The sequence below is a fragment of the Xenopus laevis genome, chromosome 8L, assembly GCF_017654675.1.
Source record: "Xenopus laevis strain J_2021 chromosome 8L, Xenopus_laevis_v10.1, whole genome shotgun sequence".
Classification (NCBI taxonomy): domain Eukaryota; kingdom Metazoa; phylum Chordata; class Amphibia; order Anura; family Pipidae; genus Xenopus; species Xenopus laevis.
Genome location: NC_054385.1, coordinates 46779377 through 46923239, shown reverse-complemented (window position 1 = coordinate 46923239; position 143863 = coordinate 46779377). Strand labels below are relative to the sequence as shown.

The following is a 143863-nucleotide window of genomic DNA, read 5'->3' as shown; positions in this document are numbered from 1 at the left end:
ATGGACACAAGTTTAGCCATGGTTATCTATGAGTGAAATATGCCCTTCTGTCTCGTAGTTTTTCAAATTCAGGAACCTGACATATAGTCGACCAAAGGCCCTTGGCTCCCCACAATGGCAAGCGTGTACCCCATAAGCAAAAGATCGGAAGTGGGTAACCATAATGCAAGTCAAAATATCAAGCAAAACAAGGTTAAATAGTAAGTGCAGGAACCAGCACTTAAGAAACAGTTGCAGTACTGAACACATTTGAAATGAATCAAACACACAATAAAAAGTAAAAATGACAAGTAAATATAAACTTAGTAAAGCAATTTAAACAACTCAAGGGTGATTCTCTTTTCACTCTTGTGACGATAGCCCAATAAAGTAATCTCGACTGACAGAATCAGGGAAAATAAGGCACCGACACTAAGCCTAGTGCCTGTAGGAGGTAGACCGTGTACCTCCAATGAGGGGTGAAGATCCGTAACCCAGCGGGGTCCGCTGCAGGCCAAGCAGGTAGAAAAAAGAGGCTCCATGTCCAAGGATCGTCTCGTAGCGAAATCGTGACAGGGAAAGCCCACTTTCTTGAGAACGTGAAGAAAAGCATATCAAGTAGGGTGATCAGGTGTCCCGAGGAGGTGAAGGGCTTAAGGCCAGTTTTGGCGATGAATCCTGTCGTCGGACTGTGGACCACTGGGGGGCAAGTGGTGGTGGTGGCCCCTCTGTCGTGGATCCTTTGCGAGGGGACAACCCCTCTTGAAGCGATAGGCCAAGCGCCTTCAAAAAACGAGATCCATTCCGTGGATTGTGCAGGGTATAGGTTTGGCCTGCTCGCGTAACAACTAATTTAAATGGAAAGCCCCATCTGTATAGTATGCCATGCTCCTTCAGTGTTTGCGTAACAGGACGGAGTTCCCTCCGCTTGCCCAAAGTGATTGGAGAAAGGTCTGTAAAGATCTGGATTTTATGGTTGCGGAACCCCAGAATCTGTGTAGCTCTCGTCTTTGCCAAAATAGCTTCCTTGCCCTGGAAATAATGAAAGCAGGCGATGATATCGCGTGGAGGCTTTGGCGCCAAAGGTTTAGGGCCTAGCGACCTGTGCACCCTGTCAAATTGCCAGAGATCGGGCGGCGAATCCGGGCATATATGAGAGCAAAGGTCCTTAAGGTAGCTTGATATGTCAGATGGGGAGACTTCTTCAGGGATCCCCCTGAACCTCAAATTTTGTCTCCGTGACCTATTTTCCAGGTCTTCGCACATGTCACGTAGCTGAAAAACTTCATCTTTGAGAGCAGCATTATCCTCCTCTACATACATCAGGCGCTGTGCTATATCATCAGTGTAATTTTCTAGTTTATCAGTACGATCCCCAAGATCAGTAATTTCCTTCCGAACCTCCTTCATTGCCGAATTAACAGCCGCAGCTACAGTTTGCGTAATGGTGGAGGTCAAAGCAGATTGTAGGTGCGCCAACTGGTCCGCCAAAATTTGCGGCGTCACTGTCTGGCCCTCCATATGCTGCGAGGTAGCTAAGTCAGAGGGGGATCCCTGTGGGGAGTCATGTATAGGAGTGAGTGAAGGAGACATACTCACTGGTTGCGAGGGGGAAGCGTCGGAGCGCGGTGAACCCTGAGGAGCAGTATCAGAGTCGGCGCCATCTTGGGATTTAGTCAGCGCGCCACGGCCTGAAGTTTTTTGCAGGAATGGTGACATGGTGTGGCGTTGCGATCTAGTACCACGCTTTCCCATAACGTAGGGTCACTCAAAAATGTCCCGGCAGCTTTTAATCAGCTCTGCAGATTGCTAATGGACGGGTTTGCAAGGATCCCTTCACGGAGCTCTTAAGATCTGCGTCCGGTCTCCACCATGGCTAAGGACCGCCCCCCCTTCCATTTGCATTTTAAGCAATCTGGTAACTAGGGCCAAGATTACCCTAGCAACCATGCCTTGATTTGAATAAAAGACTGGAATATGAATAGAAGAGAGTTTGAATAGAAGGATCAGCAATAAAAAGTAGCAATAGCAATAACAATACATTTGTAGCCTTACGGAGCATTTGTTTTTTTAGAAGGGGACAGAGAAGCCTATTTGAAAGCTGCTCAGAATCAGAAGAAAAAGACAAATAACTATAAAACTATAAAAACATAAATAATGAAAACCAATTTGCTTAGAATTGGTTGTTCTATAACATAATAAAAGTTACTTTAAAGGTGAACCCCCCTTTTAATATAAAAATTTGTGGGGTTCATTTATAACTGCATCCACAATTGCAGTTGTGCAAAAATGTACAGGTATTGATACCATTCCGAGGTTCATGAGGCTACGCTCGCTTCACCCACTTGTGCATATTTGCACCAAGTTCCATTTCAACCGGCCAGTCTATAAATATTATTGCTTCTGAAATTGGTGTTTGCCTGATTATATTTTTACCACTCCTGTCTCTGACTCCTAAAACAGTTTAGCAGAAACCAGCTGATTATAGCAGACCTGAAGGAGTCAGACCCAGAGATCAGAAATGGAAAAACAATTACTGCTTTTAGCTTTAATTCTATTTACAAATAAAAAAGCAGTGAATATATAATACATTTTTGGTGGAAAGTTGCTTTTGGGTGGACATGCCCTCTAAAGAATTTGTATATTATACATATTAAAAACTCTTAAACAATTAGGGGCCGATTCACTATGGGTCGAATCCTCGATATTCGACTAGGAACTAAAATCCTTCGACTTCGAATATCGAAGTCGAAGGATTTAGGGCAGATAGTACGATCGAACGATCGAAGGATTATTCCTTCGATCGAACGATAAAATCCTTCGAATCGAACAATTCGAAGGATTATAATCCAACGATCTAAGGAATATCCTTCGATCAAAAAAAGTTAGCCAAGCCTATGGGGACCTTCCCCATAGGCTAACATTGACTTCGGTAGCTTTTAGATGCCGAACTAGGGGGTCGAAGTTTTTTTAAAAGAGACAGTACTTCTACTATCGAATGGTCGAATAGTCGAACGATTTTTACTTCGAATCCTTCGATTTGAAGTCGTAGTCGAAGGTCGAAGTAGCCCATTCGATGGTCGAAGTAGCCCAAAAAAAACTTCGAAATTCGAAGTTTTTTAACTTCGAATCCTTCACTCGAAGTTAGTGAATCGGCCCCTTAATCTCCTTATTTATTAGTTACATGAATCTTGCCCAAATTCCTTGTTTCACTTTTTGATCCAACCCGTTCATGGTGATCTTTATGGATCCAAGCTATGGCTTCACTCTCTCTCTCATTCCCACTGTCTTACCAGAAGTCATTAGAGCTCCGAACTGGAGAAAAACGTAGCTTTACATTTCTCCATTTCATTTACAAAGGCATGATTTCCTTTGATAACTATAGTCCAGGCAGTGCATCACTGCTCCTTCTGGAAAATTTTAATAAATCACATTCAATTACTCCTATCTCCCATTATTTAAATACATAATGTGTTATATTAAGAGTCATTAGAAGAGTTTATTTAAAATTAGTTATTAAAGCTTTTAAGATAATTTCTCCTTAACTCATTAATCAAAGAGAAGTGTTTTCTTGCATGGATTTTTAAGATACTAAATTGTGTTTGTCTTCTAGGCATAGACCCTTATTAATAATATTAATAATATTTTCTACTGCTCTCATTTATCATTAAATCCTTGCTATTTTTCTACTTCAGTAATAGATAGAATTTCAACAGCTTGACTAACCGCCCTGATATAGAATAGGCAGTAATATATACTGATGTAATGGCCATGATAAAATCATTTGTGTGCTGATTTTATAAATTAGGGTAGAAATGCGAGTGCTTCTGAAAAATGAAGTGCTACCGTATGAATTCCAGTGTTACTAATGCCTCATACCTTTCTACTTCATTAAACCAATTTCACGGGGAGATGACTTAGAGGAGGAAGCTGTGCTGCTTAAGAAACCCAACAATGGTTCATTGAAAGAAATGGGGCTAAGATTAAATTAAGTGCTACTTGAGTAATATGAAAATACTAAAATATTCCACCTTTTAATTTGTGAACTCAAACATTTGATAAGTTAGTTCTTTCACATTCAAAGAGGGACCTCATGATTTACACGAAAGTCTCTGACTAATTAATGTCCGAGGTACTTTTTAATCTACTTTTATAAATTGCTTTTAAAATTCTAAAGCCAATTGGAGAACATATTATCTGGCAAGCACTATCATTAAATAATACAAAGATTTGTTTCACATGATCTAGAGGAAGAAATTTGTAGCCGTGAGTGGCTTACATATGGATGTAAGTAAAAGTTTGGTACCACTACAGAGTTTAACTTATTCTCAGAAAATGAGTATGATAAATATTTACATTGCGTTATGCATTTTATATAAATAATATAAACACATCAGTTTTACGTTCACCTTTTTTTACACTATGTTTGTGTAACGAACATTTATTCATAGAGTAAAAACAAAAAAATAACTTTGAATGAGGACTGTAATATATTATTTCTTAAAGATAAAAAGATTGAAGTTGTTTTATATGAAAGAGCTGCTTATAATATTCACAGATCTGTCTGAGAAAGAGTCTAGAATGAGTTAAACTTTGTTAAATTGGAGAATTTATTCTGTGCACGCCAAACTTCATGATTGCATGATCCAGGAATTTCAATTGTTAAGGCTGTTGTGTACACAGCAGAAGGATACCAGGGGCTGTTAATCAGTTAAGGCCACACTGCAGTGGTATAGGGGCATGGGCACAATAATAGTCTGGCATAAGGAAGCTTCACCTATGCCCACAACTTAAAAGAGACAGAATAAATCAATAATGATAAGCTAAGGAGACACATAAAGAAAATAAAGCTGTATCTCAAATAAAGCTACACATTTTTGCATGTTTTGGTGTCAAGTGAGTGCCATTTGGGAAATATTTTGGATTTATTTGTAGAATTCTTCTATAAGCAGTAGAAGCACCACATTGAGCACCACATTCATATGGATCACAATCTGGCTCCACACACAGACTTTGTATTGTACTAAAATGAAGCTGTTGTTGCTAATTATAGTTGATTCATTAAGACATGCTTTAATTATGTAATGAAGAGCATTAGGCTTCCTTGCATGTCTTATTAAATCAACTGGACTTTTTTTTAACTATGTAAATCACTGAAAAGTACATAGATTGGAGATCTCTTCCTTTACTACCTAATTATATATATTATCATGTGTTTTCAACAACTATGCAATGAACATTAGCACTCTACACATATAATTTCTTACTCAAAGGTATGTGATCTTATAGAGGTTATATATATGAACACACTAAGGGGCAGATGTATCAAGGGTCGAATTTCGAGGGGTTAAATCCCTCGAAATTCGACTGGGGACTAGAACCAAATAAGGAATTCGGGTGAAAATAGAAAATAGTTGAATGAGCGAATATTCGCCCGGCGAATAGTCGCACGAGTGAATATTCGATCGAAGGATTTTCATTCGATCGAATGATCGATCGAATGCTATTTTATTCGATCAAAAACTTTGAAAACAAGCCTATGGGACTTTCCCATAGGCTTTTAAAGCAATTCGGTTGGTTTAATCTGGCGAAGTAGGCAGTCGAATGATTTTTAAAAGAGACAGTACTTCGACTATCGAATGGGCGAATATTCGCAGCGTTTTTGCGCTCAATCTATTCGAATCATTCTACTCAGGCGAATTTACGCCAATTCGATTGTCGAGGTGCACAAAAAACAACTAGAAATTCGAGTTTTTTTCCCTCTATTCATTAACCCAAGCTTGGTGAATGTGCCCCTAACTGTATGTGCTACAAAATGGACCCAATTGAGAGCCTATGTTAATGCAATTCACTAAAGGTACTTGCACCTAAACATGTTTCTACACTTCCATATGGGTTCTGATTGAATCAATCTTGACTCTTCTGATGAATAATGCGCAAGCTTGCCTTATGATGCTGGAGAACCTTGGAGCTACCCTGGACACCCAACAGCAGATTGCATCACTAGGTGCACCAGACTGGCCCCAGCAAATCTGAAACAACTGCCGATTTGAACAAATTCTCTTTGAGTGACATGAAGTGCCCAAACATACCCCATTTGCATCAAGATGCAAGCGTATGTGCTTGGCCACAATAATGTTGGAATTCTCTGAAAAAACATGCAAATTTGTGTCCAAAATGGCACTTTGTGGTTGTTAATGGCCCTTTTTATTAGGGATGCACCAAATCCAGGATTCAGTTCGGTATTCGGCCAGGATTCTGCCTTTTTCGGCAGGATTCCAAACCTAATCCGAATCCTAATTTGCAAATTATGCAAATTAGGGGTGGGGAGGGTAATCACGTGACTTTTTGTCACAAAACAAGGAAGTCAAACATTTTTAGGATTAGGATTCGGTTCAGTAAAATAGTGGATTCGGTGCATCCCTACTTTATATGTCCTTGATTCACTGTGAATTAAAGCACCCAACATCAGCTGGAACGTATAGCTTAAAGCAGCTAGAAATCGGTGTCCTTCTCCCTCTCTCTGCACACTGGGAGGTTTAGTTGGGGAAGGACCAAAGGGACACCTGTTTTTTTAATGTAAAATAAAACTGAGCACATGGGGCACATTTATATTTCACTAGTTGAGAAGAGCCTGAAACCACGATTGTTGACCCCCATTCACTTTAAAGGGATAAAAACAGACATGGTTTTTAACACTTTTCTTCTTAAGCATTTACTAGGACAGTTTCAGCCTAAAAAGTGTTAACCACTGATGCTGCATAAGTGAATCAGAGGTGGCAGTGGCAGTTTTACATAGCTTTAAGCTGTTTTCTACTGACTGAAATACATTGGTAGACAACATGCCACGTGTGCTAGTCCTAATATCTTCTGTGGTAAGTTAAGTTAAGTACAATTAAGTTGTAACTTAAGTGTAACCTATAGAGAAACAGAAAATAAAACACCAATATATTACCTTATACTGTATCTCTATAACCTTCTTATTTCTTTTACATTATTTTATTTTTGAATTCTTCTGTTCATAACTTCTTTGACATGGTTTGTTGAACATGTAGGCAAAAAGAGATTAATTCGTTGAAGAATAGGCTCATGGATGCACCATTTTTTTTAAATGCACTATTTAAAAGAAGGAGAGAAGCTGTGGGAAAGACTGACACTTTTTCTCCAGAGTTACAATGAAGACTCTGTGTCCAGGGCACCCAAATACTGGGACTCGATCCAGTCGTGACTGATTAGCAGACATGTAGCGACTTGAATTTTCTCTGTATTAGCAATGTAACTTTAAACTAGTTAAGGACAAACTCATAGGAATTTTGCTCATAGATTGTATGTTCACCAGGCAATCCAGCTATAAATAATGTTAATTTTTATCTTTGTTTAAATAAACAATTATGATAATTAATGAATCAATATAATGTAGACATAGATACACCAAAACAATCTTGTTTTTATGTTTTTGCTTATTCAACTATTTACCTAATTATTCTGCCTCACTCCATCTTATAGCACTATGTGGAACAGTAAATATGAATTCTTTGCATATGTCACCCTAAATTTGAAGTCCATAAGATTGCTAGAACAAAAGTTTGGGAGCGACTACATAAAAATGAAGGCAGGTAGGGCTTTGTTTTACATGGGCAATATCCTCTCCCACGGTGGACAAAGTGCCTGAAAATACCATTGCAGTTCCTGAAAAATTAATGAACATTGCGTGAATTTTAATGAAACTTGTCTAGGCATTTTAGTGGTACAAAAACACAGACTATACATATACATTTTATTCGGTAGCAAGATTACCACAAACATTTTGCCAAATCTTCGGGCTGAAGTGTGTCTGTGCTCAAGGCTGTGCACTATTCATTTTTTCCAAACACGCAAGGGGACCCTGGCGCTACTACTACCTGAGCATCGCAGTAATTCCAGGACTTCCACAGCAGATTACAATAATAGTTACATCAGACTTGGAACACACACTTTTTTAATGCCAATTGCAACAGAAGTAAGGCATTTCCCCTCTTCAAAAATGTTTGTTACAACTTCCTCATGGTTAAAAGAGAACTAAAGTTTAAGTCAACGGGGGGGGGGGGCTGCCAATTTTAGGCACTCTCCGCTGATTAAAATCGATCGCTTACCTGATACCCCAGGTCAGTGCTCCTGTTTTCTTAAAGCTGCACCAGTCCATGGTTTTTATGCAGAAGATCTTTATTACCATCTTCGTAAGATTCTTCTGCAATCTTTATACTCCGGGTCAGGCTGAGAAACGCAGAGTGAAAGGCGAACATTGAATCTTTATCACTCTAGTGCCCAAGATTGTGCCAAAGAATTTCTGCAGAAATACCCCAGCCCGGTGAGGTTATACTCTAACAGGAACACTGGCCTGGGGTACCAGGTAAACTACTGCAATTACTGTGGGTGCCTAACATGTGGCACCCCCAGTGATTGTGACTTTAAGGGGCAGATTTAGCAAGGGTCTTCGAAGTAAAAAAATTTGAATTTCAAGCTATTTTTGTGTATTTTTGTTCGACTAGGGAATAGTCCAAATTCAATTCAAATCTCTTTAGAAATTCTACTTTGACCATTCGAATTGCTGTTTTAGAATATGGAGGACCTCCTAGAACTCATTTGGAGTCAATTGGTGGACTTTAAAAAATCAAAGTTTTTTTTAAAAAAACTTTGAATCGAATTCAATCAAATACGATGTTACTGTAACGACTCACCCTGGTGGCCTAGCGGGAGGGGGTCGACAGGGACGTCTGTCGCCCCCTCAGCGGGGACGCCCGCCATAAGGCTCTTCTTCTTTTGTAGGCACATTCGTGCTGGTGAGTGAGGTCAGCGCGCAATGGCGCGAGATTTAAAGGGGTATAAAAGTAGCATTTTGTCTGCAGATCTTTGCCTGTTATAGGTTTGCCTCTAGCAAGTTCCTGGTGCTTCTGATTCGTATCATGTCTGTTTTCTGAATACCTGTTGTGACCCTGGCCTGTTCTGACTATCCTGACTTCTGGAATACTGACCCTGCCTGGTAATCGACTCTCCTGTATCCATAACCCTTCTGATTGATTTCCTGGTTTGACCGTTTCCTGCCTGAATCCACTCGTATTCTGCCTGCCCCGACCCGCCAGTTTGACTTCGCTTTCTGTCTACGCCTTTTACTGCGACCTTCTGCCCAAAAGACTTCTGCTTTACCGTCGTGCCCCTTTGCTCGTCCAGAACCCTTCGCTTGGCACCTCTCTTAATAAGACCTGGCGGCATCTGATTAGCCGAGGGCTCCTCCCGAGGTGAAAGGCGGCTGTTAAAGGCAGAAGCAAGAGCTGAGAACAGGGTGCTTAGCATTGGTTCTGAATTTAGGGTGCTGACCGTGACATTTAATTAGATTCAAACTCAAATGAATATGACCTATTCACCCACAGAAAAAACATTGAATTTTTAAATAAATTTTGGTTTGTCTTTTTTTATTCGAATTTCGGAGATATGAGAAGTAAAACCCCCATTACTTCGAAATTCGACCCTTGATAAATCTGCCCCTAATTCTCCTTGAACAATCACAAAATTGCATTAATTTTGATGCATTAAATGCAATTCTAGCGAACCTAATGCTGAGCTGCAGTGATGCTGGAATTGTGGGGGGAAATGCATTTTATCTCCCACATATTCTTGGGTACAAAACATAATATAATATGAATGCCGCAATTGATCTAGATAGTGTTAGATAAATACTGTGTCGGTGAAATTAATTTATTTGCAACAGAAATTGTCAGCAGCTTATTTTGTTTGATGTTATGAACCAACACTTTTTCCATACTATAGAATTGAAGATATATTTGAAGAGCTTCCCAGTGTCTGTTCATTACTGTCTTCTGAGAGAACCAGATGAATTTGCTGATCTATAGGTTCTCAGATCAGTCATTGTGACCTACCAATAACCCATGTCCAGCATTGTGGACCAATCAATAGCACAGGTGGCTCCAGTATTTTCCCATGCACATCCTGACCTATGTGTCCATTCTATTTGGACTTATTCAGGAAACATGCACTGCTGAGTAATCATGAAACTGTGTTTCACAGTCTATACCCTAGTTTATTCAGAAAACCTATACAGCAGTACTATTTTAAAGACCAAATCACCTATTACTACAAAGCAAAGGCAACAACAACAGTGAAAATAAAAGCATCTGGGTCTAGGGGAAAATGGTATACGCCTAATGGGGGTGACCATATTCAGCAGTTCTACTTCTGAACTATTTTCAGGATAACAGCAGGAGGGAGGCCCATGTGGGGATGACTGCATTTCAAAGAGGAACCCGTCAGCAGGTCAATGTAGACACTCAACCAGAATTATGCTAATAGATCCTATACGTAGGAGGGCAAAATCCATACAGCCTGTTATTCTAAATAAGAATATATTGTAGTTCCGTTATTGCTTTAAAATGGTGGAATAGTTGTCAGATTTGAGCTATGCCAAAATAAAAGCAATTTCTTGTTGAGACTGATCTGAATAAAAGACAAATCCTATTTAGATATCAGTTTATCAGTAAACCCAAAAATACACTTCTGCCGAGTATTCCAACAAATTAAACCATTGACCAATCACACCATTAAGTGCATTTTGGTCATCAGTGTGTGGAGGTTAGCACTAATATTTGGCCGCTATATACACCAGAACACTGTTGAAAGGTCTAAACCAGCTGAAGTCGAATGTTTGATGTATAAATAAATGATAACTTTGCACATTTCCCACATGAAAGAATGCAGGCATAATATGAGATTTTAGTTAGATATGCAGAAATCAACAGACCTGTATAGCATCATTTGTGAATATGATTGGTGGTGGACAGTAATAAGGGCAATTGCTGCTGACCCAAGGGCCCATGCTTGTGGGCCAGGCTGAAGGGGGGGGGGAATAAATTAGACTTTATTTAACCTTTACTCTTTAACTTAATACTATTGATTAATTTTTTTTATTTTTTTTATCTATTATTATATTCCAGGCCTGCACTGTGTTCCCAGTTGTATCATAGTCTGTAAATATAGTTTGTGCGGAGTTTTGTGTACTAGTAAGATTACCATCCAAGTCAGAAAATAGCTACAATATACTACTAAATGATTCTCGAATGAATGAGTAAATGAAGTCATATTCAACTATTTTTTTTGTAAGATATTGATTGAACTTCTGCATATGTGATGTTTTACCACTTGTTAGAGTTTATCTGCCCATTACAGTCTCCTAAAAGGATCCTGGAGGACTCATGTTGAGTTGTAATTGCTCATTGTGCCAATAAACAAAACTGAAAAATGTTAAGGAAAAAAAAGTAAAATTATCCCTGTTTGTTTTCATTTTTATATTAATGTCTAATGTCAATGAGTTTTGGCTGTTTCTAACAAGCAGTTCTACTTAATGTGTCATGGAGGACTGTGTTTGAAGAGGAACTTCATTACTGGGATGTTATATCATGGAATTTTATTGCACATATTCCAACCTGGTAGTTTTATCACTGAATTTTTACATTTGTTGCTTGCAACTAAAATTGATTGTTTTAGTACCAAATTCCGGAATGAAAGAGGTTCTTGGCCTTTCCTGTGCTGTTGAATAATGCATGTGGGAGAAAGCAAATAGCAGCAGAGGGTCTCAGCTGCTGGAACAATGGGGAGAGCAGAGAGCCGAGGGGGCACATTAGTTTATCATTGCCTTGTCAATCCACATAGCTTGGGAATCGTGGGATAGCCTGGAAAGTAGCAGCTGCTGAACGTACGGTAAACTGACTAGGCACTTTTTTCAAATAGAATTATACGGGGAAAAACAATTTAATGATTTAATTCGGAAACAAGAAAGAAACCTGCTTAAAGTTTTTCCAAAATTCTGTAATTTAAATATTATTCTTAAAAAAAAATGTTTATCCAAACACTTTGCAATGGCTTGATCCAAATGTTTATATGTATGAATTAATAATAGGCACAACTCTCTTACTCACGATCCTGTTTGAGTTCTTATTCGTCTCTAAGCTTGTCAGCCCTTGTATATATTTAGAAATTGTAAAAAATGCTGACTTTAAACTAATACATTTAAGATCTTAAATTTCACTTAAACAGGTTGATCAAAGAAATTTATACATTTAAAATACTGGGTATTCTGGGTCCGTCCATTTACTGGTTAAACCAAGACTGAAGTTAGGATCCAATAAAAAGGATTTATTCATTTAATAGGCTATTTGCAATACTATTTTGTCAACTAGTCAACTAGTTAGGAATTAAAGTTGAGTGTTAAGATTGAGGGAGACACATTAAAAGGAGTGGCAATTCCAGTTAATGGGATACTAGACCATACAATTCTCCTAAACTATTACTTTGACATGTCTTCCATGTGGCATGATGGGATTATCCCACCATCTCCCCTGGAGATGTAAAGTAGGATATGCAAAGTACAGAAAAGGGTCATAGACCTTGTGCTAAAAGAGAGGAGCAGCTAAGATAGGAGGCACATTATAAGTGCTTGACTTACCTTCCAAGCACTTTTCTGGGTGGCTTTTTATGTATAGGACAAGTTCTAGTATATTGCTAATAATTACAGGTATGGGATCTATTGTCTGAAAGGCGTGGGACCAGGGGCCTTCAGAATAAGGGGTAAAACTAATAAAGAATGAATCTGCCCATTTTGCTTTGCTGAAAAATTAGCGAAACGTATTGAAGTCAATGGGCTTCAAAATAATTTTAACACGAGCGACAATTTCTATATATGCAACTCTTTTGTCCAAATGTATTAAAGTCAATTGGCGTCTGAATAATTTTGACGTGTGACAATTTTTATGTGCGTGAATCTTTTGTCTAAATGCATTAAAGTCAATGGGCATCCAAATAATTTTTGCTAGTGACAATTTTGACGTGCAACGATTTTTCTGACGTAGCAAAATTTTCTACTGCAAATTGTCGCGGCAGTTTCACGAAAACATTTGCAGTCGGCGATGTGCGGAATTCGCCCATCCGTAGCTATTACTTAAGTCTGCTAAAGAAAAATTTAAACTATAAGGTGGTTATTCATTAAAATCCAATGTTAAAATCTTTAATTTTTTTATTTTTTTCTTCAGAATTTAATCATCGAATTTTTAGAGGAAAAAAACTTGAATTCTTTGAGATTTATTATACTCCAATGTTACAAAAATTCAGAATCTGAAAATCCGCCATCTCAAGTCCTGTAGAAGTCAATGGGAGAGGCATCTATCCCAATTTAGCCCGAAAATCCAACTTTTTTGGGTTTTTGGACAAAAAGTCGAAAAGTTTGAGCAATGCAGGAAAAAAGCCCCAAAAATTAGAGCAATTAGGGAAAAAGTCTGAAAAGTTGAGTGATACGGGATTTCACTCGATTAAATCGAGTTTTTTTTTTATTAATAAATAAGCCAAAATAGGGCATGGGAGTTTGGATGAGATAAATTCGGATTTTAGTAAATAACTCCCCTAATAAACCCAATAGGACTGTTTTGTCCCCAAGTGGATTCATGTAGTTCAGTTACTATCAAGTACATGATGCCGATTTATTATTACAGAGAATTTTTTTTTTAAAAAAATTGCAATTATTTGATTAAAATGGACAATATGGGAGATGGCCTTCTCGTAATGCAGAGCTTTCTGTATAATGGGTTTCCCATTAATTTACATTAATGCAATGGAAACATATTTTGATAACCATTAGCATTTTCTTAATAAGTACTAACATACTGACCTAAACCTAATCAGTATTTTTTTCTGAACTATGGAAGTCTTCTACATTGATGTAAGTCATTACTACTTTAAATGTCCTAAAAAGAACATTATACTGCTAAATTAGGGATTATAAAATGTACAGACGTTGTGCAGGGTTACCCCCATTCCTCCATTTACCTTAAACATTATGGGTAATTGCAAATTGTACTTTTGACTTTCTGCTAATTGTACTTTTGACTTTCTCTATGTTGGCATGTAATAATTGTGTAATGTAGATATGAATAGTCTTATATGAAAATACAATCAGAAAATCTACACTACAACTAAACAACATCTATTGTATTCTAGAGTGTAAGTCTATAGTTTTCATATTACATTTGTATTTTTTTTTTAAACAAGCCTTAAGTTCAGTACTGAATCTTTTCTATCCATTCACCAAGAATTCCTGAACCATCAAGCATAAGAGCAAAGAGCTAAGTCAGTTCTAAGGAATGTGCAGCATTAGTCTTTCAGATGGTAATTATTGTAGATTAACTCTAGAGACTTTAATGCATTCAATACAGTGAAATGCTTAAGAGGAGGCTTTAGGAATATATATTATACACCCCACCACCCTTATTGTGCATTTCAAGGCGAAATAAACAGTTTTTTAAAGAGTTGAGATTACGGCTTTATTTCTTTTTATTACAGACTGATGAAAAGGTAATGTTCAGATTTATTCATTCTCAATGGATATTCAATTTCTCACAAAAATATTTAAGTTATAATCTTTACCCACTCTGGTGTGAAAACTTATGGGCTGTAGAACCAACATAAAACAACTGTTTTATGAAGTCATTTAGTATGACCAGAGATAAATGCAATACGTTTACATGACTGTCTCCTAAAGGTATGATATATATGTAGCACACCCTTGAGTGTACTTTTGCTGTGTATTAAGAATGTGTGTGACCAGGCTAAAACTGCTTGTAGTGTTCCCCGGACCCCCGTTGTACCCGTGCAACTCCCTGCAACTCCCGGTACCTGGTGTAGATCAATGCAGCAGGATAATCAGCCAGTTTATCCTGCTGCAAGTAACATAAACTTGTTTATTAACGGATCACTGTTGCAATGGAGTAGTTCACAGGTACTTAGATGTTCACAGACATAATAGGATAGCTTCAAACCCCCCCTCCAGGGGGTAAAAGGTGCTCCAGGTGAGCTAATATACAATATATAAAAGTAACAGCAATAATAGACTTAAGAGATAGTTACCACTCTCACTAGGCACTATCCCTCCGGATGAACACTAAGGCTTGCGGTTCTCAGCCTGGGGTCTTGTATCTTGCCACCGGACTTAGTCCTCACCTCACCCACTGTATTCAGCCATGGGTCTTGGTTCTTGGCACCCTATCTGGTCCTCAACTCACCCACTGTAGTCCCTGCTCTAGTGGTTCATATACCAGAGGGTCATAACCCCACTATTTCTCATCGTTGGAGCCACATCTGCTCACTAGCTACCCTGTGCTGACTCTCACTCCTAGAGTGACTATTACCGTATTCACTATCACTAACTCACACTTAACTAACTGCACCGGCAGACCAGGACCTGTAGAACCTCTCACTGAGGCAAAGTCCCAGGACAGACCCAGACCACATGGTGCTAAACCCTTTTTTATTATCAAACAGTGCCACCTAGTGGACACTCTCAATGAACTAATATGGACCCAGCAAGGTACATAGCTGCCTGAGTTAACCAAAGGACCCTTAGGTGTCCTATTACCAAGGGGAACTGTCTGAGTTAAAAGTACCCAAACCTCAGGGTCTCTACATATACATACTCAGTGGGCATATTTACAAGAGTGGGTAGTTAAGAAACTCTACAATACACCAAACTTTGGCACTTAAATGCCATAATGTTAGGTTTTTGTTATTCGCTTCAGTGTAAGCTTCTATGGTGGGTGGGGGGATTGGGAAGAAAATACATTAGATAAAACACAAAAATTGTTCTTATTAGAATGAAAAATAATAGTAATAATAATATTATTGGAATGGCTAAAAATTGTGATTTCATTTAGTCAGGTTATTTCTTATCACATCTGGATTTTCTAGTAGGCAGCTTTTAATTCTAAGTTAGTATTACATATTCATATATGTATGTGTGTTAGTCCTCCGGCTTATCTATTTTTCATATGGGACTGCATTCTTTCTGAAACAAAGGCACGCAGATTTCACACCCACTAATTTGAAATTGAGTGGTCAGTGGAACTGCAATTGAATATAAGAATGCAGAGGTAAAAACTAGGGTGAGATCAATATTGCCTCAAATTTGTAAGGGGTTAGGGGCATCCAGTAATTGGATATTTGCCCAGAGTAAAGGGTAATCACAGTTAAGAGGAAATATTAAGGGGCAGATTTATCAAGGGTCGAAGTAAAAATTTCGAATTCAAATTTTTAATTTTGAAATTCGAATGTTTGAGTTTTTTAAGTGAAATTCGGCTAGGGAATAGTTCAAATTCGATTTGAGCTTTAAAACAAATTTTAATTTGAAATTTATCATGTACTGGCCCTTTAAGAATTCCAATTCAACTATAGCCACCTTAAACCTGCCTAATTGCTGTTTCGTCCTATGGGGGACATCCTGGGATCAATGTGTAGTTGGTTGCAGCCTTCCTAAAAATCAAGTTTTTTTAGGAGAAAAAACTTGAATCAAATTTGATTTGAGTTTGCGGGTCGATCCCATAAATCTGTCCCTTAACAAGGTCCTGTTCGACTTCAATACTTCTCCAAGTTAAAACTGCCGAAGTGCTATGTTAGCCTATGGGGACCTTCTACAATCATTTTCTAAGTCTTTACACATCGAATAAAAATCGTTCGATCGTTCACTGAAATCCTTTGATTTAAACGATTTTTATTCGATCACAGGATTGCCAAATTTGTTGAAAAACCTTTGAATTCGATATTCGAATTCAAAGTTTTTTAATGCAATGGTCGAATTTCTGACCCTTAATGTTTAAATGATGTTCTAGCATTGGTATAAGGATCCGAATTACGCAAAGATCCGTTCTGGATAATAGGTCCCATGGTTGTACCCTATGAAAGCACAAAGGTGACAATAACATTTAACAAAATGTAAGTTGTCAGAACTACTCCACTAAACACATCACATTTCAGGTACAAATGCAAACTTGTTTTTTTAAAGAGTGGCAATTTCTACCTGTACACATTCCCTAGTATCCAAAAAGCACATAGGGTCCAAAAAAAAAAAAGAACTCTGCTGCTTTGATGTACCCAAAATAAACTACCAAAATACAGATGTTGATTTCAATTTTGGCTGTGACAAGGATCCAGGTCATTGAGTTTCACAGGATGCAATAATGTTTGGTTATGTTAGACAATATCCTTTTAGTTGCAAAGCACACACTATTCCAGATAAATGCAAATGTTTGTGATCTTTCACACTCCTTTCTTTTCCTTATCTCTGTTTCTTTTAAACATTACAATCTCTACTCCATCTTAAACTTGCTACCATCTTCCTGATAAGCTGATTGATATATTTACTATAGATTCAGGTCCATGGGAGCCATTTACGGCATGGTAATCTACAGGTTTTCACATAAATAAAGAACAGTTTTGCAAAACCTTTTCAGTGTATTAAATGCAATAGACAAGGAAAAACAACAGTTCGGTGTGAGAAGGTATTTATTATCAAAAAAGTCATAACATAACATTTTGGGGCAGAATTAAAAAGGGTCAATTTCGAATAAAAAAAATTCAAAATTCGAATAAAAAAAGACTTTATTTATTTAAAAAATTGGAATTTTTTTTCTAGTGAACAGGCCGTTTTTGTTTGAATTTTAATCAAACGAATCAAATTAAATCGTATTCGATCAAATTCAATTTGTAGTTTTTCATAAAAAAAACTTTGATTTTTCAAGTCCACCAAAATAGGTTCTAGGAGGTCCCCCATAGGCAAAAACAGCAATTCGGCAGGTTTTAGATGGCGAATGGTCACATTTTTAAATAAACAGTACATGATAAATTTTGATATTCGAATTTTCCCATTTTTTAAAAATCAAATCTAATTTGGACTATTCCCTAGTAGAAGTACACAAAAAATAGCTTGAAATTTTCCCTTCGACCCTTGATAAATCTGCCCCTTTATGTACAATATTTCCAGTTCTTTTGTTTACCACGCTAACAGAATTATAAGTTTAAATCCAAATACAGGCATAGAATCCATTATTGGGAAACCCGCTATCCAGAAAGCTCCAAATTATGGAAAAACTGTCTCCCATTAACTCCATTTAATCCAAAATAATCAAATTTTTTTAAAGCATTTGCTTTTTCTCTGTAATAATAAAATAGTACCTTGCACTTGATCCTAACTAAGACATATTTAATCCTTATTGGAAGCAAAACCAGCCTATTGGGTTTATCAAATGTTTACATGATTTTCTACTAGACTTAAAGGACCAGTAATGTCAAAATAAATGTTAAAAAAATTTGTTTGTATAGAATGAAAAAAAAAACCACTGAGACATATGTAACTTTAAAATCTCAAAGTCTTTATTAAAAAATAACTTACTGAAACTCCACTTGCTCTCCTCTTCAGAAAAGCAGAGAAGGCAAGGATCCATTGTACGGCACTCGATGTCTCCTCCCTGGCTATCTCCTATAGAAGGCAGGGAGGAGAAATTGATCGCCGCACGATGGATCGTCGCCCTGTCACCTTTTCTGAAGAGGAGCGCAAGCGGAGTTTCGGTAAGTTATTTTGTAATAAAGACTTTGTGATTTTAAAGTAACATATGTCTTAGGGGTAGATTTATCAAGGGTCGAATTTTGAAGTAAAAAATACTTCGAAATTCTACCATCGAATTGAAATACTTCGAATATCGAATTTTAACTTTTTTCATCGAATTAGGGTATTCTGCGGTCGAAGTAAAATCGTTCGAACGATTCGAACGTTTTCAGCAATCGATGGAACAATTTTACTTTGACTACAAAGGCTAACATAGCATTTCGGCAGGTTTAATTTGGCGAAGTATTAAAGTCAAAGTTTTTTTTAAAGAGACAGTACTTCGATTATCGAATGGTCGAATATTCGAACGATTTTAATTCGAATCGAAGTCGAAGTACATTTGAAGTCGTAGTATCCTATTCGATGGTCGAAGTATCCAAAAAATTACTTTGAATTTCGAATTGCCTCTTATTCACTTCGACCCTTGATAAATCTGCCCTTTAGTGGTTTTTTTCATTCTATACAAACAATTTTTTTTAAAAAATTGTCGACGTTACTGGTCCTTTAAGGGATGAAGATCCTCATTTTGGAAAGATCCGTTATCTGTTAAACCCCAGGTCTTAAGCATTCTGGATAACAGGTCCCATAACTGTAGAAATGATGGCTTTGACTTAAGTTGGTTTTAATAAGGAACAGCATATAATCAGTTAAAGTATGTAATATCGAGAGCATGAACTTTCATAGGTCAGCTTTTTTTATAAGCAGCGGTGCTTTTTTAACATATTGACCTTTGTGACTTGAGTGTAATGAATGTTTTTGGTTTGGACTGCAATCCTTAAATCAAACAAGATAAGGGATCTATGTTTCTAATGGGAGCAGGTATCCATTTTGATGTGTTATCCCTGTGGAATCTAATCATTGTACCTAAGGGCAAGTCTTCAGATTCAGACATTTTTAAGTATTTACCCAGAGTCCATTTTCTTTTCATCCTGTATCAGGTAGCCAAAGATACAGCTGAAGGGTTGCCATCAGTTCCTCTCTGAAGTGAGATAGGGCCGGGAGGAGGAAGCTACCTGACCTCATTAATGAAGTGTAAAACAGGAGCATTTTCAGGTGTGCCATGGGCAGTTTCACATTACACAACACTTAGCTGTACCTGCTGCCGGTTGTTTCCAAAATGTGATAGATAAAAGAATTCTCCTCCAATATGGCATGTGGTGCTGAGAGCACAAACTTTAAAACTAAATGGAAAAGCCACTATACAGCATGTACAAGTCATCCCATTCTTGTGAATTGTTTTTACTCACTGTTGTAGCATACAACTATATGACAATGACCCGTATGCTCACCTCTGCATTTCCATTAAATAAACAGAGGTTAATGGAAATGTCAAATGCAAAACAATACATTTTGTCTTAATAAACCTAACCAGTTTGATTTGCTTTACATATTTTCTGTTGAATAAACGGCAGGCTAACAGACTAACAATAGACGTATTTATAAAACAAATGGTGAATTGAAATATAAACCAAATACTTTGTTAAATATAAAAAGAATTGGAATATTCTCATTGGTAAACCAATTATCTTGTATGCAATGACAAACACAGTTTTTTTTTAATCTACTGCATCAGCCAGCACTTTGACAATAATATTTCCGTATGAGTTCAAACTGTTCAAGAGCCAGTATTTATTACACAGTCAAAGCTATGGGCAATTTTTTGTTAAAGCATGGATAGCATTCTCTTTATTAAAATGTCAGCAAACAGAAATAATTCGCGAGTGATTTTTTCAATAATTTGTTGTTGTTCGAAAGTAAATATAAATTCTGAAATTTCGTTTTTAACAAAATCACTTCATTTCAGTGGCTCAAAAGTAATTGGACAATTGACTCATGGGCAGGTGTGGGCAATTCCTTCGTTATGTCATTATCGATGAAGCAGATAAAAGCCCTGGAGTTGATTTGAGGGGGGGGTGCTTGTATATGGAAGATTTTGATGTTGAAGGAGCTCTCCAAGCAGGTGAAAACAAGCCCTCTGCAAAAACATAAAAAACCCATCTGAGAAATTGCTACACCATTAGCAGTGGCAAAATCTAGACTGGTGAACTTAGCAACGCAAAAAGAACTGGACAACCACAGAATACAACAGTGGTGGATGATCACAGAATCATTTCCATGGTGAAGAGAAATCCCTTCAAACAAGTGAACAACACTCTCCAGGAGGTAGACATGTTGATATCGAAGTCTATCATAAAGAGAAGACTGCATGAAAGTAAGAGGGTGCACTGCAAGGTGCAAACCACTCATAAGCATCAAGAATAGAAAAGCTAGATTGGACTTTGCTAAAAAAAAAAAATCTTAAAAACATTTTTTGACAGATGAAACAAAGATCAACCTCCTCAAGAATGATGACAAGAAAAAAGTATGGAGAAGGCGTGGAATAGCTCATGATCCAAAGCATACCACTTCATCTATAAAACGTGGTGGAGGCAGTGTGATGGCTTGGGTGTGCATGGCTGCCAGTGGCACTGGGACACTAGTGTTTATCCATGATGTGACAAAGGACAGAAGCAGACAAATTAATTCTGAGGTGTTCGGAGACACTGTCTGCTCAAATCCAGCTAAATGCAGTCAAATTGATTGGGAGGCGTCTCATAATACAAATGGATAATGACCCAAAACATACAGCCAAAGCAACCCAGGAGTTTATTAAAGCAAAGAAGTGGAATATTCTTGAATGGCCAAGTCAGTCACCTGATCTGAGCCAATTGAGCTGCATTTCACTTGTTAGACTAAACTTCAGATAGAAAGGCCCATAAACAAGCAGCAACTGAAGACCACTGCAGTAAAGGCCTGGCAGAGCATTAAAAAGGAGGAAACCCAGAATCTGGTGATGTCCATGAGTTCAAGACTTCAGGCTGTCATTGCCAGAAAAGGGTTTTCAACCAAGTATTAGAAATGAACATTTTATTTTCAGTTTTTTTATTTGTCCAATTGCTTTTGAGCCCCTGAAATGAAGTGATTGTGCTAATAAAAAGGCTTTAGTTCCTCACATTTTTATGAAATCTTTGTGTTCAACCCACTGAATTAAAGCTGAAAGTCTGCAGTTCAATTGCATCTGAGTTGTTTTATTTAAAATTCATTGTGGTAATGTACAGAACCAAAATTAGTTTACTGTGTATCATAGGAACAGTGTGTAGACCACATGTAAATGAAAATATTTCAACCATATTTATCCTTACATAGATATTATCAGTTGTGTGTTGTGATATAGTTTACCTACCTAAAAGGTATTCCTTAGCTACATCTGCCAGAAACTATTCAATACTAAGATTCAGTCTGGGCTAGGTTAAACTTAATTAGTGTCTCTGTCTAGCTCTTCTGTTTATAAGTCAGACACTCAGTCAAAAGTCTGTATCTTTGTGCTTATGTACACACACCTGTACGTTCAGGCAAATACTTTCATTTTTGGGTGGCTGTTAATATAATAGAGAGTCTTTAGGGTGATTGCAATAAAAGTAATGAGCGTAAAAATAGGCACAATATTGCACATATTTCTGTGTACAACAACGTTTCTTTTTCGCGTATTTAATATAGACTATGTAATACCACTTAGGTATTTAGTGACCCATCAGCCAGTGTGCACCAGTCCACAGTGTATGTAACACAAATTTTACTGAATTAATAATTGTATATAAAAAATGCACCTTTAAATATGTTTTTGCAAATGTTTAGCGCTGCTAAGTAAAATCACTCGCTGGTGAATATTACATTGCATAGCAAAGGTTAGCTTTAACATCTGCTTTAGAGTTTGGTTAAATATTTTGTTGCTAAAAACGATTTGCAATTGCAAAAAGTTTTTACATACCCTGCGAATGTTCACAGAAGCCACAAACTTTGCAAGTAAGTCGTTTAGGTCTTTAATCAGTCAAAAAGTTCTTCGCCAATGGTTTTTGCGTTAACAAAACATATTACATTCCCCCATTAGGAGGTAAAACTATCCAAGTGGGTTTAATAATTAAAGTTTAAATGATATTGCAGTAGACATAAATATGGAGATCCAAGTTACAGAAAGACCCCTTATCCATAAAATCCCAGATCCCAACATTCCGGATAACAGTTCCCATACCTGTACTTACATTTGTGTGTAATAGTGTCATAACTGTCTAATGAGAAATGTTGAACAATACATAGTCAAATGCAAATGTTATTAGATTTTTATCAGTTAATAACTTTGGTGGAGACAATTTCAATAGTTTTGTTTCTCTTACTTTTTTGGATAAAAGTCATAATGTCAAAATTTCCTGCTGTGGCTTTACTCTAAGTAATTTTTTAACTGGACATAAATCGCTCTGTTGCCAAATATCACCTATTGGTAAGGAGTAAAAATGTGATCGCACTCTTATGTGTTAGGAAAATATTAAAGAAAAAGAGATTATTATCTACCAAAGCCAGCATTTTACATTACAACATTTTATTGCCTGTTTTGAATTTGGCATTTCTAAATTTTGGCAGCCACAGCCTCATGTTACCATTACCATTCCTGTATATCTTTCCTCTACATATCTTTATGTCAGTGCCTATTTCATCTCATTTGCACTTTTTTTTCTGTTTTAAAGTGAATCTAATTTTGTTCCCTTATGTTGACCTTTGAAATCAAACCTGCTTTGCCCCAAGTGTCTCTTTTGTAGATTCCATGTCAGCTAATCCACTTTTAAGAGAAGAAGTCAAAATATCTGGTAGCTAGCCTGGCAGTTATGAAAAACAATACAAGCTTCAAGGCAAAAAGGGCTCCTTGGAAGAAATTTAAACTATATAGATCAACTTTGACACCCTTACATGAGCTCTAGGAATCACAGATTTCAAGTATTTGGCTGTTGCAATAATGTAATTGTTTGTGGGAGTTTGGTTCATTTATGAAAAATCTGTTAAGTTTCAAAGTTCAGATTCTGTAGTTTTTTTTTGCCATACCTGTTGATACTCTGGGGAAGTTACACCAATTTTTTTTTTTTTAGCTCTAAGGGAATGATAGTGATTTTTGCACTGTTAAGACAAGATTTCAAACACCTTATAGTCCCCTACTCCCTTTGTATATGTCTTAATAGAGAGGGAGCGAGAGAGAAAATAGGCGTGAATAATATTATAGACTGTCCTAGTAGAAGGTTAAAGCAAATGTGTTATTCTTTGCTACAGGTTACTGTACCAGTGCAAACAATTAAGAATATTATAAGTGGAAAGAATGTAAAAGGTGGCAAGGGCACAAGGGAAAGGGGTATCATACTCAGGAAGAAATCTAAATGGCAAGACAATAGCACATAAATGGGTGACATACTTAGGCAGAAAGGGAATTGGTGGCAGTGTCAGAAGAGGAGAAAAATGTACACATTATGAGCACAATATAATATGGCATGATAGGAGTACATTTGAGGGAGAGAGAATAGCATATGGGAAGAGCAAGCCCAGATTTGTGGGAAGGCCACAAAGGCCCGGCCTAGGGAAGCAAGATTTTATGGTTGGCATGCCACCCAGCTGCATCGTAACTGGTTCTGAAGCACTGGGGGCACTGGAGATTTGATGAGATGGTGGGGGGATATAAGCTGTGCCAGCCTAGGGGTGCCCGATGTGCAAATCAGGGCCTGGGGAAGAGAAACATTGTTGAGGAGAAGAGTGCATGACAAAAATAACATTGTGGGGATAGTGCTGCACATCAATAGGAACATTTTGGGGAGAGTAGCATTTCTCACAAACAGCAAATAGGATAGAAAATTGCAAATGGGAAAAGTGAGGTAAATTGCTTGTGAGGAAGGGAGACAGAAGGAGAGAATGGAACATGCAGAGTGGGGAAAGTGAGAGAGAACATGACAAGTGAAGAATGGAGAAAGGAATAGAGGCACAGAGGAAAATGGGAAATATAATAGACATTGGGATGAAGTTGGTAAAAAAGCAAGTCAGAAAAAAAGTGGATGGGGGACAGAGGGAAGTGAAATAAGAAAAGCAAACAGAGATAAATGTAAATGAATAGTTCCAAAGAATGATAAAAGAAAAAGTGATGTAGTCAAAAAGGGATTTGAAAAGAACTGGTGGTAAAATAGTTACCACCTCATCCAGTCTCTCTCTCTTTCTCTCTCTCTTTTTTGTTAATACATGCTCTCTCCAAGTAAAAGGATATGGAGATGGGGGGCACTATTTGTCAGGTTTGTTGTCGAATGCTAGAACACCTAGTTCTGCCACTATGTATATTTTTTGTATGTATATTTTAATTTGTATAGCGCTCCTTGAGGGCAAAGCACTGTACAGCAAAACAATAAATTAGTAGTGACAAACAAGGGGTCATTGAAGGAAAAAGTTACAATAGGTGCATTATTAGAAATACAATTCAAATGATATAAAATATAATTACAATACACTATTTAATAGTATCAGAGTTTAAAGAAGTTGGCTTAATCAGTAAATGGGAACACCATTCTGTTCCAATCTTATTATTTTTTTTAACTAAGATGTTACTGGCCAGCAAGGAACAGGAAAGGCTATAGAACACATGCATTGTGTATAAATACATCTAAACGTTCCATGCCAATAGGTATCATTTTGTACTGAGTATACCTTAGAAATGACAGGTTTGGCTCAGATTCAACCCAATGCCTACTTCCTCTGCTAATGGAGAAACATGCAAGTCAAAATACAGTTCAGGGCAGTTTCCTTTATTTTTGATGACATTTGGGTCATCGGGGATGGAGGTTAATATTGCATATATTGGCAATATGCCCTACACAAAGAACTGTCTTTTAACTGTATTAAAATTAACTTGTTCTTCTGTATGCTATCAGCCACTGTCTTGCTTTAAAATGCCTGGCAGTATTATGCATAATGCCTATGGTACTGTACTGCTGCTTGTTTGGGTAATTTGTGCAAAGCCTATAACTCTGTATTACTTTTAGTGATATTATTATGCAAGCCTTGTTTGTGGAAATACGTACAAAGCAAACAAAGGAGTTGCATTCAGTTTCCCCCTAAAAACGAACATATTTTTACTGGCTCATGGGCTAATTGTATTAAATGCAGTATGACCTAAAATAATTGATATCACTTTATTTATAATATAAGGAACTGAAAAAAAAACCTTGTACCATCATCAAACCACCATGGTTATTTTAAGTTTTAAAAACCATAATGCAATACCCTGGATCAGCACACATAAGCAATTAATAGCATACCTAATATTAGATAGGTTATACATTGTTTTGTCAAATGGATTTCAAACATCTTAAACTCAACAGAGGCCTACTATTATTTACATTTTTGAATGAAAATAAAATCACCAAATAATCTCAAACTGCAGTACTAGTGCAAATAAAAGTTTGCTATTATGTGAAAGAGATAAAGTAAAACAAAATGTAGGTAATGTTAAAATATATTGTAAATAGTAAATGGAAATTGTATGCAAATTGTAAGTAAACAAATAAATGAAATAAGTTTATACTTTCGCAGAAAGATCCCTACTAGGCAGACATTTCTGTTTTTAAACGATTTTACACAATTATATTGTAGCAATACAGAACTGAACTTTCAAGTAGTTTGCTTACTCTTTGATTGGATAATGATGAGGGAATAAAATTACAGGTATGTTGCTTTGCTCACTAAGGTTATATTTACAGTCCAAGGGCCATTTCCTTGTTTTCTAGATAAGATAAGGGTAAGGGATGTGTTCAGTTCCAGGTGACTGAAAAGGAGCATACCTGCTACAGAAGATAAGAGATCACTAATAATATCATCCACCTAGGTACTTAAGAGGCAAAACAAGTCTTGTGAAAGAATGTAAATAAATTCAAAATAGGCCTTCTTGGTATTTTGCTTGGTATTCCAACACAGAATTATATAAGAAAGTACATTTCAAAAGAATTCCTCTAGTGCTGAGAGTTGAAGCACATCTGTTCTGAAAACACAGGTTAACAAGTGATTCCTTTATTTGGTCTCTACGTGAACCTAGACCCCTCTTCACAATTAAATGGAATAGTCCTTCAGTGATTGGTGCTAAGCTTGTCACCGCTAACTAGTAGCCCAGCTGAATGAATCTAATCAATAGACCAAGGATCGTGGGAGACTTTTCCCCATTTCTTCACTCTACCTACTGGGAGTAATTGTTCTGCCTCCTTTTGTCTGTCTCTCCATGTGATCAAAAATCTGCTATTCTCCATTTTATAATTCTCTTCCCAGGAAGAATCAAATTTGAGATTTCAACCTGTGGCACATATAGATCTGAACTGTTTTTGCATGGATTTCAAGGGGATCTGCATTCAAACATCCAGGCTGCCAAATTAAAGTAGATCTTACCGAAGGAATGTACAAGCTGTTACTAGAAACTAATAATTACAGTTGTACAAACCAAAGCACTGGATTAACACATCAAGCTGTGCTAAAGGAAAACAGACCAATTAGCCACTCAACAATATTTCTACCTATAAATGACATGCAGGACAGGAGCAGTGGGTATTATATTCTTCCTTTTAGACATTGCTCCTCATACTTTTCAAATGACTTTATGTGACAAATAACAAGCACTTATTTATATAAGTATATAAGTAAAAGAGATATTTAGAATATTTGATCTTGTATATTCAGCAAGATAGAAAAGTGTTTAAAAATGTTTCTTTCTATACTTCTTACATAGGCCTACTGACCTGACATACTTACTTACTTTCTGTTGATAGTAAATAAGCAAAAAAACTAATATTAATCTTTCTTTGTTCGTGTAAATTGTTGAGTTTTGTTGACCTGATGAAACACATGGGATTTTTTTACTTTAAGCCATAACAATATTGATGGGAATTTGTTTTTATTTACAGATTCCCAATCTGCAATTAATTGGCATGATCATGCAGCAAAAATGAATCTGTGATTCCTTGAGCAATTTATTGCAGCAAATTTGCACAGCTTTCACTTAATCAAGCTAACTTCTTAGGGATATGTTATGCAATATTTTCTGCTTTATTAAAGACATTTTTACATAATACATATTATTAATACTACCTGACAATGTGCAATCATTTTACATTATTATTAATGAAAGCACAAGCTTGTACCAGGACTAAAAGTCACCTCAATATCCTATAACAGCCTATGTCAGTTCAACAACTGCTAGAGGGCTACATGCTGGACTTCCCTGAGGTATATACTGAATTACTTTAACATAATTTGTACCACTAGGGGGCTCCAGTAATGTCAAGGCCCAAGGCAAATGCCCTTTCCTCCCTACATTATTTTATGCCATTTCCTCAAGGATATCAGCAAAATATTAGTACATTTATTAACACATGTCTGACTGTGATTAAAGAAATGTATTGAATTTTCTCTTTTATAAAGCAGATTGATGTAGAATTTTGCACAACGTGTTTAACCATTTTTAGCAAGTCAACCCCATTCTGCTCTATGAGTTGTTAGAACTCAATAGTAGTGCTGAGCTTAAGCTATTGTATGTCATTGAATCATTAAACCCCAGGAAATTAAATTAAAGACACATGAGCATTGCATTTGGAAAATTTCTTTCAGCTCTTTGTTCCTAATCTGGTCACTAAATAAAAATATCAGTCTTTCCTAAATCTTCCCCTTTATGTGGCCCTATAAAAGTGATTATACATAGAAAAATAGATCCGTATTAATCCCCAGCTGTATTCATGGAACATATGCATACATGGTTGTAAATAGCTGCGGGTAAAATACAGGTTCTTCTATTTTCACTCTGGTAAATGTGACATATGATATATACAATATTAACCATATATATATATGTATATTTTATGAGTATGTTGAGTAGTAAATGACCAACTACTCATGTGTCTTCCCGCTTAAGGGTAAAGTCACACTGGGAGAACCGGGGAGATTTAGTCGCCCGGCGACTAATCGCCTCTTCTTTGGGGCGACTAATCTCCCAGAACTGTTTTTGCCTGCTAGAATAAAAAATCGCCAGCGGCATGGCACTCGCGGCTCTTAGTTTTCCCAAGTCGCCCGAGGTTGCCACATGAGGAAACTTCGAGCGACTTTGGAAAACGAAACACCACGAGTGCCATGCCGCTAACGATTTTTCATTCTAGCAGGCGGAAGGCAGAGGAAAGCAGTTCGGGGAGATTAGTCGCCAGAAAAAAGAGCCTATTAGTTGCCGAGCGACTAAATCTCCCAGTGTAACCTTAATCTAAGGGCTTGGCTCCATGTATTAGAGATAAAAAGTAATACCAGTAACAAAAGTGTTAAGAATGAATTACATGAATTTATATGATACTGTCTCTATAGCATCAAGGTATAATTATTTTCCTTTCTTCTGCAATACACATTTTTTTTACTTTCCTCTACAATTCTAATATTAAAAGTGAGTGCTGAATGTTGAAGGACAAGGAAATTACATTTTAATGGCCTATTAGGGCCACAAAAGACATTAAAAGTGAAAACTAGAATTCACCTCCTCCGCTCTTTATTTTAGGTAGCTGTTTGTATTGTTCTGGTCTTTTATTTTGTAAAGCAATGTGTTCCAAGGGGGAGCCTTTGTTACAAGTAGGAAGAGATTACCACTGCCTCATTATAGCTTTGTTTGTGTACAGCCTCATTTCTTTATTTCCCATTAACATAAAGAGTGTCCGGCTAATCACTCAAGTGCAGTAAGGTCACATTAAACTATCCAAGCTTTGTATTCAGTTTATAAATGTGGAAACATAGTTAAGCATATGAGTAAAGGGAGATAGACAGAATATACAGTATATTTCAACATTAACTATATTTGTATAGATTGATTCAAACTTTAACGTCAGGGCTTGCCCCCTTTGACATCACGAAACGCCCCCTTTCTTCTCTCCCCCACCACGGCTGGTGGAAATCTTTTTGAAAGGTGCCAGTCTTTGCCTAAATTCCTTATCACATAATTGCAGATCTCAATATATTATCCAAGGTGTGCCATTGAAAGGATATCTACGTATACAGAAGGAAGCTACTTAGAGTCAATAAAAGTTGGGAAAAACTGACAGAGGGCAAAATTCTAACACTGCCAAAGTTATCTGGAAGAGATTGATGTTTAAAAGAAAAATGATGTAGTGCAACAGTTGCTAAATGATCTTGCCGCTGCACCCCTTGTTGAATGAAGTAATCTGTAGTAAACAGGGACCCATGGGATTGTAAATGACTCACGGGTATCAGCAGGTTCTCTATTAATCAGAAAGTACTAGGAAAACAGTAAGTCAGAAAGAGAAAGTGATGGCAGCGTATCCACGTGTGACTGTCAGGGCCCGAAGGCTACGTTGTAGTGAGGACCAAGGAGGAGACACAACACCAAGTTCGCAGTACAAAAGGGTTTATCAGAAGAATAGTCGTAATCAGGCAAATGGTCAATACAGGCGGCAAGAATCAGAATCGAGGAAACAGGCAAGAAGTCGGTACACGGTAAACAAGAAGAATCAAGAAATCACACCCAGGAACTATACGAAATAGACCTATAATTGGGCAAGGACAGAAAGGGAACATGGGAATAAATAGTCCAAAGTTGGCGCCAAAACTTGACGCTGTGACGTCATGACGCTGACGCCGGCGTCCTCACGTTGACGTCCTGACGCCGACGCACGTTTTGACGCCGGCGTCCATTCCGTCGCCGGCGACCAATCCTGGGGCGACACGTTTCCGTCGCAGGCATATCACAACCAGGAAGAGCCGCATGGTGGAGCAGGAAGTCGCCATCTTGGACGTTTCGTGAGGTGAGTTCTTTATTTTCCATTACAGTGACTAAGGAAGGAAACTATTTAGATCTAATTTCAGAAGTGTAAATATTTAACAAACTCATTTCTGCTTGAAAGTAAGAGCTGTTATAACATGCATGGCTGAATTTAGTGCATATTATATAATATGAGTTACATAGTTACATAGTTAAATCGGGTTGAAAAAAGACAAAGTGCATCAAGTTCAGTCCCTCCAAATAAAATCCCATATTGTATAAGGAAAGATGTGTTTCAAGCTATCCAGGCCAGCAGAATAATGCATTTGTGATTTAAAGCAAAATGACACTTGCTTTTTAACTACTAAGGAGGTAGTTTCAATAAAAACCTCAAATTTTTCAGAAAAAAAAGCTCACATTTTTCGAGATTTGTTATGCCCCGAAGCTGATAAAAGCCAAAATCAGAAAATACTCCAGCTAAAACCTGTTGAGGTCACGTAGAGGTTAATAGCAAAGGTCCCTTTAACTATGTAAGATGTTTTTTGCCTTCATGATTTTTGGGTCTTTTTTTTTACAGTGGTTTGCACTGGAAAACTTTTTCAAGGTTTTTTTTAGCTTACAAATTCGAAGTATTCAAGTATTTTTCCAACTGCATTCAATCGCGTTTTTTACATTCAGGTTTTTTCATAAATAAGAAGACATTTATTCGAGGTAGAAAAAAACTCACAAACTGGACCTTTGTCTAAAACTCCTAAAAGTCTCCATCACAGGTGTAAGAACAGAGAGAGAAGAATTTTAAAGGCCCCATTAATCCTAAAACATTTGTAATTTCTATATTTGTATATAAATATGAATTGGGTGGCCTAATTTTCTTGCAGATACAGACTCTAGGGACAAAAATGTGTGAATGCTATGATGTGCAGAAATCAAATGCTTCTGCTGTGCCTGTTACTTGTTACTGAGGAATGCAGTATATATGCATTATACTTTACATCAACTCACTGGGTGTCATTTATAAAGTTCACGCAGCGCACATTTATTCGCAAATAGTTGTTCTGCACATGCTTTTTCCTGAATGCTAATATATTGCACTGCTCTGCATGTCTTTCCATTTTTTGCGAATCGACTGTGAATACATTTTTGCAAATGGCTCGCAAATTAAATGGGTGTATGCGTCAGTGCGTCCACTGTGCGAGGTTGTTGTGCTCAAAAATAGCGTTGACAGTAACTGAAATTCGCAATTAGCGAAACTGTTTTGCGAAGTTGTGGCATAATTCAAACGCCATCTGCGATTTTTGATATATTCAAAAAGCTCTTATAGACGTGAAAAAAAGTTCGCATTTCTGTTTGCACACTCTTATTCAGCTTTATAAACATAAACATGCGCAGGACAAATATATTCACTGTGTGAACCAATCTGCCCTGCGCAAAGTTTATAAATAAGCCCACTGTGTACTTTTTGTTTATAGTTGGCATCTGCAAAACTTAATTCAGTTGAATGTTATGTAAGAGAATGGTCATGTTCCTCCAACACCATGCTCATAATAATAAAGTTCAAGTGTCTCTGCGTCCAGTCCCTGTGTCCGTGGGATTGCGCTACTGCGCATGTGCCCCACGGACCGTCTCCTAGCGACGTAGATAGACGCGCAATGGACTACATATGTTCTAGCGCCCGTTAATTTAACGGGCTTTTAATGTCTAGTGCTCATAATGATACTGATGCAATTTGCCCAACACTTTACAACGGGCACAAGTATTAATCCTATAATACTTTACCTTCAGTGTTTTATTCACTTTTAGTTTTTGCTTTTGTATCATTCATGTATCTATGCTGTACATTGAACATCCTTCTGTTAGAATAACATCCCCATGCTTACTAAGTGATTGCAAAAGTTCCAATAAGATTATTTTAAAAGGGAACTAAACCTTCCATAAATCTTTCCCACTGCACCCCCTAGATCAGATGCAAGAGAATTTACCAGTGAGAATGTTACTTACCAGTTCTGCATTAGTGATGGGCGAACTTGTCCCATTTCGCTTCGCCGAAAAAATCACAAATTTCCCGCTAAATTTGCAAAACGTGAATTTTGACTCCCGCATCAATTCTGACGCTCGAGTCAATTTTGACGCCAGAGTTAAAGTCAATGGGAGTCCAAATAATGTTGACACACAACGATTTTGACGCAATCTACTTTTCCGACGTGCATCCAAAAATTTTTGATGCCGGCAAGTTTTCACGGCACTTTCATGAATTTTTTTGCAGGCGGCGAAACATGGAAATTCACTGCAAATTCGCGCCTGGCAAATTTATTCGCCCATCACTATTCTGCCTGCTGTAATATTACATATGGTGGCTATTGTGTTATTTTGCCTTTATTATATTACATTGTAATCCAAAATAGGGAGGAATGACTTGTTAAGTGCCAATAAAATGATTTGTAATGCTTTCAACTGTAAATAACGTAAATAATGATTTGTTAACACTACCTCCCATTCTAACTTTTAGTAGACTGTTGTTTTCTATTGGCAAGAAAACTTATGTTACTAAATAAGCCTTGAAGAGTAAAATAGGAGAGACTCAGAATAATCAACAAATTTCCACACCTGATAGTGGTCAGCCACGTATTAGGTTCTGCTGTTTGGTAGCTATCCACTCACTCAGCATCCAATGAATATAATGTGTATGTATATATATATATATATATATATATATATATATATATATATATATATATATTACCGTTTGTCAGAGAAAAAACACAATCACAGGGCTTGAAAATTTAAATCTTTTAATTGTAGGAAGACCGACATTTCGCCTATCTTTGTAGCACACATAAACACAACATACATTTTTAAACTGTGCATCGGAACCAGGTATGTTACTGGTGCGTCATCAGTGCGGGACAGGTACTCCCATGAAAACATAATGTGATGTTTAAAAAAACAAACTAAAAAAGAAAACTGAAATACGTTTACGGCATAAGTACCAGCCAATCACAAAATATAAACATTGTTGCAACAAGTCACAATTCATCAGATCATCTTTTATATATCATTTATAAACTTCATGCAGGGCAGATCTGTGCACACCGTGAATATATTTTCCCTGCGTATGGCATAAGAGTGTGCAAATGTTCATAGGAGCTTTTTAAATATGGCAAAAATTGCAAATTGCGAATATATATGGGAACACTCTGCATTTGAGTTACGCTATGGCTTTGGTGGCGGAGAAAATTTTCGCAAAACAGTTTACGAATTTAATTACTGTTGACACTGTTTTCAGTGACTGGAATGGGTATTCAAAGGGAAATAATAGGGATGAAGGTCAGTTAATTTTGGGTAGCCATGTTAGCATCCCTCTCTCCGTCCCTAACCCTATCCCTAATTCAAAGTTTTTTTCATTCTTATCCTTCACTCAAGCTTAGTAAATGTGCCCCTAAATGCTTTGCTGGCTTCCCCCCCAAAACTGTGTTCTACTTATTGGGGTGGCAGGTTGGTCACATTGTGGAGGGGTGGTTGAATCTTGACACTGTCCTGTTCAACTATCTGTAATATAATTTATTGATTTGACTTTTAGATAATATATTTGATGATAAATGCATTGTCAGTCTCTCACGTTAGGATAATGTGTTGATAAAACATTCATTTGTGGATCAGCATCCATGAATCTCAACAAGTCTACCTGATATTCTAGCCACTCCTACTCCTCTCAAGTAAGTAGGTTCATGTAATCTTATGCCAGCAGCAATTCCAGCAGACAGGATTCAATAAGCGTTATTCTGCCTATATGAGCACAATGTAAGCTCAAGACCTACATCTCAAATTTCGGAAGTCTTATAAAAGGCCGGAGGCAACATGTCTAATATTTACATTTTTGCACGATACCCAAGAAAGCTTAAAAAAGAAAATCTGTGGCACCAATAGCAGTGCCAAGAAGCAGCAATATCAAAGAAAAGTGATACAAATGACATTAAAATGAAATGCGTTCAGATGGTGCAGCATGATGACCATATAAAGGTCAGAACAGAGCATAGGGATGGTAGGTCTACCAAATACAATTACTGATGGCTTAAGGCCCCCATGTGGCCAATTTATGCATGTTCCACGATCCGAATGCCTGTATCCGATCCATTATGATCGATTGTTGGGCCCTTGAACTCACGATTGCATCGGCCCGATATCACCCACTTCAATGTGGACATATCGGGGAGAGATCTGCTCTTTTGGCGACAACGCCAAACAAGCGGATCTCGACGTCTATGGCCATCTTTACTGGTGATTTTACACTAGCTGTATAGTTAGAGGATTTAATTTTTTAGTCTCAGTTGCTGTATGTCGCCCACTACAGGCTTGAAAACCGATAAGGGCTCCTTTAATTGCGAAAGGGCAGTGTGCAAAGTGCAATTTTTAAAAGACACAATGGGGAAGATTCTAGTGACAATTCGCTAGAAATCCCATCTGCAGGGACATCACCAATTTACTAACTGGCGTAGAGAACAATTCTCTAGCGACAGAGGCTGTCACTGGTGTATGTTTACACCCTATCGCCAGATGCCTTTTAGTTCTGGCGAACGGTCGCTACTCAAATTCACTAACATGCGAATTTTACTGAACATTACCTCTTTCGCCAGAGTTTACTTTCGCACCTCAGACCAGGCGAACTGATAAAACAAAGCTACATCTTCCTCAATCTTATGTCAGTGACATCATATCCTGTATACCGGATATTCATTAAAATTGTAAAAAATCGCTGGCGACTTTTACTTTTTGAAAGTGGGATTGCCTTCAAAAGTCCAAACTATGACTTTTTTTTGTGTTAACATTTTTTTTCAGACATTTAAGGGGCCTGCCACATTTGTTTAAGGGTGGGCTCATGTATAGAGCATAGAGGATCTCTTCTGTCTTTATTATGGTTCCTTGGACATTTGGAATAAAAACTGGCCACTTCAAGCATTTGCACCAACATTATTAATAAAGACATCCATATGAATTTTATGTACTGCCCTTTTCAAATTGACCTAAGAATAAGAGTTATTAATAAAGACGCCATTATTAATAAAGACATCCATACGACTTTTATGTACCTGCCCTTTTCAACCGAAGTGTAAGAGTACTAATGAAGTTTCGCTAGGCAGAAATGAACGCTAGCAAAACTTCACTATGAAATTCGCCAGCGTTCAGCTGCTGATAGACAACTTTGCATTTTAGCGAATTAGGTTAGTAATGAATTTGCACCTGGCGAAGTACCACAAAGTGTGGGAAGTCCTATAGTGAATTTGCCCCCATATGTTTCCTAATTCCAGTGTAATTGCACAACTGCATGGGCACATTTTGACAAATCGAACAGAATTGCTGTTTTTGGTGTTAAAATTACATTTAAGTCTGATTCTTTCTGTGTGCTGCACCTATTGTCACAGCCCACACTTGGAACTGTTAAATTACCTCCACCTTTAGTGGTTCCCCTGAGTCAATAGGTAAACTTGTGCGCAATTTGTCAGAGTCCATTTTTGTGCAACCTTCTATCTTAAATGTAACCTATATTCTCAAATGAATCAATTGGTGTGCTTCAGGATAAGTGAATTAATATCCCCTGCCAGTCCACTATACAACTTATTTTGATTTCTACAATTGTTTGTAAGCAGAAAACTAAAACACAACTCTGAAATAACATACAATAATTGACCATTTCTCTCTTCTGTTTTCTGATGTACTTTATAATGTACCATGCTTTAGATTTTTTTCCTTTCTTTATATACAGGTATTGGACCTGTTATCCAGAATGCACGAGACCTAGGGTTTTTCCGGATCACGGATCTTTCTTTAATTTAGATCTCCATTCCTTGTCTACTAGGAAATCATGTACACCCAATAGTCTGGTTTTAATTCCAATAAGGATTAATTATAACTTAGTTTGGATCAAATTCAAGCCACTGTTTTATTATTTCAGAGAAAAATCTTTTTAAAATGTTGGATTATTTTGGATAAAATGAAGTCTATGGGAGTTTTCAGGGTTTTCTGGAGAATGGGTTTCAGGATACCAGATGCCATACATGTATAAGCATTTTACATATGACTGAACACTTGCTTAAAGGGATTCTGTCACAATTTTTATGATGTTGTTTTTATTTCTAAATTACACTGTTTACACTGCAAATAATTCACTCGACAATATAAAATTTCATTCCTGAACCAACAAGTGTATTTTTTTATGTGAAATTGTGAAATATTGGTGTGTAGGCAGCCATCTCAGGTCATTTTGCCTGGTCATGTGCTTTCAGAAAGAGCCAGCACTTTAGGATGGAACTGCTTTCTGGCAGGCTGTTGTTTCTCCTACTCAATGTAAATAAATGTAAATGGATTTTACTATTGAGCGCTGTTCTTATATCTACCAGGGAGCTGTTATCTTCTGTTAGATAGCTGCTATCTGGTTACCTTCCCATTGTTCTGTTGTTAGACTGCTGGGGGGGGGGAGAGCTGATATCACTCCAACTTGCAGTACAACAGTAAAGAGTGACTGAGCACAAGTCACATGACTGGGGGCAGCTGGGAAACTGACAATATATCTAGCCACATGTCAGATTTCAAACTTAAATATAAAAAAAAATGGTTTACTCTTTTGAGAAACGGATTTCAGTGCAGAAATCTGCTGGAGGAAAACTATTAACTGATGCGTTTTGATTAATTTAGATTAATTAGCCTGTTTTATCATTTTTAAAGCTGGTTTATCAGTTTACTTCTAGGAGAAGAAAATGTGATCTATAAGATGGTAATATCAAATAGCCATGCTTAAAATATAATGTGCATTGAAACACAATATCTAAGTTTTCAGGTTTTAGGTGTAAAGCTTTTCATTTTTGTCAAATACCCTCTAGTGAAAAAAAAGTAATGTCATTTGAAAAAAAATGTAATTCAGCAGCAAGCCAAAGTAAACGATTGCTGAAAACCAGAGTGAGTTCAGAAAAGCACACATTATTTCATCAGTTGGTGACCGAACACGGATGGGTGAACATAAGATTGTAGATAAGGGTAGGGAAGAACAGATATTGTGTACTCTGAGTTTTCTTGCTTCCCACAGTCTTAAAATTCCTGCCTTTGCAGGTGTTACTCATTTAATTAGCTTAAACAGACTAACAGGAGTAGTACTCACTAATTGGGAATATTCATAAAATCATTCTTTACTTGGTATAAAGCTGCCTTTCCGCACTGAGGTCTAAGGTATGATTTTTTTTATCAGGGCATGTTTCTTCATATTTGTCTCTCCATATTTGTCTGGTTTTTCTCTAACTTCCTCCTGTAGTCAAGAAACATACAGTTACTTCTGAAGAAAATTGTACAGTATGTCAATGGCAAGCACCACTGGGCCAGGGATAAATGTTAATTGTTGTATAATATTTAATAAAGTATAATAATGCAAATAGGCTCTGCATAGCAATGAGCATTAGTGACATCAATGATTGTGTGTATGCACATAATTATTTTATTTTCTAATTTTATTATTTTCTTTATAATATTCTTTACACTGACATATTAAATATATAAGTGAATAAATAATAATGTTTCCTTCTGAAATGCTCACATTCTCACTCTTGCAGATGGGACTTTCTTACCAAATAGCTAAGTTGGAGAGAATCGGAAGCAGTGACAGATCTTCAGATGTTTATTTACATCCCCACCCTTTCTATTTCACACTTTAATGTATTCTTGTGCTTAAGATGTGTAAAGATGAAGATGCCCTTCTCACGCTGTTCTGAATAAAATATTGCTCACTGCATCTCTCCGAGGGACCACTGACAAATAGGCTCTTGTCTAACTTTCTCTCTTGTGAGGTTAATGATTAAGGAGTTCAGAAGGTTAATTCCTGGTGATAATGTTGTCTGTGGCCTGAGCAGATGTTGGTGCAGCTTTAATGTTGTTATCAAACTCTTCTGCCCTTTATTCTATGTATTATATGACCCCATGTATTGTTTTGTGGTGCATTCCAGCCATCCTCTATGGAGATGCAGTATATTTGCAGACAGTCTAGTACAACCACACGTAATTCAATTTTACAGGTCATACTGGTCAATATCTGCATTATCAGTTGATAAAGAGAGCAATTATACACAGTTTAAAAGTTTGTTTTAAAATTATGACAAATAAATCTAATAAATAATTAGGTTGACCCTTAAGATTCCACTTTGTAGATTGTTTTGTGATGTTTTTGCCCAAATAAAATAGTTAAAAACGTTTATTTGGTATGGGAATTTAAGGTACACACACATATATATATATATATATATATATATATATATATATATATATATATACATATACGGTCCATAAAATCCTGCATTGCAATTTCCCAGGCTGATTTTTAAAGATGACAATTAAAGTTTAAATTTTATATTTATTAAATCCCAGTGTGCACCTACTTCTTGGACGAATATATATATATATATATATATATATATATAGATGCAGTTAGGAGCACTCACAGGTGTAGTGATAAAGAAATGTCTTTTATTGGAGTGTTACAAACTACCCCACATCAACGCGTTTCGGTTCTCTCTGAACCGTCGTCCTGACGACGGTTCAGAGAGAACCGAAACGCGTTGATGTGGGGTAGTTTGTAACACTCCAATAAAAGACATTTCTTTATCACTACACCTGTGAGTGCTCCTAACTGCATCTATTTATTTCCCTCTGAGGAGCACCCGGGATTTGATCGACTGAGGGTGAGTGCCGGTGAATGATATGACTATATATATATATATATATATATATATATATATATATATATATATATATATATATATATATATATATATTTATTGCATATATACATATATATGGCTGTTCATGCTATTTCAATACACTTGAACAAATTTTCACTAAATTATCTCGGTGTTGCTGGTCTGTTTTGTACTATGTAAACTGTTTACCTTGCACCCAAGGCAAAACAGTTTGGCGGTGTGTGGCCCTACAGACCCCTATAGTCCATTTTATAAAACATTTTTTAGATTTTTAGCCTCCTTGAAAATGAATGCAGCAATGTGATTCCCATTTAGGTGGAAAATTAATTTCGCAATTAAAGAAACAGCAAATATTCTGCCACAGATTTTTTTTATGACATAAGTAAGTCTTCAAAGAAAAAAAAAACAATCATGGAAAAAACATTACGAATGTTTTGTTCCCCATGATCATGTTTTTTTTTTTTCCATTGACTACAAAAATTAGTAAATCAGCCTCCCTATATTAGTATACATCTCTTTTATAAAACTCATACAATATGTCACTACGTAGAACAAATATTTGCTTTAGCGATTTGTATAAAGACATTTTACTGTAAGTAAATTCATTTTAGGGTTTCTTCAGCATAACTTTTATCAGTTGTCTTTTTTTTCTTCATCAGTCAATTTTTGGTTTTCAGTAGATATTAAGAAATGGATATATCTATGGCTAGCAATTTGGGGGTATACAGTTGAATCACCGTTTCTCGTGTGGAGGGGTGATCAGGCAACAGTTTTTACAGTCAATCATATAATCAGCTTAATATTTCTGTCTGTTAGAACAGAACAGCACAGGTCAAAGGAAATCACATTAATTTCAAGGAAATACCTCATTCTTATCATGTAATCCAGCTGCACAGCACACAGATAGCTGATTAAATCAGTACAGTATGTCACCAGCTTGAAAGTGATTTAGTCACACATCCTGTACACAAGTGAATCAGTCTCTTAATATCTATCTGCTCTAATTAAAAATAGCCCAGATAATGCAAAGATGGTAAGGGAAGGGTGGGTTCAAATATATATAGAGAGAGAGAGAGAGAGAGAGAGAGACAGAGACAGAGACAGAGACAGAGACAGAGACAGAGAGGCAGAGAGACAGAGAGTTTAAGTTTAGGATGAAAGGGAGGTATGTAAATGGCATCAATAAGTGAGAGCTTGAAAAGATCTAAAATATTTAAAGAAGCAGGTTTTGGTCATAACTGTGCAAGGGTTTTAAAGAAAGGCACATTGAAATAAAGAGAAAAACTGGGGAAGAGAAAGTATATGAAAACAGGAACTAGAAAAAATTAAAGGCAAAAAAGAATTAATGTTGATGAAGTAGGAAAATATGGAAAGTATAGGGCAAGGTTGAAGGGAGATGGTAAGAAGGGGGAACATGTGGGAGAGATCACAAGACACTACACTGGAATAAAGCAAAAGAGGATGCAGATGGGAAGAGGAAGGCGGAAAAGAGAATAGGGGGTAAGAAGAAATCTGAAGGGAGAAGTAAGATTATATGGATTGCAGTAAGGGGGAAATAGTATATAAAATGGGGAAAAAAAGACTGCAGTGAAATTATAAACTGCAATGTTTGGATTGGATAAAAGTTAATAAAAGTTGTTTAATTTTTTCTTTTTAAAATAGAGTTGAGGAGAGGAGAAACAGAGTCTGAATAGAGAAATGAGAGATGAAAACACATAAAGCACAAAGGCATTAAAATGAAGAATGTAGGTTAAGCTAAGAAGCAGATTATGATACAGATATGAAAGAAACATGAAATTTAAAAAAGTTGGGAACTGGTGCTTCATGAACCTAAATTTAATATACAATGTGTCTGGCGCACTTATGCTCCACTTTTCTGCATAGCACTTGCTCTCCCCCAAAACACCAAAGTAAATTGAAGAGAAGTAGTGATTTTCAGTTTGACTCTAACAGTGTTTCTGAGAGTATTAAAATAATGGTGTATTTGAAATGCTCAGAGTGAATGAAAAGCTGGAGGGTCTTTGTGCATGGTGCTGAGCACAGTATCTCTGCAGTTGAAACTTAGAACAATAAAAGTTGACAATGAAAATGCTCAATTAACTGTTAAACAGCCTCATCAATTAGAAGGTCATTTTCAAATCTGATGGATGAATAGAATTGATCCAATTCAATGTAACCACTGAGCGGAAGAACAGCCTCACTCACAGAGAAAAGGGCGGCGGATAAATGTTCAAATGAATTCACAGACTTCTAAGCTGAAGGGTTAAAATATTATTGAGTCAAGTCTTCAAAAGTCCAGATTTTGTACTGATACAGCTGCATAACACTATACATATTTAAATTTTCAGGAGACCAGGGACTTTTCAAATTAGTTGTATTTCTGTTCATAAAATAAAATATGTTTCTGATATATAGGTGTTTATAATACACAAAAGCCATGAATATCCTGTAAATTATATCCTTATAAACGGTGAGTAGTGATGTCATCAGTTATAAACGGTGAGTAGTGATGTCATTTCTGTCACATGACTCACTAAAATTTGTGTATTATAATAAATAAAGTACCCCCAGTTGTAAAATATGAGGATATTAGAAGTTACCTCGGAGTTCCATGACCTGTATAAAAACACTCGGCCTTCGGCCTCGTGTTTTTATATTAACCCGCAAGTTAATTTATAACAATTGTGACAAACATATGTATCTATTAAGGTAATACACGGTGGGATACATAATTACTCATGCCCCCTCCCTGTAAACCTCCAGTTAACTAGTTCAGGTGCAGAAATAGATAGTGAATTAAAACACAACTTTTATTAGTCTCACTTAAAAGATCACGCTACAAAGACACATCATTGTGGATCCTCCTCAATGAAGCTGGACCATGTCCATAAAACAAACACATAGCTTAAAAACACATAGGTTGGAACAGTGGGGGAATAGTGCACTGATGTCCAATCAGCCACTATCACTACAAATATCGTCAGTAATTCTGCCAGGGGCCCCTGAAGAAGCCGGTTTTCCGGTGAAACGCGTTGGGTGGCATAGGTGGACAGTGGGGGACCAGCCCCCATTTGCTCCCTACGTAGCTAGGCAGAATTACTCTGGGCAAATGGAAGGGTGGTCTGGGAGGGCTGGTTAGACTTCTGACCAGCGTTTGGAACAGACGTCTTTTGGCTAATTCAATATACAATCGCTCTAAGGTTAGGAGCGAGTGCCATTTCTTTGAGGCTTTTTTGAACTAAATGTTAAATACCTGAACTAAAACTGGGTGCTGCATTATCTGTTTAAGAGTACAGATAAAAATAGGGGAATTCACTTACTTAGATATACCCCATTACTGACGATATTTGTAGTGATAGTGGCTGATTGGACATCAGTGCACTATTCCCCCACTGTTCCAACCTATGTGTTTTTAAGCTATGTGTTTGTTTTATGGACATGGTCCAGCTTCATTGAGGAGGATCCACAATGATGTGTCTTTGTAGCGTGATCTTTTAAGTGAGACTAATAAAAGTTGTGTTTTAATTCACTATCTATTTCTGCACCTGAACTAGTTAACTGGAGGTTTACAGGGAGGGGGCATGAGTAATTATGTATCCCACCGTGTATTACCTTAATAGATACATATATAGGTGTTTATAGTAAGTAAAATATCATTTTTAATTCCTTTAGGAATTTAGAAGTCCAAGTGTCTGGAAATGTGCATAGCTGAAGTAACTGAAACACATAACTTCTGGGGTTAATGGTATATGGTAGGGGTGGTTCACCTTTAAGGTAACTTTTAGTATGTTATAGAATGACAAATTCTAAGCAACTTTTCAATTGCTTTTGATTTTTTTTTTTTATAGTTTTATAATTATTTGCCTTTTTCTCCTGACTATGGGTGTCGCTGACCTCTTATAAAAAGCAAATGCTCTGTTAAGCTACTCATTAATTGTTATTGCTAATTTGTATTACTCATTTTTATATTCAGGACCACTCCTATTCGTATTCCAAGATCTTATTCAAATAAGTGCATGGTTGCTAGGGTAATTTGAACACTAGCAACCACATTGCTAATATTGCAATCTGGAGAGCTGCTGAATAAAAAGCTAAATAACTCAAAAACCTTAAATAATAAAAAATAAAAAACAATTGAAAATTGTCTCAGAATACCCCTCTCTACATCATACTGAAAGTTATTTCAAAGGTTGTGGCTAATCCATATCAATAATGAGCTGTGTTATATGGGGTTGTGCTACAGCTAGCTGACTTTGCCCACACATTCCATAACTTTTTCTTACATGTGTTGTACTATATGCAGGTATATTTTTATTTATAAAAAAAAATACATTGATAAAACAGGGGGCCATTACAGTAACAAATACAAATAAATACAAAGTGCTGTTGCATTAAGATTAAGAGTGTCAAACAAGAGAAATGAAATCCCTGCCCCACAGAGCTTACAATCAATGCTCCTTATTGCATATGCATGCATATAGCTCAATATTATAAGCCCTCTATCCCAACTAAGGATGTTATAGGCAGCATTGCTTTTAATTTATGGACGTCATCTGATTTTGTGTTTACTGACATAAAGCAGCACAAACTGGGTGACATAGTTTAACAGAATAGGTCAGAGCAGAATAATGTCATAAAAGAACATGCAATTCATTTTTAACTACTTTTTAAAATTGTGTATAAATAATGTAAATGTTAAGCAATGACATTTAACACTAAGTGGGAATAAGCCTTCTTATTAATGGGTACCATAAAAATAATTCACCAAACATTCTATATTAATCGATCACCTATATACAGTATGGGGCATATTTATGAAGGGTCAAATTTAGAATTGAAAAAACTTCGAAATTCGAATTCAAAAAGACCAATCGAAATTTAGTCTAATCTTTTTTTTAGGTCGAATAGGTCTGTTTTTTCTATCGAATAGGTCCGTATTCGGCTGAATTCGAATCGTACAAATCGAAGGAATATCGCATTTGATCGAATTCGATTCAAAGTTTTTCCCAAAAATAACTTAGTTTTTCAAAGTCCACCAATTGACTCCAAATAGATTCTAGGAGGTCCCCCATAGGCTAAAACAGCAATTCAGCAGGTTTTAGATGGCAAATGGTCGAGGTCTAATTTTTAAAGAGACAATACATAATATATTCGATATTCGAATTTTCAATTTTTTTCAAATTCAAATTGAATTTGGACTATTCCCTAGTCGTACACAAAAAAATAGCTTGAAATTAAAATTTTTTTCATTTGAAAATTCACCTTGACCTTTGATAAATCTGCCCCTATGTGTATCGTGGAGATTAGTGATGGGCAGATTGGTGATGGGCGAAAAATTTGTGAAATGCATTGAAGTCAATGGGCATCAAAATAATTTTGACGATCGCGACAATTTTTCTATGCGCTCCTATTTTGTCCATCGTGCATTAAAGTCATTGGGCGTCTGAATAATTTTGACGTGCGTCAGTTTTTGTTGGGCGCAAATATTCTGATGTTCGCCCATATTTTTTTGATGTGGCAGACAGGATATGGATCGAAATCAAATGGCTATACTGAGTCTTTCTCTACGTCAGTGTCTGCATTAAAATCTTCCCACCAGTGAATAGGTAAATATACTTGCTGCAAACAATTCCTTCGTCTGTGCAACAAAGTGAAATAAATTCTCAGAATACTTGAAACGTCTTTAAAAACCGGATTAACCAAATCGAGCTACTGCTAACTCCTACTTAAATACCTCAGTGATCCCTACCGATGCATGTATTTTCTTGTTCTCACAATGTGTACACACATTTTCTCCAATATGTCCCCCTCCTAATTTTAAGCCTGCAAAAAGTATTTCTCTAAACCAGTGATCCCCAACCAGTAGCTCGTGAGCAACATGTTGCTCTCCAACCCCTTGGATGTTGCTCCCAGTGGCCTCAAAGCATAAGCTTATTTTTGAATTCCAGGCTTGGAGGCAAGTTTTGTTTGTATAAAAACCAGGTGCCCTGCCAAACAGAGCCTCAGTATAGGTTGACAATCCACATAGGGGCTACCAAATAGCCAATCACAGCACTTATTTGGCACCCAAGAACATTTTTCATGCTTTTGTTGCTCCCCAACTCCTTTTATTTCTGAATGTTGCTCACGGGTTCAAAAGGTTGGGGATCCCTGCTCTAAACAAATGAAAATGTTGATACAGGTGTATATTCAGAAGCAGAGTCTGAATAATGGTACTTCAATATCCATTTTTTATTGATAGACTTGAGTGAAATTATATACATGGCAAAATGTTTCCTCTCTTACACTTGGGTGATTTTTATTTTTCTGTCTGCTTTTAAGTATATTGACTGGGCAACAGACCTAATAGAAACTCTTCCTGTATATATATATATATATATATATATATATATATATATATATATATATATATATATATATATATATATACACAATCAAAAATTACAATAACAAATAAAAAGACCACAATCAAATCTCAAATATAGAGAAATATTAGCCAATCAGGAGCTGAGATTTTTTATCAGCCATGTAAAATCGCAAAAGCCATTCACAAAGTGGACTAGACAACACAAATGATTGGTTTTAGGCATAGACTTCCAAATTAGCCTGTAAGGTTAATGCATAAGACCATTTTGCAAAAGAAAAGGTTATGCTTACAGCTAAATGTTTTTAAAATAGGAGACAATGGGGGTCATTTATAAACACTGGGCAAATTTGCACCTGGGCAGTAACCCACGGCAACCAATCAGATGATTGCTTTCACTGTTCAATCTGCAGCTGGCTTAAAAAGCTATCACTGATTGGTTGCTATGGGTTACTACCCAGGTGTAAATTTGCCCAGTGTTTATAAATGAGCCCTAGGGAGTGCAATGAGGTTGCAACCACCGCCAAACAAAGCATACGGACAGAATACTTGATATTTTGCTCTTACTAATTATCAACATATTATTGACATTAAGACATTTTTGGGGTTATGTAATAAAAGGCACTAAGTTTGCCCAGGAGCAGTAACACATAGCAACCAATCAGCAGTTAGAATCTACAGGCCACCTGTTTAAAAGCAAGCATCTTATTGGCTGCTATCGTTTAGATATGGAGGTAAGTGTATTAAGCTACTAAAAATGGCATGCCCTTCCCTTTAAACAAAACAGGGATTGTTTGTCCATATACATATTATAGTATATACAATTTGGCCAGCTACATTAAAGTCATCTGTGGTCTGGCCTTTATCTTATTTATTTATAATTTAATTATTTCTCTAGAATGCCATTATGCAATTTGTATTTCCAAGATTAACACTCTCAAATGGTTGTCTTTTATATTGGCCTCCACAGTGATCACCTGACAAAAGTTAGGAATGCTGGGAGATACAACAAGTCACTGGTAAATAATCCCATAACAACTAAGAACAAAAGGGATATGTGTGCTCACTGTTAAATATTTTTACAATATGCAGTGGGGGGGTGCTATAAGGGACATAGTATCTGGCTAAACCTGAAGCAATGGGTGCACCGAATAAAGTTCTTAAAATTAATCCTTATAGGGTGAATTCCAGTGTATGAGTATGGTTATAAATGTATACTGGAAAATTGCTGAGATTATGTTTTTGGTGGACATACAATTTATAGGGAAAGGTATCTACCCTGGTCTTGCTCACTTACGTGTCTAATCTGGATTAGTCCTCACACTAGTTTATCCTCATTAACAGCTAATACTGGGATTATTACCTTCCTCTGGGCTCTCTGAGGCATCCACCTGTTGTATTCTTTAACTGGAGTCCAAAGAGGGTGATGGCATATGGGGAGATTTGCCACCCTTAGAACTACCATCAAATCGTACAATTATACATTTGCACTGGTGTCAGTGGAAATCCCCAGTGGTACTATAAACTATATGCCTTCTCCTGCATTATCCAGTGGTTACATGATTCATATGTTTTACAGGCAACAATTTACACTGACAAAGAGAAAAGTTATTTTTGGGAGATTTGTCATCCGCAGGTAACAAAACTTTGCATGTGCCATACCTTATACTGCAGGAAGAGGATCTGTAGGACTACCAGAAACTATAAGAAGATTCCACCTCGCCTAAATGAATGGGAAGCACTTTCTTACACCTGTACCTTAAAGGTGTAGACCCCTGTGGGATTAAGAAGTTAATGCTTCTGGAGTGCTCTTAAAGGAGAACTAAAACTTAACTAAGGAAGTAGGCTAGACATGTTGTACATTATGTTTTGTGCTTCTGTACCAGCACAAGGCAACAGCCGTTTAGCAGAAAAGATCTGTTACCCCAAACATGCCCCCAGTAGCTCCCCATCTTATTTCCTGTGGATTTACTGCACATGCTCTGTGCTGCTGTCACTTACTGAACTTTGGGACCAACTCAAAATATACAGTACACATAGAATATAATTGCATCAGTTTATATTACAGGTCAATTTCATATACTGCTTGATAATTTGTGACAACCTCTAAGCTTAATTTCTAAGACACTTTCCAAGATGGTGACAAGTTTGAAGTCCTGGACCATTGCTGCTATCGAAAAGCTGAAACTTTAGGCTACAGCAATAATTTCAGTATGTCAAATATGGCATTTGGTAAAATATGGCATTTTTAGCCACATTCATTTTAGGGTTTAATTATCCTTTAAAGATGAGCAAATTTGGGCGAATTTGGGGCGTTTTGCTTTGCTGAAAAAATTTGTGAATTTCCCACGAAATTCGCGAAACGGCGTCTCGTTTTTGATGCTGGCATCCCTTTTTTTGGACGCCAGCGTCCATTTTTGGAAAAATAGTGCCGGTGTCCATTTTTTTTTGACGCTGGCGAATTTTCACTGGCAAATTTCGCCGTAAATTCGCCCATCACTTCTCATGGCAGATTACACCAAAACCTGGTAGAGGAGCCTGTTGGTGCAGTGGAGAAGACAACCTAATGTGCCATGAGCCTAAAAAACAATGTTCTTTTGCAAATGGCCAGGGCCTCTTCAATACATTTTTTGATAAAAAAATACATTTGTCTCAACAGGAGGGGGCAACTTTTTGCCCCTTTTAACTTGGATTTCATTTGGCTAGATCATCACCCAGAAATGAAAGATTTTAAGCTTTTACTCATTTTTTCTTTAGCAAAGATTTTTTCCTTGTGGTGTCCCAGGTAGATATGGTGAGATTCTGCTTACTTTTTTTGCAGCAACAAAGCACAAGTTAAGATGTTTTATGGGTTACATTTTCTCATTGGTGTAGGGCTTATAACCTTTTGGGGCCATGCTAATCTATGACAAGCTTCACTTATTGTTTTTAAAGCACATAATTTGTTGCAGTAGATCAACCCAAACCTCCAAACCCAAGGTCTGGGAAATCAGATTTCTGGCCACATTACCCAATATAATTGGTCCTAAGCAATCAGGTCTAGAAGTTTGGGAAATAACCAGCATAATTACTTTGTCATACTATATATATATATATATATATATATATATATATATATATATATATATATATATATATATTTCCAAATATTTTTACATTATATTCTCATTATTCTTAATGTAAAATTTTCGACAATGCTAAATAGTTTATATTTAGTGAGACTTGCATTTGTCCATAAAGGAGAATACATTTTGTTAATATTTGAAACATTCAGTGCTTAGCCTTATCTGCTGTGGTACCCTATTTACATGTATTGCTTGTCATTAATAAAAGTTTCGTCGTGATTTCTGTACAAGGGTTTTATGCCAACATTAAATCAATCAACCTTTGGAGATTTTCAACATTAGCTTTCTTTAAAAGAAAATCCTTTGCTCCCTGTCTGACTTTGCCCAATTTAAATTCAATCCCTGAATGGCAGGGTTCTTCTTGGTTCTAAATGTTGATAAAAAAAGGGTTTTTCTTCATTCCTTCAAATTGATGTGACAGGCCTCTGACATGAATAATGGAACCATTTCTTTCACAAGCAAATCAACTTAATTTAGCATGGCTTTATTCTATCAATGGCAGCCTGCAATCCTGTAAATTCCATGAGATCTTTTAAAGTAAGAAGAAATCTTTAGAAACTTGGCGAATGTAAAATGTAAACAGGCTTTTTAGTCAAAATATCTAAAGAATTTAAATACAGACATTTAAAATGAATATAGTTCACTCCAATTTGCAGTTGATTTAAGCTCAGCTATTGTTACTGTGAATTTAAAAGCATTTTCAAGTAATGTGTAAAATTATATATATTTCAATCCTGGGATGATGCTTTTTGTATTCCATACAGTGAATGTAAACTGTTTACTTTGTACTTTAGAGCTTTCAGCCTCATGTGCATTACTATATTCTCATCACCATCACAAAGTAATGAACTGTGAACTGTGTATCAACATGTTTGTTGCCATCTATGTAACTAGACCAGTCCATTAGAGTGGTGGCATAGATGTTACTGGGCCAACAGCAATTTAATGTTAGGGCCCCTAACATAACCAGAAGTTGTACTTTTTTACCAATATATGTTAAAATTGCTCATTATTTAGGGGCTCGGATGGGCCCCTATACATCCTGGGCCCCCTGCAGCTGCAGGGTCTGCTTCCTCTGTACTTACTCCACTGCATTAGAAGCTAACTGTTGTTTAGTTGCTAAAGTTTACTAGAAAGTAATTGATGTGAAGTCTTAGTTTTCATGTCCAATGACCTGATCTTTAAGGTATGTATTTATCTTATATTTTGCATTACATTTTATCTGTCTTTCCTATATATATATTTTATTTACTTTAAAGCATCTTTGTATTATTATTGCACAAGGCTTCCACCAAAAGCTATTTAGAAGCAATACTAAATGGACTCTACAGTTTTAAACTCCATACAGTCCATCACCATCATTATTCATTTATACAGTACCTGCAAGTTACATTTTCCATTAATACTCTTAAGGTTGCCTTCATTCCATGATAAAGGATTCCATCACCATCAGCTTCCTTTCGACCAAATTGTGCAATAGCAGAAATATTTTTTCAGATTCTAATGAAAACATCAATGGAAAATTAAGTACTGAAGTATAAGATTATATTATATATTTAGGGGCATATTTATCAAGGGTTGAATTTCGAAGTAATGGGAGTATTTTGGAACTCCCATAACTTCGAAATTCGAATAAAAAAAGACCAATCGAAATTTATTTAAAAAAAAAATCAAAGTTTTTAACTTCGGGTGAATAGGCTGTATTCAAATCTTTCGAATCAAAGTTTTAGCCCCAAAAAATTTAGATTTTTTAAAATCCACCAAATGACTCCAAATAGGTTCTAGGAGGTTCCCCATAGGCTAAAACAGCAATTCGGCAGGTTTTAGATGGTGAATGGTCAAAGTCAATGTTTTAAAGAGACAGTACATGATGAATTTAGATATTCGAATAGTCACATTTTTTTCAAATTCAAATCGAATTTGGTCCATTTCGATTACACAAAAATACCTTGAAATTCTAATTTTTTTTACTTCAAATTTTCACTTCAACCCTTGATAAATCTGCCCCTAAGTATAAAAATTATTATATATATTAAGTATAAAAAGTAAAGTAAAATCAGTAAGTATAAAAAGTAAAACATTTCATTTGCATTGCAATACAAAATAAACAGTCTAATTTTGGGGATTTTATTGGTGGATATTTTGCAATTTATTTACACCCCAGAGAGTGATCATTGGAGACACCAGGCTCAATATAGTTGTTTGGTCTAACTTATTACAGTTGAATGAATGTGGTAACAATATAGTCATAGCTATGCAAGCTTTAAAATTGCTTACAAACAAATCAATATTTTCAGTTTATGCTCATGTAAAGCTGACATTGTTCAAGGCTTACAACTTAATATGAAAGGAGTGTTATGGTTATAGAAAAACATTCATATTTAATAAAAGGCACAACATTTGCCCAGGTTTGATAACTCATAGCTTTTTAATAGATGCCTGGTAAATGCTACTTGCTAATTGGTTGCTATAGGTGACTAAAACCAAGTTTGCATCTTTTATTACATAACTAAAAGTAATTTTCCCTTTTTTTTATTTTTTAAACTTCTTTTTAATTTGAGTTCCCCAACCTGACATTATTTGCCAGCTGCAACCAACACACTCATACTGTGAGTCACTGACAGATTTCACCTGCTCTAACTGGCTAATTCCAGCATGAAGCAGCAATTTGCAATGCACTACTGACAAACAGCAAGGGTGCTTTGTTTTCAGCAGGATAAAATGCTAGGTTGAAGAAGCACACGTATAAACTATTTAGATCTCAAAATTCCACAAGAAAAGCACTTCGGGTGCATGTTTCTATCTGTAACAGATCCAATTTTTTTTAGTAAAATCATCAGTCTCGTTTCCAGAAATATCTATAACATTTTTATATAAAGTAATTTTGTTCTCTGGCCAAGTAACTTCAAGTTGTACTATTGATTATTTTTCATAGCATTTCATAATAAAGAAACTAATGCTATTCCACTTTGTCTTTTTTCTCCATCCCAAAAACTTTGCAGTGGTTTTAAAGTTATTTGTAAATGTAATTACTATTTAAAGCAGTATTTGCCTGGCTATTTATAGTCTATCTGTACTTTGGTTCAGACTGCTAAAAACAAAAAAGCAAATCTGTCTACATTTAAAACATATTATTGCTGAAAAATGACTTCTTCTGCATTTTCCATCTTTCTGGCTTTAACATTAAAAATTGCCTTCTTCTGCATTTTCTGGCTTTATCACTGAGAAATGCCTTCTTTTGAAATTAGCCATAAAGACTGCTCCCAAACCAAAAGAAGATATCTGCCAACTGCACCCCTGATATAAAATGGATTGTGGAGACTCTGGGGAGTAAGGAGCATTTACAAAAATGAGACAAAGAATCCATAGTCATCATTCATATTACTTGAATTATTACACAAACATCTGTTCTCTCAGTGGTTTATAAACTTTACAAGCTTCCTCTTCACATTGTTTCAAAGCTAAAGCTCTTGGAAGTTTTCACAACCAGATCTATCTTCTGATGACTCTATATATAGCAAACACTGCTTAGGGTAAATGCACCTAAAACCCTGAAGGATACAGGGACAGATTTTTTTTAAAAAAAAGATGACGTAACCAAGTATTTTGCTCTGAGCCAAGAATTTTGGCAGACAGAGCGAGAAGCGTGCTACATTGGGTTGCCATCTGTTTGAACTAAACAGTTCAAGTTTTTCAGTTCATGTTTCACTTTGGGAATCCCAAACAAAAATATGACCAATACTCACCTCCAATGTCACAGTCCCACCCTCACATGGCACAAACATTGGCCATCTTGTCATGACCCCTCCCCCATACATCCACGTTCCACTCCCCAGTGTCAGAAGTCAAAGGTGGCAGCCCTTCTGCTACACCTACCCTGTGCTTTCCAAAATATGCAGAAATGGCATATGATATCACCAAGAAGATGGTTTGAACTTTGTTAAAAGCTGCTTACATCTCCCTGACCACTTGAGAAAGCACAACATAAAGCACCAAACTACAGAAAGAGAAAGGACTACCAAAAGAAAAACTGTGCACAAAATGTAACCTATATATACATCTAAATGACAGCAGAAAAAACGATTTTCTTGTTACACGGTGCCCAAATGTAAAATCACCATTTATAGTTTTGCAGAATTATACTCTATATATAAATTATGCTCACTAGGTGCCCATGTCAATCAAAGCAAATGTTACTTGAGTAAATTGTGTATTCTATGCTGCATAATTAGATAAAATGTTTGTGTTACATAAAATGGGACATTTTCATAAATTAGGTAAAATTGAGGATAATTTTGTAAACTGCATGGAAATGAAAGACTGTGGTTTATGTTAAATTACATAAGTAATTACATTAGCAAACTAAAAATAATACACCCATACACAAAGGATAAAGGGAATTTTGAGAGAAAATTTTTCACCTAAAGAATACAGATCATAGAATACAAGCCAGTAACATCAGCAAAATATTCCACCACTGTAGCTTTTTGCTATATTTCATCTGAAGGTAATTATAAAATGCTTCTCTGGGGCAGTCAAAAGTCTGTAAATAGTAAGAATATTAGGGGGTTATTTACTAAAACTCAAATTTATCTAATTTTTATCAAACCAAGCTCAACAAAATTCCCATCCGCAATTTTAACTTATATATCAATTAAATAACTCTAAAAATTCAGTCTGGGAAAAGACTCGAAAAACACAAGCAAAAACTCAAATCATATGAATTTTTTTTAATTCGACTGCCAGGCAAACGTGCATAGTTGGAGACAAATTCACAGCTACAGTGAAGGACAGCCAGGGACATTCGAAAAACCACAAAACACGCATATGTTACAAAAAATACATATACTATAATATACAAAATCTAATACATGCAAGTTCAGCACTATGGGGAAAATGTAATAAAAGTCGCAAAGAGAAAAACAATTTGCACAAATAAGAATAAAAATGTGCATTTCGCAATATTCGTCATATTTTTTATTAGACTGTTATTGCTCTGCAAATTTTAACTGCACATTGCACACTTTTAAGAAGGGCTTGAAGGGGTTGTACTCTTTTAGAGCAAACATAACGTTTTCAGTAAGAAGTTTTATTACATACAATGAGCACTGGTGCAAACTATAAAATTCGCTATCTTTCTTCCACTGTTGGAAGTGGTCGCTAAACAGTTTCCGGGTTTCCAAAAGCTATATTAAATTTACGCAAAGGCATACATTTTTGCATTCCGAATATTTTTCTCGTTACTGACTTTTATTACATTCCCTAGGTATGACTTTATTAAAAAAAAGAACCCAATATGCCAGAAGATAGCCATTCCTTTCATAATCTAACTCAATGCCCCCAATTAATAAGAACAAAGGGACCGGGCCCCTATTTTGAGTCCAAAGCAGTCGTGGGTGGCATTCTGAATTATAGGTGAATTTTATAAATAATATAGCAGGGTGACAATTAACGCAAAGTGGAAAGGCAGCAAGGGTTGAAATTGTCTGAACAATCTAAAATTGTTCCTTTTTCTCAGTGTCTCTGCGGAAACTTGTTTTAATTCCCTTGGAAGTAATTTGTCTCAGGAAGGAACTTGTTTTATTATATTTTGCACATGCTTTTTGAATGGGAACCCAGACAGCGGTTTTGCTTATACTGATAATTTGTAATTCGTAAAAAGGTATTTGACATGCTGAGTGACCTAGCCGATATTATTGACTCATAATACACCAGTATCTGTTCTTGTCATGCCATGAAGTGTTGAGCAGCATGAGTTCCATTTCATTCAATACATCTCCTTTGACTAAATAACTCTAAAGATTATTACACTTGTCTACAGGCCAAGTGTTAACCCCTAAACAAATTAGATTAGAATACTATGACTAACATTTAGAGGATTATTTATTAAAGTCAGAATGCCAAAAACTCTAAAAATTTGAGTTTTTGTGACTATAAAATCCAAATTTTTATTGAAAAAAGAAACTTTTTTGGGGATTTGGGAAAAAGTCAGAATCCAAAAATCCTGCAACTCAGACCTGCCGAGCTTGTATATACTGTAAGTCAATGGGAGAAGACCCAAAGATATCCTGAACTGTGCTGGGTTTATTGCAACAATCCTAAGATTTTGTGGTTTTCAGGCAAAAACGGAAAATCCGAAAAATTCGTACGATTGGAATTTTTATGCTATTTTCACTATTTTTTCTAGTTTTTTGCAGAACTGGAATTTTTCAGGGAAAATGTATTGATAAATAAGGGGAAATAACCCAAGTGGATTTGCTCAGAGAACATTTCATTAAATAATTAGATAAATTCGGATTTTGATAAATAACCCACTAAAAGTATGTTTTAAACTATGTATTTTATTTCTTTAATCTAACAGCACTAGATTAATTACATTGATGCTTATCTACCTACAATAAAAGATATGTTCTGAATCTGTGTAGTCTTATAAAATTTACATTGAGATCAACCAAAATATGAGTATATTTACCACAAACATGATGGATTTGTACTGATTGTGTGTTCAGTGCAAATTAATTTGAACATCTCTCACAGTATAAAATCATTATTGTTTTTTGGGCTGAGGAGACAAATTAAAGATTTCATTATCCAGATAATTAAGAATATTCATTGTAGTGAAATAATGCAAATAATGTTGTCCATCTTTATTAAAATTCTCCTTAAAAAGTCAGTTAGCAATAGCAACTTTATCTATTTACGGTTTCTTTTACTTGTTAAATTCAGGGTCCGCCTCAGGTCTAAAGTTCTTATATATGTTTTGCTGTTCAGTAGAAACTATACAATCAACAAAAGCAATTAAGGGAAATCATGTGGTCCAACTTTGGTGGTCATGACCCATCGTAGGGAAGGACACTGTGATGTCACCTCATCCACTGAATTCCAGTTTCACGGGTAGTATCTTTGAAAGAGATTGTCTGAAAGAGATTGTTCTCCATAAAACATTCACATGATAGAGTTTGAAGAGTTTGTTTCACTCAAAGCTCAGCAGGATGGGGCAGTGGGGAAAGAGGTATTCAGTACGTTCTGTTTTAGTAAAATCCTGTCACTGTGAACAAGCACTTAAGAAACAGCTTGAGCAAGGATCTGAACCAGAAAGCTAGTGAAGCCTCAGCAATATTATAATGCTCCTTGTTCTCATGAGTGTGTGTATGTGTATATATATATATATATATATATATATATATATATATATATATATATATATATAGGAGATTATATAGGAGATTAAATAGAATCCACCCACAAAATCATATCTAAAAATAACAGTGAATAAAGGAACTTATTCACTGCCATAGACTGCCAATATAAACTGCAGACATTCCATTCTCCTTATTTGCTACTGAAGTCATTTGTAAAGGAAAACAACTACAATTATTATTATTTAGTTACTTTAGTAGGTGATCATCAACATTTACAACTCTGGGGTTTCATTAATCAAAAGTCACATTGTAAATTTGTGCAAAATCTTGGGAAATCTCAGTATCATGCAAAGTTACAATTGCAATTCAGCAATTTTGCGTCATTTATTGAAAAAAGATCAAGAAAGAAATCTAATCATTTCCGATTAAATTTGTTGAGATGCCAAAGAAGACAATGGAAAGCATACTGTGAGAATTTTGGCAAGTTTCTGGAAAGTTTTACACTTTTCTACTTAATGCTTGCAAGTTTATCCAACCAGCCACAAGGGGAACGACATCTTTCAAGTTCAAAGCATTGTTGTCTTTATAAGTAGTCTCCCTACAGACTGTAATCAAAATATCTAAAAACAAGCTTTAAACTATTGTTTTTCAAAGGTTACAAATTCAAATTTTGCATAATGAAAAATCTCACTCTAGTCAACATCACATATGATGATTTTTTTTGTAACTTGCAATTTTATTCAAGAAAAGTTCTTAAGTTAACAAGTCAGAAGTAAGAAAGAAAAAGGAAAAGGATAAAGGAAATGGATAATATAAACCAGTTAGCCCTTACAGTTGAGGATAAACAATGGACAAAGGAAAGGGGTTTGCAAGATAATCCCCTATTCATATACAATATATGATGATTAAAATTGTTTGAAAAATACTAATTCTTTTTTACCTAAATTGTTTTTATTAACTAAAAGACTCCTTATAAAGGCAATTTTGCACACAAGAAAACTTTTTGCACAGGTACTTCAGCCTGGTAGTCCAAAGGGACCAAACAAACAGCCAATATTAGTACTTATTTGACAAACTTTGGGAACAATTTTAGATCTACATTTGAATGTGGCTCACTGGTAGAAAAAGTTGGAAACTGCCCTAGTAGCTAGTCTGTGTGTCTAAGAATATAAATATCTGTTCTTTAGGTACAATGTTTTTCTTGGGTTTTGTATACAGTTATGGGAAATCCAGAATGGATAATGGATCTTTCCGTAATTTGCATCTTCATACCTTCATAATTTAACCATTAAATAAACCCAATCGGTTGGTTTTGCTTCCAATAAGGATTAATTAAATCTTAGTTGGGATCATGTAAAAGGTACTAATTTATTATTACAGAGAAAAATTAAGATAGTTTTTAAAATGTTAGATTCATTTATTATAATGGGTCTATGAATTACGGCCTTTCCGTAATTCCGTAATTCAAAAATGGTCTATTTGACCTAATGTGATTGTGATTCCTATACTATGAACTGTAAAGTCAAAACTTTATTTGGGGCTTTGTTATAGGTAGAAAAAGCTCATGAACCCACAGTCAGTTTTGCCAATCAGTAATAAAGTGCTGATTTGTTAAGGAAATGGTTTCTTTGAAGTAGCTTTTTGCTAGTTGTAATAAAAAGCTGTAAAGTACTTAAATTAGTAATAAAATGTAGATGTCAATTATGCAGCCATCAACCCCCAGAGGCTAAGCTATATATGTAGCAATGTTCCCTTTATGAGCAGCACTCTACATTTCAATGCACTATTAGTAAAGAAACTGGGAAACACAAAGCAAGTCAATAAGTAAAATACATAATTAAAAACATCTATACAGTTATATCAACCAATTGATAAGAGATGCACGAGGAAGAGATCCTTTTCCTGGCCATGTGTAAGGGTACCTGGTGGTCTAGCAGTGTGGGGATGCCCAATGCACACCCGGAGGGGACGTCTGCTGCTTCCTGGTCTTTTGTACACTGATGTACAAATGACATGCCCTTTGCATACAACTCATTGCCCAAAGTAAGGTCTACTTCAATAGTTTCTTGGTGCAATTTCTAAGTGTTTCTGATCTGTTGCTGTCCATGCCTGTCCCTGGCCTTGTCTAGTCTGCTGCCTGTCCTGACCCTTTGCCTGTGTACTGGCTACTCTCTCGGATCCTGCCTTGTACTGCGATATTAGTGTGTTTGACTCAGCCAGGGAGATCGACTACTCTCTTGAATCTGTACTGCTTCTCCTGATTGGTATTGATCCAGCCTGTCCCTTGACCACGCTCCTTGTTCTCCGTTCCAGTTACAACATTCGATTCCCTTGCCTGCCCAGAACTCTCTCCCTAGTCCTCTCACGTTAAGACCTGGCAGCACCCGAGTAGTGGAGGGCTCCTCCAGAAATGAAAGGGGGTTGATATAGGCAGAAGAGTGTGACCGGGACCTTGGCACTAGTTCTGGGACTCCATTCATAACACCCTGACTCTACTCATACTTCCATATCAGTGGTATAGATTATATGATCTACAGTGTATGAAGGGTTTCTCCTAGCACAGTATAGTAATCCTCTCCATTAGGCTAGGATTAACCATTTGCTGTTGCTATAGATCATATAATCTACCACATTGACAGTGGGAGCATTGTAGAACTATGGCACACAAGCAGTTAATTTTAGATTACTATAATGATACTATCCTTTCAATTTATTGTTCACACCAGGCAATAACAGGATAGCAGCCTTCTGCTATAAATAATCCCATAAATATACTGAAATAAAAGAACTGGATTAATTATAAATCTTATTTTTGTTTTGTTTTGGATTTTTAAACAGTTAAGTTTCATATGAGTTTATATCATGCTCTCAAAACAGGAACAACAAATTTCTCTTGAAGAGGAAAAGTAGGATTGTGCCTTCTTGCTGTAAACTCCTCTGTTTCACGATTCATTAAACCTTTTTTTACCCTAGTGCTATTGGACCCCACTCATCACATTTACATGCAAGAAGGAGGCAGTAAATCGACAGAAACTGATGATAGTTCAACGAGAAGCTAACCAAACTTCTTGTAAAATAATAAATAAGAAAACAGCTTGAAAATAACGAGCTTTTTTCAGGAAGACAGCAGCATAATTATAAAGACTTTCTTTATATATATAAGTCTTGAAGGAATAGACTATAATACTTTTTAAACCATGAGTTCTAGTATAGTCAAACTCATATTTATATTGTATATGTATATTTTAATATATATATTTATATATGTGTGTGTGTATATATTTATTTATTTAGCAACACCATATTGTACAGATCATTACAGGCATTATATATCATTTTATAAAGAACCAATTAACCTGCCTCTATTTTGGAGTGTGAGAGAAAAACAGTACCCACAAAAGCTTAGGGAGAACATACAAACTCCCTGCTGGTGGTACCCTAGAACCCAGACCTAGAACCTCAGCTCTCCAAAGCAGCAATGTTAACCAGTGGATCACTGGGTGGCCCTTTTGAACTCAACAGTATTTACTGCTACTTGACTGATACAAGTGAAAATTAATGATCAAATAACAGTGACGTGGGTGTTTTATGCACAAAAATAAGTGTGTATTAATGTAATAAAGTGGTAAAAATAGAAGAAATGCCAAAAAGTAAGAATGGAAAATGACATTTGGCAATGTAGCATTGTTCATTTGACAGTTTATTATACAGATATGGGACCTGTTTTCCAGAATGCTCTCGACCAGGGGTTTGCCTGATAAGGGGCCCTTCTGTTATTTGAAATTTAAATTCTTACCTTAAGTCTGCTAAAATCACTTAAACATTAAATAAAGCCAATAGCATAGTTTTCCCACCAATAAGGATTAATTATATCTTAGCTGAGATCAAGTACAAGGTACAGTTTTCTTATTACAGAAAAAAAGGAAATATGTTTTAAAATTTTGAATTATATCAATAACATTGTGTCTATTGAAGACAGCCTTCCGGAACTTTGGAGTTTTCTGGATAAATGGTTTCCGGATAAAGCATCCTATACATGTACTGCAGATTGTTAATACTCCCAGATGGTAGGCTATTTATTTAGGTGCTTTTTCAGAAGAAAGTTCTATTACATACATATAGTAAAAAAATGTCCAGTCAGTGTTCCCCTTTCAAATAAGGAGCTTGGGACTTGCAACACATATTAGTTATGTACTAATGAAAAATTATTCATATATTTTTATCATTAAATATTTTTCACATATTATGTAATTGTCTAAAATGCATAATAGTTTTAATTACTTCCCTATAATATTACCTAAGCACTCACTTTTGATTATTTGTAAACTTATTATTTGACAAATTAACCCATAGCAATTTACTTATGTTTACTGTTGTTACAATAATGAGCATAAATATCTGATTAGTTGCAAAAGTTTACTGCACTAACACATATTTGCCCAGCATTAGTATGTTAGTCTCACTTTTCTCTATTATTGTTCTTTCTTCTTAACCTACACAAAAACACATCTGTCTTTAAAAAAAAAAAGCTAAAGATTTCAAATAGGTTTATTCCAAAGGTGTAAATGATGCCAATTAAAATGATCTTCATAGAAAGTTAACATGTGCATGTGATTATGTATATGTGTGCGTGTGCTCGTAAAAGAAAAAGGAAAAAGTTTAAAAATCCATATATTTTAATAGGGCTTTTTGAACCCGTTTTTGACCTTTGGTAGGAAGTCATAAAAACTATTTTCATCTGTTCCTTCACACGGCTTTCCTACCTTATATGCAAATAAATGCATGTAAATAGAAAGAAAAGTAAACATCACCAGAGAGAAATGAAAGAAGGAAAAAAGATAAGTGTTGACGGCCTTATTCATTTTGAAGAATAAAACAAGATTTAGTAGTTTTCCACTTAATTTAAATGAAAAGAACCACTACCTTACATATTGCACAGATAATGTAATGGATGGAGAAAACAAAAAAGGCTTTGTAAAGGGGACACCTCCTAAAGTTGTTGAGAAGAAACTTTTCCCCTTGGTATCTGCTAACAAATCCTAATTAATGCTGAGCATTCCTCTACTGAAATCATTTAAGGCATAACAAGCAGAGGGAAAAAAGACATTCTGAATGCTGGTGATTGCACTGTTCGAATTATACGAGTGAATGCCAGGACCTCCTAACTCACTGTCTATTAAACTAGGGCTTTGAAAGAGAAACGCTTCTACAAAAGCTGTCAATCTTCCTTGCCCCTAAAGCCTGGGTTCACATGGATTCAAGTGACAGCCCCCCTCCCCCTGTGCACAATACATCAATCTGTCTCTCCCACAAGCACCCACAGCCCATTGTGAAGGCCGCAGGTGCCTATTATGGCACCCATGACTGCCTCCCTCAGCTCCTCCCCTGAGAAACAGGAACTCTACACAATAGACCTCTGTGGGAAGATGATGGTGGGTGTTTTACGGTAATAGACAGATGGTAAAGAGTATGGGTGGCACAGTAGGGTGACTTAAAAGTATATGGCTAAACTGAAGCAAGTAATATATTTCAATGCATGGACTTTTTCTTTACCTTAAACTCCTATCTTACAATTGAGAAAATAAGTAAATATATAAGTAACTTATTGAAATATGTATATTATTCACAAAGTATGCACACTCAAACCTAGTGGTAAATACATATATATATATAAATTGGTCACCCCTAGGGACCTATTTCAAGGATGAAGTAGAATGGAATGCTAGTGCTTTCTTGGATAGATATATATATATATATATATATATATATATATATATATATATATATATATATATATATATATATATATACAAAACAGCCAACAAACTGCACTCACATGACTTCTTATCGTGAATATAGAGTTTTTTATTTACTTCAACATTTCGGCTTCCAACTTAAGCTGTCCTGAGAAGTAAGCCGGAATTAAATTAGAAAATACTCTATTTTAATGATAAGAAGTCCTGTAAGTGCTGTTTTGGATACTTTTCTATGTTCTAAGCAGCACCCAGGTAGCAACTGTTTTTTGAGTGCACCAGCTCATTGTTTATAAATATATATATATATATATAGGTATAGGATCCCTTATCCGGAAATCAGATATCCAGAAAGTTCTGAATTATGGAAGGCATAAACTCCATTTTATCCATATAATCCAAATTTTTAAAAATGATTTGCTTTTTCTCTGTAATAATAAAACAGTAGCTTGTACTTGATCCCAACTAAGATATAATTAATCCTTATTGGAAGCAAAACCAGCCTATTGGGTTTATTTAATGTTTAAATGAATTTCTAGTAGACTTAAGGCATGAAGACCCAAATTACAGAAAGATCCATTATCTAGAAAACCCCAGGTCCCGAGCATTCTGGATAACAGGTCCCATACCTGTATAGATATATATGTGTGTGTTTCTATAAGGACCAGCACTCCAGTGTTTCTTCAAATAATGTGATTTATTTCAACATGCTGTATCCAACGTTTCGGTCCCCACTGGGACCTTTGTCAAGGGTGATCCTTGATAAAGGTCCCCATGGGGACTGAAACGTTGGATATAGCATGTTGAAATAAATCACATTATTTGAAGTTTGAGTGCTGGTCCTTATAGAAATACATATAATACAGATTGACCTTGCACCCAGGAAATAAACAAAGTCAGAGTGCGAACACTTGGACTAACTATATATATATATATATATATATATATATATATATATATATATATACACATAAATATATATACCAGCCCAGACAGCTGATATACATTATATAGCAGATCATAGCCTTCTATACAGTATAATTAAGGTTATACTTTCCATTATTATGAGGATAGTAGGGATAAAAACTCTGTAGTCAATCTGCATAAAATATGGTTATCACAGTCCTACAGGGGTGAATTTTGGGGATAAATTAAAAAAAAAGAAAATCCACCTGTCCAATTCTGAGAGTATTGGTGTTTTTCATATGTCTGTGCTCCAATAGATAAAGATAGGCTGAAAAATTACCAATTATATTTAAGACTTTGAAATAGTACCTGCAATATTTTCAACTTTCATTTGAATGAAGTTGAAAATATGGCAGGTATTAAGTAATTAGTAATTAAAAGTTATCACTAAAGTCTAGCATTAAGTAACATTTAGGGGCCCATTTACTAAGGGTCAAAGTGAATTTTCGAATTAAAAAACGTCGAATTTCAAAGTAATTTTTTGGTGCTTCGACCATCGAATATACCGAATTCGACTTTGATTCGAAGTGAAAATACTTCACAAATTCGACCATTCGAAAATCAAAGTATTGTCTCTATAAAAACTTTGACTTCGCCACTTCGCCACCTTAAACCTGCCAAATTGCTGCGTTAGCCTATGGGGGTTTTTACAATGGTATTATTTGACAGCAGGGGTGTTGCTCAATGACACGTAAGTGAAAGCAGGCTTTTTGCAACGAAGCAGAAATTGTAAGCTGAAGAGTTATACAGGGAAACTGACCCCTTATGTAATAAAAGGCACTAGGTTTTGCCTCAGTGCAGTAACCCAAAGTAACCAATAAAATGCTTCCTTTTATAACAGGTGACCAGTTAACCTGCTGACTGGTTGCTATGGGTTACTGCATCTGGGCAAAAAGTGTGTCTGAAAGGTGTATAATAATAATATAGGTTGATTGCATGTCAAATTGAACATAACGGTCCTGTCCACCAAAAAGTAAAAATAATCATAGTGAATTTTACAGAACAATTGTATTAAAGCCTGAATTTTCAAATATATTGGGATTTTCAATCATAGTGGGAGTGTTATGAACACTGGGCACATTTGCACATGGGCAGTAACTCATACCAATCACATTCTCTACATTCAGCTACAGGCAATGTAAATATTTGACTAGTTGGCATAGGTTACTGCCAAGTTGCAAATGTGGCCAGTTTTGATAAATGAGCCAGAGTCTGTGACTGTAAGAGGAATTTCCACTAGTGCTAAGCATATTTCAGGAGGGTTGCACAATGGAAATATTTGAATTCAGGTTTGTGTCCCAGTATCAGGGAGTGATAGAAGGAGGGCTGTGCATTTTCTGTCTGAGTAAAAGTCCCATGTGCTATAATTCAGGGTTTTAGGAAGTGTTATAAATAATTCAACATTTGTCATATCACAAACAATCCTGATTCTTCTCAAGTGATCATGGGCGCGTTATGTGTGTCTGTTCTATGCTTTTTTTACTCCAAATATATTATCGACATGCCTTTTACCACCTGACTATTGCCTTATTTTTTGGACCTGCACCATCATGAACTTGCTGCTCTCTCTAATTATCTCTACATTTTATCACCAGATCTCTACTTCCGCTTCTGATGTTGGTCCTTAAATTCACTATGTTTGCCCTTAGTAACACTTTTAACACATTTCCTGTGAAATTGATAAAAGCATGCTAGAATTTAACCTCCTATAAAGTATAGGCTACACTAAGGGGTTGATTTATCAAAGGTCGAATGTTAGAGTTTTTTTTACCTCGAATGACATTGAAACTTAAATGGTATCTTACTTAAAAAAAACTTGAATGGCAACAACCTGATTCTGTGAATCCTGCAATCTTAAAATTCGAATTTATTGAGTTTTTGGCGAAAAAAACTCAAATTGAGTTCTTAATTTGAGTTTTTGACCGAAATCCTCCGAAAAAAACTCAAACATCAAGCAGGCTTTTCAAATGGTTCCAGGGACCTCTGCCATTGACTTCTACAGAACATCGACAGGTTTAAGGTGGTGTATTTTCAGATTCTAGCTATTTCCAAGGTCCAGGTGTAATAAATCTCAAATATTCAAGTTTTTTTTAAAAAAAACTCGATCGATTGAAAAGATGATGTCATTCCAATATTTAAAAAGGGATTACGATCTCAGCCTGGCAATTATAGGCCAATACGTTTGACAATTGTGGTGGGCAAATTATTTGAAGGCTTGTTAAGGGATCACATTCAAAATTTTGTCCTTGTGAATGGCATTATGAGAAGCAATCAGCATGGCTTTATGAAGGATAGGTCATATCAGACAAATTTGATAGTTTTTTATGATGAGGTAAGTAAGATGCTGGACAGTGGGGGGGCAGTAGATGTGATCTATTTGGATTTTGCCAAAGCATTTGATAATGTGCCCCACAAATGACTGCTTTCTAAACTAAGGTCTGTTGGGGTTAAAAGACCAGTAACATGAATTTTTTAAAACAAAAAGGGAAAAGGAAAAAAAGTTAAAAGTTAAAGCTGCCTTGGTGTGTTTTTTTTCGTTAAGTAGAAACAAATGTTTAAAAAAAAAAAAATCAATTTTGTTATGTTACTGATCCTTTAATGAAGTCGTTTGCACATGGATAGGAAACTGGCTACAGGATCGGGTACAGAGGGTGGTTGTTAATGGTACATTCTCTACTTATTAGTAAGGTTCTTAGTGGGGTCCCTCAGGTCTTGGTATTTGGTCCACTTTTATTTAACTTGTTCATTAATGACTTAGTGGAGGGTATTGTAAGTAATGTATCAGTTTTTGCAGATGACACAACACTATCCTGCCCAATTAATTCCATCCAGGATGTGGCATCCTTGCAACATGATCTTGACAATCTGGGCAGCTAAGTGGCAAATGAGATTCAATGTTGATAAATGTAAAGTCATGCACCTGGGATGTAAAAATATCCAAGCCACTTATACCCTTAATGGGACTGCACTAGGCAAATCCATTATGGAAAAGGACCTTGGAGTTCTTGCAAATAATTTGGCTGTAGCAAGCAATGCCAGTTAGCAGCATCAAGGGCAAATAAGGTCTTGAGCTGTATTAAAAGGGGCATAGATTCAAAGCGGGAAGTGATCATTCTGCCCCTTCATAGAGCACTGGTAAGGCCCCTTCTAGAATATGCCGTACAGTTATCCTCCATTACTCAAGCAGGACATTATTTTATTAGAGAGGGCACAGAGAAGGGCAACTAAGCTATATAAATACATGTTAATAATAATAATAATAATAATAATAATAAATAAGCTGGTAAAAGGTATGGAAAATCTTAGCTATGAGGAAATACTGGCCAAATTGGGGATGTTCATGCTGGAGAAGAGGTGAAAGGGGTGATATGATAACTATGTATAAATATATAAGGGGATCATATAATAATCTCTCTAATGCTTTATTTACCAGTAGGTCTTTCCAGCTGACACAAGGTCACCCATTCTGATTAGAAGAAAAGAGGTTCCGCCTAAATATTCGGAAGGGGTTTTTCACAGTGAGAGCTGTGAAGATGTGGAATTCTATCCCTGAATCAGTTGTACTGGCTGATACATTAGATAGCTTTAAGAAGGGGTTAGTTGGCTTTTTAGCAAGTGAGGGAATACAGGGTTATGGAAGATAGCTCATAGTTCATCCAGGGACCAGTCCGATTGTCATTTTGGAGTCAGGAAGGACATTTTTCCCCTCTGAGGCAAATTGAAGAGGCTTCAGATGTTTTTTTTGCCTTCCTCTGGATCAACTGGCAGTTAGGCAGGTTAAAAAAGGTTAAAAAGTTGAACTTGATGAACGTGTGTCTTTTTTCAACCTAACTTACTATGTTACTATGTTACAATGATTCAGGTTTGTTTTTTTTTTAACCCAACATCAATATAAATGGTATGGCTTGTTTTCCCATTAAGAAACCTTTCAATTTCACAAGCTCTATGAATAGGTATATACTTTAAATACCAGGGGTAAAAATATTTGCAATGTAACGTGTCCAGTGGAGAGCATTAAGTGTTGCTCAGCCTTGAAGTTGCCAGCAACTTGCCTATTGGCCCAGAGCAGGACAACTGTCAAATTTAGACCAAGAGGATTTTTTATGGTATTGACCTTTTTGGTCACCATTTTATTTTCCCCTTATCAAAATCTTTGATATTGGCAGCAAATTTTCTATAGTGTGTTTATAGGGTTTAGTAGAATTCATCTTATTTTATTTATTGCACCTTGAGCAAAAAAAAAGAACAGGAAATTTGTTAAAATGTTCAACGTAATATTTCCCGTAATTTTCCCGTAATTTTTGATGATTCCACCCAAATCCTTGGGGATTGGGGCACAAGGCTTAAAAGTCAATTTCCTATATTTTTTTAACTTAATACAGAACCTTAATTGTTTGCACAAATATATTTATAGATTGGTTTGCTTTGATAGCTTTATTTTTAGAAATTAATCGAAAGTTGTCCAGTTTTACATCTAAAGCAACATATTCCATACATTTCCCATTTTCTACATCCTCTCATGGTATTTCCCCTTGATTTTTAAAAAATGAATATACTAAAAGGGTGCATTCAAATAGAAGAAAAAAACTATGAACAAGTATTGCTGATACTCTGCAAGATGTGTTGCCATGGGCTTGGAAACAGCAAGACAAGCACAAGTAGACTGAATTCTTTCATTCTGAAACCTCTCTTATATTAGTTTAAGATGCTGATCACTCAGGGTGTTTGTTTTTGTATGGCTATTGCATACAGAAAACCGTCTGTACATTGTCATTTCATGCTTACTTATTTTGTGAAAACTTCCTTCCCCATTTAGATCTCCTGTGACTCTTGTGAGACTTGGGGATCAGCGACTGAAGGGAGTAGTAGTTCATATGTGGGTGACTGAAAAAGTGACAGGTGTAGTGTGTCATCTGTGACACGTGTATAGGGTGGATAGACTAGCAGGTGCTCCACAGGACAAATGACAAAGGTAAGGAGCGGTTGCCAGACATGAGGTGTGTATATTTGTGACAGTGGCAAGTATAGAAGACAAGTGGTGTGTATAAACTGTACCCTGGATATGTAGGGAAGGTTGAGTGGGGAGTTGCAGTGACAGGTTCACATATCACATATGCAATGGGTGCTTGTTCAAAGGATGAATATTTATAATATATAATTAGTTTTATATCACTCTTTTAAAAACAACTGCAAAATGCTTAGGTGACACAACTAGAACAAATGCAATGTGTTATATACATGCCAGCTCAACCCTGGCAATGGACAAAATGCTAAATGATCATTTACACATATTAGACACAAGCGCTTTGTGTGCAGATGGGAGAAAAATTGCACCCGTCAGCAGGCACCCCACTTACTACATCCACATTTCTGTGCCAGTTGCACCTTTAATTATGGGAACAGGACAGGAATCCAGCATTTAAGGTCTGCCCTAAGAAGATGTTAAATATAGTACTACTTTATGCCTGCATACTTTTGTGTGCATGATACATGCACCCACACCCTACCCATGCATTGGAAAGGAAGGGCCCCTGAAGTGGGAGAGCAAGGAGTTTCAGAGGGAGGGGGGCTGGTGTTTCTGGAGGAAGAATGTGATTCCCAAGGAGCGAAGGGAATTCAGGTAAAGAGATTTGGAGAAGAATTGGAGGAAGATTTTGTTTAATCCCCAAAGGCCCCAAAATTGACAAAGAAACCTAAAGGGGCAACTAATTAAACACAGTTTTATGTAATATAGAGGCAGTCCCTGGCAAAAGAGAGAGAGAGAGCTTTCTGTTAATGATACAGCTGTAAGGGAAATTGTTCAGGGAGAAACAATATGCTTATTAACTGTTTGGTAGGTATATTTATTACATTCATTTTTTGTAAAGAAGATTGTATATTGCCTTGTTTTTTGTGTTATGTAATAAGAACGTGATACTTTGTTATAGTATTTTATCAATAAACAAAATTCCTGCCCATGCATTGGTTCTTGTGTACGCAGTTATGCTTCTGCTAACCCCACCCCAGTGTAAACACCATTATTATCTAACCAAAAAATGTATTTGATTTAATCCATCGACCAAGAAATTTGAATACTGGTCATAAATTGCTGCTTACTATCACCATGGGAATAATAAGTCACGGATAGATGGTTTTTAGGAAGGAAACCAACATTCCCAGCACAGGAGGGGACCTTTGGTCCACTGGAAAATGTCCTTTTTCAAATAAGGTTGTTTTTATAAGGATGTCCTAATTGCACACTACATCCCAAATATACCTAAGCTCTAGCTGTTGCTGGTCCTTTACTATACATGTTGATGATTATTATTATTAAATATTATAAAGCTTGTTTTCAAATCATTTCCCTATAACATACAGACACTGGGTTCATTTCATTAGAGCCAGCTAATATACCAGAATGATATTGGACTCTCTTAAGATGCTGAATAACCCAAAGAAAACATACCCATGAAAAGCAAGTACAAACGTCCCAAGGAAGTGAAGCATTCTATCATCATTGTTAACCCACATCCAAGTGTTTAGCACTACCTGTTTTTGCTTAAGCAAAATACTAAAATTACTGAAGTTTATCAGTCAGCTTAGTAGAGGAAGAAGCAACATAAACATCTGTAACTGTTATGCAGAAGATTATAGGTATTGTAGTTAAATAATGGCTAAGGATCTGCTGTCTATAACTGGGCTAGTGGCCATAACTGTTGTTGCTTATACAGTAAGGCTTTTGTCTATCTGGATCTCTGCTCTGATGCATCTGCATCTTTTCTTCCATATTACACCTGGTGTTCTGCACTCGTTTCCCCTCAGTGCTTGTTGCACACCCACTCCCTGCATCGTCAAACCCCATAACAAACTCACCACACCTCTATGTTCAACATGACTCATAGTCTGAGCACTTACAATTTTCTTTCAGTTACTGTCCTAATATATACCTGGCAAGACGATAAGCTCTATAGCAAAGAGATTTCCTTGTTGTTTTAGCTATTAATGCACATGTATTTAGAATCGGTTTTGTTATTGTATGCCTGTCGGTTGTAGAAAGTATGCGCTAATGTTGCAAAGAGAAAAACTGAAATCTCGGATCATCATTGCAAAATCATCATGAACTATTTAAAAAACATATTTATAATTAAATCCTGGGGGCGGTTGTGAGGGCAAAATGGATACTATAAAGTCTGTGGTAGACGTAGGTAGTTGTCTGTAACATTGGTATTGGATAAAGTGCATTCTCGTGTCTAATAAAGTACTTTTATCTAACTGTATGTCTCTGTTTTTGGTGTGTTTAGAACACTCTTGAGACATGGCGAGGTATGTTGTACTGCTGATAAGCTCTTCTGCTAATTGCATATAATAAATACCAAAGAAAGTACAGTAGATAATGATTATGTTATTCAGTAGCCTTAAATACCCCAAGATACATACAAGCCAGTATCCAATCTGGCTTGATGGCTTAGATATGCTCTAGCCATTTACAACCCCTCTTTATCTTCATCCATGTCTTGTAGGTTCTTTTGTGGTCTTCTAACACTGTAGTAACAGGTAATTTGAGATAAGCAGTTTAAAAGCCTGTGGACCATTTAGAAAGATACCCTAGTGTGTTATTTTATTTAAGCATGTATACTATCTTTGGTAGCATGTTTTCTTTTACATTATTATTCCCCAGTCTTGCTTTCAGACCATACCCATATATGCTTACATATAAATCATACATCATAAGATAAAAAAGTAATGGAAGACGATCATTTATTTAAATGTCTTTAAAAAAATATTATTATTTTTGGTAAATTGCCCAAAGTGAGCTTTATGTTGTTTGTGCAACAAGTTTGTGGCAGTATTAAGTGCACATACACTGTACAGTGTATACTCTATATGTGCATAATGAGAGACTTTACACTATCCATTACAATACTGTACAATGAAACTACTACTCACATTAAACCAATTTCAGAAAATAACACAGCATCCATTTTTAAATCTGTGAATAAAGATGCTGGTCTAACAGTTGTGTGTGATATATTGGGGACACTTCTAGAAAATCTAGCAATTTGCATTTACAAAAGGGTTCCACATGATCTGGCAAACATTCTATAGTCCCAGCAAAGACAAAATTGAGAAAAACATTAAGGGTTATTTACTAAAAAATTTCCTGGTCTGAGTTTTTGGGACAAAACCTTGATTTTTTGAGATTTATTATACCCGAATGCTGCAAAAAGCCAGAATCCAAAAATCTGCCACCTCAAACCCATTGAGGTCATGTATAAGTCAATGGGAAATGTCCCTATGCCAATTTGAAGATACACAGGGGGATGTAATTAAAGTCAGAAAGAGCAAAACAGTTTGCACAAATAAGAATAAAAATTGACATTTCACAATGTAATACTCTTCCCTAAGCTATTGAATTGCGAATTTTCATTGTGCAGTGCGAATGTTCATTGCGCATTGCCCACGTTTGGAGCAAACATAACTTTTTTTATTAAGAAGTTTTATTACATTACATTATCACTGTGCACTGGCGCAAACGATAAAATTCGCAAACCTTCTTCCATTGTCGGAAATGGTCACTAAACAGTTTCCGGGTTCACAAAAGCTACAGTATATTAAATTAACGCAAAGGAAAATCTGTTTGCATAGAGGCATAACTTTTCCCATTGTGATTATTTTTTCCATAACCGACTTTTATTACATTCTTACAATAGTGTTTTGCGCTGGGTTTAGCCCGATAATCTGAAAAATTTGGGTTTTTTTCAGGCAATTACCCGGAAAAATCAAGTGATTTGGGAGAAAAGTTTGAAATAAATTTTATGATTCGGGGTTTCGCTCGATGTTATAGAATTTTTCCCCAATCCGATTTATTCACAAGAACATATGCACACATGCCCCTGAGGATACACAATTTCCCTCCCCCCCTCTCAATGTGATCTGACCCTAGAGTGACATCACTTCCGGTCTATGGTTTTGTCACTTCCGATTTTGTGGGCTTCAATCTGCACCACAGCTCTTAGTCCCATTAAGGTAACTAGCCTAAATGCAGTACACTACAGAACTTATTTTAGTGTTTTTTTTTTTTTATTAAAATGTCAAAAAATGTAAATTAATTATTTTCTTTTTCTCTGCTCTCATGTTTCACAGTAGCAGTCCAATAAGAAAGTTCCCTGACTTAATTTGATACATTATCTGTCAGCAACAACAGAGAACTGCCAGCAACTAATTGAGAGGCAATTACTGGTGAGATATTGACAAAGAGATATTGTTCCATAGCACAAAAACCAAAGAACTGCTCTTAGAGCCAAAAATATGGTTCTGCCTCAAAGTCAGGGTACTAGTGACCAAGTTAGCATGAGAATTGGATCCATCAAAATAAGGGGGGTTCCCGGGGGAAATCCATACACAGAATTTTATCCTTTCTCAATTCCAAGAAATAAATAATGAGTTTCCACATAAAGGATCCCATACCTAATAAAAACAATATGGACTGTTCCCACATGTGACAAACAGCCATAGTGGAACAGTCTGCAAAGAAGTAATGGTAAATAAAGCACTAGAGAGTTTATTTGATGATTCAAATGTGTACATAATGATTACAATTTTATGAAGTGCCTCTTCTCCAGTGTGAACAAGCCCAAATTAGACAGTCTTTTTTTTTATTAAACTAAGATAATTAATACCTGTCTCAGCTTAGTCTCCCTTCAACAAACTCTTATTCTCTTCAGTAATGTCCTTTTGTGTACCAGAGAGAGACCAAAGCAGTACTAGATATTCTTGAAAGGTCATTACCGAGGAAGACTTACGCTTTCCTCCTATGAATTTACACAGCTTATTATCCACAAGAACTCCTTGGTTATTCTCCAATGTTTTGACTTTTATGCCTGACTTCCAAGTGTGTTATTTCCATCATTATCTGTTATTTATATAGCACAGGCACATTTATGTAGTAGAGTTCTGCATCAGGTCTGGTACTTTCAAGCAGAACATCCCAGATTCGCTGACAATGCAGGCAGTCCATAGGTAACATGCCTGGGTACCTAGCTATGGATCCCCCACCAATGGGATCTGACTCTGGAGTGACATCACTTCCTGTCTATTGTTTTGTCACTTCCGCTTCTGTGGGCTTCAATCTGCACCACAGCTCTTAGTCCCATTAAGATAACTAGCCTCACTGTAGTACATTACCGAATTTATTTCAGTGTTTTATTTTTTTTAATTAAAATGTAAAAAAAGTTAAATGAATTACTTTATTTTTCTCTGCTCTCATGTTTCACAGTAGCAGTCCAGTAAGAAAGTTCTGCATTATTGTTATTGTTACTTTTTATTTCTCATCTTTCTATTCAGACCCTCTCCTATTCATATTCCAGTCTCTTATTCAAATCATGCAAGGTTTCTTGGGCACCTTGGACCCTAGCAACATGATTGCTGTAATTGCAATTGCAAACTGGAGATCTGCTGAATAAAAAGCTAAATAACTCAAAAACCACAAATAATAAAAAATGACAACCAATTGCAACTTATCTCAGAATATCACTCTCTACATCATAATAAAAGTTAAAGTAAAGGTGCACAACCCCTTTAGTTTTAATTTAATGAATTTTGTCGAATCATACGCAATTGTAGAGGCAATTATTTCAAGAGCATTGTCCCATGTTACTGCAATGATGCCAGAATTATGGGGGAAATGCTGCATTGTGGGAAAAACCATGGCAATTTCACTCGAAATTGCACATTGCTCACTGCACTTGTGGACATAAATGTGCCCCTATATCTATACAGAGGTGACCAGACTACCCTTGAATCTAACCCTGTCCCTGATAGGGGAATCAGAAGTCCAAGTTTATCTTACTATTTTCTAAAAAAAAAAAAAAAAAAAGACTCCTATCAAATTCGCAGGGTTTTTTTTCTTTTTATTTATTCAAACCACACATTTTTGGGTTTTTTGCATTTGGAATTCAGTTAATAACCCCCTTAGCATTTATGTTTTTAACATTTTTTACTACCATTAATACTTGAACCTTTAAGTCTTCAATTTTTTTGATGCGACACAGATTAAAGCACTGCGTATCTTGACAGCGCTATATAAATAAATGATGATGATGATGATGATGATGATGATTAAGGGGTTGCATGCTGCACATGTGTGGAACTCTACTGTCTAGGAGCGCAGTTCTCTGTACTTTCTTACCCCTCTGCAACTAATCATGCTTGCATGAGATCCTGGGGGGGTGGGGGGAACGGTGGAGGATACCTGCCGGAGTGCTCTATTCCCACTGCATGTGTGCAATACTAAGGGGGGGGCGGGAGTGTGGGGAAAAGTAGGTGCGCACTCTCATAGGCGGTGGATGAAGCCGGCCTCCCTGAGTCGACAAAAAAAATCTGGTCTCCAGAAGTAATGTCATGTAATGTTTAAAGGGTAAGGCATTTTTCAGTAGCAGTATGCACAAAATGTCTCTGTCTTAAATATATTGATAATGGGTTGAGTGCAGAGGAATCTTTTATTTTTCCATATTTCAGAACAAAAGCCATTTGTAGAAAGCATGGGACTGTATGGATAATCAGAGGCAGAGTGATAACAGACAGGAAAGCATGTTTGTATGCTCTCCCAATGACTTTTGGGTACTCCAGTTACATCCCAACCAGCCGTGTTTATTGGAATTGACAAAAAGGTCACTGGAGCAGGATATGAATGATGCATAATCTCCATAACATGTGTTGGCATGTTATAAATAACAGAAAATAATAATCAGAGGCAAACAAGTCTAACATCACCATGCGCAAATGGCAGCTGGTGGTGTAAAGGTCACTGCAACTGGACTGTAGCAATGAAAACAAATCCCATGGTATCAAAAATGGTAGTTCACCGGCTCACTTATGTGGAGAGCTCAACTCCCCAAATCACCCTGCGGATTTCAGCAGGCTGATTTCCGCCCGTCTGGCTCTAGCCTAATACTGTAGGCATAAAGTCAATGGAGCCATTTTTTTCATCAAGCTGCTTTTTAGTATGCAGTAGAAAAGATTGATTTTAGGCTTAAAAGAACTGCTCAGCCTCCACAGCCAGTAAGGTCACTCACCTTCCTGTTCTATTTACTTATATTAAAAATAGCAAAACAATCAACACATGACAAAAATACAAAAAATAGCAAAGCTTTATGCAGGAACACGTTTTTCTTTCTCTTACTTAAAGCTTAAATTGACATTATTGGCAATTTTGTGCTTCCATCTTTGTAGCAACACTGTGAGGACTGTCCTTTCCTGTTTCAGCACAAATATTGCCCCCATTCCCAAAGGAAAAACTGTTTAGAATGGGGTTGCTAAGATGGGAGTGGAAGACTAGCCTGCACAGAACTCTGACTTCACCCCATATGAAAACCTATGGGATGAATTGAGGAGCCAACTGTGAGACCGGCCTGATCCACTGACATCAATCTCCAGCCTCACTAATGCTCTTGTGGCTTAATGGAAACAACTCCCACCATCGTATCAAATTCTAGTAGAATATCTTACCCAGCAGAGTAGAGGCTGTTCTAGAAGCAAAAATGCAACTTATTGCCTATGACAGTAAATCCACCCTTCTGTCTGATTATATTCATATACAGTTTTGTTACCATTAATTAGCTATAGTAATATTAAACATTATCATAACTAATGACAAGTGATGGGCGAATTTATTCGCCAGGCGCAAATTTGCGGGGAATTCACGCAATTCGCCACCGGCGAATAAATTTGCGAAACCGCTGAAAAAATTCCGCAGAGAAAATTCGCCAGCGCATTTTCGTCCAAAAGACGGATGCTGGCGTCCAAAAAGATTGACGTTGGCATCAAAAACGAGACGCCGGTGCCGTTTCGCTAATTTTTCGCCGTTTCGAGAACTTCGCGGGAAATTCACCCATCACTAGTAATGACTGGGCCTGAACCTCGGTCACAATACTTAATATATAGCATTTCAGCCGTAAAATTAAAACTTTGCAATGAAGGCATTGCATGAGTACTTTAAAACAAATGTTTACCCAAAAACTATTTTTCCATAATAAAAGCAGTGTAATACAAAGCACAGCAATGCATTTTTAGTAAGAATTTGAATTGTTTTGTTATTTGTAAGTCTAATTTCAGTCTTAACCTGAAGTGCAGAGAATATAAACAGCCAGAGAGATACTAGCAATCGCATTAATTTGTAATTTAGAATTACATTTCCATTACCGAGTCTTTTGTGTGTAGTGTCAATGTGTAAGAACTACCAGTTACATTGTGTCAGTCAAAGATACATTAAAGTTCATTTAAATATAGTTCTCTTTTAAAATCCCACACAAAACACTGCATTTTTTAAAAATAGCCTTATTAAATGATGTGTTAGTAATACTACAAACTGCAAGAAGAAGCTAGGTATAATATTTAAAAGAAAAAGTTGAAATTGCATGTTCTATCTCTGCATTTCAATATTCTCCCTTGCTAATTTATCACTGTGGAATTTAAGTTTTTAGCATCTTTTTGCAGGCTCATAAACCAAAGTGCGTGTATCCACATGCTAATTTATAATGAAATGCTGAAAATTAGTAAACGCACACCATCTAGTGGACATTTTGGGGAAACATTCAAAGGCTTGACCATTCCTGAAGTGTTTTTAAATAAAGTATGTGAAGACATCTTGAAGACATTCTTGAGCTCTTATTGCTGTTGGTGGATGCTAAATGTTTCAGATTAATAACAAACTAAAAGTTTCATGTCGAATTGTAACTGGCATAGTGATTAAAGTATGTCTCTTAAAAAAGCAATACAGCTTAAACACCAGTCTCAATACTAGTTCAAATAATGTTATTTTGTTCAAACAGTATTATAAAAGTGCTTTTTTTATTGCTTTGAGAACAATAGGACACAAGCAAAAATATACAAATTTAGATATATATTTATGCTTTAGTCCTATAGAATACATCTTTCCTATCTCTAGAGCGTGTCGCTCTGGCCGAAGAAAGGTGAAGAAACCACTTTGGCAAAAGGCTTCTCAGAGACATCATTTGCCCATCAGGTGGCTTCAAGCCGCGCAGCACTGCCGCTATTCCTCACAGGACTTCTCTTTCCCGCTTTCATTTTGGTGCATCATTCTCCTCCAGTCAGGGGGGGCTGTGCACCGACCGAAGATGGAGCGGCTCGCAGCTTGGTTTACATGACAGAGTTTTGGTTCAGGTTCTACATCTGACATGCTGTATTCTCTTTCAGAATAGCTTTTCCCAGTATTGACTTCATTTTGAGCTGCGACTTTCACGATTCTAAAAAAGAAAAGCTTGAAAGACTGCAGGCCAACAAGAGGGCTTTTCTTGCCCTTTGTTATGGCAGAGGAACCAGAACGCAACCCTTTTGCATATGCAGAGGGCTGAGGCGACCACAAAGGGACTTGAACCCTTAATCTTCTGATCCGAAGTCAGACGCCTTATCCATTAGGCCACGCGGTCTGCCGATGGCGCGCGCTTTTTTCACACGGGGGTACGCGATCTAGCAGCGCCACTAATAGCTCAAGCCGGGGTTCCTCGCCAGCGGGCCACGCTTTCTGGCCAACGGCCGGTACGCTCGGGTGCAGCCACGCTGCCCACTATCGCGCCTAGCTGTGCCAAACAGCCGAAACGAGAACTCTCGGCCCAAAAGGAAGTCCTGGAAATATTTCGGCACGGGTCACAGCCACCTTGCGTGCAGGTCGGACGGCCGGCGGCCTTGCTCCGAGTTTTGCCAGCGCAGGGGTTTTGCCGACCACGAAGGGACTCGAACCCTCAATCTTCTGATCCGAAGTCAGACGCCTTATCCATTAGGCCACGCGGTCTTCCCCCACGGGCGGATGCCGCTGAGCCGCCTGATACCCTAACCTGCGCCCACCTCTTGCGGCACATCATCTTATACCTTTGTGATATGGCATTCTGACACCCTTTACTTGTAAAAAGGACTGCAACAAAATGTCTTTTGTGTATTTTCAGGCACGACTGGATTCTATTCAATCGCATTTTAACCTCTGGGATGTAAATTGCAGGGGACCCGTTTCAACAGAGTTTGCCTGAAAGCGCTCTCTCACTCGCTCATGCTGTAAATTTCCACTGAAAAGAGCTTGTGCCGTCTAATTTCTCTTTAGAATGTCTCAGTCCCCGTTGGCCCCTGTCGCCGGCTACTGTCAGGATGGCCGAGTGGTCTAAGGCGCCAGACTCAAGAGCGTCGCTCTTTCCCTGCTGGGGGATTTCTGGTCTCCAGATGGAGGCGTGGGTTCAAATCCCACTTCTGACAAGCCGCTCTTTTCCTCCGCGATATATTCTAGCCATCGTTTCTACCAACAGCTCTCCTTGCAGGAATTTCAAAATTAGCGTCGTGGTTGGCATCCTAAAGGGCTTGTTCGCCTCCCAAACCCTTTTTACACTTCTCGTGTTTTCATATTGTTCACCGCAAGTAAACACTTCCTGTGATTGCTTTCCATTTTGGATTTTGGTATTTTTTTCGAGGTTTTTTTTTCTTTCCTCCAAAATCCAAGTTTCAAGTTTCACCTTTCTATCTCTAGGGCGTGTCGCTCCGGCAGCTCAGTCATCCAGGTGGTGAAGATTCTGTACTGTTAAAATGCGCAACATTCGCCCATACACCTCTCAGCAGCGGCAGCATCTGCGCTGTGTTTGCAGCTACTGGGTCAATTATAACAGCTGCCTTTAATGAAACTCGGATTCAGCTCGGCAGGGCCAAAGTTACCAAGTGCATCGACTAATGCATCCATTTAGAACGGTTTACAGGGTCGGTGACCCCCCCGCCGGAGCTGCTTCAGGAAGACACAAGAAGGTTAAAAAACGAAACTTTAAACATCAATTTTAGAAAAAGGGTCACAGGTAGAAAAGACAAAGTCATCAGGAAAAGTCTTTCTTTCTGGTGAACTTTCTGGAAACAGGTGAACGGTAAAAAAAAAGAAAAAAGAAAAGAAGTGTTGTATGGTGAAGAAACCACTTTGGCAAAAGGCATCATTTCAGAGACATCATTTGCCCATCAGGTGGCTTCAAGCCGCGCAGCACTGCCGCTATTCCTCACAGGACTTCTCTTTCCCGCTTTCATTTTGGTGCATCATTCTCCTCCAGTCAGGGGGGGCTGTGCACCGACCGAAGATGGAGCGGCTCGCAGCTTGGTTTACACGACGGAGTTTCGGTTCCGATTCTACATTTGACATGCCGTCTTCTCTTTCAGAATAGCTTTTCCCAGTATCGACTTCCTTCGAGCTGCGACTTTCACCAGTCAAAAAAGGAAGGCTTGAAAGGCTGCAGGCCGACAAGAGCCTGCCACGGCCGAGGGCTTTCTTGCCCTTGGCTATGGCAGAGGAGCCAGACCGCGCCCCTTTGGCACATGCAGAGGGCTGAGGCGACCACGAAGGGACTCGAACCCTCAATCTTCTGATCCGAAGTCAGACGCCTTATCCATTAGGCCACGCGGTCTGCCGATGGCGCGCGCTTTTTTCACACGGGGGTACGCGATCTAGCAGCGCCACTAATAGCTCAAGCCGGGGTTCCTCGCCAGCGGGCCACGCTTTCTGGCCAACGGCCGGTACGCTCGGGTGCAGCCACGCTGCCCACTATCGCGCCTAGCTGTGCCAAACAGCCGAAACGAGAACTCTCGGCCCAAAAGGAAGTCCTGGAAATATTTCGGCACGGGTCACAGCCACCTTGCGTGCAGGTCGGACGGCCGGCGGCCTTGCTCCGAGTTTTGCCAGCGCAGGGGTTTTGCCGACCACGAAGGGACTCGAACCCTCAATCTTCTGATCCGAAGTCAGACGCCTTATCCATTAGGCCACGCGGTCTTCCCCCACGGGCGGATGCCGCTGAGCCGCCTGATACCCTAACCTGCCCCCACCTCTTGCGGCACATCATCTTATACCTTTGTGATATGGCATTCTGACACCCTTTACTTGTAAAAAGGACTGCAACAAAATGTCTTTTGTGTATTTTCAGGCACGACTGGATTCTATTCAATCGCATTTTAACCTCTGGGATGTAAATTGCAGGGGACCCGTTTCAACAGAGTTTGCCTGAAAGCGCTCTCTCACTCGCTCATGCTGTAAATTTCCACTGAAAAGAGCTTGTGCCGTCTAATTTCTCTTTAGAATGTCTCAGTCCCCGTTGGCCCCTGTCGCCGGCTACTGTCAGGATGGCCGAGTGGTCTAAGGCGCCAGACTCAAGAGCGTCGCTCTTTCCCTGCTGGGGGATTTCTGGTCTCCAGATGGAGGCGTGGGTTCAAATCCCACTTCTGACAAGCCGCTCTTTTCCTCCGCGATATATTCTAGCCATCGTTTCTACCAACAGCTCTCCTTGCAGGAATTTCAAAATTAGCGTCGTGGTTGGCATCCTAAAGGGCTTGTTCGCCTCCCAAACCCTTTTTACACTTCTCGTGTTTTCATATTGTTCACCGCAAGTAAACACTTCCTGTGATTGCTTTCCATTTTGGATTTTGGTATTTTTTTCGAGGTTTTTTTTTCTTTCCTCCAAAATCCAAGTTTCAAGTTTCACCTTTCTATCTCTAGGGCGTGTCGCTCCGGCAGCTCAGTCATCCAGGTGGTGAAGATTCTGTACTGTTAAAATGCGCAACATTCGCCCATACACCTCTCAGCAGCGGCAGCATCTGCGCTGTGTTTGCAGCTACTGGGTCAATTATAACAGCTGCCTTTAATGAAACTCGGATTCAGCTCGGCAGGGCCAAAGTTACCAAGTGCATCGACTAATGCATCCATTTAGAACGGTTTACAGGGTCGGTGACCCCCCCGCCGGAGCTGCTTCAGGAAGACACAAGAAGGTTAAAAAACGAAACTTTAAACATCAATTTTAGAAAAAGGGTCACAGGTAGAAAAGACAAAGTCATCAGGAAAAGTCTTTCTTTCTGGTGAACTTTCTGGAAACAGGTGAACGGTAAAAAAAAAGAAAAAAGAAAAGAAGTGTTGTATGGTGAAGAAACCACTTTGGCAAAAGGCATCATTTCAGAGACATCATTTGCCCATCAGGTGGCTTCAAGCCGCGCAGCACTGCCGCTATTCCTCACAGGACTTCTCTTTCCCGCTTTCATTTTGGTGCATCATTCTCCTCCAGTCAGGGGGGGCTGTGCACCGACCGAAGATGGAGCGGCTCGCAGCTTGGTTTACACGACGGAGTTTCGGTTCCGATTCTACATTTGACATGCCGTCTTCTCTTTCAGAATAGCTTTTCCCAGTATCGACTTCCTTTCGAGCTGCGACTTTCACCAGTCAAAAAAGGAAGGCTTGAAAGGCTGCAGGCCGACAAGAGCCTGCCACGGCCGAGGGCTTTCTTGCCCTTGGCTATGGCAGAGGAGCCAGACCGCGCCCCTTTGGCACATGCAGAGGGCTGAGGCGACCACGAAGGGACTCGAACCCTCAATCTTCTGATCCGAAGTCAGACGCCTTATCCATTAGGCCACGCGGTCTGCCGATGGCGCGCGCTTTTTTCACACGGGGGTACGCGATCTAGCAGCGCCACTAATAGCTCAAGCCGGGGTTCCTCGCCAGCGGGCCACGCTTTCTGGCCAACGGCCGGTACGCTCGGGTGCAGCCACGCTGCCCACTATCGCGCCTAGCTGTGCCAAACAGCCGAAACGAGAACTCTCGGCCCAAAAGGAAGTCCTGGAAATATTTCGGCACGGGTCACAGCCACCTTGCGTGCAGGTCGGACGGCCGGCGGCCTTGCTCCGAGTTTTGCCAGCGCAGGGGTTTTGCCGACCACGAAGGGACTCGAACCCTCAATCTTCTGATCCGAAGTCAGACGCCTTATCCATTAGGCCACGCGGTCTTCCCCCACGGGCGGATGCCGCTGAGCCGCCTGATACCCTAACCTGCCCCCACCTCTTGCGGCACATCATCTTATACCTTTGTGATATGGCATTCTGACACCCTTTACTTGTAAAAAGGACTGCAACAAAATGTCTTTTGTGTATTTTCAGGCACGACTGGATTCTATTCAATCGCATTTTAACCTCTGGGATGTAAATTGCAGGGGACCCGTTTCAACAGAGTTTGCCTGAAAGCGCTCTCTCACTCGCTCATGCTGTAAATTTCCACTGAAAAGAGCTTGTGCCGTCTAATTTCTCTTTAGAATGTCTCAGTCCCCGTTGGCCCCTGTCGCCGGCTACTGTCAGGATGGCCGAGTGGTCTAAGGCGCCAGACTCAAGAGCGTCGCTCTTTCCCTGCTGGGGGATTTCTGGTCTCCAGATGGAGGCGTGGGTTCAAATCCCACTTCTGACAAGCCGCTCTTTTCCTCCGCGATATATTCTAGCCATCGTTTCTACCAACAGCTCTCCTTGCAGGAATTTCAAAATTAGCGTCGTGGTTGGCATCCTAAAGGGCTTGTTCGCCTCCCAAACCCTTTTTACACTTCTCGTGTTTTCATATTGTTCACCGCAAGTAAACACTTCCTGTGATTGCTTTCCATTTTGGATTTTGGTATTTTTTTCGAGGTTTTTTTTTCTTTCCTCCAAAATCCAAGTTTCAAGTTTCACCTTTCTATCTCTAGGGCGTGTCGCTCCGGCAGCTCAGTCATCCAGGTGGTGAAGATTCTGTACTGTTAAAATGCGCAACATTCGCCCATACACCTCTCAGCAGCGGCAGCATCTGCGCTGTGTTTGCAGCTACTGGGTCAATTATAACAGCTGCCTTTAATGAAACTCGGATTCAGCTCGGCAGGGCCAAAGTTACCAAGTGCATCGACTAATGCATCCATTTAGAACGGTTTACAGGGTCGGTGACCCCCCCGCCGGAGCTGCTTCAGGAAGACACAAGAAGGTTAAAAAACGAAACTTTAAACATCAATTTTAGAAAAAGGGTCACAGGTAGAAAAGACAAAGTCATCAGGAAAAGTCTTTCTTTCTGGTGAACTTTCTGGAAACAGGTGAACGGTAAAAAAAAAGAAAAAAGAAAAGAAGTGTTGTATGGTGAAGAAACCACTTTGGCAAAAGGCATCATTTCAGAGACATCATTTGCCCATCAGGTGGCTTCAAGCCGCGCAGCACTGCCGCTATTCCTCACAGGACTTCTCTTTCCCGCTTTCATTTTGGTGCATCATTCTCCTCCAGTCAGGGGGGGCTGTGCACCGACCGAAGATGGAGCGGCTCGCAGCTTGGTTTACACGACGGAGTTTCGGTTCCGATTCTACATTTGACATGCCGTCTTCTCTTTCAGAATAGCTTTTCCCAGTATCGACTTCCTTTCGAGCTGCGACTTTCACCAGTCAAAAAAGGAAGGCTTGAAAGGCTGCAGGCCGACAAGAGCCTGCCACGGCCGAGGGCTTTCTTGCCCTTGGCTATGGCAGAGGAGCCAGACCGCGCCCCTTTGGCACATGCAGAGGGCTGAGGCGACCACGAAGGGACTCGAACCCTCAATCTTCTGATCCGAAGTCAGACGCCTTATCCATTAGGCCACGCGGTCTGCCGATGGCGCGCGCTTTTTTCACACGGGGGTACGCGATCTAGCAGCGCCACTAATAGCTCAAGCCGGGGTTCCTCGCCAGCGGGCCACGCTTTCTGGCCAACGGCCGGTACGCTCGGGTGCAGCCACGCTGCCCACTATCGCGCCTAGCTGTGCCAAACAGCCGAAACGAGAACTCTCGGCCCAAAAGGAAGTCCTGGAAATATTTCGGCACGGGTCACAGCCACCTTGCGTGCAGGTCGGACGGCCGGCGGCCTTGCTCCGAGTTTTGCCAGCGCAGGGGTTTTGCCGACCACGAAGGGACTCGAACCCTCAATCTTCTGATCCGAAGTCAGACGCCTTATCCATTAGGCCACGCGGTCTTCCCCCACGGGCGGATGCCGCTGAGCCGCCTGATACCCTAACCTGCGCCCACCTCTTGCGGCACATCATCTTATACCTTTGTGATATGGCATTCTGACACCCTTTACTTGTAAAAAGGACTGCAACAAAATGTCTTTTGTGTATTTTCAGGCACGACTGGATTCTATTCAATCGCATTTTAACCTCTGGGATGTAAATTGCAGGGGACCCGTTTCAACAGAGTTTGCCTGAAAGCGCTCTCTCACTCGCTCATGCTGTAAATTTCCACTGAAAAGAGCTTGTGCCGTCTAATTTCTCTTTAGAATGTCTCAGTCCCCGTTGGCCCCTGTCGCCGGCTACTGTCAGGATGGCCGAGTGGTCTAAGGCGCCAGACTCAAGAGCGTCGCTCTTTCCCTGCTGGGGGATTTCTGGTCTCCAGATGGAGGCGTGGGTTCAAATCCCACTTCTGACAAGCCGCTCTTTTCCTCCGCGATATATTCTAGCCATCGTTTCTACCAACAGCTCTCCTTGCAGGAATTTCAAAATTAGCGTCGTGGTTGGCATCCTAAAGGGCTTGTTCGCCTCCCAAACCCTTTTTACACTTCTCGTGTTTTCATATTGTTCACCGCAAGTAAACACTTCCTGTGATTGCTTTCCATTTTGGATTTTGGTATTTTTTTCGAGGTTTTTTTTTCTTTCCTCCAAAATCCAAGTTTCAAGTTTCACCTTTCTATCTCTAGGGCGTGTCGCTCCGGCAGCTCAGTCATCCAGGTGGTGAAGATTCTGTACTGTTAAAATGCGCAACATTCGCCCATACACCTCTCAGCAGCGGCAGCATCTGCGCTGTGTTTGCAGCTACTGGGTCAATTATAACAGCTGCCTTTAATGAAACTCGGATTCAGCTCGGCAGGGCCAAAGTTACCAAGTGCATCGACTAATGCATCCATTTAGAACGGTTTACAGGGTCGGTGACCCCCCCGCCGGAGCTGCTTCAGGAAGACACAAGAAGGTTAAAAAACGAAACTTTAAACATCAATTTTAGAAAAAGGGTCACAGGTAGAAAAGACAAAGTCATCAGGAAAAGTCTTTCTTTCTGGTGAACTTTCTGGAAACAGGTGAACGGTAAAAAAAAAGAAAAAAGAAAAGAAGTGTTGTATGGTGAAGAAACCACTTTGGCAAAAGGCATCATTTCAGAGACATCATTTGCCCATCAGGTGGCTTCAAGCCGCGCAGCACTGCCGCTATTCCTCACAGGACTTCTCTTTCCCGCTTTCATTTTGGTGCATCATTCTCCTCCAGTCAGGGGGGGCTGTGCACCGACCGAAGATGGAGCGGCTCGCAGCTTGGTTTACACGACGGAGTTTCGGTTCCGATTCTACATTTGACATGCCGTCTTCTCTTTCAGAATAGCTTTTCCCAGTATCGACTTCCTTTCGAGCTGCGACTTTCACCAGTCAAAAAAGGAAGGCTTGAAAGGCTGCAGGCCGACAAGAGCCTGCCACGGCCGAGGGCTTTCTTGCCCTTGGCTATGGCAGAGGAGCCAGACCGCGCCCCTTTGGCACATGCAGAGGGCTGAGGCGACCACGAAGGGACTCGAACCCTCAATCTTCTGATCCGAAGTCAGACGCCTTATCCATTAGGCCACGCGGTCTGCCGATGGCGCGCGCTTTTTTCACACGGGGGTACGCGATCTAGCAGCGCCACTAATAGCTCAAGCCGGGGTTCCTCGCCAGCGGGCCACGCTTTCTGGCCAACGGCCGGTACGCTCGGGTGCAGCCACGCTGCCCACTATCGCGCCTAGCTGTGCCAAACAGCCGAAACGAGAACTCTCGGCCCAAAAGGAAGTCCTGGAAATATTTCGGCACGGGTCACAGCCACCTTGCGTGCAGGTCGGACGGCCGGCGGCCTTGCTCCGAGTTTTGCCAGCGCAGGGGTTTTGCCGACCACGAAGGGACTCGAACCCTCAATCTTCTGATCCGAAGTCAGACGCCTTATCCATTAGGCCACGCGGTCTTCCCCCACGGGCGGATGCCGCTGAGCCGCCTGATACCCTAACCTGCCCCCACCTCTTGCGGCACATCATCTTATACCTTTGTGATATGGCATTCTGACACCCTTTACTTGTAAAAAGGACTGCAACAAAATGTCTTTTGTGTATTTTCAGGCACGACTGGATTCTATTCAATCGCATTTTAACCTCTGGGATGTAAATTGCAGGGGACCCGTTTCAACAGAGTTTGCCTGAAAGCGCTCTCTCACTCGCTCATGCTGTAAATTTCCACTGAAAAGAGCTTGTGCCGTCTAATTTCTCTTTAGAATGTCTCAGTCCCCGTTGGCCCCTGTCGCCGGCTACTGTCAGGATGGCCGAGTGGTCTAAGGCGCCAGACTCAAGAGCGTCGCTCTTTCCCTGCTGGGGGATTTCTGGTCTCCAGATGGAGGCGTGGGTTCAAATCCCACTTCTGACAAGCCGCTCTTTTCCTCCGCGATATATTCTAGCCATCGTTTCTACCAACAGCTCTCCTTGCAGGAATTTCAAAATTAGCGTCGTGGTTGGCATCCTAAAGGGCTTGTTCGCCTCCCAAACCCTTTTTACACTTCTCGTGTTTTCATATTGTTCACCGCAAGTAAACACTTCCTGTGATTGCTTTCCATTTTGGATTTTGGTATTTTTTTCGAGGTTTTTTTTTCTTTCCTCCAAAATCCAAGTTTCAAGTTTCACCTTTCTATCTCTAGGGCGTGTCGCTCCGGCAGCTCAGTCATCCAGGTGGTGAAGATTCTGTACTGTTAAAATGCGCAACATTCGCCCATACACCTCTCAGCAGCGGCAGCATCTGCGCTGTGTTTGCAGCTACTGGGTCAATTATAACAGCTGCCTTTAATGAAACTCGGATTCAGCTCGGCAGGGCCAAAGTTACCAAGTGCATCGACTAATGCATCCATTTAGAACGGTTTACAGGGTCGGTGACCCCCCCGCCGGAGCTGCTTCAGGAAGACACAAGAAGGTTAAAAAACGAAACTTTAAACATCAATTTTAGAAAAAGGGTCACAGGTAGAAAAGACAAAGTCATCAGGAAAAGTCTTTCTTTCTGGTGAACTTTCTGGAAACAGGTGAACGGTAAAAAAAAAGAAAAAAGAAAAGAAGTGTTGTATGGTGAAGAAACCACTTTGGCAAAAGGCATCATTTCAGAGACATCATTTGCCCATCAGGTGGCTTCAAGCCGCGCAGCACTGCCGCTATTCCTCACAGGACTTCTCTTTCCCGCTTTCATTTTGGTGCATCATTCTCCTCCAGTCAGGGGGGGCTGTGCACCGACCGAAGATGGAGCGGCTCGCAGCTTGGTTTACACGACGGAGTTTCGGTTCCGATTCTACATTTGACATGCCGTCTTCTCTTTCAGAATAGCTTTTCCCAGTATCGACTTCACTTCGAGCTGCGACTTTCACCAGTCAAAAAAGGAAGGCTTGAAAGGCTGCAGGCCGACAAGAGCCTGCCACGGCCGAGGGCTTTCTTGCCCTTGGCTATGGCAGAGGAGCCAGACCGCGCCCCTTTGGCACATGCAGAGGGCTGAGGCGACCACGAAGGGACTCGAACCCTCAATCTTCTGATCCGAAGTCAGACGCCTTATCCATTAGGCCACGCGGTCTGCCGATGGCGCGCGCTTTTTTCACACGGGGGTACGCGATCTAGCAGCGCCACTAATAGCTCAAGCCGGGGTTCCTCGCCAGCGGGCCACGCTTTCTGGCCAACGGCCGGTACGCTCGGGTGCAGCCACGCTGCCCACTATCGCGCCTAGCTGTGCCAAACAGCCGAAACGAGAACTCTCGGCCCAAAAGGAAGTCCTGGAAATATTTCGGCACGGGTCACAGCCACCTTGCGTGCAGGTCGGACGGCCGGCGGCCTTGCTCCGAGTTTTGCCAGCGCAGGGGTTTTGCCGACCACGAAGGGACTCGAACCCTCAATCTTCTGATCCGAAGTCAGACGCCTTATCCATTAGGCCACGCGGTCTTCCCCCACGGGCGGATGCCGCTGAGCCGCCTGATACCCTAACCTGCCCCCACCTCTTGCGGCACATCATCTTATACCTTTGTGATATGGCATTCTGACACCCTTTACTTGTAAAAAGGACTGCAACAAAATGTCTTTTGTGTATTTTCAGGCACGACTGGATTCTATTCAATCGCATTTTAACCTCTGGGATGTAAATTGCAGGGGACCCGTTTCAACAGAGTTTGCCTGAAAGCGCTCTCTCACTCGCTCATGCTGTAAATTTCCACTGAAAAGAGCTTGTGCCGTCTAATTTCTCTTTAGAATGTCTCAGTCCCCGTTGGCCCCTGTCGCCGGCTACTGTCAGGATGGCCGAGTGGTCTAAGGCGCCAGACTCAAGAGCGTCGCTCTTTCCCTGCTGGGGGATTTCTGGTCTCCAGATGGAGGCGTGGGTTCAAATCCCACTTCTGACAAGCCGCTCTTTTCCTCCGCGATATATTCTAGCCATCGTTTCTACCAACAGCTCTCCTTGCAGGAATTTCAAAATTAGCGTCGTGGTTGGCATCCTAAAGGGCTTGTTCGCCTCCCAAACCCTTTTTACACTTCTCGTGTTTTCATATTGTTCACCGCAAGTAAACACTTCCTGTGATTGCTTTCCATTTTGGATTTTGGTATTTTTTTCGAGGTTTTTTTTTCTTTCCTCCAAAATCCAAGTTTCAAGTTTCACCTTTCTATCTCTAGGGCGTGTCGCTCCGGCAGCTCAGTCATCCAGGTGGTGAAGATTCTGTACTGTTAAAATGCGCAACATTCGCCCATACACCTCTCAGCAGCGGCAGCATCTGCGCTGTGTTTGCAGCTACTGGGTCAATTATAACAGCTGCCTTTAATGAAACTCGGATTCAGCTCGGCAGGGCCAAAGTTACCAAGTGCATCGACTAATGCATCCATTTAGAACGGTTTACAGGGTCGGTGACCCCCCCGCCGGAGCTGCTTCAGGAAGACACAAGAAGGTTAAAAAACGAAACTTTAAACATCAATTTTAGAAAAAGGGTCACAGGTAGAAAAGACAAAGTCATCAGGAAAAGTCTTTCTTTCTGGTGAACTTTCTGGAAACAGGTGAACGGTAAAAAAAAAGAAAAAAGAAAAGAAGTGTTGTATGGTGAAGAAACCACTTTGGCAAAAGGCATCATTTCAGAGACATCATTTGCCCATCAGGTGGCTTCAAGCCGCGCAGCACTGCCGCTATTCCTCACAGGACTTCTCTTTCCCGCTTTCATTTTGGTGCATCATTCTCCTCCAGTCAGGGGGGGCTGTGCACCGACCGAAGATGGAGCGGCTCGCAGCTTGGTTTACACGACGGAGTTTCGGTTCCGATTCTACATTTGACATGCCGTCTTCTCTTTCAGAATAGCTTTTCCCAGTATCGACTTCCTTCGAGCTGCGACTTTCACCAGTCAAAAAAGGAAGGCTTGAAAGGCTGCAGGCCGACAAGAGCCTGCCACGGCCGAGGGCTTTCTTGCCCTTGGCTATGGCAGAGGAGCCAGACCGCGCCCCTTTGGCACATGCAGAGGGCTGAGGCGACCACGAAGGGACTCGAACCCTCAATCTTCTGATCCGAAGTCAGACGCCTTATCCATTAGGCCACGCGGTCTGCCGATGGCGCGCGCTTTTTTCACACGGGGGTACGCGATCTAGCAGCGCCACTAATAGCTCAAGCCGGGGTTCCTCGCCAGCGGGCCACGCTTTCTGGCCAACGGCCGGTACGCTCGGGTGCAGCCACGCTGCCCACTATCGCGCCTAGCTGTGCCAAACAGCCGAAACGAGAACTCTCGGCCCAAAAGGAAGTCCTGGAAATATTTCGGCACGGGTCACAGCCACCTTGCGTGCAGGTCGGACGGCCGGCGGCCTTGCTCCGAGTTTTGCCAGCGCAGGGGTTTTGCCGACCACGAAGGGACTCGAACCCTCAATCTTCTGATCCGAAGTCAGACGCCTTATCCATTAGGCCACGCGGTCTTCCCCCACGGGCGGATGCCGCTGAGCCGCCTGATACCCTAACCTGCCCCCACCTCTTGCGGCACATCATCTTATACCTTTGTGATATGGCATTCTGACACCCTTTACTTGTAAAAAGGACTGCAACAAAATGTCTTTTGTGTATTTTCAGGCACGACTGGATTCTATTCAATCGCATTTTAACCTCTGGGATGTAAATTGCAGGGGACCCGTTTCAACAGAGTTTGCCTGAAAGCGCTCTCTCACTCGCTCATGCTGTAAATTTCCACTGAAAAGAGCTTGTGCCGTCTAATTTCTCTTTAGAATGTCTCAGTCCCCGTTGGCCCCTGTCGCCGGCTACTGTCAGGATGGCCGAGTGGTCTAAGGCGCCAGACTCAAGAGCGTCGCTCTTTCCCTGCTGGGGGATTTCTGGTCTCCAGATGGAGGCGTGGGTTCAAATCCCACTTCTGACAAGCCGCTCTTTTCCTCCGCGATATATTCTAGCCATCGTTTCTACCAACAGCTCTCCTTGCAGGAATTTCAAAATTAGCGTCGTGGTTGGCATCCTAAAGGGCTTGTTCGCCTCCCAAACCCTTTTTACACTTCTCGTGTTTTCATATTGTTCACCGCAAGTAAACACTTCCTGTGATTGCTTTCCATTTTGGATTTTGGTATTTTTTTCGAGGTTTTTTTTTCTTTCCTCCAAAATCCAAGTTTCAAGTTTCACCTTTCTATCTCTAGGGCGTGTCGCTCCGGCAGCTCAGTCATCCAGGTGGTGAAGATTCTGTACTGTTAAAATGCGCAACATTCGCCCATACACCTCTCAGCAGCGGCAGCATCTGCGCTGTGTTTGCAGCTACTGGGTCAATTATAACAGCTGCCTTTAATGAAACTCGGATTCAGCTCGGCAGGGCCAAAGTTACCAAGTGCATCGACTAATGCATCCATTTAGAACGGTTTACAGGGTCGGTGACCCCCCCGCCGGAGCTGCTTCAGGAAGACACAAGAAGGTTAAAAAACGAAACTTTAAACATCAATTTTAGAAAAAGGGTCACAGGTAGAAAAGACAAAGTCATCAGGAAAAGTCTTTCTTTCTGGTGAACTTTCTGGAAACAGGTGAACGGTAAAAAAAAAGAAAAAAGAAAAGAAGTGTTGTATGGTGAAGAAACCACTTTGGCAAAAGGCATCATTTCAGAGACATCATTTGCCCATCAGGTGGCTTCAAGCCGCGCAGCACTGCCGCTATTCCTCACAGGACTTCTCTTTCCCGCTTTCATTTTGGTGCATCATTCTCCTCCAGTCAGGGGGGGCTGTGCACCGACCGAAGATGGAGCGGCTCGCAGCTTGGTTTACACGACGGAGTTTCGGTTCCGATTCTACATTTGACATGCCGTCTTCTCTTTCAGAATAGCTTTTCCCAGTATCGACTTCACTTCGAGCTGCGACTTTCACCAGTCAAAAAAGGAAGGCTTGAAAGGCTGCAGGCCGACAAGAGCCTGCCACGGCCGAGGGCTTTCTTGCCCTTGGCTATGGCAGAGGAGCCAGACCGCGCCCCTTTGGCACATGCAGAGGGCTGAGGCGACCACGAAGGGACTCGAACCCTCAATCTTCTGATCCGAAGTCAGACGCCTTATCCATTAGGCCACGCGGTCTGCCGATGGCGCGCGCTTTTTTCACACGGGGGTACGCGATCTAGCAGCGCCACTAATAGCTCAAGCCGGGGTTCCTCGCCAGCGGGCCACGCTTTCTGGCCAACGGCCGGTACGCTCGGGTGCAGCCACGCTGCCCACTATCGCGCCTAGCTGTGCCAAACAGCCGAAACGAGAACTCTCGGCCCAAAAGGAAGTCCTGGAAATATTTCGGCACGGGTCACAGCCACCTTGCGTGCAGGTCGGACGGCCGGCGGCCTTGCTCCGAGTTTTGCCAGCGCAGGGGTTTTGCCGACCACGAAGGGACTCGAACCCTCAATCTTCTGATCCGAAGTCAGACGCCTTATCCATTAGGCCACGCGGTCTTCCCCCACGGGCGGATGCCGCTGAGCCGCCTGATACCCTAACCTGCCCCCACCTCTTGCGGCACATCATCTTATACCTTTGTGATATGGCATTCTGACACCCTTTACTTGTAAAAAGGACTGCAACAAAATGTCTTTTGTGTATTTTCAGGCACGACTGGATTCTATTCAATCGCATTTTAACCTCTGGGATGTAAATTGCAGGGGACCCGTTTCAACAGAGTTTGCCTGAAAGCGCTCTCTCACTCGCTCATGCTGTAAATTTCCACTGAAAAGAGCTTGTGCCGTCTAATTTCTCTTTAGAATGTCTCAGTCCCCGTTGGCCCCTGTCGCCGGCTACTGTCAGGATGGCCGAGTGGTCTAAGGCGCCAGACTCAAGAGCGTCGCTCTTTCCCTGCTGGGGGATTTCTGGTCTCCAGATGGAGGCGTGGGTTCAAATCCCACTTCTGACAAGCCGCTCTTTTCCTCCGCGATATATTCTAGCCATCGTTTCTACCAACAGCTCTCCTTGCAGGAATTTCAAAATTAGCGTCGTGGTTGGCATCCTAAAGGGCTTGTTCGCCTCCCAAACCCTTTTTACACTTCTCGTGTTTTCATATTGTTCACCGCAAGTAAACACTTCCTGTGATTGCTTTCCATTTTGGATTTTGGTATTTTTTTCGAGGTTTTTTTTTCTTTCCTCCAAAATCCAAGTTTCAAGTTTCACCTTTCTATCTCTAGGGCGTGTCGCTCCGGCAGCTCAGTCATCCAGGTGGTGAAGATTCTGTACTGTTAAAATGCGCAACATTCGCCCATACACCTCTCAGCAGCGGCAGCATCTGCGCTGTGTTTGCAGCTACTGGGTCAATTATAACAGCTGCCTTTAATGAAACTCGGATTCAGCTCGGCAGGGCCAAAGTTACCAAGTGCATCGACTAATGCATCCATTTAGAACGGTTTACAGGGTCGGTGACCCCCCCGCCGGAGCTGCTTCAGGAAGACACAAGAAGGTTAAAAAACGAAACTTTAAACATCAATTTTAGAAAAAGGGTCACAGGTAGAAAAGACAAAGTCATCAGGAAAAGTCTTTCTTTCTGGTGAACTTTCTGGAAACAGGTGAACGGTAAAAAAAAAGAAAAAAGAAAAGAAGTGTTGTATGGTGAAGAAACCACTTTGGCAAAAGGCATCATTTCAGAGACATCATTTGCCCATCAGGTGGCTTCAAGCCGCGCAGCACTGCCGCTATTCCTCACAGGACTTCTCTTTCCCGCTTTCATTTTGGTGCATCATTCTCCTCCAGTCAGGGGGGGCTGTGCACCGACCGAAGATGGAGCGGCTCGCAGCTTGGTTTACACGACGGAGTTTCGGTTCCGATTCTACATTTGACATGCCGTCTTCTCTTTCAGAATAGCTTTTCCCAGTATCGACTTCACTTCGAGCTGCGACTTTCACCAGTCAAAAAAGGAAGGCTTGAAAGGCTGCAGGCCGACAAGAGCCTGCCACGGCCGAGGGCTTTCTTGCCCTTGGCTATGGCAGAGGAGCCAGACCGCGCCCCTTTGGCACATGCAGAGGGCTGAGGCGACCACGAAGGGACTCGAACCCTCAATCTTCTGATCCGAAGTCAGACGCCTTATCCATTAGGCCACGCGGTCTGCCGATGGCGCGCGCTTTTTTCACACGGGGGTACGCGATCTAGCAGCGCCACTAATAGCTCAAGCCGGGGTTCCTCGCCAGCGGGCCACGCTTTCTGGCCAACGGCCGGTACGCTCGGGTGCAGCCACGCTGCCCACTATCGCGCCTAGCTGTGCCAAACAGCCGAAACGAGAACTCTCGGCCCAAAAGGAAGTCCTGGAAATATTTCGGCACGGGTCACAGCCACCTTGCGTGCAGGTCGGACGGCCGGCGGCCTTGCTCCGAGTTTTGCCAGCGCAGGGGTTTTGCCGACCACGAAGGGACTCGAACCCTCAATCTTCTGATCCGAAGTCAGACGCCTTATCCATTAGGCCACGCGGTCTTCCCCCACGGGCGGATGCCGCTGAGCCGCCTGATACCCTAACCTGCCCCCACCTCTTGCGGCACATCATCTTATACCTTTGTGATATGGCATTCTGACACCCTTTACTTGTAAAAAGGACTGCAACAAAATGTCTTTTGTGTATTTTCAGGCACGACTGGATTCTATTCAATCGCATTTTAACCTCTGGGATGTAAATTGCAGGGGACCCGTTTCAACAGAGTTTGCCTGAAAGCGCTCTCTCACTCGCTCATGCTGTAAATTTCCACTGAAAAGAGCTTGTGCCGTCTAATTTCTCTTTAGAATGTCTCAGTCCCCGTTGGCCCCTGTCGCCGGCTACTGTCAGGATGGCCGAGTGGTCTAAGGCGCCAGACTCAAGAGCGTCGCTCTTTCCCTGCTGGGGGATTTCTGGTCTCCAGATGGAGGCGTGGGTTCAAATCCCACTTCTGACAAGCCGCTCTTTTCCTCCGCGATATATTCTAGCCATCGTTTCTACCAACAGCTCTCCTTGCAGGAATTTCAAAATTAGCGTCGTGGTTGGCATCCTAAAGGGCTTGTTCGCCTCCCAAACCCTTTTTACACTTCTCGTGTTTTCATATTGTTCACCGCAAGTAAACACTTCCTGTGATTGCTTTCCATTTTGGATTTTGGTATTTTTTTCGAGGTTTTTTTTTCTTTCCTCCAAAATCCAAGTTTCAAGTTTCACCTTTCTATCTCTAGGGCGTGTCGCTCCGGCAGCTCAGTCATCCAGGTGGTGAAGATTCTGTACTGTTAAAATGCGCAACATTCGCCCATACACCTCTCAGCAGCGGCAGCATCTGCGCTGTGTTTGCAGCTACTGGGTCAATTATAACAGCTGCCTTTAATGAAACTCGGATTCAGCTCGGCAGGGCCAAAGTTACCAAGTGCATCGACTAATGCATCCATTTAGAACGGTTTACAGGGTCGGTGACCCCCCCGCCGGAGCTGCTTCAGGAAGACACAAGAAGGTTAAAAAACGAAACTTTAAACATCAATTTTAGAAAAAGGGTCACAGGTAGAAAAGACAAAGTCATCAGGAAAAGTCTTTCTTTCTGGTGAACTTTCTGGAAACAGGTGAACGGTAAAAAAAAAGAAAAAAGAAAAGAAGTGTTGTATGGTGAAGAAACCACTTTGGCAAAAGGCATCATTTCAGAGACATCATTTGCCCATCAGGTGGCTTCAAGCCGCGCAGCACTGCCGCTATTCCTCACAGGACTTCTCTTTCCCGCTTTCATTTTGGTGCATCATTCTCCTCCAGTCAGGGGGGGCTGTGCACCGACCGAAGATGGAGCGGCTCGCAGCTTGGTTTACACGACGGAGTTTCGGTTCCGATTCTACATTTGACATGCCGTCTTCTCTTTCAGAATAGCTTTTCCCAGTATCGACTTCCTTTCGAGCTGCGACTTTCACCAGTCAAAAAAGGAAGGCTTGAAAGGCTGCAGGCCGACAAGAGCCTGCCACGGCCGAGGGCTTTCTTGCCCTTGGCTATGGCAGAGGAGCCAGACCGCGCCCCTTTGGCACATGCAGAGGGCTGAGGCGACCACGAAGGGACTCGAACCCTCAATCTTCTGATCCGAAGTCAGACGCCTTATCCATTAGGCCACGCGGTCTGCCGATGGCGCGCGCTTTTTTCACACGGGGGTACGCGATCTAGCAGCGCCACTAATAGCTCAAGCCGGGGTTCCTCGCCAGCGGGCCACGCTTTCTGGCCAACGGCCGGTACGCTCGGGTGCAGCCACGCTGCCCACTATCGCGCCTAGCTGTGCCAAACAGCCGAAACGAGAACTCTCGGCCCAAAAGGAAGTCCTGGAAATATTTCGGCACGGGTCACAGCCACCTTGCGTGCAGGTCGGACGGCCGGCGGCCTTGCTCCGAGTTTTGCCAGCGCAGGGGTTTTGCCGACCACGAAGGGACTCGAACCCTCAATCTTCTGATCCGAAGTCAGACGCCTTATCCATTAGGCCACGCGGTCTTCCCCCACGGGCGGATGCCGCTGAGCCGCCTGATACCCTAACCTGCGCCCACCTCTTGCGGCACATCATCTTATACCTTTGTGATATGGCATTCTGACACCCTTTACTTGTAAAAAGGACTGCAACAAAATGTCTTTTGTGTATTTTCAGGCACGACTGGATTCTATTCAATCGCATTTTAACCTCTGGGATGTAAATTGCAGGGGACCCGTTTCAACAGAGTTTGCCTGAAAGCGCTCTCTCACTCGCTCATGCTGTAAATTTCCACTGAAAAGAGCTTGTGCCGTCTAATTTCTCTTTAGAATGTCTCAGTCCCCGTTGGCCCCTGTCGCCGGCTACTGTCAGGATGGCCGAGTGGTCTAAGGCGCCAGACTCAAGAGCGTCGCTCTTTCCCTGCTGGGGGATTTCTGGTCTCCAGATGGAGGCGTGGGTTCAAATCCCACTTCTGACAAGCCGCTCTTTTCCTCCGCGATATATTCTAGCCATCGTTTCTACCAACAGCTCTCCTTGCAGGAATTTCAAAATTAGCGTCGTGGTTGGCATCCTAAAGGGCTTGTTCGCCTCCCAAACCCTTTTTACACTTCTCGTGTTTTCATATTGTTCACCGCAAGTAAACACTTCCTGTGATTGCTTTCCATTTTGGATTTTGGTATTTTTTTCGAGGTTTTTTTTTCTTTCCTCCAAAATCCAAGTTTCAAGTTTCACCTTTCTATCTCTAGGGCGTGTCGCTCCGGCAGCTCAGTCATCCAGGTGGTGAAGATTCTGTACTGTTAAAATGCGCAACATTCGCCCATACACCTCTCAGCAGCGGCAGCATCTGCGCTGTGTTTGCAGCTACTGGGTCAATTATAACAGCTGCCTTTAATGAAACTCGGATTCAGCTCGGCAGGGCCAAAGTTACCAAGTGCATCGACTAATGCATCCATTTAGAACGGTTTACAGGGTCGGTGACCCCCCCGCCGGAGCTGCTTCAGGAAGACACAAGAAGGTTAAAAAACGAAACTTTAAACATCAATTTTAGAAAAAGGGTCACAGGTAGAAAAGACAAAGTCATCAGGAAAAGTCTTTCTTTCTGGTGAACTTTCTGGAAACAGGTGAACGGTAAAAAAAAAGAAAAAAGAAAAGAAGTGTTGTATGGTGAAGAAACCACTTTGGCAAAAGGCATCATTTCAGAGACATCATTTGCCCATCAGGTGGCTTCAAGCCGCGCAGCACTGCCGCTATTCCTCACAGGACTTCTCTTTCCCGCTTTCATTTTGGTGCATCATTCTCCTCCAGTCAGGGGGGGCTGTGCACCGACCGAAGATGGAGCGGCTCGCAGCTTGGTTTACACGACGGAGTTTCGGTTCCGATTCTACATTTGACATGCCGTCTTCTCTTTCAGAATAGCTTTTCCCAGTATCGACTTCCTTTCGAGCTGCGACTTTCACCAGTCAAAAAAGGAAGGCTTGAAAGGCTGCAGGCCGACAAGAGCCTGCCACGGCCGAGGGCTTTCTTGCCCTTGGCTATGGCAGAGGAGCCAGACCGCGCCCCTTTGGCACATGCAGAGGGCTGAGCCGACCACGAAGGGACTCGAACCCTCAATCTTCTGATCCGAAGTCAGACGCCTTATCCATTAGGCCACGCGGTCTGCCGATGGCGCGCGCTTTTTTCACACGGGGGTACGCGATCTAGCAGCGCCACTAATAGCTCAAGCCGGGGTTCCTCGCCAGCGGGCCACGCTTTCTGGCCAACGGCCGGTACGCTCGGGTGCAGCCACGCTGCCCACTATCGCGCCTAGCTGTGCCAAACAGCCGAAACGAGAACTCTCGGCCCAAAAGGAAGTCCTGGAAATATTTCGGCACGGGTCACAGCCACCTTGCGTGCAGGTCGGACGGCCGGCGGCCTTGCTCCGAGTTTTGCCAGCGCAGGGGTTTTGCCGACCACGAAGGGACTCGAACCCTCAATCTTCTGATCCGAAGTCAGACGCCTTATCCATTAGGCCACGCGGTCTTCCCCCACGGGCGGATGCCGCTGAGCCGCCTGATACCCTAACCTGCCCCACCTCTTGCGGCACATCATCTTATACCTTTGTGATATGGCATTCTGACACCCTTTACTTGTAAAAAGGACTGCAACAAAATGCGTCGCTCTTTCCCTGCTGGGGGATTTCTGGTCTCCAGATGGAGGCGTGGGTTCAAATCCCACTTCTGACAAGCCGCTCTTTTCCTCCGCGATATATTCTAGCCATCGTTTCTACCAACAGCTCTCCTTCCTCCTTGCAGGAATTTCAAAATTAGCGTCGTGGTTAGCATCCTAAAGGGCTTGTTCGCCCTCCAAACCCTTTTTACACTTCTCGTGTTTTCATATTGTTCACCGCAAGTAAACACTTCCTGTGATTGCTTTCCATTTTGGATTTTGGTATTTTTTTTTTGAGGTTTTTTTTTGCTTTCCTCCAAAATCGAAGTTTCAAGTTTCACCTTTCTACCTCTAGGGCGTGTCGTTCCGGCAGCTCAGTCATCCAGGTGAAGATTCTGTACTGTTAAAATGCGCAACATTCGCCCATACACCTCTCAGCAGCGGTAGCATCTGCGCTGTGTTTGCAGCTACTGGGTTAATTATAACAGCTGCCTTTAATGAAACTCGGATTCAGCTCGGCAGGGCCAAAGTTACCAAGTGCATCGACTAATGCATCCATTTAGAACGGTTTACAGGGTCGGTGACCCCCCCTGCCGGAGCTGCTTCAGGAAGACACAAGAAGGTTAAAAAACGAAACTTTAAACATCAATTTTAGAAAAAGAGTCAGAGGTAGAAAAGACAAAGTCATTAGGAAAAGTCTTTCTTTCTGGAAAACAGATGAACCAGGGGGCCTAGAAAATTTTGTGGTATGGGGCCCAGTGATTTCTGATGGCAACACTTCCAATAAGAACACCTTTTGCTAGTCTTGGATTATGTGTACTGTCTAGCTGGTAATGTAACAGCTGTGAGGTACCCCTAAAGTATTAAATTTCATTTTCAGATCATCATAGGGACAATGATTTGAGTCATAGTGCTTCCTGTAAACACAGGGTTACCACCCTTTTTAATGCCTCAATTATACTTCTGTCCTATTAAAGGAAAACTATACTCCCAAAAGGAATACTTGAGCAACAGATAGTTTATATCAAATTAAGTGGCATATTAAAGAATCTTACTTAACTGGTCTATATAGTTAAGGAAATATTGCCATTTTACAGCTCTTGCCTTGAACCACCATTTCGTGATGGCCTGTGTTCTGCCTCAGAGATCACCTGACCAGAAATACTACAACTCAAACTGTAACAGGAAGAAGTGTGGGAAGCAAAAGACAGAACTCAGTCTGTTAATTGGCTCATGTGACCATGTAGAATAGTTTGTTTGGTATGTTTGTGTGCACCGTGTATAGGGAAAATCATATCATACTTACCGAGATTTTCCTTTCCTGGACTGTAACATGGCAGTGGGCAACAATGGGTTTATCCCCTCCCGCCCTGCAATGGGACAGGAAATACCAAATAAAAAGCCAGTTCCCGCCCCCTGGCCGAATCTTTGAATCCTGGAGTCTCCCTCTTGAGGGTGGGAACTTTGCCCACTGTCGTGTTACAGTCCAGGAAAGGAAAATCTCGGTAAGTATGATATGATTTTCCCTATTCCTGTTCCTTAACACAGCAGTGGGCAACAACGGGATGTACCAAAGAATACACAACATAAAGAGGGAGGGAGAATATTAAATATTTAATACAGAGTTCAACACCGAGGATGCAAAAGAAGAGGATTTGTTCGAAAATACATCAAATTTGTAATGGTTCACAAAGGTATGGAACGAAGACCAAACAGCCGCTTTACAGATTTCTTCTGAATTGGCCCCCCCATGAAAGGCCGAGGATGCTGCCATGCCTCTAGTAGAATGTGTCTTAATAGTAGAGGGTACTGTGTCAGAGTTTAAGGTGTAGGCCATCTGGATGCACTCTTTGATCCATCCCGCTATTGTGGATTTGGATGGCTGAGCCCCTGCTTTATTCCCCTGCGGGATCACCAAGAGGGAGTTAGAAGGTCTTTTACGAAGAACTCTTTCAAGGTAGATCTTTAGACATCTTACCACATCCAAGTTATGCCATCTATGCTCCTTGTCGGATTTAGGATCAGGAAAGAAAGTAGGTAATATGATGTCCTGAGTGGTGTGAAATTGTGACACCACTTTGGGGATAAATTTATCTGCCATTTTGAGTACTACTTTATCTTGAAGAAAGGTAAGCTAACCTTCCTTTACAGACAGGGCTTGAAGCTCTCCGACCCTCCTTGCGGAGGTGATCGCAAGCAAAAAACACATCTTCAAATTCAGCATCTTAAGTGGTATGTCTTGTAAAAGTTGAAAGGGTTCTGTAGAAAGAGCCTTCAACACCAGACTTAAGTCCCAAGGGGAAACTTGAGGTCTAGTGACCGGCGCCAGTCTTTTGACTCCTTGGAAGAAGTTTTTAATCATGGTGTATTGAGACCACTGTATTTTAGAGAAGTGAGATATTGCTGTTACTTGGCCTCTGAGCGTAGCCAAACTGAGCTTCAACTCTAATCCCTTCTGCAGAAATTCCACCACATGGACTTCAGAGATCTTGAGTGGATCGACTCCTGCTCCTCTACACCACTCACTGAACTTTTCCCAAATGGTAAAGTATTTGTGCAAGGTATTGGGTTTCCTTGCTGCAATTAAAGTGGAAATGGAAGCTTCAGAGAGACCAGTAGATAAAAGGTTTAACCTCTCAAGAGCCAAGCCGTTAAATTCCACCTGCATGGATGGGGGTGGATTATTTCCCCCTGCATCATCAGATCCTCCTATTGGGAGAGCCTGAGTGGGAGATCCTTGGAAAATGCTAAAATCTGAGAGAACCAAGGTCTCTTTGGCCACCAAGGTGCCACCAGAACTACTTCTGCTTGGTCCTTCTTTATTTTTCTCAGGACCCTTGGAATTAAAGTGGACCTGTCACCCAGACACAAAAATCTGTTTAATAAAAGTCCTTTTCAAATTAAACATGAAATCCAATTTCTATTTTTTATTAAAGCATTCATGGCTGTTGTAAGCTCATTTAAAAATCTCCGCTGTCAATCAAATATTGTCTGCCCTCCTCTATGCCAATGGCATAGAGGCGGGGCAGACAATTACTTTCACTTTCCATTCAGCACTTACTAGATGTCACAGCTCTCCACACATTCCCCCGTTCTCTTAACCATTTAATTGTGTAGCCAAGGCATGGAAATGGACATTGGGTCCCCCATTCTGGTGCACAAACAAGATTCTGAGATGATACAAGGCTTGCCTTAATAACAGTGTGCACAAAATGGCTGCTGCCTGCTTGCTATAATTTTGGAATCCCAGACTGAAGGGATTAATTTATATAGTGTAATTAAAGTTAATTTTGCTTGACTAATGTGATAAAATGGGATTCTGAATAATTTCTTTGGGTGACGGGTCCCCTTTAATGGAAGAGGAGGAAAGATGTAGGCCCTGACAAATTTCCACTGCATCGAGAATGCGTCCACCTTCCAAGCTTCCTGATCCGCTGTCCAGGACACGAACTTCGGAAGTTTCGCATTTGTTTTCGAAGCCATCAGATCGAGACAGAAGGGACCCCATTTTGTCAGGATTATGTTGAAAGCAGATTGGTTCAATTCCCATTCCCCGGGTCTGGACATTGTCCTGCTTAACTTGTCCGCTCTCACATTCTGTAATCCCGGAATGTATTCTGCTCTCAGATCTTTCAAGTTCTTCTCCACCCATGAGAAAATAGTCATGGTCAAGTCTAATAGACTTGACCCACCCAGCGGCTTCCTTTCTGAGCCAGCGCGTCACAGTGGGGGGGGAAGGGTGGCCGGAGGGGGGCCCTTGGCAGCAGTCCCGGTGGGCTCCGGTCCCCCCAGTCCGACCCTGCATACTTACAATAGTACCCTCCTGCCAGCACAAATGACACAAGAAACCCTTACCAATTCAGCAGCCAAAGGGAGATAAAAGACGCTCCTTTTAAACTTGAGCGCCAAGCCTCAGGCGCATTTTCGCGTTTGCTTTCGGGTTTGCGTCATTGCACATGCGTAAAAACGCCGGCGCCATCTTGGAGGGTGAGGTCAGCGTCTTGTCGCGCACAGTGCCTAGGAGGCGTTAGCAGCTTACAGCACTGGTGGCACACATGGCCCAAGCCTTCATTGGCTTTCCTAGAGACACCCAAGAGGTAACACAGCCTCGGTCCCAGGACATCAGAAAGGAGAAAGGTACCCAGTCTGGACTAATGGGGGTAGCGACAGGAGAAAAAAAGATGGCGGCCAGGGGGCGGGAACTGGCTTTTTATTTGGTATTTCCTGTCCCATTGCAGGGCGGGAGGGGATTAACCCGTTGTTGCCCACTGCCGTGTTAAGGAACAGGAATCATACGATCCCAGGGGGCGGCCCTTATGTTTTTTTAAAATGGCAGTTTTCTATTTATGATTACCCAACGGCACATTCAACTAAAATAGTATATTATTTTGTATAATTATAATATGAAAATGGTTTATTTACATGAAGCAAGGTTTTACATATGAGCTGTTTTATGCATTATAATTTTATAGAGACCTACATTGTTTGAGGGATATAGTTTTCCTTTGTTTTGCTGATTTTTACCAGGTAACGGGTGGCAGTCAGGAAGCAGACCCAGAGGCTGTAGGCGAGCAGGTTCTGGCATTTTTAAATATAATTACTTTAAACCAAGTGGACCCTCACTAAATGTGTTTAATTTTTTTATTTGATGACTTTGTAATCACAAACCGTCCCTACCATGTTCACAACATGTATAACCTATCCCTAAATAAATGTTTCCTCAATAAATGTTGGATAATCTTTAATGTTATTTTAAAAAGTAAAAGGAAACATATGCCACCGAATCGTTTCAAACTCTCCCTACATTGCAGTAACTTGAGAACGTTGTGTGAAGACTTCAGGCTCACTTCGGTGCCTTTCTGTGTCACGTGATTTGTGACTCGGCAATTTCCGGCATTTACCCATCTTCCCCTTGCGCCGCCAACCCTAGTAGATTCCGGTCGAAGATTTCAGAATCGCTTGGTTGGCAATGGCAAAGTAGTAGCAGTAGGAGCCGCAGCAACAGTAGCAGTGAAAACATGGCGTCTCCTTCGCGAAGGTTACAGACCAAGCCTGTAATAACTTGCTTAAAAAGCGTGCTGCTCATCTACACCTTTATCTTCTGGGTAAGTGCGAGCTGCCTGCATTTATGGGACTGGGGTCTGGTCAGACAGAGTCAGTAGTATTGAGCCTGGGTGGGGTGGAAGCTTCGGGATTCAGGGTGTTGCTGAACTTCAGCTTGGAGTCACAGGACCATGCAGTAGCGGGGTAGTTGAAGGACTTATCTAAGCATAAAGGGGAATATTCCCTGGCAGGTCAGTGAACAAGGCTGGTTCTCAGTGTACTTTTCCCAATCTAATTTTAAAGCAAGACACATTTATGGCTATTGTTATCTCTAGGTAAAACTGCCTCAAAATAGCAATAGTTTCACCAACTCCTCATTCAAATTGGGGCTGAGAAATAGTTTGAAAGGCATAAAACTAACATCATACATACACGTGTGTGCTCTTAACATATGCAGTTGATCTAGATAATGTTATATCAAGTTTTAGATGTGAGTGAGTGTATATTGTTTTGTTTTTAACCAAATGAAGTGTCCCTATTGTACATTTCTGACTTGAGATATACTGTATATACTTTGCGTCCTAGACGGCACCATTCACGGATTTCTTTTCTTTAAAACGCCTTTATTGAGACATGGGCTCTGACCCGAACAACCGACAACGTTTCAGACCGCCCTCGGTCTTTTATCGAGCTTTTTCTTTTATGGTGGCTTGATAAAAGACCGAGGGCGGTCTGAAACGTTGTCGGTTGTTTGGGTCAGAGCCCATGTCTCAATAAAGGCGTTTTAAAGAAAAGAAATCCGTGAATGGTGCTGTCTGTGACGCAAAGTTTGCCAAACAAGTTGGAGGTGGAAACTGTGGGACTTGCACTAGATTGAAGTGAATGGGAAGGTACAAGTGCTGACCAAATACATATATAATGTGTATGTATGTATGTGTGTGTGTGTATGTATATATATATATATATATATATATATATATATATATATATATATATATATATATATATATATATATATACACACATACATATATATATATATATATATATATATATACACACATACATATATATATATATATACATATATATACATATATATACATACATATATATATACATATACATATATATATACATATATATATATATACATATACATATACATATATATACATATACATATATATACATATATATATATATATATATATATATATATATATATATATATATAAGCAAAGAATAGCGACACTCACAGGTTTTTCTTCATGGTGCAAAATAGATTTATTGTGCTCGACGTTTCGATCCCCCACAGGGATCTTTGTCAAGAGATTTCCAGTGAACAAAGATCCCTGTGGGGGATCGAAACGTCGAGCACAATAAATCTATTTTGCACCATGAAGAAAAACCTGTGAGTGTCGCTATTCTTTGCTTCTATGATTACTTCATTCAGACGAGCACCCAGGTATTACCCTTGTCTACGGAGTGCACCCTTTTGGATCTGTATATATATATATATATATATATATATATATATATATATATATATATATATATATATATATATACACACACTCCTCTGCTCCCCTGAGGTGGGCAAAGTGATGTCCCCCCCCCCATCACCCCCTGCACTTTTCAGTGCTGTAGTGGGGGCAAGGGGTGGCTGCATAGTTGCTATGTGGAATGTAGCCATTTAATTAGGCTGCCGCTGTTAAAAGAAACAGCTAGGTGTTTGCGTGTCATTGCCCTGTTTATTGACAATTGTAATATTTTCTGGGGACTTTGAAACATTTTAACAAGGCAAAGAGAGTTTTATGGTGTAGGTGGTGAGTCTTAAAAAAAAAAAAAACTAAAAAAGTTCTAGATAGTACAGTTTAAAATATATATTTGTAAATGTAATAAGCAATATTTGTTTACCCTTTTGTTCAATGACTTCTGGTCCTTGTCTCTTGACGTGAGTTGATCCGCTGGATTCTGCATCATTGTTTCAGGAATCAGAACAAGCAGTGCAGAGAAAATAAACAGCCAGACAAATATACTAACCCGGCCAGTCCTCCTGTTCGTATAGTATAAACTATAGTATATACTATACCAGTCAAATATACTAGCCCGACCGGTCCTCTTTGTTCATCTGCTTTTTGCTTTAAATTCAGATTATCACTTTACTGCGCATGGGCACTTGATGCAAAGACAGATTGCATTGTGGTGCCTACTCAGAAGTACTATTGGCAGGTGGAGTTTTCTACAAACAGGAGCACCAGCCCGTTTTTTCCCCTTTAGGGTCACGGCACAAGCTCCGATTCGGGGAGATTAGTTGCCCGGCGACAAATCTCGGCTTCTTTAGGGCAGATAATCTCCCAGAACTGCCTCACAAGGAAACTTCGGGCGACTTCAAAAACGAAGTGCTCCAAGTGGCTTCCCGCTGGCAATTTACTTTCTAGCCGGTGGGAGGCAGTTTGAGGAGATTAGTCACCCTGAAGAAGAAGAGATTGTCGCCAGGCAACTAATCTTTCTGAATTTGAGCATTTGCCCTGACCCTTAAAGTATATAGGAAAGTTGCTTAGGGTAGCTGGATTGCCTATGGGGGTCCCTTATTTCTAGATGCTTTAAACTTTCCACCCACTGCTCTTTTAATGTGGGCAATGGCTGCATTAGTGGTGAGGGAGCAGTAGGATTTCAGGGTCCTTCAGGTGCATGCCATGCAAGATTAGGGGTGGGGGTTGGCTCAAATAAGCACGCGTCCTCAGTTAACATGTGGAGGACATATGTATACATTAGTTGTATTACTTCCAAACCAATTCTAAAAGTGCACTCGTTGATTTACTTTAGGCCCCCTGAGAAATAGAAAGCCCACCTCATCATGTTTATGTTTTTAAAGATAAGAAGGGTGAGGCTTTCCACTGCATTGTGGCGCCTTATAGGACTCTTCTGTTTAGCTGCAGAAGCATTAGTGAGGTTAAGAAAGCATGTTGGGGTTCAGGCCTGTTCTTTTCATCTCATGGGTGTTCAGTTGGATTGAGGTCAGGTCTTTGTGCAGGCCAGTTATATTCTTCCACTCCCATTATAGAAAACCAGTTCCGAAGTTGCTTTGTGGTAGAATAAAAGTGCTGAAACTTACTCAAAAAGGACCTACTCAAAATAGCTGTACCAAAGTAGGAACAGTGGAGTTCTAGCCTCTGCTATTCTCTTTAGAAGCATTTATATTGCTCTAGCTAATGACTGCATATAGTAATGTTAGCCTTGTATGCCCCTACTTCTCCATAAAAAGCCCATGTCCCAGACAAATCTTTCTGCGCTTCTAGAGACAGTTTAAAACTTCACAGTCAATGGTCCAGCTGGGGTTGTGTAATTTTAATGCTGTTGATATCTATCAATAGATATTTCTATCTCTTACCTTATTTCTGTCGCATGCGTTTTGTCACAGCGTGTCGGATTGCGCCAACAACGTCTGTGTAGTCCTACCTCTAGGCAAAACTGTGACTGGATGCTTTTTGTACAAATATTCTATAAATTCCGTTATAATAAACATTGTATCTGCTGTAAATGTTCCTTTATGCATTCATAATGTCAGGGGAGGAGGGTGACACTTTTGTTTGAGAAGGCTAACAATAGATGGCTTTCCATTGGAGATTTTTTGATTGTATACTTCTATTATGGCGATTTGCATCTTTTTAGGGAGACTTAAGGTGGCCACAGCGCCCAATTCTGGGGTAGCTGCCGCCTGAGGCAGCAGCCCAGATGCCGCCCCCCCTCCTCTCCCATTCGGCGCTTAAAAATTAGCGTCGGAGTGGGTCTAAGGGGGCAGTTTCGCTAGTGCAGTAAACGTAATGGCACTCTCTGCACTAGCGGAGCCGAATTTCTGGGTTAAAACTCGGAAGTTTGGCTCTTAAAGTTACAAGAGGCGGCTTTTTGCCGCCTCTTCTAACTGGACGCTCGCTGCCGCCTGAGGCAAGGGTCTCGCCTTCCCTCATGGCAGAAACTGCCCTGGGTGGCCATACACGGGCCGGTAAAAGCTGCAACAGACCGAGTCGGCAGTTTATTGGCCCGTGTGTGGGGCACTCTGACTGGTTTACCCGATCAATATCTGCCAGCCAGATGTCTATTGGGTAGGGCTAAAAATACTGTCGGATCGCATCTGTTCATTGACTGCCCGTATTGCCTGCATTATGATCCGATCGTTGGGCCCTAGGGCCCACGATTGTATCAGCTCAATATGGCCACCTTAAGGCTCCCTAAGCCCTTATTATTTTCCCAATCTCCATTTAGCAGCATTGTTGAGCATGTATTGGGCAGATATTGAGAGATGTAGGAAAGTAGAGTTGGTAGGCCGTTAAAAAAAAAAAAGGGGGGGTTTAATATCAATTAATACATTTATAAAAGATCTACATAAGATCATTCACCCTCCCTTCCATTATCTAAGCACTGGGAGCTATTAAAACCTATTGCCCTCTCCCCCCCCCCCCCCAAATTTTAAAACAAATATGTTTACCCCTTTCTCTTCATCCATGGAGCATATGCTAATAATTACACTTAATTTTATACAGTCCACAGAATTGGGATATGTTTCCTAAGGTCTGGTAGTTAATTGCAAACAATCAAATGTTTGCTTATAATGCTTTAAATTGGTAATATCAACTCCTGATTGGCTGCAGAGGACAGGGCAGGCTTAGCTTCATCCGATATAAACAAATTTATAAAAATGTAATGTTGTATATCTTTAGTTTATGTTCCATTAACAATCACATATAATAGTGCCTGTTTCCATGTGGTGTGCTTCCTGACCAAAATTCCTTTTCATTTTGAATTTTTGCATATGGAGTACATCTTGTATTACATTATGGCGTACAATACATACAAAAACTCTCCCTTGTATGTTAAAGAACAGCCACATAACATGTATCACAAGGGGATCTTTTCCTCATGCATAACCATTATAGATACAGCTCTTATTGCATTTATTATTTCTTCTCTTTAAGGTACCCTAACCTAATTTTTTTTTCTATTTCTGCTTTGCATAGGGGTATGCATAAGATGGCTGTGGTTTCATATCTGTATTAGGACTATGGGGCAAATTCACAAAGATGCGAAGTTGCACCAGGCGCAACTTCGCCGCACTTCGCCAGGCGTAGTTTCGCCAGGGCTCCGCAAATTCACTAAAATCCGAAGTTGCGCACAGGGGTAGCGTAAGGTTGCGAAGTTGCGCTAGCATTGATTCGCTATATAAAGCGAAGTTACACTAGCGAAGGCTAATTTGCATACGGCGCGAAATTCAAATTTTAATGGAGGAACACGTATCTGCACTACAAATGCCTAGAAAACCTTCAAATCAGCAAATAAAAATTTTATTTTGCCCTACACATGTGCCCACTGTCTAGGTAAGTTGCCATGAGTCAGAAAATGTAGGGGGGAGGAAGGGGAGCCCCAAAAAATTTTCGATCTTTTTCAGCCTATCAGCCATCATGTAGAAAACACGCCACCGTTTTTTGGGACTTAGAAAAAAATTTTACTTCTATTTTTAAACAATCCCTATCTACTCTATTGCGCTTTGCCAGGTCTGAGGTGGCGAAGGAAGTCTAGCGTAAAAGGTAGCGTTCAGTACACTGCGCAAGTTAGTGAATTTGCGTAGTTTCGTCGCTAGCGAAAATTCGCCTGGCGTAAGGTTGCAAAGTAACGTTAGTGAATTTGCGCAGTAGCGAAAATGCCAAACGCTAGCGAATTAAGCGTTTGGCGCTTCGCGGCTTAGTGAATTTGCCCCTATATGTCTAATTGTCTATATCAGTGATTTTTATGGGTTTGGACCAAAAACTTGGCTCCCGTGCGGATTATCGTGCATCCCCATGATCCTCTCTGAACCAGATGGTTACTTTTACAAATCCAAGTAGTCATTTAAAGAAAGTCTGGCCCACATTATGCCTGCTATGTGGTTGAGTCTTTGTTGGGACTATTAGCCATGAAGCAATACCTTTTCCCTGGCAACACTCCTGAAGGGGTAGCAAATACCTACCCACAATAGAATTTATATGTGCTGCCTATGAGCACATTTTTCTCGAACAGTTGTTTGAATCACACACTTAAAATAGGTTTTTCTCTGCTAGGGCGAGAGATCGTTCAAGCATGTAAGATATGAGGTGGGGCTTTGCAAAGGGTAATCTACAAAGGATGTTGCAAACATTCCTTCTTTTGCAGACCTGATTTTTCTGTTTGTTTTTTTTTGTGCCTTCTTGATTGGAACAATAATGTAACTGGGTAAGTTTTCGTTTTCATTACTTCCTGCTGATAATGACTCTCCAGAGTAAATTCTTGAAACAATATGTGTTTTTACTTAATATATTTTGCCATAATTTGTGCATGTTTTTTGCACTTCTCGATTGTGAGTTTAACGTTCTTCCATGCCATATGTAAAAAAGGGAGTAGAACAAGATGGGTCGTAAAAAATGTGTGGCGTATAAAGGATAACTAAAGTTTAACAAAGAAGTAGAGCAGAAACCTACATATTATGGGGCAGATTTATCAAGGGTCGAATTTCGAAGAGGAAAATACTATGAAATTCGACCATCGAAGAGAATGCTCCGACATTCGAAGTCGGAGGATTTTATTTATTGTACGATCGTATTCCGATTGTAGTACGACCGTACTTTGAAACGTTTTTATCGTACGATTTTCCTTTGAATTTAAAAAACTTTTTCTGGAAATCGCTCTGGAAGCTCCCCATAGGCTAACATAGCAGTTTGGCAGGTTTAAGTTGGTAAAGTATTGAAGTCGAAGTTTTTTTAAAGAGACAGTAGTTTGATTATCGAATAGTTGAACGAGTTTTACTTCGAATCACAGTCAAAGTAAATTCGAAGTCGTAGTATCCTATTCAATGGTCGAAGTATTCAAAAAATTACTTTGAATTCTGAATTTTTTAACTTTGAAAATTCCCTCTAATTCACTTCGACCCTTGATAAATCTGCCCCTATGTTTTGTGCTTATTTCCTAGCCTATATAACACCTCTAGTAGCACCCACTATTCTTTTTTTGGTGATTTACTGCAAATGCTCTGGGTTGATGTCCGTTGCCTCACAAGGAAACTTCGAGTAATTTCAGAAAACCAAAGCAACGCTTATGGCCATCCCACTGGTGATTAACATTCTTGCTGTTGGGAAGGCATTTCGGCATACCCCCCAACATTTAGGAAATAGAAAGAGGGAGATTTGCTGTGCCCATTTTTGTTGCCACACCCCCTAATTACCATGTTCAATTTACCAAATTTGGCAGGTTATGAAAGTCTGAACACATTTCTGTGGTTTTTATGTGCTATAACAGTTTTGCTAATGAAGGTGAATTGCCCTTTAAGCTGCAAGTCTCCCAAGAGACCTGCTTGTCTTAAATTGTTACAATTGCTTATTTGCTTATCTTAAATTGTTCCAAAAATATCTAGGTATTTCCCTGACCCGCACCGGACCCTAACCTGCCCTGCTAATACCCATGCCCACCCACACCCGCTTCCGGGGGTCCTTTTATAGACCCGCGCCGACCCGCCCGCCGATGCCGTCACAAAAGGGGCGAGGCGAGCAGACGCGACACTATAAAACCGGAAGTCGGATGCCGGCATTTGAAGGTGGCCCGTGAGGAGTACTGCGAGGTCGACCCGAAAATTATTACTAGCCAAATCAATGTATAGGCCTAACTTCTTAAAGGGAATGCCAACTAAAAAAAATTTTTGCCCAATAAAAGACATACTTCTAAGCAACATAAATTACATAGTTTCTATTTTTTTTATGTTGTGTATATGTGTTGCTATTGAAAGCAGTTTGTCCCTTTCTAGTCTCTGCCCTGGTAGCTGAGGCTGTCGAAACAATGTAAAACAATGCAGCTGGGAAACTAAGACTTTTGTCAGTGACCCAAAGATCAAACCGGTTGAGGTAGATCTTTGAGAAGGAAATTGTCTTTACCATATTGTAATTTGTAATTTTAGATCACAGGTGTCATCCTTCTAACAGTTGGTATTTGGGGAAAAGTCGGCCTTGATGTGTATTTTTCCCTCCTGAACGAAAATGCCACCAACGTTCCATACGTTCTCATCGGCACTGGGGCCGTCATCATCCTCCTGGGCACGTTTGGTTGTTTTGCCACATGCAGAGCAAGTACATGGATGCTGAAATTGGTAAGGACCTTTGTCCCCTCATAAATTGTACTAGAAATGGGAAACTATGTATGTATGCAGGGCCGGACCTAGGGGTAGGCAGAGTAGGCACGTGCCTAGGGCGCAAAACTGGGGGGGGCGCCAGGCATGTACCTGCTTTGACGCCTACCCCATTGTCCGGTCCCGTCTCTCCCCAACTGGCACACATATATTTTTAGAATTGCGTACCCGGCCAGGTTGCCTAGGGCGCCTGGCTGGGTTGGCCTGGCTCTGTATGTATGTATATGTGTGTGTATGGGATCCATTATCCAGAACGCAATACCTTTTACTTGACCCAACTAAGATATTAATCCATTTGGGAAGCAACACAATCCTCTTGGGTTTAATTAATGTTTAAATTATTTTTTAATAGACTTAAGGTATGGAGATCTAACAAATCCATAACAACTCTTCAAAGGACCCTCGCTCCGATTTCGTGAATGTATTAACTATTATTCATACTACTTTCGGGTGCGGGTCCTTTGAAGAGTAACACACACACACACACACACACACACACACACACACACACACACACACACACACACACACACACACACACACACACACACACACACACACACACACACACACACACACACACACACACACACACACACACACACACACACACACACACACACACACACACACACACACACACACACACACACACGTCATCCCCGATATGGGGGATATATTGATAATGGGTTGAGTGCAGAGGACTCAACCCATTATCAATATATATGTAAAGTTGTCTCCGCTCCAATAGTAAGCGAATGCTAAATGCAAGTGCTGCAAGATATGACTTCTACAGAAAAAGTGGTCATGGAGCTCCATGTTTGTGTCAGTAAAAACTCATTAACCTGTACACTGCCAAAGGGTCATTTGCTGATGCCCCAGAGTCAAGTGTTAGTGCACTTAGGAGCGTGGAATGTAGGCTGTACACTGTATTTACACACAAAAGCCTGTATGAACAGTAGCTCAACAAAGGGTATATGTAAATGCTCACTTCAATGCGTTGTCTGCCTGTAACTACTAGCATTTGCCCTAAGCAGAGCATTTCCCATTGATTTCAATTGGAATTTAGGAAGTTTTGTCTACTGAATGAACCAGTGTTTTGAAACAGCAGGCTCATTTACTAACCTAGGTGTGAAACATTGCACAAGTGCAGCTGCCAGCAGGAATCAAACAGCAATTAGCTTTGCACAGTTTGTTTAGGTGCGGTGTGTAATTACACTGTGCAATCCAGAAATTATGTTTGTAAATTAGCACCAAGGTCTTGTTTGTTGCTGTTATCTTTGCTAAAGGATGGGGACAGTGATGTTTGCCAACATATTTGTGCCTGAGATATCTTAACTATTCCTTTTTCTCATTCTTAGTATGCAATGTTCCTGTCTATCATTTTCCTGGTTGAACTGATCGCTGCCATTGTTGGGTTAGTTTTCAGGCATGAGGTAAGGGTAGAAAAAAGAATTCTTTACTTCTTTGAAAGTAAGTAAGTAAGAAAGTACTGTCTGGACTCAACTTTTCTTTATTTTTTTATTATTATTATTTATTTGCAGATTAAGAACAGTTTTCAGCAGGGTTACCTTCAAGCTCTACAGCAGTACAATTCTACAGGAGATCCCAGGAGCCAAGCTGTGGATACAATACAGAGAACTGTAAGTAGCAGACAGTAATGTTGAACAACACTGTCACCTAATGGCCACCTCTTCCCAGGAATTGTTCAGTATAAAAATAAAAACTGTGGAAAAAGGCTGTGGAAAATAAAAAATATTTCTAATATAGTTAGCCAAAAATGTGATGTATAAAGGCTGGAGTGACTGGATGTCTAACATAATAGCCAGAACACTTCTTCCTGCTTTGCAGCTCTCTTGCTTTCCACTGATTGGTTACCAGGCAATAACCAATCAGTGACTTGAGGGGGGAGGACATGGGTCATAACTGTTGCTTTTGAATCTGGGCTGAATGCTGAGGATCAATTGCAAACTCACTGATCAGTTATGTCCCATGTGGCCCCCCTTAAAGTCACCGACTAACTCAGAGTTAGAGAGCTGCAAAGCAGGAAGTTGGGTTCTGGCTATTATGTTAGACATCCAGTCACTCCAGCCTTTATACATTACACTTTGGCTAACTATATTACAAACATTTATTTTGCACAGCCTATCTATTTACCTAGTTTTTATTTTTACACTGAACTGTTCCTTTAAGGTGGCCATACACGCACCAATATTTATTTTACTAAATATCTTTCGTAGAACAATCTATACATGTGTGGTGGGGCAAGGCGGCAAATATCATTAAAAAGCCTTGGATATCGATCACCATGCTCTGCCTGTGGAAGGTGAACCTGGTGGGGCTGAGTTAGCATTTGGAAATACTTGTTAGTGAGTCCCCCAGGTGTTTTTAATCATGTGCTGGGGGTTGCTGTGCTACCCAGAGGGGAGGAGGAGGAACATAAGGGTATGTCTTGGTCTATGATATGAATGAATAAACTTTTCTCACATATGAGTGATATCCCTGCAGTGAGCGCCACCCATTTAGTTTTTTTGATTGCTTCCACCATTAATGCGGTTATGGTCTTAACATTTTTTGTGATAACATGGGCGTGGTTTAAAAAAGGGGAGTGGCCAACACTGGCTTCCATTATCGGCCCTCCACCATGTAGACCAGAAAATTTCCGGCCCTACGTACCACAGAAGTTGGACAGCACTGTTCTAGTGTATCAACATATTGTGGCCCCACCTCACCCAGTTGGTTAATGTCCCAGCTGGGGATGTCGGCTACATGAATGAAAACGGTGACAAATGCATTGTAACTAACCATTTGTGAGGATTTTATCCCAGTTGCTCTATTTAACACTGTTATGATCTGCTAAATGTACATACATCAAACAATCTTTTTTCTTTTTCTGTATAGCTGCAGTGTTGTGGCGTTAATTCATACAATGACTGGGGTCAAGCTCCGTACTATAAAACACATGGAATTCCCCAGAGCTGCTGCAGAGTCCCGGGTAACTGCACAGAGGCAGACATGAAAGATATGGTGAAGGCTGGAGGAAAAGTATTTAAACAGGTAATTTTAACACTTTAAAAGAACTTTCTTGATATCGCTGCAAATTCTTTAGTAGTACCTTCTAAAATATGACTTCATCCTCCATGATTTTGACTTAAACTTTTGTATGTTCTATCTATAATTTTCTGTCTGGGGTCTGGTAGCACTCTGTAGATAAAGCTGACATGAGATGCATGTGAAGCAGCTCTGTTCATAGAGCAGGCAGTCGATACACGAGTCCGTTGCGTCCCACCGGCACGCCCTAACTTGGTTTCTGATAACACTGACAAAAGTGTGTATATATTCATGTGATCGGGACCTTGGATTGTAAGCTCTACTGGGAAAGGAACAAAGGTGATTGGTGTATTCACAGTATGCACTGTTGAATATGTTAGCATAATAATAAAAGTAGCGTTGTGAATTTATGTCAGTTTAAAGAAGAATGTACCATATAAACAAAAAGTTAAGCAATCCAAAAACTCAACAGTAAAAAATAATGAATGAATTATATTGTAATAATGGGAAGCAAGCAGTCCGGTTATTTATACTCAATCTTGCTTTTGCCATTTGGCAGACTGGATGATAAACACCCAGGGCCGGATTTACGTTACCCCCATCCCCCCAGATCCAGCTGTTCGCCAGCCCTAACATCTTGCTGCCCTAAGCCTTGGTGGCTTTTCCACAAATCCAGCCTTGTAAACATCACAGAGATGGAATGGCTGTATGCTCAAAACAGAACAAAGACATTTAAGGTGGTCATACACAATTAGGTCCCCTTGTTTGGCGAAGTTGCCAAACAAGCGGATCTTAACCCGATAGGCCCACTTACAGCAGGACAATATTGGGTTAATCTGAACGTTTACCCTAGGGCTGAATGATCAGATTACAACTAAGCAAATAGGTGCTGACCGGTGGTAGCACCATATAAACTAGCCGATGCGATCCTCGATCGCAGGAATAATCAAACTTGTCCGATCTATATCTGTCCGATTTTTGGCCTGATATTGATCGGAGAGACCCTTCGGAAGCCCCACAAACGGGCAGATAAGCTGCCAAATCAGTCTAAAAGACCTTGTATATAACCTTTACTTATGCATGAACAACTTGACTGCTTGCTTTATGTTTTTAAAATATAAAACTGAAATGCAATCACAGCTAATTATCTGCACATATCACTCCTGTTAATATGAATGTATATAGGTAAATTGGGTAACCTCTAAAGTGAACTTCAATGTAAGCAATGACTTTTCAATCAAAACTTTTTCATTCTACAAATGTAACTTTGCAGCACGTTCTACCCAGTTATTTCATTATCTTGTTTCTCACTTTTACTGTGTATTTGTAGGGTTGTATTTCCTTGGTTACTACCGTTATGGAGTCACGGATGGGTGTCGTAGCTGGCATATCCTTTGGAATAGCTTGCTTCCAGGTAATACCTTCTACATTTCAATTTCATTCAATGTTTTATTTATGTGTATGTATGATTATATACACACATATTATAGGGCTCCTGAAATATTTCATAGTAAGTTTATTTTGTATGTGTGTAATACATACAGTAAAAAATATGGTTTACCATGTTGGTTTCAGGGAAAAACCGTAAAAGTGATTTAGTAACTTTTAGTAAAAGTATATTAACTCTTAATTAAAATCCAGTCTGTCCGTTACATGAAACACTTGCCATACGGCACAACTACACTTGGAAGAGAATACTTCATGCTGTGTTTTTATCTGAGAAGATAAAATTGAATGAATTTTCTTGCAAGAAAATGACTACCGGATGTAAATGCATGAAAGCAATACATATCCAACTTTTAAAATCGAACTTTATATAACCATGTAATTTTATATCTATCACTTTTTTTGACGTTTAAATGGACCCTTCCTCTTCCCTTATATATGCTTCCTTATACTGAAGTAAGAAACTTTCTAAATACAATCAATTAAATATTCAGCACTGTTTCTGACATATCAAGTTTATATTCACTATCCCTCTCTCCGCATCTGTTTCTCTTCATTCTCTCTTCATGCAGCAGTTTGATGTCAAATGAATGATCCAATATATCTTATAAGGGGGGGCGGCTTCCCTTTCTAGCAGATGTATTAGAGCTCACTCAAATAACTTGACTCCAGTACAAACAAAATTTTACAAAATAACTGCCTTTTGCACAAATCCTGCATGTAGAGAGACATGATGTCTGGTGATTTTCATAGATTGAGCTCTAATACATCTTCTAGGAAAGAACCCCCCTATAAGATATATTGGATCATTCATCTGACACCCAACTCCTGAATGAAGACAGAATGAAGAGAAACAGATGCTGAGAGAGAAATAGTGAAGATAAACTTGATTATTTCAGAAACGGTACAGAATTATTAATTGATTTGTACTTAGAACATTTTTTATTTCAGAATGATGAAGCTTATATTAAATTTTCATTTTCACGATAGTTCCCCTTTAAGTGGGAATCCCATTATCGTTCCATCACCGCTGTTGTGTGGTTTCCAGACACAGTTAGTGATTGAATCTCACCATGTGGCTCTGTTAAATGCACTTTGCCCTGATAAAAAGCAATTAACGCTGTTTGCAGAGATGAGCCTTTTTAGTAAGTGGGGTCACAAGATGTAACAACCATCTACCAGGTCTGATTGTTATGTGTGGCACCTGTGCTAAAGTCGTAGTTTATCTTTCATTCTGGCTATTTTCCAGCAATGGTGGCAGAAAGCTCAGCATCTCACATGAGCAAGCAGATTTGCATTGTTACTACAAAAGCATGGTCCTGCTGTATCAGCCAGGACTGTCTCCAAAAAGTTCCCAGTATATCTCTTACTTTGGGTGGTAAGGTGCAGCAAAGGTTTGATTTTTGTCTGCAGTAAGTCAATAAGTAAGGTTGCATCTGTCAAATAAATGGTCAGTGTTAGATTCTGTAGAACACTGTATTGCAGATTAGACCAAATGGTTTCTCCAGCAGCCTATCAGTTAGGAGCAAGTACTTCTATTACCCTAAGCCAGTGTCGGACTGGCCCACTGGGATACCAGGAAAAGTCCCGGTGGGCCCAGGTGTCAGTGGGACCTCATGCTGCTAAACATTTGGCATATTTCATGGCCATTCCCTATTTTTATGAGAACAAAGAGTCCAAATAGTTGGAAAAGTAGCAACTGACAAAAAAGATTGGTAATCCGTGCATCTGAACAGATAACCAATTATCTAGTATGTAGCATAATTGCACAGAACAGTATATTACTTAACTTTGCTTACAAAGTCCAAATTAGGTGCAAGAGATACCTAGGAAAGGAAAGTAATAAGTATTCACTATAGATAGAACCCAGGGAGGGTGTATTTTTTTCTAAAGTGGAGCACCAGGCTGGGTAAAATGTGTTTCAGTGTTCTCTATGGAGCAAGCCACATTGTCTGATAACTAATTTAAACAAACTCATCCACCAAGCTTCTATACACTCTGCATGCTGCAAATATAGTCCATAGTTTAAATGTGCATTGCAAGGATGCATAGAAATCATTTAATTCAGCAATAATTATCATAGCTGATAATTGCCTCTGTATCACGAGACTTTTGACATTTTTGCCTCTAAAGAGATGTCCTGCCAGATCTAACTTTAGTACTTTATTAAACATTGGTTAAAAGTTCAGCTTGACATATTTAACCTCACTTTGTGTTTATGACTGTTTTGCAACAATCCCTAAGATAAGCTTATCTATGGCACTCCAGCATGAGCCTAGGGCAGGAGTTGGCCAACTTTTAAGATGTCCTATAAAATGTCTGTAACGACAAAATGTAAAAATGTTCTATGCATTTACATAAACTACACTGGTAAAAGTGTATGTTTCAAGAGATTCAAATATATTTGTATGTAAATAAGCTAGTATAAAGCCATAAAGGTTGCCTTTCAAGTTCCAGCAAACTGTAGGGACCTCTTTACTCATCAGGTAATAGATATGGTGCTTAGAATAAAGTGATATTAGGGTAATGGCTTGGGCAGCACAGTGTGGGGTGCATGACCAGGTCAGATAAAAACTTTTCTCCTATAAAGTAGGACTGCTGCTGCCAAGTAATGTATTTACAGGCTATGGACAAACAGACAAAACATTTAAATGGGAATAAAATATTTTTGAAGCCACCTTTAACTTATTTAATGGGATACTTTTGTAATTAATTTGTTTTGTTTTTTTTCTTTTGAAGCTTGTGGGAATGTTCCTGGCTTGCTGTCTATCCCGTTACATTACGAACAACCAATATGAGATGGTGTAACTAAACCTCGCTGTGGCAAGCATTAAGGTACAGTAAATTATATAATTTTTTTTGTGTTTGTATACACACAGCTGGGTGCACCATTAAATCTGGGAATTAAAATGTGTGCAACCAGTTTGATTTGGTGCACTATTAGATCTAGGGCATGCTTGATGTCTCACAGTACCCACTGAATGGAATTCTGGCAGTCATTTGTCTCTTAAATGAATCAAACATGGAAGAAATGTAGAATTAAAAAAAACAAAAAAAAAAAAAACTCACCAGTATAATGGAGGTGCACTGCCCGGAGCCTACAGCATGGCTGGCAGATAAACCAATTACAAAGATGTTGCAGGCACCACAAGAAAATAAACTGGGTTTGTAAAAAAAATATATATATATTTTGTTTTTGGGAAGAGTGAAATATTTTGTGCTGTATCTAGCCCTTATAAAATAAAGAGGACCCGTCAACCCAAAAAATTATTCAAAATCCTATTTTATCACATTAGTCAAGCAGAATGAACTTTAACTATACTATATAAATTATTTGAATCTTGTTTCTTTCAGTCTGGGAATTCAAAATTATAACAAGCAGGCAGGAGCCATACACAGTTATTAAAGGGGTCGTTCACCTTCAAACAACTATTTTCAGTTAGATCACCAGAAATAACAACTTTTTCCAATTACTTTCCATTTTCTATGTCTCACTGTTTTTTGAAGTGTAAAGTGTCATTTTTATTGTCGGCATAGAGGAGGGGCGGACAATATTTGATTGGCAGCTGAGATTTTTAAATGAGCTTACAACAGCTATGAATGCTTAATAAAAAATAGAAATTGGATTTCATGTTTCATTTGAAAAGGACTTTTATTGTACAGCTTTTTGTGTCTGGGTGACAGGTCCACTTTAAGGCAATGATGACCCCCAATAGCCTTACTGAAGTCATTGGGAGGTACATTATCCTCTCTATATAACTTACACTGTTATATGATATGTATCTGCTGCAGTATTGAGACTTTCATTTTTTCCTTCCCAGGGAGTGTTCCTGTGTCAGATTTGATGGTGCACTGAATCTTCTAGCTATGATGGCGCAGCAATAAAACCCCAAGAACACACGGAGAAGCTCTCTGAAGAGGCTTTCTTACCCTATATCTGAAACAGTTTACGCTTAACTTAATTTTTCTGTTCCAGGACCCCTTACCCCCAAAAAATTAGGGCAAGTAATAGCTATCCCTGGACATTGCGCAAGTCCTTATGCAGCACCTAAGCCAGCTGCTATACATAACATTACACAATCTACACTACAAGACCACTGCTTTCTTAGGTTGTAGCAGATGTACTAACATCCCTTACTCCCTGTTTAGCCATAGAGTTATGGTTTCACTCTGTATATGTTGTTTGGTTGCTGGACCAGGTCTCCAGGCAGGTTTTTCATAAACCAAATGTCAAAGTGACAGGGATTTGGGAGGTGATGATAGGTCTATACACAAGAAACAATAACTGACAAATCTGCAAGCTGTTAGTATCACGGAGTTACCTTGCAACACTAAGGGGCCTATTTATTATGCTGTGCAAAATGAAATTCACCGAAAAGATAATGTAAAAAGCTGTGTAAAATAAATGCAGAATTTCTCAAGCTGTGTTTCATTTTATGCCATGTGAATGCCAGCTTTTCCGCCATTATTTTACACTGCTTCAGACCTTCAGTTCCGGCGGAAGTTGCACCAAGAAAAAACACGTAAAAAATTTACTCAATTTTTTACACAGCAAATTGTTCCGCCATTTCTTACATCACATAATAAATATGCGCGAGGGAATGTAAGCCATTTAAAAAGTAAAAACACTACGACGACAAGCAAAGGCATTATCAGAGCCACAATAACTTATACCCTAAGGTTAAATTCCAGACATGATAATGTGTAACTGCATAAAAGGTCATAACGGTAGCAATGTCTCCATTAATGGGTAACTTTATTTCCCCATTTGCCTTTATCTGTATAGCAGCAGTATTTACACAATGGCTCTTTCTTTATTATGATATATGCTATAGATTTTGACAGACTCTTATTTGAACTGTGAATGTCGAAAAAGTTTACTAAGACTTTTTTAAAAATAAATAATTAACAAAAACAGAGCAGGGAGTTGCAGGGGCTGTATTCCATGATAAAAAGCCAGTCATCACAAAATTCTTTGTTTATTTATACCAAGCTTGCAAAATAACACCAACTATCCTCTCTACGTCAATTTTGGCTCTCTCATACTGTGTAAGGCAAAATAACTCCTGTGTCTATGCCATTGTTTACAAAAATCAGTGGGACCACTGTTACAAAAAACAATTGTAAAACGCAGAAAAAAATGCTGTTTTTAACATGAGTTTTTGTAGCAGCAGCTTCTATACAAATTTTTTTTAATAGCGCATGGTTTTTTACTCACAGCTGCACAAAGGTAATCTCACAGTTTTAGAAATGAGTTTGTATAATTCCAAGCAGGGCTTTCTGCACAGTTTAATAAAAAGGCCCCTGTAACTCCTTTACCAAACCAATGGTAACACAGAGTGCAGGGGGGGCTGTCCTGCAGTAAATCTGCCAAGACAAGGAAGGGCCTTTGCAATTTGAGGCATGGTAGAAATGTCTTGGCAGATTAACTGCAGGACTCTGCATCATCTGTTGCACATCTGCTGGAAGACATAACAGTAGGAATCACAAGACTGTTGGCAAGATTTATTATGATGATCTGACTGAAAGACTAGACTCAGGGTTTTTTTCCTTTGCAGTACTATAGTATGGTGAAGCTTTATAAGTGAGGAATAGATTTCTGTTACAAGCCAAGGCCCCCCTCCAGAGACCCTCACCTTTACTACTCTATTGTGGACCACCAATATCCACCCTGTTTGCTATAATTGTGATTAAAAAGCAGAGTGCAGCAGGGTTTTAGGTCACCATTCCATGCCTCATCTTGTTTTCCCAGTGATGGCACCTTCTACTGTGCATGCAGGGGTGGATTAAATTCAGCTGTGGCCCTAGGTAGTACCCTCCCACATCACCTTTGACCTCTTCCCCCTTCTTTGCAACACTGTGCCCCCCCCCAACCTGGTTGCCATTGTGGTAATCTATCACTGTGTTCAGAATGCTTACAAAATGACATCAAGCTATGCAAGATAGCATCCACCAACCATACTCTGCTAATCTCTTTTATATTACAGTTATCAGGTAGTAAGGGGTCTCTCTCCTTTAACCAAACCATGGTGCTTTTTCTAAAAGCTATATCATAATGTCAATTTAAAGGGAAATATTGGAGTGTCACTTAAAAGGGACAGAAATGTAAGGGATCTACATGCATATGTATGCAACTTGTAAATCTTTATAAAAGAATTGCTAATAAGATGTTGGCCACGTATCTTACCTTGGATGATCTTAAATCTTTCTTGTTTAATTATACTGTATTTTCTTAGGCCTATAGGACACCTTGGTGCTTTGACTGCCACATTGCTTAACTCCTTTAATGGTCTGTCACCTCTTCCCATAGAAGACCATTGGTGGTGACAGTCAGAAACTGCTTAGAAATGCTTGCTTGGAGATACTCTTTAGTTCTAGCTTGTCAACCAGTGTTATTGTAGGCAGAATGTTTCCCATAGTGGTAAAGGGCAGTCAAGGGAATTTTGAACATTTTTACTTTCCCTGAGACCACTGCAGCAGTAACATAGCAGCACATGTGCCTTTGGCAGGGCAGTGGCACACAAGGTGATTTTTTTTAGTACCTCCAGAGGTGGCACTAATTTGCTCAAATTTCTCCCCAAGTGCATGTATATACTAGTTATCAACAGTGGCCTGACCAACTCTTGTAGTAATGTGTTTAGATGATTGCCGTAGCAAGCAATAGGGGGCTCATGGGTTTCAAAACTCAAGGCTACCAAAGCTCCTGAAAGTTCCCTACATGTAATTGCTTGCCAATGTTGCTTTTGGACCATGACTGTCCATACTTCCAGAAGAAAAGCTGTCAATCAAGTAAAGTGGGTCTGTAGTTAACGATGCTGCCTATCAATTAGGACAAATATGATGCCATTATTGCCTTATGCTTTAAACTTCGCCTTTGTCTCTGAAACTATATCTGTATAGGGATACCATATGGAATGAACACGCATTTTATTTACATTGACTTCACTGGTTGTGTGCTTAATGTTTTAAAGTAGCCCATCTCTGATATGTGAGCTAGGCATCTACTGGATATGAAGCATTGTAACTTTAGTAAAAGGGACACTTTATAAAATAAGCCAATGCTAAAGACTTTTTTAATGTAACCGTTTCTTACTATCTATTCATTTTTAGCTAGTTCCTTTATACACTTGACTACCTTAGTCTGTACAATCTGTGGCACAGAAAGATCAAGAACCTGACAGACATGCGCTCTACAATCTACATTTCCATTCTGCTGCCAGCAATGAAAAAAGAATGCTTTGCCAGTCAAGGCCAGAACAAGAGAAAGATTGTGTGTTTATAAGTGAAAAAACAAGCCATTTCTAAAAGAGCCTCATTGCAGAGGTTAGGTGATTAGCTCCTCATGGTTTAGCAGAATGTTGCCAACAATATATGAAAATGTGTCTACAAGATTCCGTTTTGTTTATTTTTTACTTGATGTTGTTTTTATGATCTTTTGACTATTTTCCATACTACAAATTAGATATATACAAGAGATATGTTTACCTAGTCAAGCAGAAATGCCTTTCTGACTAGCACGACAAATTGTTTGTCAGTATTATATGCTGCTTTATTGTAATACTTTCTTATTTCTAATATAACAAACTCTTTCCTTGTCTTTATGTACAATAAACTTGTCATTTTTTTTCTTCTTCGTGGTTTGATTTTTTTTCAGTATAAGTAGTGAACTAGTTACTTGTATCCATATAAAAGACAATCTAGCTATAATATATAGCTTATTGTGTTAGTATGGGGTCTGTTATTGCAGTATACCTTCCTTATTACATCCTAGTTCAATGAATAGGGCTTGTACAACCAAAATGTGGTTTCACGTTCAAAGTTCCCTGGTCCTTTTAAAGGAGTTGTTCAACTTTGAGTTAATGTTTAGTATGATGTAGACCAGTGATCCCCAACCAGTAGCTCGTGAGCAACATGTTGCCCCCCCAACCCCTTGGATGTTGCTCTCAGTGGCTTCAAAGCAGGTGCTTATTTTTGAATTCCAGTCTTGGATGAAACTTTTAGTTGCATAAAAAAAACAGTTGTGTTGCCAAATAGAACCTCCTGTAGGCTGCCCGTTCACATAAGGGCAACCAAATAGCCAATCACAGCCCTTCGTTGACATCCTCTTGAACTATTTTCATGCTTATGTTGCTCCCCAACCCTTCTTACATTTAAATGTGGCTCATGGATGAAAAAGGTTGATGTAGAGCAGGAGTACTTGTACTTTACTAATGTGAGGTCTACTTTTTGTGATGTTGTCCCATGATGATCTATAAAAGCGTTGTTCGCATTCTGTTCCATGAAAAAAATTACTTAAATATTGATTTATGAGAAAATTTATAATTTTATATTTAACAAACAACTATTTCTTATGTAACCTTAATGTAAGAAATATCTGCATGAAACACATGAAATAGGAGGGTGATATAGACCAGCTGTTTGTTGACAGTGTCTTGAGATCTACTGATCACCAGCTCGATGTCTACTGGTAGAGCCCCATCTAGCTTTTGGACAACCTTGACGTAGAGAGTGAAATTTTGAGAGAATTCTCAATTGGTTTTCATTTTTAATTATTTGTGGTTTTTGAGACATTTAGGTTTTTATTCAGCGGCTCTCCAGTTTGTAATTTCAGTAATCTGGTTGCTAGGGTCCAAGTGAACAAGAGAAGGGCAACTAAGCTGGTAAAAAGTATGGAAAATCTTAGCTATGAGGAAAGACTGGCCAAATTGGGGATGTTCACGCTGGAGAAGAGGCACTTAAGGGGTGATATGATAACTATGTATTAATATATAAGGGATCATATAATAACAACCTCTCTAATGCTTTATTTACTAGTAGGTTTTTCCAGCTGACAGGAGGTCATCCAGTCCGATTAGAAGAAAAGAGGTTCCGCCTAAATATTTGGAAGGGGTTTTTTACAGTGAGAGCTGTGAAGATGTGGAATTCCCTGAATCAGTTGTACAGGCTGATACATTAGATAGCTTTAAGAAAGGGTTGGATGGCTTTTTAGCAAGTGAAGGAATACAGGGTGATTGGAGATAGCTCATAGTACAAGTTGATCCAGGGACTAGTCCAATTGCCATTTTGGAGTCAGGAAGGAATTTTTCCCCCTCTATGGCAAATTGAAGAGGCTTCAGATGTTTTTGCCTACCTTTGGATCAACTGGCAGTTAGGCAGGTTAAAAGGTTGAACTTGATGAATGTGTGTCTTTTTTCAACCTAACTTGCTACGTTACTATGAATAACCAAGTGTATGTATTTAAATCTCTATATAACACTACGGGTATATGCATCATTATGCATTTTATAATAACAGTAGCCTCCTTTTCTTTAAATAACATTATGCATCATGGTGGTTGTTTGGTTTTTTGGTGGATGGCAGTGGTGATCATAATTCACTGTGTGCCCTTTAGCTTTACGAGGATATAGCTAAGGAGTCCATTAACTATCTCGGTCTGAGGACAGTTACTATTTTAAGACAACCAAATGACCGAGGCCTTCAAAATACAAAAAGTGCTGGAGAACAACAGGAAAAGCCGATCCTTGATGCAACCCCACACTGAGCTGAACTACAGGAGAGGATCTGTTCACATAAGAGACAGAGAACAACAGGGTGAAAAGGTTAGAATAGAGCTTGATAATGTGTTATAAGGGGATAATATTAATAAATTCAGGATCAGGAAGATGTGAATAGAGATGTGTCCTTTAACAGTCTGAAGATCATTTGAAACATTACTAAAAGGGGATCTGTAGTCCCTAGAAATTCTTTTCATGCTATATGAGCAAAATAAACTGTACTTACACTATATAAATGATGTAAATAATTCACTTCAGTCTTGGAATTCACAATCACGGCAATCAGTCATTTGTGGACACTATTATTTAGGCAAGCCCAAAAAATCATGCATTTGACCTCATGCCCATGCCAATCAATGGATATACAATTATAGACATTGAGGAGAGAGGGGAATGTGAGAGTTTTAGTGACACCTAGGAAGTGCTGAAAGGAGCGTGAAAGTAATTCCCACCCCACCTCTATGACAGATATGGATGTTTTAATGGGGTTTCATGTTCAATTTGCAAAGAACTTTCATTATACAGCTTTTTATTTGTGGATGACAGATCTCCTTTAAGGCTATCTCGTTATAGTGTTGCAGTTCAAAAATCGACTCTTTGTGTCTGTATCTAGGCCAACACTGTGCTTGTCAGTGCAGAGGCACAACATTGACTGTTTCTCACAAGCTTAAAGCTGGCCATACATTGAAAAATCTGCTTGTTTCATTTGGCAGCTTCATCTGACATCTTGAGGTGGGTGATATCGGATCACAACAAAGAGGATACAGGTTGCTGGTCTGTGGACTGCATCAATGATAATGACATTTTTAAAACTGGATAGATATTGATCAGGTAGGCCCACTGGAGTGCCCCATACATGGGTAGATAAACTGCCAGATTGAAGGAACTAAGGATGCACTGAATTCAGGATTCAGTTCTGGATTCGGCCAAGATTCTGCCTTTTTCAGCAGGATTCGGACAAATCCAACTGCCTGGCCGAACTGAATCCGAAAAATTATGTTTCATAACACAACAAGGCAGTCAATTTTTGTCAGCCTTGCGCTTGCACACAGTTCTCTTTCTCCCTTGTTTCCATAATTGACATATGCAAATGAGGGAACTGATTCAGATCGGGAGTTGGGATTCGGCCGAATCCTAAAATAGTGGGTTTAGTGAGTGCATCCAGACCCGGACTGGCAATCTCTGGGTTCTAGCAAATGCCAGAGGGGCTGTGATAAAGTGCCATAGAAAGTCAGTATTTAATGGGCTGGTGGTGGCTGATTTGGCCTGTATGTACCTGAAATGCCAGGGCCTATGTTGATTCTCAGTCCGGACCTGTGTGCCTCCTTAGAAGGAACTGAATCACCAGCTAAAATCTGGCTGTGTATAGCCACCTTTACAGTTTAAATCCAAGTGTGTGAGTTGGTGCATGTATGTGAGTAGGATAAACTGTTGGTATGAATGACCACTGCCCAGGGCCAGAACTAGGGGTAGGCAGAGTAGGCGCCCGCCTAGGGTGCAGTCATACGGTGGCGGAATTTTGAAAATAAAGAATTTTTTTTAATTTTTTTTTTATTTCTTTAATTTTGAAATTGAACTGCTTGTACTGTTCCCTTATTCTCCAATGAGTTCCGCTCTGCTTCCCACCTCCCTGACCCTCTTACTTGCCCTGGCTGGCTAGATCTGGCTTCTTCAGAGCGCACATGCACGTAAACAAATGCGCAATTGCGCATCCATGCGCCTGTAGTAAGTAAGCGGCGTGCCGGCGGGCGTGGTGACATCACTCAGCCAGGAGGGAACTGTGCGCCTGTGTGGTGACCTGGCGCGTCGGAGAGAGCCCAGGCAGTGTGCGGGTGGGGCATAACCGGTCTGGGCAGCATTCTTTGCTCTTCTGAGTCCTGACTGAAACTGTGGTGGCTGGCTGGTAACTGGTATTGGAGCTGCTGGCACAACAAAACAGGTACAGACTTTTGGGGGGGCAATGCATTGTTTGGCAATTGACACAACAGGTACAGATTGGGGGCAATGTTTTGGGTGCTGCTGGCTGGCACAGGTACAGATTGGGGGCAATATTTTGGGTGCTGCTAGTTGGCACAGGTACAGATTGTGGGCAATATTTTGGGTGCTGCTGACTGGCACAAGTACAGATTGGGGGCAATATTTTGGGTGCTGCTAGTTGGCACAGCTACAGATTGGGGGCAATATTTTGGGTGCTGCTGAATGGCACAGGTACAGTAAAGTACAGTGTACTTTCTTTTTGTTTGTTAACATTACATATTTATATAAATGAAAAGTTGTCTTTGAAGCAAAAGTATCTCCGAAACAAAGTTTCGGTCACAGGACTGGACTGGGATTCAAAATAGGCCCTGCCATTCCTACTACATAGAGGCCCAAACAGCCCCCCACCAGCCCACTTAATAGTCACTTTCTGTGGCATCTTACAGTAGCCCCTCTGGCATTTGCCAGAACATATTGATTGCCAGTCCTGGCCTGTGTAAAGTAAGAGACTGAGCAAGGAGAAACAGAATGGCGCTGTAAGTGTTACGATTGTTTTAATTTTCAAACGGGAGAGGCTCTGGAGCTTATGATTAGAATGATAAGCATCTGAAACACGTCTTTTGACTTCACTATTAGGAAGTAAACATTATGAATAGGGATACTCCTCAGGCGACCAGCAGAGGGCGCTCTGAAATCAAGAGTCAAGTCAGTAAGCGTTGTTCCTAGAAGAGCGTTCCCTGCCTGTGTTGAGCGTTGTGCTCAGGAGGAGTAAGTAAAGGTGCGCTGTGTGTAGCAGATACAGGGCTGTGTCCCGCAGGCTCACTGTGTGCTCTACTGACTGGATGGACTTGGATTCCTCCCCTGTCCCACTGAGTCTACATGCGCCGGGCCGGAGCACAAAAGGTAATATGAGATTAGTGCGCTTCCGCTTCTGTGTTCTCTATAGGTGTGACTAGTGTCTAATGAAGTTAGTTACTGGTGGAAATATTGCTTCTTTTTCTTCTATATCTAAATGCCCTTTAGATCAACTCTTCAATGGAGTCTGTGCTATTGCAAGGATCTTTAGAATCTGTTTGTATTGTAAACCATACACTGTGAATGGTTTAATTGTTGTTTTATTGTTCTGACTATCCCCAGTGTTGTGCATGGGGTGCCTGTGATAACCCAGTTATCTGGGTCCTTGCTTGAGAATATGAGCGATTTTACATCAGATCTCAAAGGTAAAGGTTTCTTTAAGGCTTCCACCACTGTCACACCAGAGTATAGACCTTATATATAAATAGTGAGACATAAAAGGGCTTTTTATTTGGCTTGGAGGGCGAGTACCCCACTCAAACATTTGAGTAACAGCCATGGGTGCTTGACAGGGGCAGTGCCAATTCAGGAAAAAAAAAGATGATCTGTAATCGTAGATCACCCATTTTTCTCTTCCTAAAACATATATGTTGAGGCTTAAGCAAATAAAAATAAAAATTAATTGTTGGGGACCAGGTAGCCTTCATCACATGTAACGGTGTAACTACAGAGGAAGCAGACCCTGGAAGTATAGGGGCCCCATGAGGCCCTAATTAATGAGCAATTTCAACATATATTGGTTAAGCAGGACAACCTCTGGATATGTTGGGGGCTCCTAAAATTAATTTGCTGTGGGGCCTAGCATCATCTAGTCACGCCACTGATCACATGGACAAATAAAGGCCTGCTTTGCATGGGCAAATTGTGTTTCTGGTATTTTGTCAAGGTGGCAGTTGGGGGCATTCAATATTTGAATGAATGCCTTGGGCCCCCAGTTCAACCCTGTCTATGGCCTGCTTTATGTTAAGCTGTCACAGAGTGAATCTATCACCCAAGGAGAGTAAAACAGCATTCTTGCTATGGCATAGGATCCTGGTTAATTACTAGTATAAATAGAGTAGTGCTCTGTAAAAGCTGTATTGGCTCTGAACTCTCTGAGTTCTGCAGAGATAAGTGGGACTGGCTTTAGCCTGTGCTAAGTACTGCATTAAGCCCATTGGCAGAACCCATGTTTGCACTCTGACGTACAACCAGTTGTGCAGCCAATAAGAGCACCTTACTTAAAGGGATTGTTCACCTTCAAATTAACCTTTAGTATGATGTAGAGAGCCAAATTCTGAGACAATCTGCAATTGGTTTTCATTTTTTATTAATTGTGGTTTTTGAGTTATTGAGCTTTTTATTCAGCGGCTCTCCCGTTTGCAATTTCAGCAGTCTGGTTACCCTAGCAACCATGCATTGATTTGAATAAGAAATTCCACACAATGATGGAGTGCTCAAACCTCATGCAACAAATTCCTTAGGCCCAGGTGCTTGGACAGTATTAGATCCAACCTGCCACAGGTCAGAAAATCTTGTACAATAGTGCAATATACTGCAGCACACTGTTGAGTGAATAACTTTTCAATAAAGTGTATTTATTGGCTCAAAACATATGAGCAGACAAAGAGAGGCAGCATTTTGGCCTTGCAGGACCCTTTTATCAAGGCTTGATAAGGGTCCTGCAAGGCCCTAAACCAGGAATCCCCAACCTTTTGAACCCGTGAGCAACATTCAGATGTAAAAGGAGTTGGGGAGCAACGCTAGCATGAAAAATGTTCTTTGGGTGCCAAACAAGGACTGTGATTGGCCATTTGGTAGCCCCTATGTGGACTGTCAACCTACAAGAGGCTCTGTTTGGCAGTACACATGGTTTTTATGCAACAAAAACTTACCTCCAAGCCAGTAATTCAAAAATAAGCACTTGGCGTGAGGCCTCCGGAAGCAACATCCAAGGGGTTGGAAAGCAACATGTTGCTCACGAGCTATTAGTCGGGGATCACTGCCCTAAATGTTGCCACTCTTTATCTGCTCACATGTTCTGAGCCAATAAATATACTTTATTGAAAAGTTATTTACTCAACAATGTGCTGCAATATATTGGACTATTGATTTGAATAAGAGACTGGAGTATGAATAGGAGAGGGCTGAATAGAAAGATGAGTAATAAAAAAAAGTAGCAATAACAATACATTTTGTAGCCTTACAGAGCATTTGTTTTTTAGATGGGGTCAGTGACCCCTGTTTGAAAGCTGGAAATAGTCAGAAGAAAAAGGAGTTGAATAATTAAAAAAAAAACTATAAAAGAAAAAAATGAAGGCCAATTGAAAAGTTGCTTAACATAACATACTAAAAGGTAACCTGAAGGTGAACCACACCTTTAATATTATCTAGATTATGTCTAGATCATAGAGACCCACCCTTAACAGCATGGACACTCAGTTTCGGGTCTGACATAAAGGTTAACAATCCCTGCTTTAGGTATTCATTGGCTTCTTTTGTAACCCTGCATTGTAAGCCCAGTCCCTTGGGTATTAGTGGAACAGAAGTACCGGTATGTCTCCTGACTGAGAATGTAACTGTATCAAAAATAGCTTCCTCTGTATAACTGGCAATTCAATATCATATAGCTAAATTGTATCAAATACCTGTGAATGTTCCAGTAAAGTATTATCTTCCAGTTTCATTCGACTTCCTCTTTGGAGACAGCTGTTTTTTGTTTTTTTTTCTCAAAAAAAACCCTTTCCTGATTCTGGTAGATATTGTGTAAGATTGTGATTGACTGACTCTGACACGCAGAGACACTGCAGCAAAAGGTGGATTGAGTAAAAGGAACAAAGTTCACCCTGGTCTGGTCATCCATGGCATCCAATCAATAGAGATACACATACACAGGGCTCTGAGGAGCAGTGGGCTGCTGAGGCAGAGGAGTGAGGGATGTGTTACTTTATAGTATTGCGGCTCTTCTGCTGTTACTGCATTATATCTTTGAACATCGTATAACAGCCTTCATACGGTAATCCAAAGCTTCAAACATACAATAGGAATCGTCCATGGTAAAAAAAAAATAATTTTCCATATCAATTTAGGAATAGCACTTTAGCATTTAGTTTTGGTGGGAAGGGGCAGTTTTTGATTTGTTCCTTCTTCTTCCTTCTTTATTTGTGGTTAGGATGGCACCGTCATTTGCATGCCCTTTTACATATTTTTTACTCCATAGCTTAGATTGATTGTACTTTTTTTTGTGTGTTATATACAATCCATAGAGGCAGAGGGTTGATAGAGAGGCCAGTTTGTAGCTGTTAGTGAATTACAAATACTACTACTCCCTGAAGTAAGGGCCTGTTTTCAGGGCCAGATTTATGTAGTGGGTGCCCCTAGGCCCACTGCCGTTCGTCACACCTGTCCCCTCCCCTTTATTCGTGCAAATTTTCATCATGGGGATTGGCGCATGGGAATTTAAAAAATGATTGTATCTCTAGCGCATCCCTGGTGTTTTTAAACCAATGTGGGTGTGGTTGGGCAGCATGCCGCCCCTTAAAATCCTGCTGCCCTAGGCCCGGGCCTAGGTGGCCTTTCCACAAATCCAGGCCTTCTTGTACTCATGGCACAGATTCATGGCCCATGGAACACCACACATCATTGGCCAGAAATCACGTGACATTTGTTTACTTTGGAACCAATTAATATTGCATGAACGTGGCCGTTGCTGCATTGCAATTTATTTATTGAATAGCTTGATTATTATTACTATGATGATTACACTTATGATCCTTTATGAGTATTTTCCTTGATTTTATTCCTTGAGCAAATTTAGAGGCTGATTTTCAATATTTTCCAAAAAATTTTCCTACTTTTTCTTTAAAATCTCAGAAAATTGTGGTGTAAAACCACAAAAACCTCTAATACAAAACTTCAACAGTTAAAAGTTGTTGAGGTCCTATTGAAGTCAATGGGAGCTGTGCTGATCCTACTGGACCACTTTAAATCAATTCAGACTTTTAGAGGTTTTCAGATTTTTGTTGCTAGGAATTGTCCAGAAAAACACAACTTTTTAGAGGTATTCATATTTTTTAGTGCATCACTTAGCATTATTTTCTGTTTTCACTTTTTTTTATTCTGATCTTTTAATTTTTTCGACCACTCCCATTTTTGTGGCCACACCCCTAATTACCATGTTCATTTTACAAAATTTGGCAGGTTATGAAAGTTTGAACATATTTCTGTGTTTTTTTTTCCAGCTATTACAGTTTTGCTAATGAAGTTGAATTGCCCTTTAAGCTGTGAGTCTAATTTTTCCCAAGGTACCGTTATCTTATATTGTTACAATTACTTATTTGCTTAACTCGAAATTGTTACAAAAGTATCTCAAATGCTGTTCTGGGCTCTCTGCCAAAAGCCAATTAAGTAAGAAACTTGTCATTTTCTGGCTGTTCAGTGTGGAGAAAAATGGGACTTTCGAGTACAAACGAGGGACTGCGGTTGAGCTGTCATAAGAGGGACTGTCCCTCTAAAAATGGATCAGTTGGGAGGGATGTGATTAGTGATGTGTGGGCCGGCCTTGCACCTCCAGTGGCAGGCAGGTCCAGGTTGACCTCTTCTTCCTGCACTCCCCACCAGCCACCTTGCACTGCCGGTCTGCCGGCTTCCGACTTCCTTTTTTATAGACACGCACCTTGTTGCCCTGCCCCCTTTTTGTGATGTCATCAGTGGGACGGGTCCGCTTGGGTCTATAAAAGGAACAGGAGGGCGGGTTAGGGTCGGGTAAACCTCACCTGCACATCACTACTGCTGATACAAAGTAACAGTAGTCAGCCAGCTCAGCAAAGTAGTAGACAGATCAGCAGGAGAGCAGGGGGCTAGGCATAGGGAACTGTCAGAAACCATTAAAAATCATGAAAAGTCTGTATATTTTTTAAATGATGTAAGTTGCTTGAAATTATGTTTACTTTTCAAAAAGCTTATGTTTTTGTGGAGTTACCCTTTAATGAAACTCAGCAGGGCCAAAGATATGAAATGTCTCAGTTTAGAACAATTTGCAGTCGGTGACACCCCCCCCCCCCTTGTGCTGCTTCCGAAAGACACAAGAAGGTGAAAAATGGACCTTTAAACTTCAATATTGGCAAAACGGTCATAAATAGAAGGTGAATGAAAAAAGTCATTATTTCTGCTTAACAATCTGAAAACTACTGAACTGAAAAAAAGTTTTGGAAGGTGAACAACCCCTTTAAAGTAAAATGACCGGGGTGGTGACAGAGACTTAAATCGCTATCATGGCTGCCTAATTCATATCTCCTCCCAGGTATTCATTTCACTGCACTTTCCTAGCTGGGCAGGAAACAGAGACACAGCACTCTGGTCCAGTGTTTTTTGTTTGTTAAAGGTATATTCCAGTCACAAATTGTGTTCTGAATATCCTTGCTTAGTTAACAATCTGCTCATTTACTCTCGCTGTACTTAGTAGTTTCTGCTACAGTGAGCAGGGCAGTCTTAAACAAGGAAGCATTCAGATTATATTTCCTGATGTTTGCCAGCACAAAACGCACATCAGACATACTAAAACAAACAGGTGCCCAAGCTCCATTATGCCATAATGACACTTTCAAACAGGCACTTTTACCTTAGTGTCTATGTTAGAAATGGAGCTGCACTTTTCCAGCTTTCACAATCGTCTCTGGCAAAGAAAAAGTTAAGTGAAATGAAGGGCAAGTCTCTGCTGCAGAATAGCCAATAGGAAAGCACATGGCAAAGAGAGATAAAGCTAAGCCATACACATTTCGCCATAAATAGGCCAGTGCGGGTAACAGCTGGAGGGCGGAGCAGAAGTTTAGAAAGGTCTTTGCTTAGCAGCTCCTTCTGCAAACTGAAGAGGAAAGAAGGATGCAAATCTAATGGTAACATTCAGAACCCCGATTGTGAGGGAGGGGTGGAATGTTTATTAGGGGTGAGAGAAAGTGAGACCACTTAAGTGCCTTGTTTCAGCTGACCTCGTTGTAAGATGCGGTGTGATTTCTAGCAATACCTCTCATTTTATTCCCTTACTGTTGTGATTTAAAAACATTTTCACTTCTAACCCATTGTGTAACCTGTTAGTTGTGTCCACAGAAAGTGCATTGATTAGTGAACATGAAAGAAACAATGCTGCACTTTGGAATGGGGTCTTTGTGCAGTTTTTGGGGGCCTTAGGATTTTCTGGATATCCGTGTACCTGTTTGGCGGTGATTTTGCCACTGTAATATTATGTTGGGGTTATTTACGTCATATCCATGTACATGCTCTACAAATTGCAGTTTATGATCTCTGTTTAATGTGTAACCTTACATAAAACCGAAAGGATACTGTTCCTCATCTTGGAAAGGCTTCAGTTGGGCATATGTCATCATTTTAAATGCTTTAATGGTGATATATGCACTACTATAATGTAAGGTACAATGATACCATAAACTGTATTCATTTGTTAGTTATGCAAATATTATAATCAACAGCATATTGATAATGGACATACAGAAAGGAGATGTATTGTGCAAATGTATTAAGACCCCTGGTAAAGTCCAACATCATACTTAATAAATCCTTTGCTAAACTTTGTGATATAAGCAACAGAACCCAGGATTATTTGCTTTGTGGCTTTATATAAGAAAAATATTTGCATACTTTAAATATTGCGTAGAACCACTTTTTGCTGCAATAACCACTTTAATTCTTGGAGGTATGTGCCATCTTTATGCACTGCTTAGTGGTGATTTTAATTAGGGATGCACCAAATCCAGGATTCGGTTCGGGATTTGGCCTTTTTCAACAGGATTCGAATTCGGGCCGAATCCTTTTGCTCAGCCAAACAGAATCCGAATCCTAATTCACATATACAAATTAGGGGCAGGGAGAGAAATCACATAATTTTTTGTCACAAAACAAGGAAGTAAAAAATGTTTTCCCCACCCCTAATTTGCCCATGCAAATTAGGATTCAGTTAAGTATTCAGCCGAATCTTTCACGAAGGATTCCGGGGTTCTGCCGAATCCAAAATAGTGGATTCGGTGCATCCTTAATTATAATCCATTCAACAAGGCATTTTTGCTCCATTTTGCTTAGGTTATTTGGACAACACTCGTTTTTATCAATTTTTAGATAGTGCCACAGATTCTTAATTGGGCTGACATCTGGTTCATTGTATATTATTTGTTTACCACATTCTTTTCTCTGGTTCTGAATGCTTAAAAAACATAGCAGGAGTAATTTCTTCTCCAGGTCAGCTGCTTTGCTACGTTATTTCAGAAGTCAAAGCCAGCAGTACAGAGAATATTAAAAGAAAAATATTGGTTCAATAACTGCATTTCTAAATAGTTTTAAACCCACTGCAAATGTATAATACAGGTATGGGATCCATTACCAGGACACCCGTTATCCAGAAAGCTCCAAATTAACAAAAGGCCATCGGTGATCGACTCCATTTTATCCTATAATACAAATCTTTAAAAATGATTTACTTTTTCTCTGTAATAATAAAACAGTACCTTGTATTTGATCCAAACTAAGATATAATTAATCCTTATTGGAAGCAAAACCAGCCTGTTGGGTTTGTTTAATGTTTTGACTTTCTAGTAGACTTAAGGTATGAAGAGCCATTATCCGGAAAAATCCAGGTCCCAAGCTTTCTGGATAACAGGTCCCATATCTGTATATGCATTTAAAACATTTGGGTTTAGGATAATGATAACAGGAAATTGAGTTTTTTTTGGGTGTTTAGGCAAAAGGTGATATGGGTATGCCATCATGCTCTCCATTTATCTGTGTTTATTGAAAGTAAATTGTCAGTTTGCTCACTTAGTCTACTTGGCTCGGCTCCTGAGATTTATGTCATAATTTCACAGCTGTAATTAAGCATTTAGTTAACTATTCCAGAGTGAGATAATGAGAGAGCAGGTGCACAGATCCAATCCATAATTATTCTAGAAAGATGTGAAGTCCATGTGGTTCCAGGTTGGCTGACAACTCCATGCATTTGGCAGCGGGACACATCAACCAACCTGATGTTTTGTTTAGGTAGATACCACATAATCCTTAAAGGGATCCTGTCATCGGAAAACATGTTTTTTTCAAAACACATCAGTTAATAGTGCTACTCCAGCAGAAGTGTGCACTGAAATCCATTTCTCAAAAGAGCAAACAGATTTTTTTATATTCAATTTTGAAATCTGACATGGGGCTAGACATTTTGTCAATTTCCCAGCTGCCCCTGGTCATGTGACTTGTGCCTGCACTTTAGGAGAGAAATGCTTTCTGGCAGGCTGCTGTTTTTCCTTCTCAATGTAACTGAATGTGTCTCATTGGGACATGGGTTTTTACTATTGAGTGCTGTTCTTAGATCTACCAGGCAGCTGTTATCTTGTGTTAGGGAGCTGTTATCTGGTTACCTTCCCATTGTTCTTTTGTTTGGCTGCTGGGGGGAAAAGGGAGGGAGGTGATATCACTCCAACTTGCAGTACAGCAGTAAAGAGTGATTGAAGTTTATCAGAGCACAAGTCACATGACTAGGGGCAGCTGGGAAATTGACAAAATGTCTAGCCCCATGTCCGATTTCAAAATTGAATATAAAAAAATCTGTTTGCTCTTTTGAGAAATGGATTTCAGTGCAGAATTCTGCTGGAGCAGCACTATTAACTGATGTGTTTTGTAAAAAATGTTTTTTCCCATGACAGTATACCTTTAAAAACACTCTATTACTTATTCTAAGTATAACATTTTTTTTAAATTAAAATATATATTTGTATTGTAAATATTCTGCTTTTTTTCATCATAAAAAATATTATGATATAAAAAAAAGCTTACTAATAAACAGATACAGTTCTGTCTCATTAGAAAAGCTATGTTTTTGTGCTCCATATCTAAAACACTATTTATTCCCATTGATTTTGCAGTTTGAAGAAGACAATGCACAGAATGGAGGTGTTCGAGTTCAACCCTCAGCGCCAGTCTCTACTGGATGCAATCCAGCGCTTTAACACCGCCACAACAATCATGGATGAAACCATCATGGTTCCAAGCATGTTGCGGGATATCTCTCCTGACAAGGAAGAATGTGGAGAAGTAGAAGAACATCCAAACTGTAACCAAATCGCTGAGCAGAAATGCCTCTATGAATCCTACCTGCTTCTAAAATCTCTCAGGCATGACATGAAGTGGGGGATTCACCAGGACAGTAAGGCTACACCTGAGCACTACACTGAAAAAGAGGAATCTCCTGAGGATGAAACAAGTGATCTTGTCGACCAATTTCAGCATCACCTGAAGGGACTTCTGTCTGTACTTACCAAACTGACAAAAAAGGCCAATCTACTGACAAACTCTTACAAAAAGCAGATTGATATTGGTGTTCCAAGTAGTAAGCATTACTCCAGAAGCATGTCTCACTAAATGCCACATTTTACTACTATACCATCAAAATCACATCCATATGCTGTCTCTCTTCAGGGAAAGTTTACGGCACAATTCTCATTTACTTTAAGGGAGTACAATACAATGTTTATTGATACCGGATTTTTTTATATGTGATGATATATAATTATGTTAAACGTAAATCGTAACTAACATGACGAAATTAGACTTGAAAAAATGGGCATTCTATTTTGATGAATTAATGGGAAAAGTAGAAATGGATTTACAGCAAAAAAAAACAAAACAAAAACATTGCTCCAGTTAAATACTAGAATCACCAACATAATGTCAATGAGTGTGGTACAAAAGAATGGATGGAATATAACTTGTAACTCAGTTTTCAGAAAATATCAGGCACAACTTTACATAATGTTTATAAACAAACACCTATTAAACTGAACTGGAAAAAAGCTGTTATAGTATTGCATGTTATGGTTTTTCCCTAATGCAGGGGAGTGTCTGGCTGCGGCCTGAACCCCACCTCCTCAGGATTACCTTACTTACACTGCAGGTGGGAAGAAGGGGGGCACATCCCTAGTACTAGAACACTTGTGTTTTCTGAATTAATGGGAATATACCATCTCTTCCCCCCCTTTTTTTTTTTTTACAATGGAACAAGGTGAGGGGGGGATTGCATTACACTGTGAGCCTATAGGGGTCGGGAAACTGTGCATATGATGGTTCTCTTTTCAAACTGTAGAATGGGGTATGTCTGTATAAAAAAATATAGATAATAGATTTATAATTATTTTTGGAAAATCAGTGTTTATGCATACCTGTATTTTCAAAGAGCCAAATATTTGGTTAAAGGGTCTGTTCATGTTTAACTTATCTAACTTATGCAGAACTTACAGTTAGGTGCATAAATCTTTGGACAGAGACAACTTTTTTCTAATTTTGGTTCTGTATATTACCACAATGAATTTTAAATGAAACAACTCAGATGAGACTTTCAGCTTTAATTCAGTGGGTTGAACAAAAAGATGACATAAAAATGTGAGGAACTAAAGCCTTTTCTTTTTTTTTTTTAACACAATCATTTCAGGGGCTCGAAAGCAATTGGATAAATTAAAAAACTGAAAATAAAATGTTCATTTCTAATACTTGGTTGAAAACCCTTTGCTGGCAATGACAGCCTGAAGTCTTGAACTCATGGACATCACCAGATTCTGGGTTTCCTCCTTTTTAATGCTCTGCCAGGCCTTTACTGTAGCGGCTTTCAGTTGCTGTTTGTTTTTGGGCCTTTCTGTCCGAAGTTTAGTCTTCAAGTGAAATGCATGTTCAATTGGGTTCAGATCAGGTGACTGACTTGGCCATTCAAGAATATTCCATTTATTTGCTTTAATAAACTCCTGTGTTGCTTTGGCTGTATGTTTTGGGTCATTATGAAACGCCTCCTAATCAATTTGACTGCATTTAGCTGGATTTGAGCAGACAGTATGTCTCTGAACACCTCAGAATTAATTTGGCTGCTTCTGTCCTGTGTCACATCATGGATAAACACTAGTGTCCCAGTGCCATTGGCAGCCATGCACACCCAAGCCATCACACTGCCTCCACCATGTTTTATAGATGATATGGTATGCTTTGGATCATGAGCTGTTCCACTCCTTCTCCATACTTTTTTCTTGCCATCATTCTGGTAGAGGTTGATTTTGCTTTCATCTGTCCAAAGAAAGTATTTCCAGAACTGTTCTGGCTTTTTTAGATGGTTTTTTTTTTTTAGCAAAGTCCAATCTAGTCTTTCTATTATTGATGCTTATGAGTGGCTTCCACCTTGCAGTGCACCCTCTGTATTTACCTTCATGCAGTCTTCTCTTTATGGTGGACTTGGATATCAACATGTCTACCTCCTGGAGAGTGTTGTTCACTTGTTTGGCTGTGCAGGGATTTCTCTTTACCATGGAAATAATTCTGAGATCATCCACCACTGTTGTCTTCCGTGGACATCCAGTGCTTTCTTTCTTTCTCAGGATGTACCAAACTCTAGATTTTGCCACTCCTAATATTGTAGCAATTTCTCAGATGGGTTTTTTCTGTTTTTGTAGCTTCAGGATGGCTTGTTTCACCTGCATGGAGAACTCCTTTGAGCGCATAAAGGAGCAAAATCTTTCACATACAAGTATTTGATAATGACATAACGAAGGAATTGCCTACACCTGCCCATGAAATAGCCTTTGAGACAATTGTCCAATTGCTTTTGAGCCCCTGAAATGGAGTTGTTTCATTTAAAATTCATTGTGGTAATGTACAGAACCAAAATTAGAAAAAAGTTGTCTCTGTCCAAAGATTTATGGACCTAACTGTATATTCCGAGACAATTTGCTACTAGTATTTTATTTTTATTTGTGGTTTTTGAGTTATTTAGCTTTTTTTCAGCTGCTCCTTAGTTGGTTGCAAGGGTCCAAATTACCCTAGCAACCATGCAGTGATTTGAATAAGGGACTGGAATATGAGTAGGATATGGCCTGAAAAGAAAGATGAGCAACAACAATACATATGTAGCCTTACAGAGTCCTGCAGCGGGTCGAGGGCCTGTAGGTTACACGCAAAAAAAAGCAGGCACCCTGCGGAATGAGGGGAGGAGTTTCAGGTGTGGGTATAGATGCGAGTTGGGTTGCGGGTCTCATCTAAATTTGTTATCTTATGTAATATTGTCTATGTTTTACTCCTTTTAAAGTTTTACAAAACTTGTTTCTGTCCCCGTCCACTTTTGAAGACATCACTTCTGGTTTTAAGCACAATCACTTCCTGTTTGATGGTGGTCGGCGGTTCAGGTTGCGCATATGGCAGTTGCAGGTCCATGACGGTTAGCGGATCAAAGTGGGTAAATATGCGGGTCGGGTCCAGGTCTTAGAAATTGGTTCCGTGCAGGACTCTACCCCCATTTGAAAGCTGGGAAGAGGCAGAAGAAGGAGAAACCAAATAATTCAAAAACTATAAAAAAAAATTGTGCATACATTTTGAAGCTATTCAATTTAGTTGCATCCCAATATTATTTCAAACAGTAATGATAGTTTTGCCATTTATAGGCTTTTGCAGTATTACATTTCATTAGTTTGGCTGGTAGGTATATCTTTTTTTTAAATTTTTTTCCCCTTGACAGCAATGGAAAAGCACCATAAGTCTCTCTAATATTTCTCATATGGAATAACTTTGAAACAAACCATCTCCAAGAAATGGCAAAACTGCTGCTTTTATCCAGTATAATGTCTGCTAATACTTCCCTATTTGAAAGGCAGTGCAGTTGTTTTCTTTCAGCACATGGCACCACTAAATGCTCGGTGTATCCTGTTCTGACTGGCAATGAATATATTTCACAGACTACACACATTTGGCTATTAAAATACCAGAATACACACAGGAGCATTTTATGTGCCCTTGTATTAAGCACATTTAAAATGCAAAGGCATCTGAAAAACTGCTCCTGTATACAACTGTAACAATTGGAAATATATATATATATATATATATCATACCTCCCAACTGTCCCTTTTTCAGAGGGACAGTCCCTCTTTTGACAGCTCAACCTGCAGTCCCTCATTTGTACTTGAAAGTCCCTCTTTTCTCTGCACTGAACAGCCAGAAAAAGAAACAAAGTTTCTCACTTAATTGGCTTTTAGCAGAGAGCCCAGAACAGCCACAGGTGCAAATAAGATACTTTGTAACAATTTTGAGACACAAAAACACAGTTTAGATAAGGAGAAATATTTTCAAACTTTCATAACCTGCCAAATTTTGTAAAACAAACATGGTAATTAGGGGGTGTGGTCACAGAAAGTGGTGTGGTCAAAAAAATTGCCGCGCTACGTGCAGGAAAATTTTTTGTCCCTCTTTTTACTTACAAAATGTTGGGAGGTATGTATATATATATATATATATATTATATATATGTATGTGTGTGTGTGTGTCCGACAGAAATTTCCTTTTAGGTTAGAAACAATATGCTGACTATATACGGTCAGTACAGTTTCCCTGGTGTGTGTTTACCCAAAAGCAGGAAAGTGTGGGGTCGATCGGGACAGGGATGTGTTACAAAGAGAAGAGGAAGTTCGAATACTGCCTCTAATCCGCCTAGCAACATCTCTCAGCTTGTAGCTATGGTAATACTTCCTACTTGCTAAGCCTATGAATATTCAACTTTTCTGATTAGTTCCATCTGATTGGCTGCCTAAGTCTTGCCATTTCCTTATCAGCTGTAGCCACTCATGTCCAAACTTGGAGTGTTTACGCTGCACAATAGATTGTCATTAACCCATTAATATCCCAAACCACAATGCACAGACAGGAGATGCCATTTGCTTCTAGTTGTTTTTAAGCTAACACTAGTTAATTAGCTGGCAACTGGTAATTGGATGGCTTCATGTTTCAAAATAAAGTACAGAGTTTTTAGAATGTTATGCGTGTTCTGCTCATGGGCAATGGAACCTTTGTACTTTTTATCTCACGTTTAACATTTAACCTTAGAGATTTTTCTTTTTTCAGAAATTATCTCATCGTCTGTAGACTGTAGCAGCTAATAATCTGAAAGATGTTTTGATAAAAAACAAACAGTGCATTTTAGCTGACTGAGATATGAGATATAAATTATTAAGATGAGGGTCAAAGAAGGATATATATTATTTATTGAATATAAAGGTGGTGGCAGACGGGAAGATTCCGGGAAGATTAGTCGCCGGCGGGATGGCACTCTGTTTCGTTTTCCAAAGCCGTCCGAAGTTATCGATCTGAGTGCGATCCCTCCTGGGATTCACATCCTTGCCAGCAGGAAGGCATTTCCAGGAGATTAGTTGCCGAAGAAGAGGAGGTTTGTCGCTGGGCGACTAATCTCACCAGAATATTATGTGCCACCAGCCTAAGGGTTTGGTTCCCCCCAATCTGCCCAAACCAGCATTCTCCTTGTGTTCATCATGTTACTGCATGCACTCAGTACTCTGACCAGCTATACTGCTCACTGCAGGTAACAACCTATTGACATGAATGAGATGTCAGGTTACCCTGCATTGGGTATATTACCAAAAACCCACACCATGGCATTTCATGATCAACACTACAAGTAGTGCCAAAAATCTAAATGTAAGCTCACCAGATCTTTGGGAAAAGTGCTTGTTGCTAGGCTACACAGGTCTGGACTGGGTTTAAAAAAAGGCCCTGGCATTTCAAGTAAACAGAGGCCCACCAGCCCAATAAATAGTGACTGGCTATAACATATAGCATTTGCCAGAAACCACAGATTGCCAGTCCAAGCCTGTTTCTAGGCAAATCCTTAATTTTTCACATGATCTGGTAACCTTACCTATGGCAGATTTAGGATACTACAGTATAAACACAGCTCATATGGATCAGTGTCGGACTGGCCCACCAGGATACCAGGAAAACTTCCAGTGGGCCCAGGTGTCAGTGGGCCTCTTGCTTCTAACCATTTGGCCTATTTCATGGTCATTCCCTATTTCTTTATGGGAAAAAATGTGTAATAAAAGAAGAATATAGTGAGTAGATTGAAAAAAAGACTATGACAATAAAGAGGTTGATTGAGGAGAGGAGCAATAATTGTTTGGAAAGTGGGCCCATGGTCTAAGGCTTTCTGGTGGGCCCCTGACATCCCAGTCCAACTGGTATGGATAGCTCTGTACTTGTGTCTAAAACCAGAACCCACCTTAAAATTGGAAGGGTTGGAGGATGTACCCAAATACATATGGAAGGTTCCTTCCTCCCTACCTATGATTCACCCAAACCCTGTCCACTAAATACATTTCTCCCCCGCCATGACATGCAAATCGCATTTTGATGTCAATTTCAGGTAGCGCCGGCCAAACCGCTGGAAGCCCCAGGCAACCCAGCAGCCCACACTGCTGCACCCCACCCCCACCCAAGAGTTTGGACTAGGAGTAGGCTACATAGGAGATACGTGCCTGGAGCTGACCCATCCCCCCCCCGTTATTGTGCCCTAGGCACGTACATCTTCTGCCTACCCCTAGTCCCAGCCCTTGCAGACCCCCCCTGCCACAGGGCCCTGACTGCAGTACTCCCCATACTCCCCCCTTGGGTATATGAATAACATAAAATGTGAATAAGCAGCAATGATCTGGATGGCAATTTAATCATAACTCTCATCAGAGTCTTTTGGCCTCAGTTCCTTTTGTGATTATTTGCAGGCCCAGATTGGCAATCTCAATCTGTATATTCTGGCAAATGTCAGAGGGACTGCTCCTTTAATTTGAATAGCTGCTTAGAATTGCTTCCCCTGCACCCACCTGCAGCGGTGCTTGCTCTAGCATGCCATAAATTCTGGTGCAAGACTAAGGGTAGAAGACAAGTACAGGAAGATTAATATTGGCTTGTTCGCTCACCTGTCAATTTGTTCACGTAGCAGATGTGTTTTTCCCTACTGGGTGCAAAGCAGCAGCTGTTGTCTCTGTTGCACCTGATAAGGCACATATATCTATTTGCAAACTGGCAGCCTAATGGGCAAGCCAATGTTCATTTTCATGCACCTTTCCCTTGAATATACAGACTACGCACTAATATGCACTAATACACTCTCTTGTAGCTATACTAAAACTAGAAAGGGTGGCAAAATGGAGAACTAAACCATTATGATTTTGAGAGGAAAATGAATGACAATAAATCACTGGGGAGAGCCAATTTGTTAGGTTTTGTTTGTCACCTCCAACCCGGCTTTACCAAAGTTGAAGGTGAAGACTGTGAAGAAGGAGGAGGAAAAGAATTCTTATTTGCTCAGGCATTTCTGGCTCTTGATAGCTACAATACTGACACCTGGCTTTTCTAAGGCCGGGCATAGAGATTATGATGAAGGAAGAGGAATGCACATTTGCTGAGGCATTAAGTTCTGAGTAATTCCTTCCAAATTCCAAATTATTTGAATAAGTAGCCATATGAGGCAGTGAAAGGTGTTTTGACCTGTGTGGGTCTCACTGACACCATAGAGGTGATCAAGACAAACCTGGTATAGTTTGGGCCTTTAGGGATACAGAATGTGGTGGTTAAACAAGCAAAGTCATCATCAAATTATCAAGGATAAAGCATATCAAGGATACGTGGAGAGTTATTTACACTATCTGTGTTCCTTTTTTGCCCGTTTTTAGATTGAGTATTTACGCTGAAATTGTATCTCAGAGGAAAAGGAGTATTTTTATTTTTGCTCCAGTTCTAGCTGCGGTTCAGATGCATGCTGCAATATATGTAGCTCCTCTGGATTGCCCTAATTTCTATGCTTCTTGTCCCAGTGAGTTTCGTTTATATTCTTCCCTCCAGGTTTAGCTTAATGACTACTCATTCCTACTCTGACTCATCGGCAAAGTGATGCCTTGTGGCAC

General features: G+C 39.7%; 2 protein-coding genes and 32 non-coding genes across 36 annotated transcripts; 12 read left to right on the top strand and 22 right to left on the bottom strand.

Moving 5' to 3' along the window:
• Positions 1–76509: 76509 nt before the first annotated feature.
• trnar-ucg lies at positions 76510–76582 on the bottom strand. The gene has a single exon. It is a non-coding gene; the product is annotated as a tRNA-Arg (tRNA).
• A 289-nt stretch (positions 76583–76871) lies between these two features.
• trnar-ucg lies at positions 76872–76944 on the bottom strand. The gene has a single exon. It is a non-coding gene; the product is annotated as a tRNA-Arg (tRNA).
• A 341-nt stretch (positions 76945–77285) lies between these two features.
• Positions 77286–77396, top strand: trnal-caa. The gene is made up of 2 exons: positions 77286–77323; positions 77351–77396. It is a non-coding gene; the product is annotated as a tRNA-Leu (tRNA).
• Positions 77397–78501: 1105 nt separating this feature from the next.
• trnar-ucg lies at positions 78502–78574 on the bottom strand. Its single transcript has one exon. It is a non-coding gene; the product is annotated as a tRNA-Arg (tRNA).
• Positions 78575–78863: 289 nt separating this feature from the next.
• On the bottom strand, positions 78864–78936 carry trnar-ucg. The gene has a single exon. It is a non-coding gene; the product is annotated as a tRNA-Arg (tRNA).
• A 341-nt stretch (positions 78937–79277) lies between these two features.
• On the top strand, positions 79278–79388 carry trnal-caa. Its single transcript has 2 exons — positions 79278–79315; positions 79343–79388. It is a non-coding gene; the product is annotated as a tRNA-Leu (tRNA).
• Positions 79389–80494: 1106 nt separating this feature from the next.
• trnar-ucg lies at positions 80495–80567 on the bottom strand. Its single transcript has one exon. It is a non-coding gene; the product is annotated as a tRNA-Arg (tRNA).
• Positions 80568–80856: 289 nt separating this feature from the next.
• Positions 80857–80929, bottom strand: trnar-ucg. Its single transcript has one exon. It is a non-coding gene; the product is annotated as a tRNA-Arg (tRNA).
• A 341-nt stretch (positions 80930–81270) lies between these two features.
• trnal-caa lies at positions 81271–81381 on the top strand. Its single transcript has 2 exons — positions 81271–81308; positions 81336–81381. It is a non-coding gene; the product is annotated as a tRNA-Leu (tRNA).
• A 1106-nt stretch (positions 81382–82487) lies between these two features.
• Positions 82488–82560, bottom strand: trnar-ucg. Its single transcript has one exon. It is a non-coding gene; the product is annotated as a tRNA-Arg (tRNA).
• A 289-nt stretch (positions 82561–82849) lies between these two features.
• On the bottom strand, positions 82850–82922 carry trnar-ucg. The gene has a single exon. It is a non-coding gene; the product is annotated as a tRNA-Arg (tRNA).
• A 341-nt stretch (positions 82923–83263) lies between these two features.
• Positions 83264–83374, top strand: trnal-caa. Its single transcript has 2 exons — positions 83264–83301; positions 83329–83374. It is a non-coding gene; the product is annotated as a tRNA-Leu (tRNA).
• A 1106-nt stretch (positions 83375–84480) lies between these two features.
• Positions 84481–84553, bottom strand: trnar-ucg. Its single transcript has one exon. It is a non-coding gene; the product is annotated as a tRNA-Arg (tRNA).
• Positions 84554–84842: 289 nt separating this feature from the next.
• trnar-ucg lies at positions 84843–84915 on the bottom strand. Its single transcript has one exon. It is a non-coding gene; the product is annotated as a tRNA-Arg (tRNA).
• Positions 84916–85256: 341 nt separating this feature from the next.
• trnal-caa lies at positions 85257–85367 on the top strand. Its single transcript has 2 exons — positions 85257–85294; positions 85322–85367. It is a non-coding gene; the product is annotated as a tRNA-Leu (tRNA).
• A 1106-nt stretch (positions 85368–86473) lies between these two features.
• On the bottom strand, positions 86474–86546 carry trnar-ucg. Its single transcript has one exon. It is a non-coding gene; the product is annotated as a tRNA-Arg (tRNA).
• Positions 86547–86835: 289 nt separating this feature from the next.
• Positions 86836–86908, bottom strand: trnar-ucg. Its single transcript has one exon. It is a non-coding gene; the product is annotated as a tRNA-Arg (tRNA).
• Positions 86909–87249: 341 nt separating this feature from the next.
• On the top strand, positions 87250–87360 carry trnal-caa. The gene is made up of 2 exons: positions 87250–87287; positions 87315–87360. It is a non-coding gene; the product is annotated as a tRNA-Leu (tRNA).
• Positions 87361–88465: 1105 nt separating this feature from the next.
• Positions 88466–88538, bottom strand: trnar-ucg. Its single transcript has one exon. It is a non-coding gene; the product is annotated as a tRNA-Arg (tRNA).
• A 289-nt stretch (positions 88539–88827) lies between these two features.
• On the bottom strand, positions 88828–88900 carry trnar-ucg. Its single transcript has one exon. It is a non-coding gene; the product is annotated as a tRNA-Arg (tRNA).
• Positions 88901–89241: 341 nt separating this feature from the next.
• On the top strand, positions 89242–89352 carry trnal-caa. Its single transcript has 2 exons — positions 89242–89279; positions 89307–89352. It is a non-coding gene; the product is annotated as a tRNA-Leu (tRNA).
• A 1106-nt stretch (positions 89353–90458) lies between these two features.
• On the bottom strand, positions 90459–90531 carry trnar-ucg. Its single transcript has one exon. It is a non-coding gene; the product is annotated as a tRNA-Arg (tRNA).
• Positions 90532–90820: 289 nt separating this feature from the next.
• On the bottom strand, positions 90821–90893 carry trnar-ucg. The gene has a single exon. It is a non-coding gene; the product is annotated as a tRNA-Arg (tRNA).
• Positions 90894–91234: 341 nt separating this feature from the next.
• Positions 91235–91345, top strand: trnal-caa. Its single transcript has 2 exons — positions 91235–91272; positions 91300–91345. It is a non-coding gene; the product is annotated as a tRNA-Leu (tRNA).
• Positions 91346–92451: 1106 nt separating this feature from the next.
• Positions 92452–92524, bottom strand: trnar-ucg. Its single transcript has one exon. It is a non-coding gene; the product is annotated as a tRNA-Arg (tRNA).
• Positions 92525–92813: 289 nt separating this feature from the next.
• On the bottom strand, positions 92814–92886 carry trnar-ucg. The gene has a single exon. It is a non-coding gene; the product is annotated as a tRNA-Arg (tRNA).
• A 341-nt stretch (positions 92887–93227) lies between these two features.
• On the top strand, positions 93228–93338 carry trnal-caa. The gene is made up of 2 exons: positions 93228–93265; positions 93293–93338. It is a non-coding gene; the product is annotated as a tRNA-Leu (tRNA).
• A 1106-nt stretch (positions 93339–94444) lies between these two features.
• trnar-ucg lies at positions 94445–94517 on the bottom strand. The gene has a single exon. It is a non-coding gene; the product is annotated as a tRNA-Arg (tRNA).
• Positions 94518–94806: 289 nt separating this feature from the next.
• trnar-ucg lies at positions 94807–94879 on the bottom strand. Its single transcript has one exon. It is a non-coding gene; the product is annotated as a tRNA-Arg (tRNA).
• Positions 94880–95220: 341 nt separating this feature from the next.
• Positions 95221–95331, top strand: trnal-caa. The gene is made up of 2 exons: positions 95221–95258; positions 95286–95331. It is a non-coding gene; the product is annotated as a tRNA-Leu (tRNA).
• A 1106-nt stretch (positions 95332–96437) lies between these two features.
• Positions 96438–96510, bottom strand: trnar-ucg. The gene has a single exon. It is a non-coding gene; the product is annotated as a tRNA-Arg (tRNA).
• Positions 96511–96799: 289 nt separating this feature from the next.
• Positions 96800–96872, bottom strand: trnar-ucg. Its single transcript has one exon. It is a non-coding gene; the product is annotated as a tRNA-Arg (tRNA).
• Positions 96873–101893: 5021 nt separating this feature from the next.
• Positions 101894–122353, top strand: tspan6.L (tetraspanin 6 L homeolog). The gene is made up of 8 exons (XM_018229894.2): positions 101894–102103; positions 110002–110190; positions 111591–111665; positions 111774–111872; positions 113131–113286; positions 114611–114694; positions 117466–117561; positions 118548–122353. Exons 1-7 carry the CDS (start codon positions 102017–102019, stop codon positions 117532–117534), a joined length of 759 nt encoding a protein of 252 aa, XP_018085383.1. The 5' UTR covers positions 101894–102016; the 3' UTR covers positions 117535–117561; positions 118548–122353.
• Positions 122354–126971: 4618 nt separating this feature from the next.
• On the top strand, positions 126972–136795 carry thrsp.L (thyroid hormone responsive L homeolog). Of its 3 annotated transcripts, XM_018229892.2 has the most exons (3): positions 126972–127160; positions 131333–131395; positions 136010–136795. In XM_018229892.2, the coding sequence occupies exon 3, from the start codon at positions 136023–136025 to the stop codon at positions 136503–136505; it is 483 nt and encodes a 160-aa protein (XP_018085381.1). In that variant the 5' UTR covers positions 126972–127160; positions 131333–131395; positions 136010–136022; the 3' UTR covers positions 136506–136795. The 3 variants fall into 3 exon arrangements, with proteins under 3 accessions (XP_018085381.1, XP_018085382.1, XP_018085380.1); XM_018229893.2 differs by lacking the exon at positions 131333–131395; XM_018229891.2 differs by lacking the exons at positions 126972–127160; positions 131333–131395 and adding an exon at positions 132882–132985.
• The last annotated feature ends 7068 nt before the right edge of the window (positions 136796–143863 follow it).

Bases quoted from the DNA above. Each gene is read 5' to 3' on its own strand.
- thrsp.L (XM_018229893.2), top strand. From the start codon at position 136,023: ATGCACAGAATGGAGGTGTTCGAGTTCAACCCTCAGCGCCAGTCTCTA.
- tspan6.L (XM_018229894.2), top strand. From the start codon at position 102,017: ATGGCGTCTCCTTCGCGAAGGTTACAGACCAAGCCTGTAATAACTTGC. The intron at 111,873-113,130 runs GTAAGTAGCAGA...TTTTCTGTATAG, and splicing joins TGGATACAATACAGAGAACT to CTGCAGTGTTGTGGCGTTAA. The intron at 113,287-114,610 runs GTAATTTTAACA...GTGTATTTGTAG, and splicing joins GAGGAAAAGTATTTAAACAG to GGTTGTATTTCCTTGGTTAC.